Source organism: Liolophura sinensis, chromosome 8 (assembly GCF_032854445.1).
Source record: "Liolophura sinensis isolate JHLJ2023 chromosome 8, CUHK_Ljap_v2, whole genome shotgun sequence".
In the NCBI taxonomy this organism is placed as follows: Eukaryota; Metazoa; Mollusca; class Polyplacophora; order Chitonida; family Chitonidae; genus Liolophura; species Liolophura sinensis.
In genome coordinates this window covers 33,992,593-34,136,771 of record NC_088302.1, presented here as the reverse complement: position 1 = coordinate 34,136,771, position 144,179 = coordinate 33,992,593, and the positions used below count along the sequence as shown (strand labels likewise).

The following is a 144,179-nucleotide window of genomic DNA, read 5'->3' as shown; positions in this document are numbered from 1 at the left end:
AGAAGACTGTTTTTTATTTTAGATATAAATATTAAAAGATGCAAAAGGGTTCACAACATTTACCTTAAACATGCTTCTTTCACATAACACAGTGTGCTATCAATGTTCACTTATGTCCTGTTGAAATATTGTACCATATAGCAGCCAAATATTTCCTTAAGGTTTTTTACCTTACAAGTGTGTTACGAACCCCGTCTTTTAATATTGTTTTATATGTTTGTTGTTTGTTCTTGACTCAGTGTCTGACCTATATGTTTCCCTCCGTGTACGTTATAGCCTGCACTGTAATTCAGTCGAGCGCTCTCGAGGCTTCGGTGTTCATGAGTTTAGTGTAATTAAATATGTTTACGATAAAAACAATGCACCATTTTCTTTACGTTAATTTTTAAATATGAGCGACGGAGTTGTGAAGCTTGCAGTCATTTACTCAAGCCCACTTGAGAGCAATCATATTTACTGACATCCACGGTGAAGAATTTTACCGGAATTGGGGATATCGACTTTCACGCCATTCAACATTAGTCAGTTGTCCTCCATTCTATGTTTATAGCACTTTGGAGCTTGTGTTTCGCCACTTGCTAATTTTTGAGACATTATTTTGGAGCTTGTATCGTTCATTGTCTCGTTTATCGTTCAATTCATCCCAGTTTACCCTGAAAGTGACTTTGTGTATATTTCCGAAGAGTGAAACATACATCCTCAACTCTGCATCACGTGCGCTAATGTCAGCCGTCCGCACTGAGAAGTTACACTTTCCCAGGCGGTTGGGGGAGAAACCATTGTCAGCGTGCCGTGCCCACCACAGCTCGTCACTTATCGGACTGCCATCCTTCGACTGGAGAATTCCTCTTAGGTGTGGATTCTGTATTGACGTAGATTGACTTGCCTGATTAAGCCGAAATATCCCATCCGGATATGGACGCTGTCATCTGTAGGGACCTATATATTTTTGTAATTATTTGTATTGTTTTGTATATTATAGTCAGTTGTATTATTTGTCTATTTTGTTAAAATATATGCATTGAACTTATTCAAGCGTCTTCGTGTTTATTTGTTTGATCTTGTGTATGGCATATCGCTGATCTGAGAGTTGAACAAGCCAGTTTTTTTCTCATCTTCACTCTCCGATAGTGGTACCCTTACAAGTGACAAAACCTGTTTACTATTTACCAACCATCATATCGCACAACTCAGCTCTTTTTGTTGCTATTGAGCAGCATGCCATGACAGTTGCCTACGCTGATTCCTGGATGTTCCCCTTTTATAATTGTCATTTATTTTGTCAGATGGTAACCATATTTCACTGACATGTTGCATTGTTTTCAACACCAACTATTTATTGTTACAACGTTTAGGCGCTTTCCTTATTGCGTCAATCAACCTTGTCACTTCCATAAAGTCACTCAAGTGATTTACAACATCTAGCTGATTTACCATTGAACAGACACACAATAAGAAAGGTTTCCACATTGCTTAACGACATTGACGTTACCACTTCTCCAGATTCTCAAGATAAATAGTAGACACAAGCATAAGACACCCTAATTAATCCACACCAGTTCAGCGGTGCGGTGTTTCTTTGTCGGTGAGACATTTCCTCTCCCAGTGAATGTCAAATCCCTTCCTCTGCTGATAGTTGCTGATCCATGCTGAAAGAACGAGAGGTTAACGTCGGATTTAAATGTCCGAGGGCAAAAGGCTTAACTCATGCCAGACACCTGCTCCATAATATAACATGGGAAAAGTTGTTCAAATCAATATTAGTGGTTAAGCTCTCGAGGTCAGACACTGTGTTCTTCCTAATTAGCTCAAACTTAAACCCTTTTAACAGTAGCAGTCTTTCAAAATCTTCTGTCAAACAATACAGCGGTCCTCCGAGGTCTAGTGGTTAGGGGGCTACCACAGCACAATGACCCAGGAGCCTCTCACCAATACGAGATATGTGAGTTGAACCCCAGCTCATGCTGGTTTCCTCTGCGGTCGTACGTGTGATGGTCTGACAACAACCTACAAATGGGTATCCCCGGGCTCTGCCCGGTTTTCTTCCAGCATAATGCTGACCACCGTCGCATAAGTGAAATAGTTTTGAGTACGGCACAAAACACTAATCATATAAATAAATAAATCAAATAAAAAATGGGAATATATTGCCTAATGTGTAAACCGTATTGCAAATTTCCTTTTTTGCACATTTGAAGTCATAAGTATTTTAAGCATGATATATAGATTTCATTATTTTTTAAATTGTTATTTAAGACTATAATCAAAAAAGTTTTCACTCACCGTATACAATGGTGGACAGATTTATCAGTGGAATAAACAGGAAACTAGCAGTATACAATCGATATTTGGGGGTTAAATGGTGATTTGACCCTCTTGTGACATATGTCGTATGGGTAGATTGCAAATGGTGTAAGCAAACTTCATGTAATGCCACACCAGAGATCATCATAACATTTATTCCAACGAGGACCGTTTATAAAATGGAAACAAATGGGATGTCTCAAAAATTCCCCCTCCGAGAATGGGATTGAACCTTTTGCAAGATGTCATATCCAGGGACACTCAGCTTAACGATATATCATAGGTGGTAGACACGGTAGAATGCCAACGCACAGCTTACTTAGGTTTATCAAGTTGTTGGCTCGTTACTAAAACTGCAAATGGAGACGAAAGCTAAAACGGATAACTGAATTACAATCCTTGGCCAGGCAGTTTCAACGATCGGATTTGTCCCTGGATTTTCAACGCCTTTCATGGACAAATCCATTTTAGGCGACTTATGGATACGTCACTGCGTGTACAATATTGCATAAAACTTTCAAGAGGTTTTTCGTCTCAGTGGTTTAAAAACTTACAGAAAACGAGCCAGAGATGGCAGAATTACCTGATTTGAATGTCACAATACTGATCCTAACAGACTTTCCATTATTATACCCACGCCATTTTAATAAGCCAGGTTATCCAACTGAATTCAGTGTTCACGTTGTCAGTTCAGAAACACCATTAATTATTTTATTTATTTTGTATTGGTTGCGTTTCAAGATACATCCAGTGTTGACGAACCCTGGGTGTGCATTATGAAAGCAAAATACATTTGTGGATTACAAGAAATCCTCTGTGCAGAATTAAGAGTGAGATTTCCAGAAAATTCAAGGAATGGCTGGAGAAATGGTAACTAAGAAAAGGTAGGCACCTACAAAAGAGCCCCATGCAGAGACGCAGCAGTCTATGTCAAAACGCCTCACAAAAGTCATGTTTTCCGAGAGGCACGTCCTGCACCGGGACCCACAAGTACAGACACATACTATTGGACAATCGTAATGTAATCACGCAGTTAGGTAAGAAATTGTGCTTTATCTTCAGATCTCTATTGTTGGAGATATACCGAAAGGCCCTTCATATGTGGTGTACATTCCTGACGCAAACCATATCTTGGTTTGAGTCATTTCGATAAATATTTCTTCCTAAAAACATTGTAAATTATTGTCGAAAGCTTCCCCAAAAATTTGCATCTCTACGAGCCTTTTACTTCCTCATTCATATCTCCCTTGACTGAACGATGGCCAAAATTGTTTTACCTTGGTCAAATTACTGGACGGAGGAGAATTTTGCGAATGACAGTCAAACGATATCACGAAGGTGACAGATGGCCATACTAACAAATAATTTCTCTTCAGAAGATAACGTATTACCATCTGGGATCGGTTCGACAATTCTTTCCATGTTGTTACAGATTGGCTATAAAAGACACAAAGAAAGGCGACGATCCTGGCAGGGGATGGGGCGCCCTGGAGAAGTTTTCTGGCGGCTCCACGGTCAAGCGGATAATACTAGTGTCAGTCATAATTTTACAGACCGTGTGCCTTAGAGTCATTAACCACGTTACGTTTCATTCAGTGGAAGCATACAGAGGCCCCGTCTTCAGACAGAAAGCAATAAGTCTATTTTTTTCAGAAGCTATTTATTTAGAAGAATAGCAAATGTGGCAGCTCTTTTTGCTCCAAAACAGCTGGTAGAAAATAGAACGCCTTGGGTTCGCTCTTAAACAAGGACTTTTGGTTCAGACGGTCATATGCTAGTCGGTTTCTGTTGATTAAAACGTAACACAAAAAGGTTGACCCATGAAACGTACAATATAACATAAAGTATGATACATAATAATATTGGGATAAACTAGCATAATAATTTAAAACATAGCATAAAATAATTTAAAAATAATTTAATAACTTTGGAAAAAAGTCTTTAAAGTAAGGCGCGTGAAGACAGGAATATATGATAACTGGCTCTGTTTTCTGAATCATGAAAGGATCTTGATGAGGTAGAGGACAGGGGGACCTTTACGATTGTGTTAGCCTATGTTTCAAGCATATATGCTCAGGGTTGACAGCACTCCTCTATGCTCTTCAATAAAACTAAGGCTACTGGCATAACGTCCATATATTTCACACCGAAACCTGCAAGGTGTTACTTCTCGATGCAGGCAACCAGACACTAAACCCATTCACCGTTACAGCACTAGCTCACATATTTATTAATCCCCGGCTCACACGAAGGAAACAGTCACGTGTTATAGACCATTTTATTGATACAGAGACAGACATTTCTTCCTGGATGTATTGAATGATTGGGAATTGACATACTTCGTACATTACCAATCTGTGTTCCTATCAGAAAAACAGAGAGATTGTTTCTCAACTGTGGCAATCATTTACATGATGAATGACATAGGCATAATGAATGCTAGGCATCTGCCTGAAAACTATAATCTGGGAACAACGGATTTTATGATATATAAAAGCCAAATATATAAAAAGAGGAGCCCATATCGTATCGTGTCCACACAGTCAGGAGGATAAATAGGGAATCTCTGTTCATCAAACACGTAAAACTGAGAAAATGAAAGCGGAAAGCAATCCAGATGGAAACCGTAGTCAACGTTGTATAAGATTTGCAGCATAGAGAGGAAATCTAGACCAACGACGACAGGGTGGTAGTTAACAAATAATCACACGTAACACATCTTCTGTACTAGATACTAGAGGTGCTGTACTAGAGGTGCTGACATGATTCATGGATGTAAAGCAGTTGCCAACATTTGTGAAGAAAAAGGAAGTCTAGGACTGACTGATCTTATATGTACACGTTTATCGTGAACAAACTAATGTAAGGATGTGTCATCGAGAAATATCAGAAATCAATATACAATCTAGCAATAGATCATTTTACAGAAATAAAATCAATTAAGGCAAATTTAATGTTTCCGCGCCTCAAACCAAAACCTGGACATGTTTTGTGGACTTTCATTTCAAATACAGATATTTAGTTATGAATCCTGTGAAAATATTGGACACACATTTAGGCCTAATCTTGTTCATTCAAATACTCTTCCAGCCTAAATGACTCTTTTATCGCAGAAGAATTAACTATTCTGATGTACTTGTCAGTTCAAATGGCTTTGTGAATGTAAGAACAGCCGCACATCTTCCAGCGTAAATAGAATACATTTCCGTGTGCAGTACCGCGTCAATTCAATAATTCGATATGCGTTTTACCCCATCAACATTTGGCAAACTATGCTTCGTATATCAATGGCCATATCAGCACATATTCACATCGGTGGCCAGCCATTACTTATTAAATTCATGTGGTTATCAACATCGCTAAAGGGTGTACCCTGGATATATCATATTTATGCCATATTCATAACATAATATTTCTTTGAAACGTCATCCCGCATGCATGATCACCCATCACATAGTGCGCCAACCGAGCTAATCTGACAAAGTTTGCAAGTTTTAAAGCATGTCTCCTACACGTATGTCAATCGACTGGAACTGTTTAACTTACAAGGTGAAAGCCTTTACATTATCCCATTTGTATACATGTATGATTTCGTTGTTTGTTGTCTAGTCTAGACGAAAATATGTCTCATATTAGAATAATTATCGTTAAATATTAAGAGGCCATATGATCTGTATTAGGAATATCCCCGTTAAATATTAAGTGAATCATGAATTCGTTAATATGTCAGACAGGGAAACATTCAGAGTACCTTCCTCAGAGCATTATCTGTGATCAAAACAATCCATGCGAACTTCGTGAATTAAATAGAAATAATCTGATCAGTGAAATAACAAGTAATTTGTATCAGAAAGCAAAGGATAACAGTAAAAAGGCAACTTCCAAACAGGAGGTACATGCACTATGTGAATTTAAGATATCTCAAAACTGGTTAACAATATTTGGTAAAAGAAATAAATACCTAAATGTAAAAGAAATGGTAATTTAGCTATGAGCCATGGTGGTCATAATAGCATCAACTAGCACCTGATCTACAACGTAGCTTTAAACAGAAGTGACAGCTTTATACTGTGTTTATATAAAATGATCCCTAGACTTAATCCAAGAGGTAAAAGGGCGAACTCCGGCCATGTATTGACTGCCAACTGTTTACATAATTAAATGATATTTAATAATCAGAGCCATTTCGGTATGTTTGCCTTAGAAAGTATTGCCTTGTGAACGAGGCCGTTCTGTGTAGTTTACCCGGGTTGGCGCGGCGTCGTTATTCCACGATCTGTGCACAGCGCAGCAAATGGCTACTGCCGACAACCGAAATAATATCCTGTTTCATTCCAGCTCCCTTGGCGGTATTACATAACGTGTGTGCGCTGTTATCATTATGTATTGATGTGCTGTATAAATAGATACCCCCTGTATCTGCATGGCACTGGTGAGCCGTTGAGGGTGATCAGTCAAATATGCCATCAATCATTACGCGAAACCTGATCCTTGAGCCTCTAGCCCGCAAATGTTCAACTTGACCCAAACACCAAAGTTCCCCCATCGTATGGTGGCGTGAAAAAAGCAGATTTATTTTAGTCAAAAATGTCACGAGATTTGAGTACGTACGGTTTGGTTAATTCAAAGCTTTGAAAGAGGGTAGCAACGAAAATGGAAGCCACAAGGCCCTTCATCACCGAAAATGTGATTGTCCCTAGCAGATTGTGCTGACCAGTTGATCTAGACTGCTTTATTGCCGGTGTTGGAATCTTTGCACTTTTATTCCTCTTTTACACCTAAATGTAAAAATAAATGAAATATGAGATCAGCGTATTAAAGACATCAATCAAATAAACAATTGGTTGTTCAACCTTCCCGTTTCTTCTAACATCAAAACTGACCCTATGACTGTTGTAGAGTATAAATTGGGGTAGTCACGTGATTGCATGAAATCAAAGGTACTTGTTTATACTTGTATATGACTCATGAAGATTATTTCCAAGGGTCGTACGTATCTCGTACGTACAAAAGCATGCACAATAACCACCTGCAACCAATGCGACCGCCTCGAGTTTGATTCCCATATCTTCAGATTCGTCAAGATTTGCTAACGCTACCCTCGGCTTATTGTACGATAAGCCCAAGGTTTACGAGATTAACCACTAATTTTCGCTCTCAAGTTGTCTTTACTAGTCGTAAGTGTAGGTGGCTGGACCTTTACAGACTTTGTCAGATATCTGTAAGGAGATACTTGAAAGAACCCAGAGAAAACCCTCTCCTTTCGTTAAGCCTTCAACAAATATAGCTGTTGACAGGGGTCTGTGGACGATTCCCCAAAGTGATCGATAAGTTCATATTTTATTTACCGTATTTTGATTCATTTGCCCTGTGGTAAATTCCGCAATTCCCACCCTTTGGCACACACCAGGCTCTGGTACAATCCTACTATATATTAGAAGTGGTATTTTCTAGATTCACGCTCTCTTACGGGTTGTCACGGTGCTAATATGCGACATATGTCCGGAAAGCCATATCCGAACTAGCGAGAGCTGGATTCGAGCCTGTGACCACAGTAGTCAAAAAATCGACCAGCTTTGTCCACACCAACCCTTTAGCTTAGATGCACTCAGCATTAAATGTCAACAAGAGCCTTGAAAAACGGATACGAGTGACAAATCGACTTTTGTATAATAAGTGGAACATTATATCCAGAAATAACACCAACGCCGGAGCTAATCATTAAAACTTTTTACAGCAAAGCAATGACTTCAGTTTGAGGTTTGGTGTTGATCAAGCCATACTTACCTCAGATGCATTGGCCAACATACTTCCCTCAGCGCCTGCGTCGCTTTACTAAAGCTAGTGTAAGATCGATAAGTGCAGGCGGTGTGAGGAGTGTGACTGGGCAAAAGGAAGAACAGTGGTAGGTTTGTTGTAAAAAGCTGTATGTATTTTGTTAATGTATATGAAGGGCAAAAAAGAACAAATTAAACCTGCAATTTATGATAAAGTTCTGTCTTTGCCTCAGGGTTTGAAAATCCTTTTCAGCATTTATCTGACTTTCAAAGACACCACGTGGCTCTGACAGGCTTTAACTCATCTAAGATAAATTGAAGCGGATATATTCCAGACAATAAGGTACAGCCACGGAAACGGATATATGCTTTATTAAGTCTACAGTATGACATGGCAGAGAATAACGAGATTTCTTGCTAACAATCCCAATATGTTATAAATACACAAGCATAGCAAAAGTAGTAAATTACAATCCTATGTTTTTGTCTATTTTTGATCACAAAGTTATTCATTCAGTTAATCAAAAAATTAACTGATAAAAGATCATGGACAAATGATAATATAATGATGAAGATATAGAAAAAGACTTTCAGCACAAAGAGTTAAACCAGAGAATCGGCGACAGTGTGACATTAATTGGGCATACTGTCACACCTAACCTGTGAAATACGGTCTCTTAATTTATCTCAGTCAGGGTTTTATTCTCACTGTTCATATGAGTAAGTACTAACAAATTAGTTCAATGCCATAAGCAGAATTAGTTTTAAAAATGCAGTGATGTTAATTCCAGTGTATTAGAATTAATTGTACTGCATAAGCAGGCGAACAACTAGGTCATAGAGGCATTGATAGTCCATTGAAATCTGATTTCTGTATGTACTTATGGAGAGCTGCTCTTCCAGTATAAAATAACTATAGTGAGCAATGTTCAACAATTGCTCTGAAACTACTTGAGCTTTCAGTGTTCCACATCTATACCCGATGCCTTGGTACTTGGCACAATTCAGGTCAGCCTATTTAGGGAATTTATTTTTATCTTCGCTTGGGAGTAGTCAAGGTTACCCTTATTTTACTTACTATGTCTAAGGAGGAAAACCAGGGAGGAATGATCACACCTAGCCACGTATGTGACAAACTCCTTTAATGAACCATCGGAATATAGTTCATGTAAACCCCCACAATCGCCAGGGAAGGAAACATGAATGTAAGCGGCATGGGATGCTCTTCACCGATCTACTACAAAATGTAGCCATGGGGTGTACCAGTTTCAAAATAACTTGAAAAGACTGGTACGAAAAGAGCTACATGTATTTAAAAATGTCTCATTATGTGCAATAAAGCAATACCGTTTGGAGGAACAAGTTTCATATGTCGTTAAGTCTGGTATGAATGAATGAATGATTATAGCTTAACATCATTTAGCTAATAAGGCAGCAAAATCGTCGCTAGACCATGTTTTAAAGCAGGAGACAGTAGAGTCTGGTACTAATCCATGACGAACAGCTTAGAGACGAGTAAGTGGTTCGGGTATACAGGCAGTCCGTCGTAATAAACCCTCATGGTAGGTAATGTGCCCAGACACCTATACTGATGCCTGTCTCGCTACTCCCGTGTTTACATGTATTATGCTTCAGGGATGTAACACGAGACAATGCGGCAGCCCACCAGTACAACATTCAATATGAGCCAAGCGTAATCTTGAAATCTTGTCTCCAAATGTTTTGGCACAGTGACGGGAAGGCACCATTTTAGGACAATTATACATTAACGGTTTCAAAAAGTTTCTTTTATGAACAACGGTGGAAAACTCTCCGGAAAGATCAAATTCAGTCTAGTGGGGTTGTTCCAATCAAAGAATAAAACACTTCCGTTTTGGGATAGAGAGAAAAACAATCAAGCTGTAATTGATAATTTGTCAGTGTGCAGTAAAAGGTATAGACGGCGATGTCCCCGGACAGAGCAAACATCCGCCCTCATTTCCTGATGGCTCCTATATACTTACCCCTTGGGAGTGCTGCATTCATCAGACGCTCAGCCCTTAATACGTGGTTTGTATCACCAAGCTGTCTGCCGCCACAGATCTATCACCTTCCTTCACCGCCGCATAAACAAGCCTAGCCATCTCCTGAGGCGAATAAATCTAAGAAGGTTTGATTCATTGAATGACTGACTGACTGATTAACAGTCCAGTTTAAGTATAAGTAGCATTGCACCTATCAAATCTTCACAGTGGTTACATAACGCCTGCTGACAATTCTGGGTTTTGTCAATCATAAATACGTCTGTTTTAGCGTGGCATCAATTTCCTGTCTTCAACTTCTACATTTGGATTGGTATTTGGTGCATGGGATATCAAATATATCTCTGAGATATCATGAAAAGGTAGTAATAATATCCATTTTATTTCACATATATTTATCTATTACAACACTGACTTGTCGAGAAGTGGGAGTGAAATGATTCACGTTTGGATTTGAATATTTGCAAGGTCCTTAATATATATCTATACAACCTTAGCTGTAGACGAATACTGGATATCACTGGAGAGTAATAGGTTGTATGAAAATGTCCTTTCAATAAAACGACTGTACAGCAGTGACCTAAAGCAGTGACGACAGTGTGGCAGTTGGCAAATGGTTACACGTATCACTAGTGAATACAGTAATTCTAAATCACTTGGGGTATCAAATATACCTCAACAGAATTTGGCATGTGCTGCTGTTTTAGAGTGGACTTACGGGCCCATTTCGTTCCGCAAATTCCAATGATGAATGAACCTATTGGATTATTTAATTCAATGATTGAACGTTGAGGCAGGTAAATATCAGAAATTGTATCAGAAAACAGACCTCAATGTTTGATGTAATTGAACTAGCCTGGGGGCGCTTAGTGTACGAGCCGAATCCTTTCAGGCTGAGAGATAGTAGACGAGTAGGTAAAGATTGGTCTCTTAGACCAAACTTTTTAAAAACATTAATCCGATAACAGATATGCAGGTGTTTTTTCAACACTGCACTGTTCCTTGTGGCGGTTTGGAGGTTAGGTTCGAATCCGATACTGACATTGACGACTTGGTGTCTGTCTTGGCTTGTATATCTGTCCAGACTATTGCCTGTAGCATTCCATTAGGTAAAATCTGGAGAAACCGAGGCGGATTTGCTCGGTGGAGACTTGACCACCGATCGGCGGCAGGCAACCATTTAAACGATTGTGTTAAGCCTCCTATTTTCTCTTGATATCGACCCCAGGTATTAATTAAATACCGCATTATCGGAAGCTGTTCCTTGCGGTCTTACGCACTATCTTCCACCAGCTACACCACTGCAACAAATTGGACAGTTTGAATCCAAAGATTAGTATGCTGTCTTCGGTGAACGATATTGCGTGAAAAACTTATGACAAGCGGTTTAAATTATATTTGGTCTTGGTTTAAAGAAAAATTGATCCCCTGAAGTAAATGGTTTGGTGGTGTGTTTGGTGGTTTATAGACTAAAACTGGCCTTAATTTCGGCAAAGTCTTAACCTCCGGCAACAGTAAAGGCATTAACGGACCATTTTAACCTCCGTGGTTGGTAAATAAACGTTGAATGATAGGCATAAAACGGGAAAAAGACGTCTATATATAGAAGAAAGGCGATACTTTAGACTCACCAATTCCGCGTAAAGCATGCTTAAACTGAACTGCAACTCGCCTTCAGGCGTATATCGGTGTACCCAAACTTTTGTCAACCCGAAGAACATAAAAACACAGATTGGGGTGATATACATCTTTTTGAAATAGAGACTAAGTGCCATATTTACACACAGACATGGTATATCGTATCTTATTTGCATAGCGAGAGGTCAGAGCATAATTATGTTCTGCTACACTTGATGATCATACACTAAATGATTTGGATTTTAGAATCACAGACTATTACAAAAATGAAAACCTCCATGTGGAGTAATTCAATTTCTCATGTCCAATACATGCTCAGTTGAGGATCTTTCCATGTTCATTGATCTTCTGCACTTCACTTTGGCAAGAAATCCAATCTTTGCCTGTTGCGTGGTAAATATCTAAATTGGAAGCATCATATGGTAGCTGACGTAGCAACAATTATATCTGTGAACATCCTGATTGGTTGTTTTTTCTTTGGGGGGAGTACAATAGAATACCAATAATAATAATAGCAGTTCTCTTTCCGGCAGTCAATTTTATTGACTCTTTCACTGAAGCAAAAGAGACCGGAGGTATGTGCCAATCTATTGTATCATGCCTTTTCGCAGAAATTGTCTTCAGGAAGTGATTGAAAAGAAACATTTAATATGCCCTGTAACCATAACAATTTATCTCCGCCCTTAAATATGGTGATCGATAAATGCGACATGAAATATTGAGTACGGTACGAGGAAATGAAACTACAAGTAGCAGGAAAATTAATATATAACGTAAATATGTCATAAAGCATTGTATGATTTTGTGTGTAAGAGGCATTCGACGGTGCTGGTCAATATTGTGTGAAAATAACAAAATTATAGGTTACCAGGCACATGCAAAGAAACACCCAGTCTTCTAAGTGATCGAGTGCTTGAAACGGCGGTGCACTAATATTGATTATTTAACGCATTTATTGATCGGTGTTTAACGGCGCTATATATTTCACCTATACAAATCCGGTCACTTTCATGACTAAAAGAAAACGGAGTGCTCGAAGCAAACCTCTTGCTTTTGGTTAGTAAATTACGGGCTTTTCCACACGTGACGCTCAGACTGACACCCGCCCACTGAGTACAATGTGTGTGCCATACAGCTGTATGTGATCCACTAAGCTCTTTACAGGACGCTTTCGACCTGCTATTGTCACTAAGACACCGACACCAGTGATCATAACGGTATTTCATAAACACTGAATCAACCCTTTGTGTGAGCGACGAATGCCAGTGAAAGTTCACTGGCCTTTGCAGCTCTGACGTGTTGATTAACAACTCCATTATGCTTTTTTTTTCAAATGCACTGAAAAATGTTTTTAAAAAGTTTGGTAGACTTCTGTCAGTCATTCTGCAGGTCAGTCTTATTTACATCATATGTCTTTTAAGATTCTTGTTTTGATAGTAATACACCAATGGGTCCTGCATATGGTGCATACACATCTCTCTGTGTTGCATTTGCTAGATCCTGTGTAAATTGCGATGATTTCAGTCTACCTCACAAGGTTTTGATTAAAACAATTAGTGTGTAAATGATACACCACTATATATTAAATACTCCACTATAGAGAGTAAAGCCAGACCAGCGGCAACAATGTAATAGCTGGGAAAAGTAAAAATCCGATCTCTTGTCAAATGCCTTTATTCTAAGTTACTTTTAAAGTTCTATGATGAGTATAAAAGTCTGGAGTTCGTTTTAAAAAGTTGTCGCACCACAAAACCAAGAGCATTTGTCATGGTGAGGGATCTCTGCAACATGGGTTGTCATGTAAGTTACGACGCAAATAACGACTGCTTCCTAAAACGGGACTCCAAAAAGCGTTCAAGACTTCTGACAATCTTTTTCACAGCCGTCAATTAATCTAATTTTACTTAACCTGGGGGCTAAGGGCAGCATTTGATGCTTTTTTGAACAGCTACAATTAGAGAATTATCTATATTTGTATTCGACCTGAAAAGTATTCCCCGACTAGTTTTCGTTTTGAATTCGATGTTATAAAATATTGTCTGTCTTAACTGCATCACTGAAAACTATTGAATGCTTCTCTCTTCATTTTACCAATTTCTTTGGGAATTTCCACCCAGAAACCATTATTTCATAAATCAGAATGTATTATAAATATTAGTGCATGTAAATACTGATGAAATTGTGAAATCCACAACAGAATGCTCTTATTTAAACAGTGTAATTATGCCGGTGCTAAAACATAGATGAATCACTGTGGGACTGACATGATACACAGTGTAATTATGCCTGTGCTAAAACATAGAAGTATCACTGTGAGACTGACGTCATACACTAGATGTTGATTAGGTTAATCTGTTATTGCTAACAGCCATCTTCAGCATTGATGGAAATGTGGACAAAAATATATGTAAATAGCTACATTAACATGCAACCGCTATCGCCAGCAATCCAAACGAAACAATTTATTTATTTGATTGGTGTTTTACGCCGTGCTAAAGAGTATTTCACTTATACTACGGCGGCCAGCATTATAGTGGGTGGAAACCGGACACAGCCCGGGGGAGACCCGCGACCATCTGCAGGTTGCTGGAAGACCACACGTACGACCGGAGAGGATGAAACAATTAAATACTATGCAAACACTTACGCTTCCTGTATCAGCATGTGGGAAGATTGCCTTGCTCGAAGTGAAGTTTGGTTTATCCATAGATTTGGCCTCATCAAAACGCTAACTGGATTATGCTGTGCCGCTCGGAAGAAGTCAATACCAAAGCCAGCTGACGGTGTGTGGTTTGTTTGATTTCGTTAACACACAGTCCCAGACAGGGATCAAATGAATCCCCGAAACCCAAGTTTGTGCCAGATAGCCGTGTTCAAATACATTAATATTTCAACATGTCTGAAGAAAACAAACACAAACATCAAGCGGTGTAAACAAAACCCGTCTTTGATCTATATCAAAGCGATGCCGCTGCCATAAAACGCTCCAGACATTGTATCCAAATGTTTGATACAAACACAGGCTTGTTCGGTTGAAGATGAGCAGAAGGTAGTTCTCGGCATTCATATCAGACTTTCGTTCCAACTCTTGTGATATTCGAAGTTAAACATAATGTAAACCTTGTTTGTTTGTTTGTTTGTTTACTCAGGTTTAACATCCGTCTGACGATTTATGCCATATTACAAGAACGTGTTGTAGGAAGTCAAGTACCTTAATTCACAATTGGGGCCTCCGTGGCTCAGTTGGTTAGCGTGCCAGCGCAGCATAATGATTTAGGAGCCTCTCACCATTGCGGTCCCTGTGAGTTCTAGTCCAGCTCATGCTTGCTTCTTCTCCGGCCGTATGTGAGAAGGTCTGTCAGCAACCTGCGGATGGTCGTGGATTTCCCCCGGGCTCCGTCCGTTTTCCGCTCACCATAATGCTGGCCGCCGTCGTATAAGTGAACTATTCTTGAGTACAACATAAACACCAATCAAATAAATAAATTAATTAATTAATTCACAATTATAAATAATCATCCGCATGCTGCTTGTGGACGTTCTCACGTACGACTGGAGAGGAAGCCAGCATGAGCTGCATTTGGACTCACGACGTCCACATTGGTGAGAGGCCCCATAGTCATTGTCCTGCGCTGTTGCGATAATTATCAAGCGGGATAAAGGACTTCTTTTGCGGTGTAACGGAGACAGTAATGTTTTACGCATTTCTCAGGTCACAATATACCTATGAATATGTAACGGTTGATGGAAGGGCGCCATTGAAGTGGAGAATGATTCTGGGAATGCAGTGCCACTTCTCTAGAGGTTTTGTAATGCGCAGTTTCCTTAAAGCCTTTTGTAATTTGACATTGGTACAGGTGTTCAGTTTTATCGATTTGTGTTCGTGTTTTGGTATACTAGTGTTCAGATATCGGTTTTAAAATAGATCCAATGAGATGAAGACTTTAACGTCTGGTCCCAGTTGTTCAAATGTGTATTAGCTAATACCGGTATCAAGTCGTATTATATATTTACTATTATAACAAAAACCCACCAACCAATATATTCGTACAGAGATCAAATGGAGCTACAGCAGATTTAGTTCATTTTTAGTGTATTGTTACACAGTTAATTTACGGCAAATACAAAACACTGGGCTTAAAGTTAAATCTGATCTTAGGTCTTGCGGCAGTTTTGAATGACTGAGCCCATTCCTCGATGAGAAACTGGTATTTTTGTTGTGGGTATATAACTCGTCATTGCTGTGAATTTGACTCTTGTTGATGAAGTCAGACCTGCATATTTCTTTTCTTGGTTCATAAATGATTTATGGAGCACACCCGGTGAAAGAAACTCAGTGGGCATACCCTATTAACCTATATACCATCATTAAGAATTCAGAGACACGTAAAATCAATTAGCATATGATAAGTATTAATAGCGTGGTGTTTGCAGCTTTGGCATTTAGCCGCTGTTGTAACAAAATGTGGATTGATGTTATCAGAAGTCCTTTACCTAGAAGTATGCAACTTCCCTCTAGCTAGTCTCTACGGAACATTACACATGTGACGTCATCTGTAGAAGCTCGGGCCACCTGGTGGAGAAATATACCAGCCTCTTGGGTAGAAATTGTGAACTGAATCATGGGAAATCTAATTGTAAACGACTGCCACACCTTGAAACCGAAAGTACGTTTTTAAAAACTACGACTTCGATAATAATGGTTAGCATGCAGTTATAAACCCACTGACTATTCTTATATTTCCAAGCAACTTAAAAACAATTACCATCACAGACATTGCTGTCCTTTCACATTTTTTTAAGTCTATTTAAAAACAACCCTGTTTGGATCCCACCATGTATCAGCTGTTTCTCACACGTTAGCTGCGCCTTAGGGTGAAAAAAAACACATGGCTGCGCACATACGTCACATAAAGCGTTAGAGGTGGAAGAAAAGTGTTAAGTGCCGCGGTGACTAGAAATTGCATATTTCTAAGTAATGGACTTCTGCTATATAAATAAGCAAATAATGTACGCGTTATTCTGCTGATAAAAGAAATAATTAAAGTAGATGCCGACAACAGTATAAAAGACTACAGCACTGACATAACAGAAAGTAAAACCAGAGTTGCGACGACAGTGTGACAGCTGGCAAATGGTCACACGTCACCAATAAAATACGACCTCTAGTCAAATTACTCTTCATGTGAATGCTTAAAAAAACAGCAAATTACACATACCTTAGCATGATGGTTTAAGCAGAATTAATGTTACTGGTCTAGAATTTCTCAAAACGCCGTATTGCAATCGCATTTAATTGACAAATAATATCAAAACAATGTAAAAGTACATTCCTCATACCACATTTACCTCTTTCATGGTCACTTTTGAACTCACTCAAAGTGGTAGAATTTCTTACGGAATCAGGTGGGCTGTTCTAGTCACGAATGGTAACTTGGAAAAGGTACTTCCTGTACGGTTCCGTGAGACACCTAAGAGAAATATGAAATACAAAGAAGGTGCGTATATCTCGGCATGTTAATTCCCAAGTACTTCAAAAGTCAACAGTAACGCACAAACAAAAATATGAACTGTATTGACCAGCAACAAGATGGTGTATGCTAGCTTGTATTTATACTTGTATTATTACATATTTTATTTGATTTTACGCCATACCGAAAAATACTTTCGTATTTACTAACGAATGAACAAACAAAGGCACAGCCCAGAGAAATAAAGTTACTCACTATTTGCTGATACCTAAAACACCGCTATGACTTGAAGCCGATTGAGGCAAAGGCAGCTGGAATTGGTTATTCTGCGGTGCATTTATTCCACAATGATAGACATTTCATAAGAAAGATTTATTTATTTATTTGTTTGATTGGTGTTTTACGCCGTACTCAAAGAATATTTCACTTATACGACGGCTGCCAGCATTATGGTGGGCGGAACCGGGCGAAGGCTGGAGGCAAAACACGACCATCAGCTGGTTCTTGACAGACCTTTCTGCTTACGTCCGGAGAGGAAGCCAGCATGAGCTGGACTTGAACTCAGAGCGACCACATTGGTGAGAGGTTCCTGGGTCATTACGCTGCGCTAGCGCGCTAACCAACTGAGCCACGGAAGCCCCCATAAGAAAGAACAAATGTCACCAGTCTTTAGTTTCAACGCATCTATAATAGGCCTAAGTTTTCTTTCAAGACGATTTGCTTTAGATGACAGTAGTTTCTCTTAATGGCATAGCCCAGTTACGTACAGATGCTTTCTTTTTGCTTATACATTTTTAAAACTGTTCTTTTTTTAAAAGCAGTTTCTTTTAACAATAGCTGTTCACTATCACCATCGCCTCAAACAATCAGATGACCCGCAGACAGTTATTGCTATCTTATTTTCTTGATGAAAATAACGTTTTCCAGAGCCTTGCCTTTTTTGTAACAGGAACACTTTCAGGCTGGTAACAAGTATGTACTTGATTGATGTCCCGAATAAATGTCCGGATGTTTAAAGAAATACAACGGAGGAATGTATCGGCAAAATGTTCCATTTGTGATAAAATCTCTTATTACATCAACAACATATCACTGCTTTATATTTTCTTCTGCTAAACATTGAAAGTAGTATTTTCTAATGATGTATTTTTTCCATAGCTGTAAAGTTGTGCGGTATAGACAATCGATGGTAAAGTGTTTTCATGACGTGCATCAGATCCAAAATTCACATCACTCATCTGGTCAACGGCGACGAATAGAAACCCATCAAGCACTGACTGTCAGAAAAAAGATTACGTGGTACAGATGGCGACACCACAAAACCGCTCACTATTTGTTTTGCCGATGTTACAAATTCAGCTATGATCCAGTGAAAATAGGACAGTCTCAGTTTAATACATTTTTGCAATGAAATTATGTGTTTTATTTTCATGAAAGCCCTGAATCTAAATACAACACAATCTGCCAAACGGTGTGAACTGGTTTGAGTTTGCATAGAAGACATGCTTAAAATAGAGTTGCTAATCATTTGGTTTTCAAGGTTTTTCAGCTACCAGAGCAGCATTATAAATTTGATAACACAAATTGTTTTTTAGACGTTAACGACTAGTGCGCGTGTAATACTATATATAAACTTTATCAATTATCTATGCTCCGAAACAGACATTCGTATACCAGCCGTCAACCAAAGCGGACGTTTTCAGGTCAATAATCGCAAGACCCGTTTACAAAATGACTTTGAACACAAACTACCAAAGTATATAAAGAACGAAAATATGATAATATGAAAATAATCATACAAAGAGATGGTCAACAGTTTCCACTGGTGATGGAAAGGCGCAAGGTATGGTCTAGACAAATGAGTGGAATCAGTATTAAAATCGTTCACCTTGGTATATATGTAGTTAGAAATAAGACACGATCATGAAGTATAGTGCCAGAGATTCTGGACGCTCTTTTCACATTTACTTATAAGAGAATTATAGCCCTTGTAAAACTTAAGAAAGTTAGTATAAAGGCGTTTGATGGAGTAACCTTGACCCACCAGTTTTTACAGTAATAACTTGTGGCGTTGATTGAAATCGTCACATAACACCAGGACCTAACAAATGCTACAAGACGAGATATGCATATGCTCTTTTTAACTAAAAGTTAAAAATCTCACAACGGTGGTACATATCATCTGTGCGCATAATAATGTTCTAAATGAGAATATGATCCAGGTTTGAATTTGTCTGAATGTAAATTTGTTGTTTACATCTAATCACAATAATGAAGTGCGATTATATTCAGAAATACATTTCAAATGTAAAGGACGTTGAAGACCAACTTCTCACATTTTTTTATCTCATGTGTGCGTCACTTTTTTCGACGTTTAAGTAGGACATAGGAGTTAACTTGATATCTCTGCATCAGGGTGCAGACACTCTAAGCCACCGTCCTCCGCAAATTGAAGATAAACATTAAACACTTTTAAATAAAGGGTATATATTACGTGCACCACAATAAACATGCACGCGCGTGTACAAATGAGTTAGTCTATATCGACGGTAAAGCGATGTACAAAGCGTGGCAAACTATACATGCGTCTTATTTAACATGGAAGCAGCATAATGGTGGTAATATATCAGAATAATTCTTTGATGACTGATCGTGCAGAAACTGAGCTGTTTAGCAAGCTAAAGACAGACTGAGAGTCACGAAAAGCTGTCATAACAGGATCAAAGCTTGCAGTATATCAAGTGATCTCAGTACATGACAAAAGACCTACCGAACAGTACAGAAAGCATGGCTGCTGAGCGAGCTATCTCAAATTTCTAAAACAGTCAAAAAAAATTTATGCATTACTGTTATTTTATTATGAAAGAAGAATGTGAAAAAAAAAGAGTTTTGCCAAATATAAACGTCTGTTTTTTCTTCTTTCTGGTACTTTTCCTATAATATTTCTCTTCATAGATAACTGTGTGTGTCCAGTATATTTTGTTTTGTCCTGGCTAATTGTGTGTTATGTTATGCCATAAACGGGAGTTGTACCACGCATTAAGCACATGTTTGCACCATGTAACAAGCTTGTGATGTAGCATGCACCAGACGTGTGTTGTAACGTGCACCGAGCGTGTGTTGTAACGTATTATAGGGTAGCGTATTTACTGAATTCTGCATGGCCTACTACAATCACCAGCAACTCAGTCATTGTCTGCATATTTAATCTTGTTCATTCTTGAGATCTTTACCGAAAGTCACGACCAATGGTGCATAATGTATGTTACCGCTCGGACATGACATCCGAATAATAAATATAGGTAGACCGTTTTTCGTTCTCGGCATGAACCAGTCCAATCTATCAAGATCGGATTCTTTTTGTCTCCTTGACTTGCGGTAGTCATTACAGATGTTGGATGGGTGGCTGACAAGACTAACCCTCGTCACCTTATGGTTCTTCTGTAATTGCAGGGTGGAGGGAAGGCGTTTTATGGACCACAAACGCGTGGCAGACCGGAGTGTTTTGATTCAGTGACGCCTATTTTACTGTCACGAGAGCAACTGGACGATGCTATGTATGTCATCATTGGCGCGAGGAAAACTAATCCATCAGTTGAACTGTTCTGAGACCATAAAAATTGGTGGCGTATTAAATAATCCATAGTCCCATATAAGATTTCCTCGACAGTGCAGCATGCAGATATACGCCCCTAACAGAACCCCACAGTGTGACATGCCCTGACTGAGCTCAATAGAGAGAACTAATCTGCTATTTTAGGTTTCGATTAGGTTTTAAGTATTTACTCTAAGACTCAATCACTGTCATTGTTACTCTCTAGCCGAATTGTCCTTTCTGTGAATACAAAGGACAAAATGCAAATGTAAATTACATTAGGTAGGTTACTCATCTGTAAACATCAAAAGGTCATCATCAAAAGTAGATTTAATGGGTATCACAATCCAAAAAAATAGGACTGATCTCACTGATTTTTTTCTTTTTTGATTTTGTTTGTTTGTTGTTGTTTTGTTTAGACGATCCATAAACATAAGCCACACTCTAGTAACGGTCCCCACGAGAGTGACGCGTTTAGAGAATAAGCGGGCAGTGGCTTTTGAGACGAAAATAGTGACAAAGCGAAGACAAATACACACATACGCCACAAATGTTATTTCACAAATCTGGCTGAAAGTTTTCTGGTGATGATAACGCTGGTGCATAAAAGTTAAAAATCAGTTATGGCTGAAATCTACGAATAAGTCAGTTTATTGCCAAAAAAAGTTCAAAAACAAAATCAGCCACACATTTTAAACATAGCTTCCCCTTTGTCAATATTTCAGCTATATCCTCATGATAATCATTAGGAAAGTATCTACTTGTATACTTGAACAACAGTACTTAATATATGAACTACATACATAACTGACGAGTATCTAACACAACATTCAGGAATGTTTAACTTACTTGACGCGCTCGTCAACAGACAAGCTCAATGAAATGCACGTAATATTACCTGAATAGCTCTGCATGCGCAGTCAACTACCTATTGCTATCAATTCTACGAGAACAGCCGATATGGCATTTCTAACAGATAAATCAACCACGGCATGTAATCTTCAGTCTACCACAGAATCACACGACGTCATAATTGTTCTAAGCGTTTTGCTCTTTACGTATTATTTCCAGTAATCACAATTTTATAAACAGTCTTTCCCTGTACACAGAAGACTAAAGACCTATTCACCGAGTTGCTCTCCGCTGGCTGCTCAATCCTACTCACCGAAATTTTATTTGTACCCATAAATGTATTTGTTCAAGGACGTTTAATGCACAGACCCCACAAAAGCCCAATCAATGGGGTAATTAATCATAGGTGACGCCGTATTGACAATACCTTCCAGATTGATACGCAAGAGCCATGATCTGCGTAACATCATAAGGGGGACAAGAGCTAAGTGCTTGTATTGAGGCGGTTAGATGAGCTCATCTAGTGCAGGATCTCTGTACGGTAAAAACAAAAAACAAAAAACATGAAGAGATCTCTGAAGATACAGAGTCTTCTCTGATATCTCTTCCAAAGGAAAAGGCACTTAATTGTATTGTTGGGTAATTTCTGAAATAATACAGGCATTATCGGGCAAATGAAGGTGAGGTGAGGTCATTGCGTTTTCTAGCTTATGTATGGTCCGAGTTTTAAACGAAAAGCCAGGTTTACTAAACACAAACATGTTCGGAGTTTAATTTAATGTTGTATGCATCACATTTGCCAGAAAGAAGTTGCAATGAATCTGGAATTAGGCCTGCCAGACATGTACGTCATTGTGAGTGCTTGATTTATTTACTGATGTATTTGATTGGTGTTTTACGCCGTACTCAAGAATATTTCACTTATACGATGGCTGCCAGGATTATGGTGGGAGGAAACCGAGTAAAGCCCGGGAGAAACCCACGGCAATCGGCTGGTTGCTGGGAGACCTTCCCACGTACTGCTTGTTTGGAAGAGGCAATTATACTTTTCTATATATCCACCCAGCTTCGGTGTCTTTTTAGCAGTTCACATGGTTATACACTGTTCGTCGGTTACAGGTTCATCGGTGGAATAAACTATTACGCGCTCTGAAACTGGTCTATCACCGAATCAGACAAACTTCTTTATGCCATACACAAGGCAGAGCTGGAATCCAATATCCGTCTTCAATGAACGGGTGATATCAGGCTACTAAGAATTCTTTAACTTGATCAAGCAATGGTAGGGAACAAGGGAGAACAAATTTTTAACTCGTCTTATACACGCCTTTGGAAGATACGATATGATCTGCTGATAAAGTACTGTGTGACCCATCTGCCATGAAGAATTCCCAGCTGTTCAATTCAAAAAAACGTATGTAACTGCTTATCAAACATCATGGTTCGGAATTGAAGCCTGTGTCAGGTATAAGTCAATATTGTAGATATATTAGATAGATTAAGAGATACATGAAACGTTTGGTTATTATTTCTTAATCTTGATCAATGACGGAAAATATGTTTAAAATAGAGGGTCTAGTAAAAGATATAAAATATGCCTCTAAAATGATTCTTTTTTCATTCTCCATAAAACCATAGACTTTGTTTTACAATACATTTTCACATGTCCTGTAACAGTAAAGCGCGTGAAAAAGCTAGCGTGTGTGTCATTTGGCAAGTGTTTTGCGGGAAATGCACATAAAATGACAGAAAATGTGTTTTTCGTGTTTCTTTTTGTGTTAATGCAGTGTGTACTGCACGACGTATCCGGGTTTGTTTCCATGCAACAGTCAGTCCCAAGGTAGAGACTGTTTGTTTATCCACACCATATATAATACATGTAGGTGAGACCAATCACTTATTAATCACTAATAAAAAAAAAAAAAAACTAAATCTTTCCGATACAGAAAACAACTTACCATAGAACGCTGTCATAATTAACTCGATGTTTATTTAACCCACGGTGGAGGAGCATGAATTTACTTTCAGACCTCTAAAATCTATCATCCACGAATTTGCATTAAACGTTACATTACACGATATCCTGCCTGTTGTAGCAAATCCACCTGGGAATGCCATAACATCCATCCAATTTGTCCTGTGTATGAAGAGAAACGGTAATTCTGTTCACGAAATAACAATGGCAGTGAATCAATGTTAAAGTAAATGAATAAAAGCTAGCAAAAACCTAAAGCAGCAAATTAGTTAACTCTGTTGGGCTCAGTCAGGACCACTGCATGCGCAGGTCACACTGCGGCCTGGGATTTCAAATCATTATTTCACATGTCTAAAGGCAGATCAGAACTTACCAGGGAATTGAGCGTTTGGACTAATGAATGGAGTATTTATTGGTTCCCTCCGCCAATCATCTCGCCAACATACATGACATCGCTCATTTGTTCTCGTGACAGTAGAAGTAGTGCTTGGCGTCACCGACTCATAACGCTCGATGTTTATGCTCGACAAAACGGCTTGCCTCCATCCTGCAATGATGGAACAACTATTACGTGACAAGGGTTGACCCATCCAACGTTATAATAGACTCCGTCAAGTTGAGAATGTATATGCCATACCTTGAGAGATTACACTCGTTCGCACTCGTTCGGCTAAGACAATCTACTCCATCGAGTATTCAAAATGATTAAACAGTATAGTTTGGGAAGATACATACATTGTACACTAGGTCTGTGTCTTTCGGCAAAGGACGAACAAAAAAAAAAAAATAACAAATAATACAAAGAAAAGCAAGGGCATGGCCATCTGTTTACCAGATTCTTTACCATTTATTATTCAATGTACCACATGGTTTCGTGACAATTGTGACTTGGTTATTCCTTCTGTTTTCAACATTTGTTACTTTCAGAACATCAAACAATGATAAATTATCAACACATCAGAGCAAGGCTCAACATGTTCTTTCATGACAAGAAACCATATTAGTCTGAGTTAAAAGAACATTTAACATGTTCAGTGCCATGTATGCTGACAAGATAGCATCTTTAACCTGAATCAGAAGAACACTTAACACGTATTATGCTGACAAGATAGCATCTTTAACCTGAGTCAGAAGAACACTTAACGTGTACCATGCTGACAAGACGGCATCTTGAACGTGAGTCAGAACACTTAACGTGTACCATGCTGACAAGATAGTGTATTTAACGTGAATCAGAAGAATACTATACACTACTGTAATATGACGTCACATTTAATCTGAATCGCAAGAAAACTTACCTTGTACGTACCCCATTGTTTTGTATTAGGAAACAAAAATATGTTAAAAAACGAAATGCCATACAAAATGCGTAAACATTTCCACTCGCAACATTATCTCGAAATATTGACGCGAAATTGAATCGCCATATCCCATACCCAAGACCAGAAAATACATTGAATAATTTATTATAAAGAATCTGGCGAAGACATAGTCATGCAACCGCTTTTCGTTGTAGATGTATAGTTCAAAATTACATTATGTATATATTAAATACTTGTCTAAAATCCAAGAAAATATGACTGATTGCTGAACAATTTTATATTTCATATATACAGAGCTTATTTTATACAAAGGTTATTGAAAGAATGGATCAGCCAGCAACCTCCATATCGTGCGTTTTTCACGAGGTCTGCCCGGTTTTTCAAGACAGAGCTGATTTAACAATAGATATCCTCTAAAGTGTTTCATATATCGGTTGCACAAATACTTATTTGGTGACTTGACTTTTTCAACTAGTTGATACTTGCGGTATGAGGCCGGCTTTATTATCGACAAATTATATTTTAGCATTGTACAAGGTTTGAACACTGATTTCACTCAGTGACCTAGAACTTACCTTGCGTCCTCACAACAACACAGGAACTGTTGACTGCTTCTCTTTGTAAGATTCCGTCCCATTTTCCCACTTTATATACTTTCTTATTTCTAGGGTAGTTTGTGTTAAACGTCGCTTTGGGAATTGGTCTTGCGATTTTTGACCCTGAACGTCCTTATTGTTTCGACGCATAGATTGAGAATATTCATATGACGCGGTCAGTTTCAAGGATAGTGGTTTTCAGCGAACTTCATGTAACACTACCTGAACCACCTTATGGGCGCTGGACACAGCTTATTAGCGTCCGCTACGAGAGCGGTAGATCCAGGGTCAATCCTGGGTCGAGTCACACCTAAGACCTTAAAAGAGGAAGTTGTAACTTCATCGCTTGCAACTGATTAACCCGTATCAGTATAACGGCTCGGGTGGAGCGTCTGGCTGGCGTTCGAGAGGTGGAAATCCGACCTTCAACAAGGAGGCACATCACATGCACACTAAGGATTCCTTCGTCGTCATCCGACTGAAAAGTTGTTAAGTACGACGTTAAACCCCAAGCACTCACTCACTCACTCACTCCCTCAAGGCTTATTTACATCAAGGTTCCATGAGAAGGGAATATAGATGTTCACTTTAGATACATTCAGTACATACACGCATGACACCAAAATTATTCTTTTCGCTCACACCAATGATTTCCATTGATTTCTATTATACAAACACCCTTTTCCTAAGCACGGGAGATTAGAGACTTTATAAGCGAGTTGCAGTCTTCTGGACGCTTATTCCTAACAGTAGGTTTATTGTTTGTATCCATTAATGTATTTGCCAAGGGACGTTTAATGCGCAAACCCCACAAAAGCTCAATCAATGGGGTAATTAATCATAGATGGCACTGTATTGACAATAGCTTAGAGATGGGAACCCCGGAGCCACGATCCCTAACATTATCCGGGTGGCAATAGTTGAGTGTTTGCATTGGGGCGGTTAGATAAGCACATCTAGTCCAGGATCTCTGCACGGTAAAAAACATGGAGAGATCTCTGAAGATACAGATCCTTGTCTGATATGTACACTATTGGGAGCAGGCATTTAATTGTATTGTTGGGTAATTTCTGTAATAATCCATGCATTACCGGGCCAGGTAGTTATCTCTATGATTCAGTAAACGATAGTCATGTTATTTACACGACCATCGGAATTTCAACAAATTTGCAGTATGACAACGTTTTACGAAAACCAACCATGGAAGATCATTGCTCCAAAAATACTCCGTCATCAAAATGAATATTTGCTTTGATGAGCATTCGCCGCTTTTCTTTTTTTTTTTTTTTCGCAGTTTTTAGGATTATACTTTATCATGAGGTATAGGATAATATAATATTTGATACACCTTCACAAACACTTTCCAGAGTATATATCTATATTCATCTTTCTAGATTATATGTTTTAGGTACATATATATTTGTGGTTGATTGGTTTTCGGCGTTTATCTGACGTTTATGTTTTTGCCGATTTTAAACACATCCGTCCGTCTGTTTGTATTTTATCTTTTCATCATGACATCGAAAACCTTTTAATGTTTTCTGGTTTTGAACATGCATGTTCTCGCCACGACATTTCTGAATTATTGCCGAATTGACAAAAACGCATAATAATTCATCATTTCATTCACTCTCATGATTTATACATGCCGCGGTCGTCGGTTAGATTCACATGTGGAGAAAACTCTGGGTATCTGACAAACTTCTTAATGTCATCGAACAACCGGGACCTCGATTAGAACTTCCAAATTTACTGGTCAGGGAATATTGTATATGGTACTAGTGTAGGGAAGGTTACAGGATATCGTCGCAAACGTGCGAAAAGACGGTAATTTCAGTTTAAATCGTTGAAATAACATTTCACTTGCCAGGTCCCGGGGTAAAAATGGATCTTCCGGTTAACTAAAGGAATTCTACTTTACGCTCAATGTACGGAATTTTCAAACAAAATTTTTACCAGCTTGTAAACTATATCGCGTTAATAAAAACCTCCGGCTATATACGATTACGCACTTGAAAGTTCATCTCGCCAAAAACGTGTAAAAAAACCGCTGCAATAAACTAACCCCCAAAATCGCCTAATTCAAAGGAGGCATTTACCTGACTTAAAAGCCAAACAAAATGGTCACAACTGAAATTTAGTTATAGCTGGATAATGTGATGGGGTGATCACAACCGATAGGTTCCTATCTACTGTATCGACTGTCTACATATACTTAAGCGGAAACTTCTTGCCAGTTGCTTTATGTCGCCACATTGGTTTGGTTTTATACATGTGTTCTAAACGCTAACCCTTGTCCAGGCTTTGATGTGATTTGCTGATCAGACACTATTTGATCCATCTGCCGTGATGATTACCCTGCAATATTATCTGTACAATTAAAACAAGCACTTAAAATATTGTCATTTATCACAACTTGTGCCTGTCAGATTTTGTCCAAAGGTGTGAAGTATGTGTCTATTCCTATAAACGAGGATCACGCAAGTGCTAATACACTGTGAGGCTGGAATATCCTGGCTAGTGTTTAGCGTAAACACTAATCATACTAACGCCAAAACAAAACAATGTACAAGTTGATAAAAAAAAACAATTAACTTATTTTCTGGTTTATTACATTCACTTAAAAAGTATCGTGCGTAATCAAAGCTTGCTTGCATCATCTATTGAATGGCAACAAACGTTTTTCGTTTTGATCCCCAAATACATTATTCTGTAACAGAGTGTGAATTAATTATTAACTATGTTGTTCCTGTAAACAGTTAGAATGCTCTTGTAAATGACCCGTATGAAAAGCATACATGCATTTAACATGCTCTGATCCCATGGTTTTGTGTTTGAAAACAAAATATCTGTTCAAAACACATGCAATAAAGATTATACAAAATCAGTTAACACTTCCAGATTTAGTCTCTCCACAAGATACCCATGCCACAGATTTTAAATACTGTTAGATATACTGAATAATATATGATTGATAGAGATTGGTAAATACATGATCGTGCACTTTCTTGTCTCTGTAGACCTTATTTTTCTTTTCCTTTCCAGACACTTTTGTCGAAAGGTCACAAGCACTAGTGCATAATGTATAATGGCGTTCAGTCATCGCCATGATGGCATGACATCCGAATAATAAATAGGGGTAGAGTATTTAGCCTTTGGCACGAGTATAATCTCCCAAGATCGGACCCTATATATTCACGTCTTGTGGCAGTCAATTAGGGTGTTGGATGGGTCACTTACAAGGTTAACCCTAGTCATCTTTTGGTTCTTCCGTAATTACAGGGTGCATGGAAGACATTTTATTGACCATAAACGTCTGGCAGACTAGAGCGTTATGATCCAGTGACGCCTAGCTCTAATTCTACCGTCACGAGAGAAATTGACCTGTGTTATGTATGTCATCATTGGCGGGAGGGAACCAATAGATATCCAATCCATTAGCCCAAAGGCTCAAGTTCTTGGCCAATTCTGACCTGCTTCGAAATCCTTGAAATAATGATTTTGAAGGCAATTTGAATTGGTTTTGTGGCCCCTCAAATAATTCATGGCATCTGCAAGGCCGCGGGCCAGTGTGTTGCATGCACACACGTCGCCCTGATTTAGCCCCACAGAACTCACCAATCTTCTGATTTAGATTTTTTGCTTATACCATTGTGTTATGGGGCCCGTGAGGTGCTAATAGTGTAGTATTTACATGAACAGTTAGTATAAAACCCTACCGAGGTAAACACACAAATCGACGAAATCCCTCGGATATATGAAATCACTTGCAAGAAATCAATTACTACACTCTAGCTGTTGCTGTGATTTTACTCGGTACTTGTATTGAATATCTACTATAACGCTGGGTCAGTACCGTTTTCGTCCTTAGCAGCCAAGTCTTCTGTGCACAAACCAGGGTCAAAATGTATCCATATTATGAGGTTCTCAAGAGGAGGTGTAACATTATGCAGGATACTCCTCTGTTGATATCAAAGTCACCATCAAAAGTACATCTAATGGGCTTCTATCCTTCCACAAATAGAACTGATATAACTGTTTTTCTTGACTCACCTCTCAAAACATTTCACCGGTGTTTTTGTTTCAATCCATAAACATCAGGGATTGAATAACGTCATATGTTAACAAGTAGTTTCATTTATATTTCATTCATGATGTTCCTGTCAAGAAAAAAGTTAAGTAAAAACACAAAGCAAATTTTTTGTTGTGGATTTTATGCATTGTTTCAGGCATAATATAGCGGAAATCAAATGCTGGGCTTCACGTGTTACAGGAGGATTTGACCTTGTCACTGCCACATGGGAGAAGGCAAGGTTAAATGGAAGGAGCCATTTGATGATTCAAAAGGCAAATGAGACTTCTTGGTTGCCGCTACAAAGGTCAATCGTCTCTGATGCAGTTTTTGGTCTGACTCCGCTTAAAATTCTGATGCAAAAGTCCTCTTCGACATAAAACCTTGCCATAACAGCGTAATCGAATCTGAGATTTGATGAGCTTTGGCAATACGATTTACAAAGTTTGGAAGAAGACAAACGGGCATCTGCAGTGCCTGTTTAAACAAAGCCCTTAGTTGTCTCAGTCCACGTCACAATCGGAACCATTACTTATTTTGCATCACTCGCTTCTATACATAAGAACATGCGTCATGATGATAAAAGTGCTATAGGAAAAAAAACATTAAAATGTAGTATACATAAGATAAATTACCATTAAACATTGCCCAAGAAAACAGTTTTTTTTTTTGGTACTATTTTTTCAACAGATCAAAATGGTTTTAAAACATAAGATCCTAAGGTGATCGGTACTGACTCAGAAGATGTCAGTGGGGTCACATCTATGATTTTTGCTTGAAACAGTTTGTTTCAAGGTACATTCTGCGAATGCTTTCTTACAGATAGCTATGTGTCTGAAGCGGCATAAACCTAATGTTGCGTGACTGGTCCAAATATGGTCAGAAAATGCCACCGGAAAATCAAATGTAATTTACTAGGTTGAAAAAAGAAAAGTCAAACTAATTTTGTGGGCGATGTTTGGTGGTCTTTCATATGATATATACTTTAAGTTAATGTTTTCTTTGCCTTTAACATTTATGCTGCATGTACGGGAAACAATGGAAAACGTATGGAAAGCAAAGGAAAACGTATGCAAATGCCGTGTGTGATGTCATATATATATATATATATATATATATATATATATATATATATATATATATATATATATATATATATATATATATATATTTATATATATATATATATATATATATGACATCACATTGAAGGTTACTCCACATATAGCGTTTACTGAATCTGGTTAGTGCGACATAAAAGGTGTGACAAACGACAAATCAAGAAAATACATGTATGAATAATTGTAACATTATACGCATGCTTTGCATCAGTAAGGCTATACTTCGTAAGAATGGTTTAGTTTATTTCATTTATTTGTGGGAATGGGGCTTAACGGCGTACCAGTGAACATTTCTCTTCTACAGTACTAATTTGGTTACTATGTGAATTAAGCTGTTCACAGCCCACAGAAAGGCATAAAAAACCATCGGCCGACATGAAATACAAAAAACCACCACCCATCCCCTGCTACTGAAAATCCCCTCTAATCGCCAGGTACCGGAAAACATGTCTGTCAAGTCCTAACCGACCCATTTCCAGCTTGATTCGATCGCTCACATCTTATTGGCTCTTTATTGGCTCAGCGGCAGTAAGATTGAAACTTTCGGCAAATAAACGAGCGCTAAATTTCAATTAGAGAATGCCGCTATTTAGCTTATTTTTATCTAAAATCTATGAATGTAACATTTACAGGTATTGTTTATAGTGTTGAACAATTAATTATCCACAGATTTCTTTCACAGGTCGTTGAAAGAATAATTATGTCTGATAAAAAGAAAGTGATTCTTTATTTGTACGTGATATATCGATTAGACATTAAATTAGGTAGGCCAGGTGCATGCGGTTCATTCATATCTACACGGTTATATTACTTCCTGTTGAGTGCAGGGGAACTTATTTTCCTGCTGCTTTGTGTCGCCATGCCGGTTTGGTACTATCCTGTGTTCAATACAGAATATTGCTATGATTGTGCAGGATACGATGGGATGATAGAGATCATCTGATAATATAAGTACTGTGTGATTCATTTCCTGTGAAGACCTTCCCGCAATTGTAGCTGATGGAAATAAAACATAAACGCTCAAAGCAGTGCAATTCATCCTAACTGCTACACATTGGAGTTTATCAGATCTGTCAGTGATGTGTTCATGGACTGGAACCCATGAGTGTGTCATGTACATGCCAGTGCTCAGTATGCTGAGCCCTAGAGCTAGCTAATTTAATACAAACGTGTTGATGCGACGTAACTTAGGTAGCGGGGGATAAAATGCCATTAACTTATTAGATAATTCATTACAGACAACTTAAGCGTATCTGTCGTTAACAAAGCTAGTGAATGCATCAATGGTTTTCATGTCATGCGAGGGTAATGCACATTACTGATACAAAAGCATTCTGATTTTATATTTTTATACATTATTAATTATTCTGGAAAGGGCAGTCATTAAGGAAAAAACATAACGTTGTTCATTTTACCGACCGTTATCTACACGTAAGTGTATTTATTTATTTATATGGGTTCCAATACCAGTCGAACTTGCTTGTTGATTCACGCCAGCTGTATAAAGTAAAAGCCAATGCCTTGGATCTGTGAACCATAGTTAAATACAACTTAGCCAAAACTGCCCAACACAGAAGAGGTCTTTGCATACACAGTGGTCCAAATTAACATCACGACATAATTTAACCCGTGTTTAATAGAGAAGGACAAACTTACATTAAGGCCACTGAAATGTATTATAATATTAAAACGTTACATTAGACAATATCTTGTCTGTTGTAATATGTCCACGTCATAAGACGTGTCCATTCTGACTCTTATGTGCACAGAAAGGTTAATGTTGCTAAATAAATCACAGGGCCACCGATTCAGTATAACAGTAAATATTTAAAACCTACATATGCCGCTGTATAGGCATATGTATCACTGTGGGGCTTAGTCCAGGTCGCTGTATCGGCATATGTAGCACTGTGGGGCTTAATCTCAGACGACATATCGGCATATGTGACACCGCGGGGCTTAATTGGGGTCGGTGTATTGACATATGAAGCACTGTGGGGCTTTATCTGAAACGCTGTAGCAGCATATGTAACACTGTGGGGCTTAATCCAGGCCGCTGTATCGGCATATAACACACTGCTCAGTAACAGCGACTGTACCAGCGTGATGCTGTATCCATGAACCTCTGTGAGGCCAAGAATTTTAATTGAAAAGACACAAAACTGATCTAAATTGCCTTAAAATCATTATTTTACAGGTCTTAGAGCAGGCCAGAAAAATTGCACTAACAGATGGGGTATCTCTTGGTTCCCTCCCGCAAATGGTGACATACATAACATCGGCCAATTGCTCTCGTGACAGTAGAATTAGAACTTGGCGTCACTGAATCATAACGCCCTCCTCTGCCAGACGTTTATGGTCGATGAAACGTCTTCCCTGCACCCTGTAATTACGGGAGAACCATAAGGTGACAAAGGTTAACCTTGTGAGTGACCCATCCAACACAGGCCCTAATTGAGCAACGTGTTATATGTCAATACAGTGGCCTTGATTGAGCAGTGTGTTATATGCTGATACAGTGGCCCAAATTGAGCAACATGTTATATGCCGATACAGTGGCAAAAATTGAGCAGTGTGTTATATGCCGATACAGTGGCCCAAATTGAGCAGTGTGTTATATGCCGATACACAGGCCCTGATTGACCATCCAACACCATCATAGGCTGCTACAAGTCAAGAAGATACAAGACCAAATCTGGTTAGATTCCATTGGTTCATACCGAGAGTGAAAATAATCTAACTATATTTATTATTCGGATGCCATGTCCTCATTGTGAAGATCGGACGGAATCATACATTATGTACCAGTGTTTGGGACCTTTGGCAAAGACCTCAAGGAAACAAAAAAGCGAGTGCCGTTTGATCTCCTGAAAGACACTTATTATTTATATGCTTTTCCATCATTTGACACCGGAATAAACAATGCTTACGCAAGCTTTGATTACAGACAATACTGTATAGCTGACTGTAATAAACCATTGAACAAATTGGTTGTCTTTTTATTATTTGCAGTTTTTTTAGATTATGTTCATGGGTGGACAAAACGATGACGTACTTGTAAATGTCGTTAAGTAGCTCCTATCTCTTACGCTCGATGCTGCCGTCAAAAAACCGAGCATCCGTTTTTACTGGTCACTGTATATAGTGTATGGTGGAGATGTAGGTGGAGATATAGGGTGGGGTTGCACACATACGCTAAAACAGGATTTTAGTATAATTTCAAATTTAAATCGCGCTACCATGCATGCATTGCATTTGTCGGGTAAAATCATATCATCCAATCAAATGAAGGTTTTACTGTTTCCTATTGTCGGAGATTTATATATATATATAAATATTTATATTTAATATAAAATAAAATATATATTATATTTATATGGGTTCCATATATTTTCTCTTAAGATCGTTGTCGAAAGCCATTTACACTGGTGTGGTTCACGCATTAAACGCCTCTGGGCAAATATATTAATGGGAACAAACATAATTCCGACTGTTCGGCATTAGGACTGCGACTCGGTAAATATATTACCGAGTAATATATTAATACTGTTATATTAATTCTGTGTGCACATAGCTGACTGGTCCTACGGTAGTAAGGCCTAATCAGTGATGAAATAATAAGGGCGAACGAAAAGCTTAGAACAATTATGCTGTCATTTGGTTATGGTGGAAAAGAACACTGAGTTAATATGTCAATTTATCAATTATATGCTGACGTTAATTATCTATCGTCGCCATCATGTGGCTGTGATTTTTTCAAAGTAACATTAAGCTATAATCCTTCACTCTAATTATTTATCTAAACTGTTAACTTTCCATATAACCAATATATCATGTATATACTTGTATACAAATAAATAATATTTTATACCAGAGCGTTTTTAAACCTGATCTTTCCCCCAATGACAAACAATTGCCACATTCTTAGATTTGAGCAAATCTGTACACATCTTTTCAAACTATACAGCTACATATTGCTCCATCTTCCTAACGCCATGTCACAATGTATTTAATGCACTAATTCCTATTTTGCCATTTTGTTCCCTGTTTTGTCTTCTTATTGTTTTGTTCTACCACCTTGTATTTTACGCCGTACTCAAGAATGTTTCACGTATACGACAGCTGCCAGCATAATGGTGTGAGGAAACTGGGAGGAGCCAGAGGGAAGGAAACCCACGAATACCGGCAGGTTGCTGGAAGATCTAATTAGGCAGTTACATAAATAAAGTGATTATTCATTTCAGTGACCAGTTGTGTTATAACACCGATACGTTAAACAATAAATGATAAAGAATCTGCTAAATACATGGCTAGGAAGTGGCATTTATTTGTATTTCTTGTTTCTCTTACAATTGCCTGTTCTTTGGGTCTTTGCTGAAAGTCACAAACACTAGTGCCCACAATAAATACAGGTATGTTATTTTTCGCCCTCCATATGAACCAATGCAATCTCTCTAGACCGAACTCTTTGATCTACTTGACAGTTATAGGGTTCTGGGTGGATGACGTGCAAGGTTAAAACCCTGTCACCTTATGGTTCTCCTGTAATTGCAGGGTGCGGGGAAGACGTTTTATCGACCATACACATCTGGCAGACGGCAGCGTTTTGATTTAGTGACGCCAAGCTCTAATTCTACTGTCACGAGAGCAATTGACCTGTGTTATGTATGTCATCATTGGCGGGCGGGAACCAATAGATATCCGCTCCATTAGTCCAAACGCCCAATTCCTTGGCAATTTCTGGCCTGCTTTGGGGCTGTAAAATAATGATTTCAAAGCACTCTGAATCGGTTTTGTGGCTTGTTAATTAATTCATGGCCTGACGCCGTGCAGCGGCACTGATTGAGTGGTGTGTTATATGCCGATACAGTGGCCTGGATCGAGCAGTGTGTTATATGCCAGATTACTTATTTAATTGGTGTTTTAGGCCGTACTCAAGAATATTTCACTTACGCCACGGCGATCAGCATTGTAGAGGGAGGAAATCGGGCAGAGCCCGGGTGAAACCCACGACCATGCGCAGTTTGCTGTCGGGCCTTCTCAGGTACGGCTGGAGAAAAAGCCAGTATGAGCCGGACTTGAACTCATGGTTGAGTAGTGTGTTACATGCCGATACAGTGGCCCGGATTACGCCCCATAGTGTGACATATACCGATACAGCTGCCCTGATTGTACTACACATTGTTTCTTTTAGTAGTCTGCCCCTTGGTTTTAATTATTTACTCTTACAATGAATCAGTGTCTTCGTAATTCTTCAGCAGCATTTCGTACTCTGTGCATACAAAGGACAAAATTGGTGTATGCTTTTGGGGTTCCCATATGAATTTGTCACAGCTCTAAGGATATTGTCTAATGTAACGTTTAATGCGTGCTCATGGATGATAACATTTCAGTGGACTAAACGTAAATTCGTGCTCCTCTGACGCTTGTTTGAATATACGTCATGATGGTAATTAAGACCCATATGTATGTATGTAAATTTGTCTCTTATTATGGTTCACAAGTCAATTCGATTAACCTAATACGTCTGGCATTCATCCCAAGCAGTCTCGACTAGCATTAGAACCAAAGAATATATTACAATTACTTATAGTTAACGGTACGGTAAAAATATTGCCAACAGTTTTTTGTCTTTTGTTTCTTGATTGACTTGCCTTTTCCAGAATAATTAATAATGCGACTGGCATTTAAAAAACAGCATAATGTATTAGTTATGTGCATTTCCCTCACGTGACATGAAAACCAATGATGCATACTCTAGATTTGTTACGCTATATACGTAAATCTGTAATAAATAATTAAATATAAGTTAACTGCATTTTATCCGCTACCGTGCGCATTACGGAGGCTACGAGGATCAATATGCGTTGTGTTGATCTAGCCACATACAGATCTGTGCAGCTGCTCAGTCTATTGAGCATCTACATGTACCCCTCAGACCCACTGGCTTCAGTCCATATACACACCATGGACACTCCCACGATGAAAAGGCAATGATGAATTTGCAATGCTTTAAGCGTTTATGTTTTTTCCTACACCTAATACTGCAGGAAAATCTTCACGGAAGATGAATCACATACATGTAGTATGAAAATGTTATTAATTTATTGATTGGTGTTTTACGCCGTACTCAAGAATATTTCACTTATATGACGGCGGCCAGCATTATGGTGGGAGGAAACCGGGCAGAGCCAGGCGGAAACCTACGACCATCCGCAGGTTGCCGAAAGACCTTCCCATGTACGGCATGAGCTGGACTTGAAACTCACAGCGACAGCATTGATGAGAGGCTCCTGGGTCATTGCGCTGCGCTAGCGAGCTAACCGACTGAGCCACCTCCCCCCCCCCCCCATTATGACAATGACTACCATCATATCATATCCTGCAGATATCATAACAATAGCGTGTTAATTGGCAGGATAAAACCAAACATGGCGACATGTAACAGGAAAAGAGATTTCCTCTTAGCTTTACAGAAATAAGAGTGAGTGAGTGAGTGAGTGAGTGCGTGGGGTTTAACGCCGTACTTAGCAGCCATATGACGACGAAGGAATCCTTTGAGTGTATGTAATGTGCCTCGGTGTTGCAGGACGATTTTCTCCGATATTTATCTAGTGGTGCTTCACTGAGACGGCTTACCGACGGCACGTAATCGGCCCCGCCCGAGACATTATACGTAGAAGGGTCAACCAGTCGTTGTACTATCCCCGCATCCTGAACGCCAAGCGAGGAAGTCACACTTCCTCTTTTAAGGTCTTAGGGTGTGACCCAGGTTTGATCTGCCGCTCCCGACGCGGACGCTCTCCCAACTGTACAATCGGGCCGGTCAGAAATAAGAGAGTCGTGCAGATGTGAATGCAAGCCGTAAACCTAGCAAAACTGCACCAATATAAGCCGGAGAACTGGAAATACAGAATGAACTTGGTCAGGTACTTAATTCAAAATTGCGCATCAAACAAAATCATGCACTTTGATGGGTATTTTGCTCTCAGTTTGTTTTCAGATTAATAGCAGCCGATTATAGTAACATGGTGTCATAAAACTTGAAAAAAATTGCAAGGAAATGTTTACGAAAATTATTTTTATTTAAATCTCTATCATTGAATCATATCATTTACGAATCTTCTTCACTGAATCATATCAGCTTGGGCACATTTCGCCTCGCCGATTTCTCTGATAATACCTGGGCTAAGTACAGAAGTTACACAACAGTAGAACTAAATGCTTGCTCCCTATGGCGTACATATCAGACAAGCCTCTGTACCTTTTGAGATCTCTCCATGTTTTTACCGTTCACAGATCCTGCACTAGATGTGCTCATTTAACCACCGCCCAAACCACTACTCAACTCTCGTCACCTGGATAATGTTACATTGAGAGTGAGTGAGTGAGTGAGTGAGTGAGTGAGTGAGGGAGGGAGGGAGGGAGGGAGGGAGGGAGGGAGGGAGGGGAGGGAGTGAGTGAGTGAGTGAGTGAGTGCTTGGGTTTAACGTTGTGCTAAACAATTTTTCAGTCATATGACGACGAATGAAACCTATTGTCAATAAAGCACCACCTATGATAAATTTCACCTGGATTTGGGCATCCGTTTTTACTGGTCAGTGTCATAGCACATGCTGGAGATGTGGAGGAGATATAGGTGGGGTCGCACACATACGCTAAAACAGGATTTTAGTATGATTTCAAATTTAAATCGCGCTACCATGCATGCATTGCATTTGTCGGGTAAAATCATATCATCCAATCAAATGAAGCCTTTACTCTTTCCTATTATCAGAGACCTCTCATATTAAGAATGGTTATACACATTGTTTATCAATCTGAGAACTGCAGATCAATAGAAAATACCCGTATAAACCATCACACACTTAAAATTCCTTGTCACTAAACAACGAAACATCATAAACCAAACGATACTTCGACCTGACTGGAAGTAAAGCAAAGCGTTCAGAAATCGGAAATTTTGTTACAAACGTTGACCACATGATAGACGCTGTACCATAATGTACTCAAATCTATACGACAAGCTTACTTCTTCGATGCGAAACAGAAAATTCTCCCCTGTTATGTGTCATCTTGTGGTCCCGGTTTCATCTTTGACTTCAAAACGCTATCCCCTTGCCCAGCATGTGATGTTATCCACTGATTACTCGCTTTGTGCCTATTTGCCGTGAAGGCTTTCTTCCAATGTTAGCTTCACAATAAAACATAGAAACACTCAAAATAATGTTATCCCTAACAACTGTTGACGACACGGCAGGTTTTATCAAACAATGGGTTGTTGTCGACGGCTGTGGATAAGGACTGAAGCCCGTGAGTGGGTTAATGTAAGTGCTGATGTGCTCAGAAGCTGGATTGTTCGTGTAATTAGTGTTTGACACAAAGCAGAAATTTAATAGACAAATCACCTTGTGGTGTATTACAAATAGCCTCTAGTGTAAACAAAGCTTGCAAAAAGCATTGTTTATTTTGATGTCAAAGGCTGGAAATGCACATAAATATTAGAAAGTGTCCTTCAGTAAACAAAACAATCGTTCTTGAGCAGAACACCAGTCACGGAGTTGTACCAACAAACAACTGTTCACTTTATTGACCATTTGTGTCATGGACCAAATGGAAAAGAATCTTCTAGGTACATGGCCAGGCACTCGATTTTCTTTATATTCCTTTTTTCTCTTAAGATCTTTATCGAAAGTCATTAACACTGGTGCCTAAAGTGATGTTATTCGCTGATAAAGCCTGGCTAAGCACAGAAATTACCCAACAGTACAATTAAATGCCTTTTCCCACTGGGGCACATATTAGGCAAGGCTCTGTATCTTCAGAAATCTCTCCATTTTTTTTACCGTGGAGAGATCTCGAACTAGATGTAGTCATGTAACCGCCCGATTACAAACACTCAACTCTTGTCACCCGAACAATGTTAAAGAGATCATGGCTCTTGGGTACCAATCTGAAAGCCATTGTCAATAAAGCGCCATCTATGATTAATTACTCCTATGGTTTAGCTTGTGTGTGGTTCACGTATTAAACGCCTCTGGGAAAATATATTAATGGGAACAAACATAATTCCGACTGTTCGGCATTAGCACTGCGACTCGGTAAAATGTCTCTAGTTATATTAATTCTGTGTGCACAGAAATGACTGGTCTTACATTAATAAGGCCTTATCAATGATGAAATAATTAGTGCGAACGAAAAGCTTCGAACAATTATTACGTCATTTGCTTATGGTGGAAAAGTGCACTAAGTTAACATGTCAATTTATCAATTATATGCTGACGCTAATTATCTAATTACCATCATGTGGCTGTGATTTTTTCAAAGTAACGTTAAGCTATAATCCTTCACTCTAATTATTTATCTAAAATGTTAACTTTCCATATAACCAATATATTATGTATATACTTTTATACAAATAAATAATATTTTGTACAAGAGCGTTTTTAAACCTGATCTTTCTCCAATGACAAACAATTGCCACATTCTTAGATTTGGGCAACTCTGTACACATCTTTTCAAACTATACAGCTGCATATTGCTCCATCTTATTAACGCCATGTCACAACACATTTAATTCACTAATTCTTATTTTGCCTTTTATTATTTTGTACTACTACTTTGTATATTCTCGTTTTCGTTTTCCATATGGATAGTCTAATTCTTGAAAACGAATGTTGACAAAAGCGTTACAAATGCGTCTGAGATACCAAAGAAATGCATAGATCGGTTAATTTAATTTTTTGATTGCTGTTTTACGCCGTACTCCAGAATATTTCACTTATACGACAGCCGCCAGCATTATGGTGGGAGGAAACTGGGAAGAGCCAGAGGGAAACCCACGAATATAGGCAGGTTCCTGGCAGACCTAATTAGGCAGCTACATAAAGAAGAGTTACATGTTCATTTCAGTGACCAGTTGTGTTATAACACCGATAAATTAAACAATAAATGATAAAGAATCTGCTAAACACATGGCCAGGCACTGGCATTTATTTGTATTTCTTGTTTTTCTTGCAATTGTCTGTTCTTTGGGTCTTTGCTGAAAGTCACAAACACTAGTGCCCGATGTATGTTAACATTTGGCCTTCGCAATCCCAATAATAAATACAGGTATATTATTTTTCGCCCTCCATATGAACCAATGCAATCTCTCATCATTGAGGTGGATGACTTACAAGGTTGAACCTTGTCACCTTATGGTTCTCCCGTAATTGCAGGGTGCGGGGAAGACGTTTCATCGACCATACACATCTGGCAGAAGGGAGCGCCATCGCTGTGACTGCAATATGCACATAAACAACAGAAAATGTCCTTAAATAGAGCTAAAATTCTACAAGGTCGAGTCTCTAATCTGGCAATTATATTAACAAACAATTGTTCATTTTACTGACCATTAGTGTTATAAGATCGTGGGATGCATGAAATAATACATGCTAAAACGTTGCTAAATAGATATCCAGGCACTGACTTTTCTTAGAACACTTCGGTGGCCGAATGGTTAAAGCGTTGGCCTCGAAGTCGGGAGATCTGAGATCCCGATAACAAATGTTTCTTGTGGCAAGGATACAGTATGGGTTGGCTTGGCTCAGTATAATGTAAATAATGTAGATAGCATGTAGATTATTTTTCGCTCTCGGCACGAACCAGTGTAATCTCTGAAGAGGGTACCGGTGTTGGATGGCCACAAGGGTAACCCTTGCCACCTAATAGTTGTTCCGTAATTGTAGGGTGGAAGGTAAACGTTTCGTCAACCATACACATCTGGAAAACGGAAGAGTTATGATTCATTGACACCAAGCCCTAATTCTACTGTCACGAGAGTAATTGAGCGATGTTATGCATGTCATCATTGGCGGGGTGTGGGGGATAAGGTGAACCAGCAGACACCCCTTCCATTAGTTCAAACACCCAATTCCCTGGTAATTTCTGGCCTGGATTTGGAAGCAATTAGGATCAGTTTTGTAGCTTGTTGATTAATTCATAGCCTCACGGAGGTTCACAGCCGATACAGTGACCCTGATTGAGCAACGTGTTATATGTCGATACAGTGGTCCAAACTGAGCAGTGTGATATTTGCCGATACAGTGGCCCTGATTGAGCAACGTGTTATATGTCGATACAATGGCCAAAATTGAGCGGTATGTTATATGCTGATACAGCGGCCCAAACTGAGCAGTGAGTTATATGTGGATACAGAGGCCCAGATTGAGGAACGTGTTACATGCCGATACGGTGGCCCTGATTGAACAGTGCGTTACATCCAGTCACAGCGGGGCTGATTGAGCAGTCTGTTATTTGCCGATACAGTGGCCTGTATTGTGCAGTGTGTTATTTGCTGATACAGCGGCCCAGATTAAGCCCATAAGCGTGACAAATGCCTATACAATGACCCTTCTTGAGTTCCACATACAGCGTTTCTTCTCCTTCGTTATTTCTTTAGCAGCATTACCCTTTCTGTGCATACAAAGGACAAAATTGATGCATGTTATTGCCCGATGGATTTGCTACAACTGAGAGGATGCGTGCTCATGGGTGATACATTTTAGTGGACTAAAAGTACATTCGTCCTCCTCTAACACAATTAGGTTAAATATACCTCGTGATGTTAATTAGAGCCTGTATGTATGTGAAGTTCTCTTCTATGTTGGATGGGTGTAGATAAATTTGTTCTTTATTATACCTTGCAAGTCAGTTGCTTTCACTTAATACATCTGGTATGGATCAACAAGCAGTCTCAACTGGCACTGGAACCAGTCAATAAATAACTACACTTAGTTAATGGTCAATAAAATGACCAACAGTTTGTTGTTTAATGATTGACTGCCCTTTTCAGAATAATTAATAATGCGACTTGACTGCAAAAACAGCCTATTTTGCATGAGTTATCCACATTTCCCTCATCTGAGATGAAAACCAATGATGCGTACACTGGCATTGTTAACGCGAGATACGCTTAAGCTGTCTGTAATAAAACATTAAATAAGTTTATTGCATTTTATCCGCTACTGAGTATCTAAATTAGGTTGCATCAAGATGCTTTGTGTCAAGACAGCTAGCTACAGGGTAGTGCCACAGCCCTCAGTGTATCGGGCATTTACATGCATACGTGCTTCACACACCCAAGGGCTTTAGTCCATAAACACATCATGTGTAAACATCAGCCCATTTCAGTAAAACAGCGTCATAAAACTTTGAAGGAAAATTCAAATGAAATTATGGCAATTGATGAAGTTTATTTTTCACCTAAACCTCTGTCACTTTGTCAGCAAACTTTATGACCTCAAACTGCCTTGATTTGCCTGATAATGTCTGGATTGGGCACATAAATTACCTAATAATACAATTAAATGCCTTACGCTTTGGCGCAGAAAGAAAACAAAGCGCTGTATCTTTAGAGATCTTTCCATGTTCTTTTGCCGTGCAGAGATCTTCCACTGGATGTGCTCACCTAACCGCCCCAATACACACACTCAACTCTTGTCACCTGGATAATGTTACAGAGATCATGGCTCCTGCGTACCAGTCTGGAAGCCATTGTCAATACAGCTCCATCTATGATTAAGTACCCCATTGATTGCGCTTTTGTGTGGTCCAAGCATTAAACGCCCCTGGGTACATGCATATATGGGTACAAAAAAATTCCGACAGGAATGAGCGTCCAGAAGACTGCTGCTCAGCTAAACAGTCTTTAGTTCCCTGTGCACAGGAAAAGACAGTTTGTACAATTAATAGTAATCAATAAGCAAAATAAATAGTGTTGGCGAAAACCTTACAATTATGGCGTCATTTGATTATGGTGGAAAAGTATATTGAGTTAACATGTCAATTTAACAATTATATGCAGACGCTAAACAAGTATGTTCTTTTCTACAGATAATAATTTTTCATTCATGATCGTTTTTAAATCTGATCTTTCCTCGATGACAAACAACTGCCACAATCTTTCACATGTATCCCTATAGCTGTTCGACATCTTTGGAAACTATACATCTACATATTGCTCTAGCAATGTCACCAGATGCTTAAGTCTCTGTTCTCTATTCGTTGTTGTGTTTCTTATTTTGTCTTTTTCATCCTTTTGTTTCTGCGTTTTTAAGTTTTTTTCATTTTCCGTTTCGAACGCCAATTTTGTGAAAACGAATGGTGACGAAAGCGTTACAAATGTGTTTGACATCACAAATAACTGCTTGGATGTGTTAATGTGGCACACATTTGCTCGTTGTTTGCAAATATGAATTAACCTATTCAGGTACGCTTTTCACTAAATTTTTTTATACTCAATGAAACGCAAGAATTAGAAATAAGAATCTTGAGTCAATAAAAACTGGTATCTGTCAATACACGTTAGCTTGCATGTCGAGGTTATGTTCTGTGTGAGACTTAGGTTATGAAAGCTCCTACCAACTGTGTGCTTGCAAGCTTTGTAAACACGGCACATGTAAACAAATAATTTCAAAATTTTTTTGCTGTCGTTACACGCTTTGAGAGAGTCTTCAGATAAAATGTTACGACGCTTATCCACTTAGCGTAATAGGTTCTCTTTTCCTGACGAAGCCAATCCAGTCTGTAAATACGAACAAAAGGAGAACCAGTTGGTCTTGCAATTAAGAACGGGTGGATATTCCCCTCATCTTGGACTCCAGCAATGGACGGACATTGCTTTGTACATACAGTCCGTGCTTCGCAAAGTCTGTTTTATTTATAATAGTTACCACGATGTGATGAGGCGATCGATACGTCAGCGAACAATTAACGGTCCTTCAAGAGCGCCGTTATAGTTCTATACGCTGCAGGGTCGGCTAAAGAGACGGCGACGTTCCAAGTATGACCACACCCTCCAGTGTTTAGTCAGTGCGTAGCTAAGATGAAGGGATCGAGAAATAGTGAATCCATGCGGTGTTGATGGGTCTGTGGGAGGTGGAAATGGTTTGTACAGCTGAATACAACTTTTCATTTCCTTCCTGTAAGATATCCTTGATCAATAGGTGCAGAGGTGTGCACATGGCCAAACAAGGTGCAGAAGTGTGCACATGGCCAAACAAGGTGCATATTTCTCATTCCACGCATGAAATATTAATTCTGTAGCGATCATAGTGTTTTATTGTTTAAGAGATTACGTCTTGATGCAGCCCTACTTACTTAGGTCGTCCATTGACTTGCTTATCGCAAACAAGAGGTTCTCACTACCCTTCTATATCCCCAATTTGGTACATGTACCTGATCCAGGAGGAAGCATATAATGGAACCGACATTCATTTGGATCTGTCTCAATGATTTTCGCACCACAGTTTGATGAACAAGACTTCATGTGAAAAACCATATGATCCATATGAAAAACCAACCTTAAAAACTTGAAAAACCACAAATTAGGTATTTGATTTTCACTCGACATCCAAGCCGGGAACCGAACACGGCTGGCATGGTTCTTTGTTTGGTTCCACTAGTGTTTATGTTGCATCTCAACGAACCAAATCAGGTGTCTTGGAAGAACTAACCTTTTTTACACGTCGGACGAGAAAGTAAAGCAGAACGTGTGCATGTACAACGTTGTCTTGCACGTATACACAACTCTTTCCTCGTTTACCACAATTCTTGAGCCTACATGTTCAAACATGTGTACGGCGTAAATACCAATCAAATAAATCAATAAATATGGACAAACTGACTTGTTCATATTCAAAATAAAACGGCCAACCAGCATTATGCGACTGGTACGCAAGGAACTTGTTTAAATGAAACCAGGCTCAAAGGATAAGTTCTTGACGTCCACTGACGTAAAATGCATGAGAGAGAAAACACCAGTCATCTACACTGAACTCATGCAACTAGAATCCGACACCCTTGAAGACCACCAAAGATATTTAAACGGTTACATGATGACAATTTGCCAACCGTCACACTGTCGTGGCCGATCTGGTTTAACTCGCTGCATGCAACAATCTGTAATATTCAAAGATATTTCGTCATTACATTGCGGTGATTATGAAATGGCTGTTACGATTTACGCATACATATCACAAAGCCTTGTTGTAGCGCATCGCGTATATATATATAAACTATAGGTGGAGTGCATTACGCCAACCTCATGTACATGTACTTGTATGTTTACGGCCCGGTCTAGAATACAGCACCTGGATCTCCACTTTGTCGTTCTTCAATCTATCTATACTGGATAACACGCATCTAGACAATGGCACAAGAGAAACATGGGGAATAAATGACCATTCAATCCATCACTCCACTTTGAACCGGTCAATATGAAATTCAGCTGCAACTTCTGTGCTGTATAAACAGGTGTAAGTATTCGACATGGCTACAATAATTTAACTGGCCAAGGCTGTCAACATCTTAAGGCCATAGTAAACAAGCCAAGTACTTCTAAAGGCAGATTTTCTGAGGGGGAAGGGGATCTGGAACGTCAACCAACCAACCAACCACTGACCATTTCAATAAACCACTAGATGCCTTAACCATTAATTCCATTATAAAAACGTATCAACTTTGGAGTGAAAACGTATCATCTGAAAGCAATAAGCAACAATGTAGATGTAAAATTGCCAGCCACAATACTGTCAAAAGAGCAAACTGTAAACAATTAAAAGCTGAATGCAAATGTTTTTCGTGGCCGAGGGTGTTAGCACGCCAGCGCTGCGCAATGACTCAGGAGCCTCTCACCAATGCGGTAGGCCTGCATGTGAGTTCAAGTCGAGCTCATGCTGGTTTCCTCTCCGCCCGTACGTGGGTAGGTCCGCATGCAACCTGCGGATGGTCGTGGGCTTCCCCCGGGCTCAGTCCGGTTTCCTCCCATCACAGTGCTGGTCGCCGTCGTATGTGAAATATTCCTGAGTACGGCATAAAACACAAATCAAATATATAAATAAATAAAACACAGGGACGTCCGTGCAATTCCACGACAAGCAACAGCAGAATTACCGTACGATAAAAGGGAGATAACTTTTGCAGTACAAATTGCGCCCACAATTCATATAGAATATTTAGCATAGGCCAGTGCCTGGTGTTATCCCCCCTGGATCAAGCCCAGGGGCCCTCTGTACAGACCCAATTTCAACTTCATTTTTGTATGAAGATTTTGAATTTGAAATGTGATATGACCTCTTATTTTTTAACCGCAGATGTCAGAATTTTGCCAGATTGTACGTTAAATCAGTAACAAAAACTGAGAGTTAAATATCTGACTAAATTATTGATACAATATATTTATTTAAAAATTTCACACAAATAAAATGTATTTTTCATGAAAATCTTTGTAAATCTTCATTAAGATCCTAAATTACGTTATTACATGAATAACTGTCATTTTTGGCAGTAATATATGACCCAAGGGGGAACTCCATCCATTGAGAAATTATAATATATTCGTAAAAATACAAAGTCATAAATGAAAATACTCTCACATACTTATTCCATTCACTTCATGCATAAAATCATGAATGTCCTTATAATATCACATAAAGTACATCAGGTACATATACATGAAATATATAAATATTACTTTATCAATCAACGTAATTTTTTAAATATTTATATCATAAATTCATAAATTATTATGCAAAGCCTTTATCATTATTGAGCCAGTCTGTTAACTGGAATCATAAGTTTTAAAAACTATATTATAGACATAATATTTAAGATTCCTCCAGTCCAAATCAATGCATATTTTGTCTTATTCTACAGAGCAGAATAAGACAAAGGGTGAAATATGTGAAAAAATAAGCAATTCAAATGCCTGGTTTATTTTAAAAAATCTAAGATACATGTACTTTATGAAAGGCATGTCTTGGATATGTGAATTGTTCCATCCTTAGATCACTGCCCATCGAATCATATGCTCACAAAATATTCTGCATTACTTCTATGACAGAATAACTGAAAGTCTGATTTCTATATGTATCTATGTAATTATTTTGCAGTATATTTACCCCTTGCCTATGAACAGTCAGGCTATACCAATAATGAAAAAAAAACAAAAAAAAAACAAAGAAAAAGAATGAGAACTAAAGTTCAAATACAATCAATCATCTACCATAAAAATAATTCAATGTATATTCATTAACACACACAGAAACAACGCTAACATGTACATACATTTACTACCATATATATGCCTTGCATCTACTCTTGCTTACTCCCCTTGAGGAACTCTCTAATGTGTTTGTTGACTACATCTGGTTGGTCCACCTGAACCCAATGGCTGGCATTTTCCACATGTTCCACTGTTAAGTTGGACACATATTTCTTGGGTACATGAGCCAACTGAGGGTCCAGGGCCACATCTTTGTCCCCCCAGATTACCAAGGTGGGTGTCTCTATCAGGCAGTAGGGGAGGGGATCCCTTGAGTCCCATAAGGCAGCACGATAATAGTTGATGGGACCATAAAACCCTCCTAATAAAATACAGAGGAGAAAACATACATCAGTAGTCGATGGGACCATAAAACCCTCCCAATAAAATACAGACGACAAAACATACATCAGTAGTTAATGGGACCATAAAACCCTCCTAATGAAATACAGAGGAGAAAACATACACCAATAGTTGATCTGTCCATAAAACCCTTCTAATAAAATACAGACGACAAAACATATATGTATGTATGTATGTATGTATATATGTATGTATGCTTGGGGTCATACTTAACAATCATGCTGTTAAGACACCAGACATGACGTCTCACTCAGTCACATTATACTGACACCTGGCCAACCACCCTCACAGACATGAGGTGTGCAGCTCAGTATGAGGTATAGATGAGGTGTATACACCACTCTTTTATCTATTGCCGCTTCACTGAGACGACTTACCGAAGGCAAGTAAGCCACACCGCCCAAGCCATTATACTGATACAGGTCAACCAGTAGTTGCACCATCCCCTTCATGCTAATCGCCAAGTGAGGAAGCTACAACTTCCTCTTTTAAAGTCTCAGGTATGACTTGACCCGGGATTGACCCTGGATCTACCGCTCCCCAAGCGCATACTACCAACTGTGCTACTGGGGCCAGTGGTACACCTCGGAGGTACCTCAAGTATACCTCTAGTATACCTTGTAAGGGCAGTTATGTTGCTTTGATCTAACCTCTCATTGTTGAGCGCCAAGAGAGGAAGCAGTAAGTACCATTTTTGAAGTCTTTGGTATGACCCGAAACAAGATCCCTGGGTCTCCCGGCTTCAAGAGAAAATATGCATGTTACATGTACATGTGTAACACACACACCAACTGTGACTTCTTCTTTACATCTACTGTTTCACTTCTCATATTCCTTACTTCTAAAACCAGATTAACCCATTCCATACAGAATTTAAACACACAGAACCACCAACATTCTCACTGTTCAAGGAAAAAACACTCAAATAGACTATCAGCAAATCTCAAAAAAAGAAAAGATATTTAGTCTTCACAAACACATTTGTGTTCTACATATTTACCTTGTGAATTTCACTCTGATTATTGGAGGCATTTCTCAAGTTCATGTGGGATCATACATACATGTATTTGTCTTGTATCATAGAAAAACAGCACATCTACTGATCCAAATTCTCAGCTCTACTCTAGAAAACGCAGAAAATCTTCAAATGCATACTGATGGTATATATCACACACATATAAATATAAATACACAAATTCCCAACATTAGCACACACTAGTAAGGACAGTGAAATGAAAGGCAAGTTCTTTTTGACAATCACATCACACCTTATAAAACAGACAGTACAGGACTAGGACTCTCACCTTTCCCAGAGAACGCATACTTGTACGCCTCTACATCTTCAGGTGACACTTTCCCATTACAAATTCCCATTTTCTTCCCGTTAAAGCACTCCTCAAGCATTTTGTAATCATTTATCCAGCCTGATATTTCAGGGATGAAGGGGATTTGGAAGAAACTGATGTACCTGTGGACAAAACAAGCGAATTATGAACATAACTCACTGCATAATGAACACTACATAAGCACAGATGTACTCATGAAGTGAATGTGTTCAAAACAGCTTTTCTACACAACATGAACATGAACAAATTTTTCAAAAAGAAAAACCTCTTCAACCACTAAACCACTTTTGTTTGTGTCATTAAAGGTGCAAGCTTCATAAAACTATACAAATTATTTTTTTACACCCAGTACTTCTCTCAGAATGTTCCAATACATTGGTTGCAGAGGCAACTGAAAAAGGATGAAGATGAAGGGTGCATGTATCACCACTTTGCCATACATTATGTTGAGGGGCTTCTGTGGCCGAGCGGGATTAGCTCGCCAGTGCGGCACAATGACCCAGGACCCTCTCACTAATGCGGTGACCGTGAGTTCAAGACCAGCTCATGCTGGCTTCCTTTCTTCCCACAATAATGCTGGCCGCAGTTGTATAAGTGTAACATTGTTGAGTGTAAAACACCAATCAAATAAATAAATAAACATACTACGTTGAAGACTTACCAGGACATTTTAAACTGCTTCCAGCTTGTCCTGATAAACTCTTCGAACATCCCAGGATGGGGCCCATTCAGCACGATGAGTCTGTCGACCAAATGTGGGTATTTCATGGCAAACATCCAGACTATAGCCCCACCCCAGTCATGGCCCACCAACACGCATTTGTCATAGCCTGGAGGGATAAAAACAGATGCTATAACCTAGACCCATGTCTTACGTGTGAGAACCATGCTGCCAAAACAAAACACCCATCATGATGTCAAAAATATAGAGATTGTCATGTCTTATTCATTACATGATTGGTGTTTAATGCCATACTCAACAACTTTTCATTCACATGGCTGTGGTTAGGTTTATTGGCGGACGAGTGCGCAGTGTACATCAACCACACCCACCAGTTGTATGACAAACGTCTCGACTTACAACCACAACCGAAGCAGCAAAAGCTGGATTCAAACATCTGACCTCACTGGTCAAGAGTCAAATGGTCAAGATCCAATGAGGCCCCTATTTTGGAACGGTCACCCAAGATGTCATATTTATTCATTTACTTCTCAAATAATATTTCAATTATACAGTACTGTAATTCTTCAACCTTTCCGCATGTTTGCAAGGTGTTTATTCAAGTATATTATGAAGATACCATTCTGTGTTCAGTGAAAAAATTATTCATTTTTTAACCAAAAAGTGTAATTTTGTCTCCAAAATCAAATTAAAAATGTGCATAAACTGCACTGAAACTTGCTCTTTCATATGCAAAAACGTTGAAGAATTAGGGTAACAGCTGAAACAGACAGTTATTTCAGTCATACTTCAATCAGGCTACAGATTGAAATATACATGAGAAAGTTCATGCGTTCATAGTGTCATACTATAAATCATACACGTATGACAGCAGAAATTGTGTGTTTTTTCTGACCACAATGTACAGATAAATGAATATACAGCCAGAATGTGTTGCTGCTTGCCTCCAGTATATCTTAATGGGAAATCAACCACAGTAACCTAATACATGCATTATCATACACACCAAGAGCAGGGATAAGCTGTTTCAGGTCTTTAATCAATTTGCGCACTGAGTAATTCATCATGCCATCAGGTGCTTCTGACTCGTTGTAACCACGCTGATCCACGGCAACAACCCTGAGGAATTCAGACATGCAGCACGTATGTAAACAGAGAAAACTTAAACATTATATCAGAATGCTACAGTAATTAAATTTCAGACAAAGAAAAATGAAGTAAATCCAAGAGACAAGAATCAATTACCATTCTATTAAACTGACATTTTTTTTTCCTTTTTGGTATGACCAAATCAAGTACATGACTTAAGTAGGACAAAGGCCTGTTTGCCCAGTGTGCCCAGCCATGCCCTAAGGCAGAATTTCATAAAATAAATTACAATGTTTACTTTTACAGTAGACAACATGTCATCACGAATTTGATTGAGATTCAACACATACAATATACTCAAGAAGTTTTCATTTATATGATAAAGCCAGTAAGGTTTACAGTTGGAACAAAACAGAGTGTATCCATGCAGAGTAAACTCCTGCTTTTCACCAGGTACCTGACCAGCCTCCAGATCTAAAAGAGGAAGCCGATGCTGCAAGAGCTGGGTTTGAACATGAAACATTGGCTGCAGGTTAGCCAGAAATATGAAAAAAGGCTGTCCAAACATCCCTTTTTAGGGACATTTTATTATAGCAGGGTGTCCGGATTTCATTTTCTCAGACATATCCCATGTTAAAAGTGCTGAAAACATGGTGTTCAAATAGCACCAGTTTTCTATTTCATGCGTCCAATCGGACGGGGGTGCAGGTAGCTGGTTAACCCCATGAACATGGGTGAAGCACCTGACAGTCACTGATGTTAATGCTGTAACCATCCCTGCAAGGTTGGCCACCATTGTTTATAATTATCACATTGTTTGCACCAATTATCACATTGTTTGCACCAGTCTGTATAGCACTGTGTACAAAACCATTTACCTGTAATCAGAAGAAAACTCCCTGATCTGGTGTCTCCAGGAATACCAAAACTCAGGAAAGCCATGAACGAACAGCATCAATGGTTTATCCTCTGGACCACTGACTACATAATGCAGCTTGACATCCTGAAGAATTCATAATACTTAAAGACTTATACACCACAAGATTTATAGCACATGTAAGTATATGTACACTGATAATCCATGCAGTGTACATTTAGTTGATTGGTGTTTAACGCTGAATTAGAAAATATTTCACTTATACAGCTAGTCATTAAGATGAGTGTTGTGCCCCAGCAGTAATAGGCTACTGGATATAAAATATGGCTTCATACACTCAGCAGAAAGTATAAACTAAGTGGTTAATGTTGCTTAAATGTACATTATATAGGTATTTCCTTCATATCTCAGTCCTCTATATTAGTTCATCTAGTTGAAAGTTGATGCTATATTTTTTTATATCTGAGAGGTGCATCAAATAGGAAATGTCAGAATCAAAACTAGGTAAGGAAGGAAGACATTTATCTTGCCAAAATTGAATAACCCCATGAACATAACATCTGCTTCTTTAGTCAAATTAAAAAACAGGGTCAATTGTTCAAACTTTTTGACATTTACAGAAATGACAGAAATTAATTGTTGAAATTATAGGCCTACATGCACCTCGCAGTTCAAATTCCTACCGATGATGATCAGGAGAACTGTAAGTGTTATACATTAAAATGAAACAAAGCTAAAATATGAAATAAGGTTCATCATATAGACAACTGAAAACTATGCATAAAAAAACCTTAATTTATTTTTTTTCACATTTTTTTCAGAGTGTTGAAAGCCATTTAAATATTTGAATACAATGGTGGATTTTATGAACCATATTGGCAGTATCTTGGAACTCCTGATGTTCACCAGAAGGAAGGAAGTTTTGGGAATATCATTTCAGTAATCTTTTTCTCATGAGTTAAAATGGTTATTCCAACATTCAGTGTCATGATTAGAGTTGAAAAAACTTCCTGTGATGTCAGAGTTCTCAAACTCTGATAGTATGGTCCGTAAAGCCCACCCTAGAATACAGCTTTAACTCTTTTCACAAAAATGTAAAAAAAAAAAAACACATGAAAGTATATTTATGCATAGTTTTAAGTGGTCTATTTATAGTGATGCCTACTTAGATATTTAAAGGTTTTTTCCTTTTAACAATTGAGGAAGTTCAAACTATAGATTATAAGTCAAATTCTTCACATTTCTATTTGGGTTTCATCAAATCTAGCCTAATATAAGTGATACCACTCAGTTTGCACTTGGGTTGGGGGTATAATACGTAAATCTATGTAGGCCAATATACCCAGCCGGTTACAAAAAGGCACTCTTAACACCTCCATGGCCTATCTTATGCTGACCGCAAAAAGATGTTACCTGGGGATTTAATTGAAGCTGTACTTAACTTTGCATTATCAATTTCTTATTGTGGTTCTAGGTCTTCTCTTGTCACTGATACAATCTCGACAGCACCTCACCTCTAGGTATATAATTTGTGGTTCCCCTAGACTCGGGTCTTCCAAACATGATGGTCGCTTGTCCCGTTTTTTGACCTGCAGAACTCCGCCTTTCGATTTGACCACAGCGATTAGCATACGCACAGCAGAAATTGCAGCGAACACCGATCCCATCAAAATTGAGATGGCGATCTGAAGATAAGCCACTAGGATGCAACCAGCGACATGTCAACTAATTATAAGTTGTCCCAGTCTCAAAAATGTTTGAATCGTGAAATGAAGCTTCCCCTGTCAGTTCTCCATCCTCGGCGTAAAGCTAGCTATCTTGAACAACGACCTGTCTCACTAGCGCCCACCAACGCTATCGACCACTAAGCGCGCCTCTACATAGACATACTAGAAAATAGCTCTCAACATAGAAACGAACGCGGACCTACCATACCCCCACCCAAACCCCTACACTCTCCAAGTTGATATTAAGAAATGAACGCCTATCTTAACCCAGTGTTCAATTTCTTTTCATCTGGCATTTTCTTACGATGATTTACATTATACGCATTCATGGAAGCGGGCCGTGGCCTAATGGTTAGCGTTTGCCTTTTAATCTTAACTGACGTGAGGGTTAAAACCCAGCTTTGGACAGGAAATTTCTAATAGTTTAACCTTAATATGTCGAAACATCCTGCCAGAGTTAGTCATACACCTTACTGATAAGCTTTAAGATAAATACTTTGTAGTTCTAAAATTGTTCTTCTCGGCGAACGATTTCTACCAAACCGTTTATACGACACATAAATGAAATATCATAAAGGAAGAAAGGACCCCTTGCAACTAGGTAGGAAATTTCCCCACTTCGGTGCATCGGTGAGGTGTAATATTTTTCATGCAGAAACACAAGTGAAACTTACTTGAAGATCAAGTACAATTATTGAAGAACATGCGTGTAAAAAATTGGAGTGATGCGATTTATACTTTTTGTTTTAACGAAAAGTAAAAGTAGGATCAAAATCAGATTTGGCTGTTTTAAGGCGTCTTCCTGAGGGAATTCCATTCATAATAAAAATATGATTATGTGAACCAAAATCATTTCCACATATTTGTTGTCTTGTTAGGGAGTAGTGAATTATAATGAAGTATCGCGTTGGTTCACGCAATCATAATTTTATAAACAGAAAAAATAGAAATAATCTGGAAGTTTAGGGGAATTCTTCATTCGTTATAATGTTTCACAGTTTTTAAAGCATTGTCCGCAATGGTCCAGTGGAAACATGCTTACCCTGAAACCGTTGTCTCGAATAGGATAACAAGTTCGATTGTGATGATTGCATACTTTTTTTTTTTTAGTGCAGCATATCCTACAATTACATTGTTTATCAGTTTAGCTTCGTAATAAATGTATGTTAAAGATGCTGTGATATATGCACGGTATAATTCGTAAGACAAAACTTGTTTCAAATACCAGAATTGGACTAAAAGGGCGTGCTGTAGGCCGATGGTCGATTGCCAGTATAGTTGCAAGGGGTCATTTTTGTGTAAGAGTATACAAAAGTATAGAGTTTGGAATGTATACATGTCTATGATGTATTTACGGTTTTACTGCTCAGACCTTACCAATGGTTTTATGTATTCTTAATTTATTTTTATATATATTTTTTTATTTCTTTACTTGCTGGTATGCTGGTAGACCTTCCCGCGTTCGGCTGGAGAGGAAGCAAGTGTGAACTAGACTTGTATTCACAATGATCGCTTGGTGAGAGAGGTCCTGCGTCATTGCGCTGCTCTGCCACGCTAACCACCTCAGCCTCCAACGACTTTACTCTAATAATGCCTAATAAATTGTATGACGTACTGAATGGGTCTTTTTATTTCACAAATAACAAAATACTTTCATATAAACCTCTGAATGATCATTTATAGGTTAAATTTAAATGTATGTCAGGCGTTAATCCTAGTTCGTTTCTATTTCAAGTTCAAGTTTGGACTATGACTGTAAGAGAGAGGTCGCTAGGATTTGTGGTTCCTGATGTAATTGGTCGCTGTTTTAAACTGCTATCTTCGGAGCAGAATTTTACTGTCGCCAAGTTAGAGAAGTGTTGCAGATACATGTAGTCTATGCCTATTATAACACTGAATGGGGCGACGCAGTGGTGCATCTGTGGTCTAGATGTTTGCTATGAAACTGAAATATATTCCAGTGCCACAGAATAATCTGTATATTATCATGTTGCTTCACTATTATTCAGCGAAATGTCTTTTAGAGGCATCGAAATGGTGCCCAGCGCGGCTGACAAGACAAGGCCAATAAGCCTATAACCTACAGATGGTGAGTCTAGCTATAGTTGTCTAATTTTAGCTTACTTTCGGCTTGAAGACGCTGTACTAGAGATTTGTGGTAAGAAATCGATCAGTACAAGACCATTCAATGTTTGGCTGTCAATTTAGAATAGCCCAGGTAATAATCTTTCACAAAATATCAGCCTCGATCGTCTGTGCTGGTGCAATAATTGCCATTCAAAATAGAACTCGTAAAAATTATAAATGTAATGTGGCAAGAAATCGATCAGTACAAGACCATTCAATGTTTGGCTGTCAATTTAGAATAGCCCAGGTAATAATCTTTCACAAAATATCAGCCTCGATCGTCTGTGCTGGTGCAATAATTGCCATTCAAAATAGAACTCGTAAAAATTATAAATGTAATGTGGCAAGAAATCGATCAGTACAAGACCATTCAATGTTTGGCTGTCAATTTAGAATAGCCCAGGTAATAATCTTTCACAAAATATCAGCCTCGATCGTCTGTGCTGGTGCAATAATTGCCATTCAAAATAGAACTCGTAAAAATTATAAATGTAATGTGGCAAGAAATCGATCAGTTCAAGACCATTCAATGTTTGGCTATCATTTTAGAATAGCCCAGGTAATAATCTTTCACAAAATATCAGCCTCGATCGTCTGTGCTGGTGCAATAATTGCCATTCAAAATAGAACTCGTAAAAATTATAAATGTAATGTGGCAAGAAATCGATCAGTTCAAGACCATTCAATGTTTGGCTATCATTTTAGAATAGCCCAGGTAATAATCTTTCACAAAATTTCAGCCCCGATCGTCTGTACTCGTGCTATAATTACCATTCAAAATAAAACTGCATTTGAGTTATTACTGGGAAATAAAATATATATTTGATTTTGATTATTGAATATGGCCTAGGCCTATTTGTCAAAAAATCTAGGCCTACGGATTTTTACCCGACACCATCCGTATTTCATACCCAGCGCAACAATTAAACCATCATGCAAAATAGCCCCCATAAATCGGAGAACATACAGTATATTTCGAGAACATACACTAACCCGTCTAAACATATCTTGTAGACAGTGACATGGTCAAGAGCACGAATAACTTTTATCAAACTGGACAAGAAACATGCATATAATTTTGGCCATCTAGGACGCCCGATCAGCACATTGTGGGGAATTTCTGACAGTTAAAGTTTCAAATAAATTATTCAAAGTTTATTGTTTATGTCCGTTACATATCTTTAGCCATTCAGTGGTATAAACTACGATATTTTGGGGAAAAAACACAGACATGGTACCCTAGACACAGGAGGATTTGCTGTACATGTTGATTTTTACATGTATTTGAGGATTGACTGTAACTTGTTCACTTCAATGGGGTATAGACAAAACAAACTGCTCTACAAGCTGTATGAATCCGTGAGTGTTCTTATGCAAAACGGATGGCGATCATCCGAAACAAATCAGGACAAAAATGACGAAACAAGAGCTCTTTGTGTCATTCCGTCAACATTGTCTTTCTTGCATGACGTCGTATGTCTGCCAGACTCAACGCCACTTTTTGTATATGTTCGTGAATACATGTATGTTCAGTTCAGAAACCACTGAAATCTACATGTATTTAGGCCTAACAGTCACGGTGAAGCCATGTACCAAGTTTCAAGTCAGTATCATAAACTGATATAATAAAAGTGCTTATAGGGTACCATAATTTGCAGATACATGTCTGCTCTTTTATTTTTTCCGTGTTACTTTTCTTGAGTGCCATCAGCTTCAAAAGAACAAAGAAAGTCAACAAGTACGATAAACGAAGAAGATGTTGCACAAAGATCTTGCAATAATACAAACACCTTATCTTCACCAATTTAAAGATAACCAAATAAAAGAAGTAAGGAAAAGACGTGTATTTTCGGACCTTTTCGTTCATCTTGGACAAAATTATAAGTCCGCTTTTGTTCACTTTTGGATCATAACAGTTTTCCGAACTTTGTTTAGACGTGTTAATTGGGGTGAATTGAAACACAACACGAGACTTCAGCATAATAAGTTACAGATCAGGTTCGAGTTTTGGGCTGTTTCGTCCATATTTGATAAAATTACTTCCTCTTGTCTACTTTTGGATCGTGAAAGTTTATGGTTTTTATTTTCAAGCGGTTTATTTCATCGTGTGGAATTGAAACTTGGCACATGGCTTCACCATGACAAGTTACAGACCAAGTTTTTGGTCGTTTTGTCTATGAAAATTTGGACATAAGTCTGGCCTTTTTTCATCTTTTTGTTCTAACAGTTTTTTTCAGTTTTCAGGTTCATCGTATATACTGAATCGAAACTTAGAATATATATGTCGTTTCACAATGACATGTTACAAAATCATGTGCGAGTTGAAGGCTGTTTTCCATCCATTTTCGACAAAATTATGGCTGTTTTTCTTCGTGTCTGGAAATTATCTTTTGAGAAAAAAAACCCCTCCAGAATGCTTGTTTTAACTACCATCCCATGTTAAAGGTAAAGGCAACATCACCTCAAGTCATCTTCGTAGAGACATATAAATGTTAAATGCGAGTGAGTGAGTGAGCGCTTGGGGTTTAATGTCGTAGTAACCAATTTTTCAGTCATGTGACGACGAAGGAATTCTTAATGTGCCTCCTTGTTGCAGGACGGATTTCCACCGTTCTTTCATCTAGTGCTGCTTCATTGAAACGCCTTACCGAATGCAAGTAATCCGCCCCACCCGAGCCATTATACTGATACATGTCAACAAGTCATTGCACTTAATGCTGATCGCCAAGTGAGGAAGCTACAACTTCCTCTATTAAAGCTTTAGGTGTCTTAGGATTGACCCTGGATCTACCGCTCCCGAAGCGGACGCTCTACCAACGGTGCTGTCGGGGCCCGTCTTGTTAACTGGGAAAATAAAAACAAACTTTTCTTGTACAGATTTTAATGCATAGAAATATTGGAATCTATAAAGTGAAATATTTGAATCTATAAAGTGAATAATAATCTCATGGATCATGACGGCACATGTACGCGTAGTATTTTTGCCGAAGATGATTTTCGTTTTCAATTATTTGTTCTTTTAGCTCTTTTAGCCACTTTCCTAATAGCCCTTTATGTGTATTGTATATACTATTGTATATTACAGAAATATGTGCGCTTTACGAAACTTTGTTTTACGCTAAACGTAAAGCTAGGAACGTTCTCGTTACGTCCATTACTGTTCGTCCTGCTTGTAATTCAAGTGTATGATAGCATATAATTTCATTCAAGGCAATTTAAAAATCCAAAATTATTTTTTTTAAAACCAGTCTCCACTGGTGTGTATGGTGATGACCATTGCTCGTTCTTCTCCTTTATCTATTTTTTGACTGAGATTTAAGGCTATACTCTAGAGGAAACCGTACTGCCTGGAGTAAACCACCGACCTTTGGCAAATTACTGACAAACTCTCCCACATGTGACGTACAGATATGCACAAGATATTCATGGACGACAAGAGCTCTTCAACGAACACTAGGTTGTGGAATCGTCCGTTGACTGCGTATTGTCACCAAAAACCTGAAACAGCGAGAGCAGGTGAATACACAAATTCCCTGCCCAAATCCGGATTGAAACCGTATCTAGTGTGCCTTGTCGATTGACAGACAAACGTTTTAACCATTAGTCCACAATCCGCTCCCCGTCTTTTTGAAAGCTATAACGAAGGATAAAATGGACCTATACCATACATGCAGCATTGAGATGATTTTATACCTGTCTCTGTTGTCGGGGCTGGGGAATTTTTTTATGATAAAAAATGTTACCTGTTCTTGAGTACCTCATTTTCCTGTAGAAACACCTAAGCAAGTCGAGGAAATATACGTTCTGACCACTGTAGTCGGGTTATGTGGAGCATGCTCAGCGAAGTAAAAGACCGCTTCGATGGCCTAGTGGTTAAAGCGTCAGCCTCGAAGTCGGGAGACCTAGGATAAGACCTGGATTGGGTCATACCAAAAGACTTTGAAAATGGTACTTGTTGCTGCCTTGTTAGAACAAGGGGACAGGATTTGTTGGCCAGGCGTCATTATAATGTGACTTGTTGCACTGGATGGCTGGTGTCTTCGGCATGATACTTCAGTGGCGAGAACATTTTGGTGGCTTGGACTCTACCACAAATACACAGTATACATTCACACATGTTTGAGTTAGAGTGCTGGATTAAACCCAGTTCTTCGGCTTTTGTGAATGATATATACTTAACTGTGATCCAGCAACCGATGCAAAACGACTTACCCCACTGTGTCATCAGGTATTGACAGTAAGGTCTAATAAATGACCACTGACGTCAATGCCATTTAAGTACCGGTGCCTAGTTCTGCTTCAACCATGGTACTGTAGAGGTATAAAAATTGACAAGAGGCTGTATTTCACACGTAAACCAGTTGTCAGTTAATGATCACAGTCATCGTTGCTCCGATTTTACTCTCCATGCTATAGTCTTATATATTGCACGTGTACTTTGATGGGTAGTACCCTTAGTTCATTTCTGTGGTGGTGGAGGACAGAACGTTGACGAAAGAAGTCGCATGTTCGAATCCAGCTCGCGACCGCGCGACATCGTCTTTACGTCCTAAGGTTCGACAGTTACCCGTGGATGGACGGTTTGCAGTTTCTGCAGGGCTACCAGTTTTCTCCTCCAATATAAGCGAAACACCCCTAAGTCACACAGGACCTCAAACAAATATATTAAATTTTCGTTATCTTAAATTCCTAGACATGACAATTTAATTGTAGTTATTTGTAAGTTGGTCATATAAAGTTGAAGGCTGTCACCCGTGATCTAAACAATGTGTTTAGTTTCCAGATAGCTGGAGTACTGCCTTAGCATTTCACCCCACTCCACAGCCATCGTGTGTCAACGCCAAATGTCAACACCAATCTACAGTTTCATTAATAGCCGTCTTGTTACATAAGAAACACCCGTTTGAAACCATGTGTTTCTCTTAGTAGACTGTCGTTTATCAACCCGGACAACCGCTGTGCGTGAACCTCTGACATACAAAACTAGCTGTAAGATATTCTGAGAATGAGAAGTGAACTGTGTTGAGGAATCAGCAACGTTGTAGATCAGCCTCACGCGCCAAGTTGTTCAAAAGTGTATTTTAGCAGTTCGACCCAGTTTTAAATTATAAACGTGAACTTGCGTCACATTGATTTTTGCAAGACTGGGATTAAGATTAAGACTGACTTAACTTTTAATACACTGTATCAAAATTAAACTTCTACAATGTACACATAAATAAATTTTGATAACGTTAAATGCAGCTTTTTGGCAATGGAGGCGGAGGGAAAAAATTAATTTTAGGTTATCACGCACTAAAGTTACAAAATGATTAGGTAGTGTTGTAATCTAATCCTATTTTATGTCAAATTAAAATATCACAGGTGTTGTTGTTTTGGACGTTTAAAAAATTACAAATCCAACATTATGTTGCAAACATAACATTGAACAACATGCAACACGTGGTATCATTTTAAATTTTAGAAGATCTTTTAACTTAGCAACTTAAAATGGCGTTTTAACAGCAGTTTTAAAAACCGACCACTGACAGCAATTATAGATTAGTAAATAGCCATAGCCACCGTGCCGTACTATAGAGCCCACGAGAATGTGAACGAAATGTGAAGAAAATAGCGTAAATGCATAAATACTAACAGCTTTTCAGTAAATACTAATCTGCAACTGAATGGTATATAAAATATACCGTTCTAAACAATGACTAACTGTTATATGTGCCTCTTGCACATATATGAGTATTTTTTTTCTACAAATTTTGCTCAAACAACATAAAGACGTGGAATTTCTATCTGATGAAAAGATTAATAAAAATATCCATGGAATATTTAAAATCTTTTCATTTTTAACATTGAGTTTTGAGATCTAATCTGTATGGGGCAGTATAAATCAGTCGAAAATCCTGCAGGCTTTGATGATACTCACGCAGAAAATCAAAAAAAAAAACAAAAAAAAAAACACGATTAACGGATTTTAGCGATATGTGGATAGACAGATAATGTACATTTACGCTATCCTTCACTGTCATTTAGCAGGTTGTAAGTGTTTCAAAATGAACTTTTAATGTTCATTTAAGTAACCAAATTGACAAGTTCCGCTATTAACGAAACAAAAATCCAGCTCAACTTAAGGTTATCTGTACCCTGGTGAAAGCTTCCGCCGTAAAGGACATGTATACTGGGTGTTGCCACACATATACTATGTCATACTGTGACCTTTGGTACGTGTGGTGTTTTTATTCCCGAATACCATGTCACGTTTTCAGTCCAGAACAAACACTGTTTTGCGCAGTATCAAATAAGATGATAGGCGCAATAGTTATATATTGCCTGACTGTTCAACTTCAGAACTGAAGCCCAAATGGTAGGTTAGTCCATTTGTCTTTGTTTTTATATTCTTAAACAATAATACACGTCATCAACATGGGGGTGGGCGAACTCCGTGCCCTAATGGTTAGCTTGCTAGCGCGTTACAGTGACACAGTGGCCTTTCACCAATGCGATCGCTGTGAGCTGAATGCTGGCTTCCTCTCCGATCGTACGTGGGAAGGTCCTCTGGTAACTTATGGATGGTTGTGGGTTTCCCCTGGTCGCTGCTCGGTTTCCGCCCCCTATACTGCTGGCCGCCGTCGTTTATATAAGTGAAATATTCTTGATTACGGCGTAAACTCAAATAAACATATATAACAAATGTCAATGCACTTCGGCTTCTAATATGAGTTCTCGGTGCTATATAACTAAACTCGCAATGTTTACATCTGAGCGTCACACATCCACATGGGCAAGACATACATGTACTGAAACAGAACATACATATTTTTGAATGCAGACAGATGTGTATTTAGCAGTTGTTTATTTGTCATGCATTTTCATTGTATACAGGTGTATATCTTTTTTTTTTCACATGTGTGACTACGGTTTACTGAGATGATTTATATGAATATGACGTTGATTTAAATATGGCTTTCTTTTCTTATGAATGCAAACTGAGGTGTTTTGTATTTAACCCTGTGACCTCTTTGATTATATATGTTAATACAATATTAAAGATACTTATCAACTTGGACTGAACTCCAACTGGAAATAACCTGATAGGGAAGGCATAGCTAATACTTCTACAAACATATACGATTAAAACGATATATGTAAAGCAAAACTACATTTCTTTAGGAAACATCCTGGGCCGATTTCATGAAGCATACTTAGTGCTAAGTAGCCCTTAGCTAAGTGCACTTTATATCTCTACAACATACGTCGTCATGGTAGGTAAGGGCAAACTTAGCTAAGTTTCATGAAACCGGCGGTTTTAAACTGTGCACACTTAAATGAAGAGGTGATCATGAACACTGGCGATAATAGACTGTATTGAAATGATGATATAAAAATGAACAATAGTACCGAACACAACATTCTGGCCAGTAACAGGAACTTTGAGGTATTGGCTGTATTGAGATGTTGTACGCTCCTGTCATCCATCAACCCGGTTTACATGACATCACATAATAAACAGCTAAAGTTGGAGAACGGTAATCCTAAGATCATATTATCGTACTCCAAATATTGGCTATATTGTCTTGAAGTATAATAATGCCCGACATCTGAAAATATAATGTCAGTGATATATTGTTGATTCCAAAACCTTTCAAGATTCTTCTTCGAAGATAATACGGCTAAGCAGAAAGATTTTTCAAATCCTTTGTGCTAAACTAAATCCATAAGTTTATCTGTTCGTTCCCATAGAGATACAATCGATTGTGCATGTAATTCTTCGGTTGCTACCCAGTAACAGTTTGTGATTGGACATCCTGAATACGTGGACCACATGACCAGTTAAGATTATCAGACAATGGGTCACACAGGTCACAGTCTTCACGACTGCTCCCTTTTGGCGCGCATGATTGGTCATAATACTCAGAGAGTGTGAACAAGATGGCCGCTAAAGGATGACCATTGATGAACAAAGCGTCCACGGTTTCTGAACACGCGCACCCACACCAGATCCGAGACTTCCAAGCTCAACACGGCAGTGTTAGAGGATGACCCGTGTTTGTTGCCACCGGAGTACAGCTGCACTTGAGATTTTGTGTTCTTAACCAGTTCCGTCTCGATCCGGTCATTCCAAGCGCTTATAACAGTCACGTGGAAGACGTATAACCCTTTTACTGGGCACCGGAACTGTCCCGAAGAAGCGCTGTAGCCTCCGCCAATCAGAGTGATGATTTCCTTGAAGACAATGACTTGCAGAGGACGCAGGTTTTGCTGATGGTTTCCCACGCGGGCGGAAAAGGCTATAATATGATCTGTCAAGAACGCCCAAAAAAAAAAAAAGGAGTAAAACCACAGGTTAAAACGACCTAGAGATGGAAACAAACATGGGTAAAATACTGAATGACGCATCTTGGCGTTGCCTGGGAAAGTAGATACAGATTTTTTGTGCCAGTTAGTAAGGCAATACATCCGTTTACCATCATTCACCAGTTAAACTGTGTGTACATGTACTTACACAGTATTGCAATGACAACCGAAAGAATGACTATCCGAGCGTGTTTAATTATATCAGTTAAATGTTAAATTCTCACCATAAATTGATTGACTTTACCGATTTTATTTCCACTTTATACTCTGCATGATATATAATGTACAATCAAAGTTTAAAACCTGACAAAAACAACTTCTGGAATCAGATTTACCGCCAACACTTTCCGGATCATTCTAGTGAAAAGTACATTTGCGTGTTAAAATGGAGTTATTTTACACATTTCTAATTTCAATAACTTCGCAGTTAAAGTTACATTTTGCCGCCAGTTTGCGAATAGTATAAGAGCAATATTAGAGCACAATGTAAAAACATACAATAACATCAATGTAAAATTGCAATCTTGTCTATATAGCACGAGGATATAAACTCTTGCATACCTGGGGGCGGAGGCTCAGCATTAATGGAGGCCAATTTAGTGCTCATCTTCCTTAGCCTGGCTTGTAGTCGTAGGGCCAGTTTAGACCTTTCCTCAGCTTCTTTCAAGATGAGACGAACGATGACATGTGTGACATCACAGGCGCTGGACATCTGGGAGACCAGAGAACTGGTGATTTCCTTCATACCTTCCTCTTTGTACAAATCGTGTACATCTTCGGCGTCGTCGAGCAGGGTACGTCGTGGCGATTTTCCGACGCTGCCGCCATGGACAGGAAGACGGAGTGTAAGGACAGCGAGAGTGATCAACCAAACCACCATTGCTTCAAGGCTTTCCTTGGAGAACTACAGAACCCCATAAAAACAACACTCCTGTTCGTTTTTCTTTCCTGAGAGGCCTTTATGGTTGAGATAAAGACGGGTAGACGACACCGCATTCATTCTGCTTGTTAAACTAGCTGTTTATATATGCCATAGCCCAAACATTTCAATGTCTTAGTAAATCTCTCCTGGGAGTTTAAGTATCTTTGGCCGACGTTTGTGTCTTTACCCTCCACCTCTCCAAATTGTTGGGGGCATCCAGGGTGCTGGAATAATGATACGTTGACCTTTAGAAAGCTATCTCAATTCCTGACCTTTTAGGATCTCGCGTTATCTATACGTTACTTCTATAACTCCCAACTACAGGGGCAAACTTTCAACTACTTCACCAGGGACCATTTGAGGAGTCCTTTAAAACACTTAAGATTCTTAGCGTTTAAGACCATTAATCAACAAGTTCCAAAAATAAAAAGAGCTACCCAATTTAGGCATTAAACGAAACAAGATGCCTTCAAAAGTACCCCTCCTTCCCAAATGCAACTGGATATTTCCTTTTAGTTAACGCAGGCGCCTGTTTGTAGGTCGTATTTCGAGTTTAAAGAGAACATTTAAAGCCTTGACGAATGTGAAGTGGTAACGTAACACCATCCATTCCGCGTTCGCCTCGCATCCTACGTTAGGCGTTACCCTTTTCAACCCGAGTTGTACCAAAACGACTTCACAAGTTCACGACTGTACTCATGCATACAACTTGAAGTACTACAGAGAAGACTGCAGTACACGGCACAAGAATAACAATAATCACTGTGGCACCAATTTGCCGGTTATGCATTCGCTTATTTCACGTGCAATTCATTTGTGACATCACGGAATGCTATCTTTGTATGACAAATACAACCAAAATAAAAGAATGTTATGTGGCTAAAAAAACTTCCTCCAAGTGTGTTAATCATGATGTTAATTTCTCTTGCTATGTTTTCTTTTCATAATGCACGTACACACCACAATCGAAGTCACGGAAACAAGGAGCTCCAATGCATGTACGTCTCGTACATATAGTTTAGTTCACTTTTGAAAAACGTTTTAATTTATTGTTTAAAAAAAGTAACGCAAGACGAAATATCGATATACCTCAAATCAATATGCACAAAGGCACATACTAACTATAACCTTAAACCATATGATTAAAGTGAAAAAATTCATCGGAAATTTGAATTTTTAATGAGTGTGCTTGTTATTCATCTACAGCTCTTCGCCATGTGGGTGTTCTCCCCAGTTATGTTGACAGCACTACGCTAAATTAGTGTTGAACTGGGTCAGCTGTGTTTAGAAAGTGCGCTTTGCGGAGTCAAATTTAAACGATCTAACATGCTCTCAGTAAAACATACCGCAATGCCTTACGTCACATTGTACACGAAGGATCCAGGAATTATCTTTTAATGAGACCGCCGTGCAAAACAGTCTCCACCAACATCATCTCGAGAGATTGTCCTTGGTTACTTTTCTTTTTTACAATTAACATTTTTCTCTATTACTAACGTTATACACTGAAAATGTTACATGCCAGTTGCACACGGTTGTACGCTGCACGGTGACCAGGAGCTTCTTACTATTGCGGTCACCGTGAGTTGAAGTCCAGCTCATGCTGGCGTCCTCTACGTTACTCCTCTTACCCATTTCTACTTAAGCTATGAGGATATGTACGTTGCTTCATTTTAAGCACATACATGAGCAGTTAGAATAAAAATCTGAGGAAAATACCCGTGACCATTGGTCAACTATGACATTGTCGTCACTGCTCTGGTTTGTATCTGTATGCTAGAGTCTTTTATATTTTGTATACCTGTACAAACCTGGCTTTAGCCTGAAACACGTAATTCATTGTCTTAATTCACAGGGGGGTTAGCACGCCAGCCCCTCGCAATGACCCAGGCGCCTGTCAACAATGCGGTCGTAGTGAGTTCAAGTCCATGCTGGCCGCCGTGGCATAAGTGAAATATTCTTGAGTACGGCGTAATACACCAATCAAATAAATAAATAAATAATTGTTTTACCCAATTATGTGTGTGCGCGGGTGGTAGCCGAGCTGGTAATGCTTGACTTACCAGCTGATGTGTTCTTTTTTTTTTTTTTTTTTTTTTTTTTGTTTTGCTGACCCACTTCTCAGAAGTTCAGGGTTTGATCTCAGCCTGACCCTCGCTCGGCCTGCCAAGATGACCTGACCCAAGGCAAATGACCTCATGTCCAGGATTCGTGGTATTCACTCCGCTATGTACAAATTAATAAGTATTGTATTTATATTATAAGTAATCTTCAAAGTTTAGTATAATTCATGTTTGCAGGCTGCATTTATATATTCCTTTGGCGACAGAAAGTGACTTAAAAACTTGTCTCTAAATCTGGCTTCCCTCTGTATCAGATAGTCCGTTGATAAAAAATACCGGAAGTAGGTATTTTTATAAGCTGGCCCAGTCACATGTCGTCGCTCTTAGTAGCCAATGATATTGCGTGTTTGAACCTTCTTGTTACGCTTTGCGTCATGAGGTTTTTCAGAAAACCGACTCAGTAAGATGATAACGTGTGTGTGTTTGTGTGTGTGTGTGTGTGTGTGTGTGTATTGGGGAAGGGGAAGGGGGGCGGGGTTCTCTTTGGTTTGCTTCAATCTTGAATAAAGTCAATTGTTCTAGGAGGGCTCGGCGTGAAGTTCCAATCAAATAACGATCAACCTGAAACTATACAACCACCACCCCCTAAAAAAGGAAGCGTCTATATATATATATATATATATATATATATATATATACAATTCTCAAATACAGAGTGCAACACAATGTTGAAAGGAAAACAGGTACAACTTGTATAGAAAGAGCACAGTGACAAATTGACAACTTTATTTAAATGTGAGCATTAAGTGAGCGGGCGAACAAAAAAATACGTTTAAATGTTTTCTTAGCAGCCAGAAATACTGTCAGAACTTGGTAAAAATGCCCCAGTTAAAGAGGTAACGGTCAGATTCCACGAGGAAATCTTACCTGAACACTTGTGGAAGACATTAACGGGCGTAGACATTGAGGGCTGCAGAAAAATGAGGGCTGCAGACAAATCAGGGATGTAGATATTGAGGGCCGCAGACAAATAAGGGCCGCAGACAATGAAGGCTTCGGACATTAAGGGCTGCAGACAATTAGGGCTGTGGTCAAATGAGGGAGCTGACATTGATGTCTGCATACAAATGAGGGCTTCAAACATAGAGCGCCACAGACGAATTAGAGCAGCAGACAATTATGACTGCAGACATTGAGGAGTGCAGACAATCACGAGCGAACAGGGATAGAAAAGCACCAGTAAATTTGCATAGCAAACCTATGGAACACCCATTTATCGCAAATAAATCCTGTATGATAAGCATTCAATATTGCAGTAAAGTTTATATGGTTGTACAAAATATAGACGCATATATAAAACGTTACAAACAAGTACAGTCGAGATATACATGTACACAAGCCTAAAAGACATCCTGATGCCTACAAAATAGACACATTTAAAAGAGTTCGAAAATATCGGACAATCGTTCAAGAAGAAGTCATTTGTCTTCGATCTTTTCTTCTCTTTTTGTCCCCATAATGCGCGGTGGGTTATATTAAGTTGGCATATCCCGTATACGCAAGTCGAAGAAGGGAGCTAGGTAACTTGTACAACCTTTAAGCGAGAGTAAGCTGGAGCTTTGAAGGACAATATAATGGGCTGACAACATCGATATTTTAAATGCTCGCAAATTAACTCTACTATCGCGGAAGAAAAAAAGCCAGTTTTACACTCATCACCTAACTGAACACACACATATTGCCACACGCACGTTATAGAATTGGTCTCCAAGTTTCCGTTGAAGTCATTAACGTGACTTGCGATATAAACATCACAACGAATATTCCGTTTTGTAAATACGCCTATATCATATTGGTCTCCACAAAATGTGTTGTAAACTGGCACTGGAAGAGATTGGATTTTTCCGGTTGAAAGTAGACATACATACCACCTCTGAGATAAAGAGCTTGACTGCATGATCTATGATTTTAGTGACTGTAGGTTTTGGTGGGGTTTTACTTTCTGTTTTAGTTTGGAAGCTCAGTGAATATTTAATGGAAGGACAAAAATATGGTGACAATTGGGAAGAGTATCACAGGGACCCCTGACAAGATGGTTACGGCGCCTGATTTCGGAGTTGTCTCCGGTTCGGGCTCTGGGGAGGATTTCTCCACTTCTTTGTCATCTGAAAAAAAAAAAATAGGAGAATAGAATTTGTATACATTTTGGGTTGAAAATTATTACTTTTCCCATACATATCGCTGCTTACATTTCCTTTAAAACATTCCATATTAACCATTCTTTGGCAACAGTATACAGAAGGGACCTACAAGTGATGTTCATGGTGCACATGTACACAATTTACGGATTGCAGCATGTGTTACAAAGAGTGAATTACTAGCGTAGGTTTGTCACAGTTGACTTCCACAAAGTGTTGATAACTGAACTTTACTCACTTTTCTTACGTTGTCCACCCGGACTGTCCGCTTTCCTCCCATCATAATGCTGACCGCCGTCGCATAAATGAAATATTCTTGAGTACGGTGTAAAACACCAATTAAATAAATAAATAAATTTATGTTGGTAACATACTACCCAAACAAGGGAGATAACAACATCTTATGGAAACTCGATGTCGACAAACTGGTTATCTCCCCTGATTTCTCTCCTTTGCAGGAATTTAGTTTTTCTATTCTAACTCTTATCTAATCCAGATTTCACCAAAATGTTATTACTTTGATGCACTTTAACTTACTTCCTTTCCCAAACAACCAAGCTATCACCCTACACGCATATAAGCATATCGCAATCAGTCCCCGAGTACCCCGAGTGTGTAAGCGGTTTATACTATCGTTAAGAAAGCATTCGATCGTGGCAAGCTTCCCACTCATTAAAATGCGTTTTTTTTAATATCTGAACTTCTTAATATACTTCTTCTTAAATGTGCCTTCTTGTGCAATTATTATGGCGTAAGTTTTGACAACTGCGTTTTAGTTGCTAGAATTTGTCTGTTAACGTGAAATTCTTTGGGTTTTCGACATTGCCTTTGCCAGAATTATCAAATATTTCTTCCCTAATATACTTGATTATACCCAGCAAAACGTGGCCTGTCCACTATTCGGTTTACAAGTCTGAGGTCACAAACTGTCAGTCACAAACAATGACGCCACACACACCTGATTCTGGGGATATATCTGGTGATTTCTCGGACTCTGGAGTTGGTTGCTTGTCATCTTGTGCCGTTACCATGGCGACGGTGGCGAGGAATGCAAGTAGTAAAATGACCCAGAACCTCATGGTGAAGATGGCGGTGACTTTTTATCACAATGTGGCTGTTAGAACCTTAGTGGCAGTGAGCCTGTAATAAAAATAACACAAAAGGTTTGATAACTCACGTATAGTATTACCGTACACTTTAAATAGCTGTTACATGTGCGTGTGTACTGCGCCACCCATAAAAGTGGCCGACATCGAACGAATGAAATATTTTTCAGTACGGCGTTAAACACCAAGGGAATAAATAAAACATAAAGTTATGTTATTCATTCAAACTGGTTGGGTACAAAGAGTTTTGAAAACAATACCCATTGGGATTATAGTTTTGCAATATGTTCTGTATCCCAGATCTGTATGGCTTGGGGGTCATATATGAGAACAGTGAACACCGCATGATGAGTTATGTGACCACAGACGATGGAACTCCTAGACAGAGTCTATAAGAAAAGGCATGGATACATTACGAATGGGGTTTACAACAAAATACATGGGGAGTAGGTACATATACGCAAACAGTATGGATACAACAAAATGCATCGAGAGGAGGTACATGAATGGATACAACAGGGATGGGGTCTACAACAAAATGCATCGAGAGGAGGTACATGAATGGATACAACAGGGATGGGGTCCACAACAAATGAATGCAGAGGAGGTACATCTATGGATACAACAGGGATGGGGTCTACAACAAAATGCATGGAGATGAGGTACATTTATGAATACAACAGGGATGGGGTCTACAACAAAATGCATCGAGAGGAGGTACATGAATGGATACAACAGGGATGGGGTGTGCAACAAAATGCATCCAGAGGAGGTACATGTATGGATACAACAGGGATGGGGTGTGCAACAAAATGCCTCCAGAGGAGGTACATGTATGGATACAACATGGAGGGTTCAACAGGGTGGGGTCTACAACAAAATGCAAGGAGAGGAGGTACATGTATGGATACAACAGGGTCTACAACAAAATGCAAGGTACATATATGGATACAACAGAGATGAATCTCCAACAAAATGTATGGGTAATGTGGAGAAGAGGTTCATCTATGGATACAACAGGGATGGGGCCTACAACAAAATGCAAGGACAGAAGGTACATGTATGGATACAGCAGGGATGGGGGTCTACAACAAAATGTATGGCTAATATGGAGAAGAGGTACATCTATGGACACAACAGGGATGGGGCCTACAACAAAATGCACTGAGAGCAGGTACATGTATGGATAAAACAGGGATGTAGTCTACAGCAAAATGCATGTCGAGTAGCTACATGTATGGATACAATAGGGATGGGGTCTACAACAAAATGTATGGAGATGAGGTACATGTATGGATACAACAGGGATGGGGCCTACAACAAAATGCATCGAGAGGCGGTACATGTATGTATACAACAGGGATGGGGTCTACAACAAAAGGCATGGAGATGAGGTACAAGTATGGATACAACAGGGATGGGGTCTACAGTAAAATGCATGAGGAGGTACATGTATGGATACAGCAGGGTTGGGGGTCTACAACAATATGCATGTAGAAGAGGTACACGTATGCATACAACACGGATGGGTCTACAGCAAAATGCATCGAGAGGAGGTGCATGTGTGGATAAAACAGGAATGAGGTCTGCAACAAAATGCACGCTGTGGAGGTACATGTACGGATACAACAGGGATGGGGCCTGCACCAAAATGCACGGAGAGGAGGTACAGGTATGGCTACAACATGGATGGGGTCTACAACAAAATGCATTGAGAGGAGGTACATGTATGGATACAAGAGGGATACATACAGCATGGTTGCGGTCTAAAGCAAAATACATGGAGATGAGTTACATGTTTGGATAAAACAGCGATGTGGTCTACAGCAAAATGCATGTCGAGGAGGTACATATATGGATACAGCAGGGATGGGGTCTACAACAAAATGTATGGAGAGGAGGTACATGCAGGGATAGAACAGGAATGGGGTCTACAACAAACTTATAATACAACATAATACATAATACAAGGCCGGATTGAAATGGGGACTTTCTCTACCATGCACAGAGCAACAAAAAAGGGCATGGATATTATGGGGATGTTGTCCACAATACAAAGCAGGCAAAAGTGGGGATGGTGTCTCCAATGCAAAGTAAGTATGATGTCGGAAGCACAATACAAAGCATTGATTTATAATACAAAGGTGATTTTACAACATAAGACATGGATACAGCTTCACTGTACAAAGAATTTATACCACGGGGATGCCAGCAACAATATAAGGTATATCAGCATCATAGGCCGGGGTAGGAGGATGGAGTCTACAATACAAGGCATATACCATGGGATTTGTGTCAACAATATAAGGTCAGCAAAAGTGGGGAGGTCTACAATGCATGGCATGGATACAGTAGTGATGAATGTATAAACCTTTCCCGAGGGCATGCATTATAATATAATTTACAGAGATAGTGGTCATGGTATCAACCGTACCGTGAAAGGTTAGATAATAATGCGGGTGCAGTGTACAGTAAAAGCATGGGATACGCATGGGATATGCATGGGCTTACAGTACGAAGTAGAAATACAGTGGAAATGGGCGTGCCAGTATATCATAGGGGCAAAGCAGGGGCTAAGTTCTAAAACAAAAGCCATGGCTTGAAACACCCAGCAGAGGTATTCACTGCGTGCAGTGTGTGCCGAGGGCCTGTTGTCAATGTCTCCCAGTTCGGTTATTTGCCTAACATTATCTTACAAGCGAGGTTCTGCTCGGGGCACGGGCTGACTGTTCGGAGAACATCTCAACAAAGACGGTATGTTTGGATAAGATTTGGATTTCCTGTCGCAACACAGTATCAGTTTGGAGCTTGCGCGCAAATCGGGGTAATCTCGAGCCAGCCCGTTGGCCTGTCTGCGCAAACGTCTCAGTCGGCTCACACCAAATATCTCCGAGCAAAATCGAGCAGAAGAAACTGGCTGTCGGAAGTCGATTTGCTCAATATGCTTGATTAGTCCAGTTCTCTTTTCGACCAGTGATATGGGGATATGGGCTTGATCATCGGAACAAAAGTAAAGCATGTAGATTCTCGCATCGATTTATGATGCATCTAAGCGCAATACAGACGCGGAAACACGCGTATTCATTTTTTATTGCTTCTACGATGGCGTAATTATTGTCATCTGACTTTTTTCTTTTCACTGCTGTTTAACGCAATCGTCAATATATTTTCACTTATACGATAATGCAATAATGCGGTTTTATGAGTACACAAATCCGGAGTGCCCGAGGTAAACCACCGGCCTGTGGAACATTATGTATGAATTTTCCAACGTGTGACACAGCAATTTGTACACCATGTTGGTGGAAGACAACTATCCATCTACACACGCCGTCCACCGCTTATTGCTTGTCAAAAAGGTCCCAACAACAGTCATGTCGGGCGAATCGGTTCTAAATTAGTTTAGCATTTTCTCATGTTGCCATCCCATAATACATGCAAAACTTCTTATACACTTTCAGTTCCACACTTGATAGCAGTATAACCGTTTTTTCCACAGATCTGTTTCACATAATACATTTCTATATGAACCGATAGCTTAATTGCGGCTTCATATATATTTCTCCGTACATTTACATCCCACCATCGTCATTCATGGTTGTGAGTTCAAGTCCAGCTCATGCTGGCCTCCTCTCCGGCCGTAAGTGGGAAGGTCTGCCAGCAACCTGCGCATGGTCGTCGGTTTCCCCCGGGCTCTGCCAGGTTTCCTCCCACCATAATGGTGGCCAACGTCGTATAACTGAAATATTCTTGAGTACGGCGTAAAACACCAATCAAATAAATAAATAAATCATTCCTGGTGATAAATCTTGACAATTAAATAATGGATCACAGTGAAGGTATATTTGTTTTCAGTATAACACTTTACTTGTGTATTAAAGCTGTATAAAGTATAACCAAACTGCTTCTGGAACGAATAGGCCAGTGTAACGCCATTGCCTCTGTAGCCGGATGGGTGATACGATAAGGGGGTCAAATTCTGACCGTTATCGGCATAAGGTTCTTGTCAGAATTCGTGGAAGTAGCGGTTATAACAAAGGGTTCTACTGTCCGTGAAGTGATCTGTGCTAAAATCTTGTCGCCCCGTCCCCACATATAGATACTGACACCACGCACACACTCTGATATCCGTGTTGTTCCCGCATCAGCAGCGTGCCATTGCAGTATAATATAGGCTACCAATCTGTGAGGAGGTACAGGTCTACCAATATACAGCATACGTAAAATAGCGATGTCTTGTCGAGCATTCTATCGAAATTTCTATAAAATGTCCACAGTCAGGTTCTCATAGAGACGGCAGTTCACCACTGGCGGTCGCCGTCGACTGTATGAGAACACTGACCGCGCCATCGTATAAGTGCTGATGCATCCCCGGCGGCCCACCGCTGGTCGACACCAGTAAAGTTGAAACGTATTTAACATTCCTGGTGAGCGACAATGAATCATCGTAGTGAGAACACTCGGTCCCACCGCACTCAACCGCCACCAACCGGTGGTCATTTGCCAGGTGTATGAGAATTAAGTTTAATGAACGAGAGGAAGCCATTTATTATGATATATAACATATAACATATATGTGGACCTTTGTGTCTGGAATTAAAAATTATTATTATATTATTTCCAGAGGCCCAAATTGAACTACTTTTTTTTGAGTTTTGATTTGTTCATTTATTCCATTGGTGTTTAACGCCGTGCTCAAAAATATTTCATTTATACGACGTGAGCCAGAATTATGGTGGAAGGAAATCGGACAGATTTCTGGCAGACTACCTCACGATATTTATGATATAAGCATATATCAAAATTCACCTAAATCTTCACGTAAATGGAAGTAAGCGATTTAGAATCTGATATATAGGTACAAAGAGATAATGTGTTGTGGCCCAGCTGAATTTAACGCAGTTTTATTCTATTTTATGACGGCTAAATAACATTGTTAGAGACACGGTTTTATATCTGACGCCAGCGTGGCGTCACATTATTGTGTTGACGAGAGTTCGGTCAAACAGAATGGCTTTTTTTTCACTCAGATTCAAATAATAATTGTTGTTGTTCATCCACGATCGTGCTTTCTGGTTTGCGCTCAGCCTTGAGCGTACTGACAAACATGCAGCATGTGCCATCTGTTTATGCTGAAACAGAAAATCGTCTTCACACATCACCATGTGACAATTTTGTTTTGCGAGTTGGCCGCCTCACTTCTGTGGCTTATAATGTTTCAACTGTCAAACGCAGACTCTGTTATGTCGGAGAAGGGCAAAATGTCATTGTGAACCAATTGCCACAAAATGATTTTCTCACCCACGTCCCATTTAACGGCAGACAGACAGAACACTGCGCAGTTGCGATACATCATGTTCAAAATCGGACAAAAACAAGCGTCAGAGTTTTGCCCTATATATACAGTAAAACAATATTCCTATAGTTTCACCTGCTGAGTCAAGCCTAGATTTACACAACATACGTATAAAGTTAGAAACGCATTTGCACATGTAACATCATGAAAATGGCCTATAATAATAAGTATGGATGTAAAATGACAGTGTACAAAATTGAGATCATGGTTTTACATATACGTGAGCAATTTGCGATGACGATCGTCCAAAAGGTCAACCACACACAAATACCTTCAGCTCGTACATGTGCACAGCCGTAGATATGTAAGCAAATTTCCACATCAATCTTTCTAGACAATGCGCGGACAATGCACTGCCTTCGTATTCGACGTAAACATTCCCGTGTCAGCAGGTGCATCAGGAACACCAGGTGCACGACCACGTGCAATTTAAGTGCCACATTCTAATATCTGTCAAAATTGCGTCTAGGATACAGACATAGCTTTGTCGAATTACCACCCTTGCCATGGAAATACGACAAGGGCTTTTGTCAGTGAAATGCGTACGTCGAATGAGGTTTGGCATTCCGTGACTTACTTCTATCCGCAAATTATTGGGAATGTAGTTTGGCGGCGTGAGCGAGGTCTACATGACAGACCCGCTGTCAGCGTGCCAAGACGTTATTGCCCCGACATAAAAATTGCCAACCGTCAGCAGCATCCATATACCTTTGACACTGATAGGTATCCTTTTACTACCCATGCCCTTTTATACCATGCTATAGTGTACATTCCCATTGTCTGCGACATATGTCAAAATCCCTGATACATACAATGAGAGCGGCCTCGAAAACCACATACCCATACATGTTCCATTCTTTTTATTCACATGTACCTGCCACAATCTATAGAAACAATAGGGTTGTTGTAAACGTTTAGAAAACAATAACGTCGAAAAAATATTTAAAATGCTATTTTCATTGTAGCGATCACCACAAAACCATGTTCTTAATTATTTGTCTTTTTGAACGAACATAATTACTTCAGATAGGCTACATGTACAAATGACATCGTCACATGAACAGCAAGATGTAGCCCTTTCGTCTTATAGACTTTTTGGAAAAAGGCAAACATACAGTTGTAGCTACATATTGTTTGCATTTACTACAATATGCAAGGAGATAAATGGCATCGTGATGAAATAAGGCTTAGTCCAGCATTCCTGTAGACAGTTTGCAAAAAGACCAAAGGCTTCCAAGACTTCCACGAGGTCTATCAAAATTCAAGCCATGATGTTGGTTTCCGAGAACGCACTGCCAGCCATAAAGTCGATGGCACGGGTATGCTCGAAACTAATGAAATTATAAGGGTAAAACGAAAAAAACTTCAATCTTTGCTGTCATAGGAATCAATCGCATTCTTCAATAATGTCCATGACGCAGATTTTGAAACTCTCACGAAGTTTAACTAAAGCTGATTCGATTTCTGAAAAAGCATTGTTTGCATTTTCTGTCATAAAAATTCAATCAGACCCAGACAAGACAACTAGGCCATGGAACGAAAGAAAATATCTTAATATACAAACGAATATAGCTGATGCCCTTCTGATGGCAAGATTCTGCGAATTCAGTCCGGCTAATGAAGCCACAGAGCGTTTCAGTTTCATCTCATGTTTTTCATTTCTTTATCATTACAGAAACATAGACTTACAGTATTCCATATGCAAGTTATTGTCTGTTATTATTTTGAAACACCAATATGTCAAATCTGATAAATAACAGCCAAACCTTTGTGGGACTTAACGTCGAGTATAACAAAGCTGTCCAGAAGAAGTCAAAACATCGGTATTAAGAAGAAGTATCGATTCTTCTTTGACTATTCAGTTTGTGATGTAAAGTACATATTCTGTAAATATCTAATACCAGCCATCACCTATACAGACGTGTATACTCACCAGCCTGTAGCCTAGAAATCGTCTGTCACCGAAAAAAACGTAAACTTTTTTCCCGCTTATCTGTATGAAAGCCACGTGCAGCAAGTTGAGGTTGCGCGCCATGTGCCTCTGAACATAGACCTTTTTTGTCTGTATTCTGAGCTGTTTGGAACCATTGGGTAACGGAATGTTGAGATAGCTGGAAGGCTCCGGGTATTTTGTGTATAACTTTATAGCATAGCGTTTGTCGTGCTCTGGAGACGTATCATCAAGTGTAAACGGATACTGTATCATTACATACGCTGCTCTCCGGATTCCCAGCTGTTGATAATGCATTCGCTGATGTCTTATCCGAGCATCCTTCAGCCCCACAAGCTATAAGGATGGGCAGTTAAGATGACTCAGCTTTTTTGAGACCAGACATCAATCCTCGAAACGTCACCATAATTTGCACCATCTGCTTGAGATCCGAAATTGCAAGGCGGACGAAAAAAAAAACAAGTTTAAAAAGCTTCAGATTTGCGTGTGCCTGGTTGAACGTGGACAGATTAGAGTATACACACTGATGGACGGACTGCATAGTTTAGTCTTTTTTTTTTAAATGTGCATTAAAATTGTTTGCAAAATTCCCTAGCATACTGTTACTTAAGCTTTCAAGAAGCTATACTCACCAGTTATAAAGTATATTCTCTACTATCACAGAAATTCAGGCTTCTTGCTTCGAATTTGAAGTACACTTGTCTTCATGGCTGCATATCTAGCTTTCAGTAAAAAATTCTAGTCAACCTAATGCCATTGTACAGTACAATGTCTTTGTATGCTTAATGATTTTGGATTGTTCCTTCAATCAGCACTAATTAAGTTACACCCAGGGAAAATATATCGATACTCGCACATCTTCGAAATTAACTAAGAATAACAATTCTTTACAGCTTGAATACTATACTACTAAGTACTATCCATGCAAATGTACATGTATTTCTGAACTAAGATGTAACATAAGCAATGTTGGCCTATGGGGCTATGTTCGCGTAGAAACACACACCCATATAGAGCTAATGAGAATTAACGTTATGAAATACTAACGTACGAATACACATTATATATATATATATATATATATATATATAGCACAACTTCAGCATTCAGACAAAGAAATGTGTTGTCAGATAGGATAGATATTTTTTCATTTACCGTATATCAACAAAATCTCACCATTATACTAATTAACTAGCTTATATTAATTATACTAGCTAATTAGGAACAACAATACATAAATTGCATGTGAAAATGGATAAACGAGTGAACTGGTTACCGGTAACTTGCAACATCGCTTGCAACATCTCTTAGAACGTGATTTTATCATAGAAAATTGGAAATGCCTACAATATCTATGATCATCAGGAGAGATGTCCAACAGTAAGGTTGTCAAATATTCATGTTGACAACTCAGTTAATGTGCGCTTTTGTGGGATCGATGCATTTAACACAAAGGAACATATGTAGCACAGTATTTCCTCTCTTGTATATCTGCTGTTGTCCTGCACTTTGGAACGGAAACAAATCCCGTTATCCCCATGTCCAAATAAGTAGTATTTACCCAAGTAGATTTGTACTCATTTCCAAATGTTACATATACTACTGGCATTGTCTAGAATCAAATATAGCGCCGATGTTTTATGTATACATATTGACGCTTCGCCAGTCGACGGTGTATAATGTAGTCTGATGAAAGGTTTGTCGGTATCAAGTGCAAATCTTCGGTGTTTTCAGATCAGTCAGATACGAAGCATACAGCCTCATTAGTTACTTCCAAAAAGTCATCACATTTTATTTAATCCTAACAGTATTTTTCTCCCATGTATATATGCCTATACTCTGGAAACTGCGACAGTGGCACACGAGCGCTTTGCATACTTTTGAAGTCCACAGTCACAAGACTTATTCTGGAAGGGAACAGACAGGAAAAATTCTCCTCCACCCCTTTCAAACATCCATAAGATATAATAAGATACAATAAACATGTCTCATTAGAGCGATAGCCACACCCTCATTATGTTCGAACGTTCGGAAGCATACATGGCTTATAAATGCAGAGAACGCATTGCCAGAAGCTTGTAATCCGTTCCTTGCGTTCAGTTAAGTTACACAAAGCAGATACCTTCTTCCTTCTTTTAATATTTCATTCTATATCGTCTACATGTCACAATCACCCATTTTATTTCCCTTCACATATGAGATAGCGAACAAAGAATGAAAACCCAGTTATGTTTTAAAACGAGCTAAACATCACAAATTTTGTAGAAGGCAAGATTTTATCATCGTACAAGACAGCCATATGCTAGGCGCATTACATGCTTATATATATATATATATATATATATATATATATATATATATATATATATATATATATATATATAGGCCCTATCCAGGATTAAGACAGACGGACTATCTTAGTCTCATGACGAATCGATGACTCATATATATATATATATATATATATATATATATATATATATATATATATATATATAGGCCCTATCCGGGATTAAGATAGACGGACTACCTTAGTCTCATGACGAATCGATGACTCATACACCATATATAACCATACAAATACATACTCATCGAATTAAGCTTTTTAAAAATTTATATGACCTTAGTTTCAAATAAACATTATAAGGATATGTGTCGCTAACCGTTATTTATGAGATAAACGTTGATAAAAGTTATCACCATAATTCTACATGGTCGGTGACTTGCCTGTAGAAATATGACATGTGCTCAATCATGTTGGGTTAAACTCACGCCAGCGTGGTTAAATCCAACGATAACGTCACAGTTCGATTAGTTAAACCATGAAAAATTTTGGCAAGAGCTGATCTGATAAGAAAGCTTGATTTGGTGGAAACATGATGTATAGGGGAAAAAACAACAGCTCTGGTTAACGTGATCTTACGTGTTGACACAATTCTGGTCTCAGTTTGCGTTACCATATTTGGCCATTCAATATCTCCATATATAATTGCTAACAAGCAATCTTGGGAGCCCGGCTTGCACTATACCGTTGCATTTCTGCCACATACACATTGCTGCAGATTTAACAGTCCAACGTCAAGCGAATTAAACAATCGGTGTAGCTCTTTTGACTCCAGATTTGGCAGTTGTTTGTTTCTGGCGCCATGTAAATTTACTTTCTAAAGAACTGCACTTGATCTTTATTCTGCTCCCTTTCCAACAAAGGATCATGCTTTTTACTGGAGACTCGAGTTAGTAAGCATCATTTAAGCTAGACGCATTAGACGTTGAACGTTAATACGTAAAAAGGAATTGATCTCGTCTTACACAGGCTGAGTGGAAGCACGCATATAATAGCTGAGGTATGTGACTCCTATAAACGAACTCCTATGATATGGTTTGAGCGAATATCATAATTCCGCAGAGGGATGCGCGGTATGAGCAGGACCAGTTATAGACAGTTCCAGAGTCTAGCTTTCTGACAAGGCCGTTAAGTTGATCCTGGTTATAGCGGGTGGGGTGGCGGGTAGGGGGTAGTCGGGGGAGCGGTATTTCGATCCATCCATGAGTCAGCACTCTAATCAAACATCCCGCTCTCGGGGTAGCCTTCCACGCCAAATTGACAAAGAGATTTGTACCCTGGCAATTGATGAAACAAACTAAAGCTTTCCTTTTTTGTGTCAGGGATGTTTACCACCGGGAATTTAAGAAACAAGAGACACATGGCAAAAACCAAGATGGCGCCGTGCTCCTTTTCATCCATTCCGTTTTTCAAGAATGACACGTTAACAATTTCTAACTTTAAGATGTTGGATATTCCCCCCCGCTTTCCTTTCCTCAATTTTTCTCACAACTGATCATTCGTCAAAAACATTTTCTTCATGGGAAAAAATATGTCAGTGATGCATTTATGTAAGTATAACATACATTTAAAAAGACCGCCTTCAAAATGACGTCATGGTGCATTATGCCTCTAGAGATAATAAAATGGCAAGGTTTGTCTGTCTGTCGTTTGCCTCTATCAGGTTTTTACGACAAAACCATTCATACATTTCAGGCATACACCATCTCCATCCGGATTATATTTGGTCAAGAGATTGACACAATGGTTCCAGTCTAACCGCGTTTATTCCGTCAAATGTTGGACCACCATTAAGCTTCATATGGCGCCTGCAGACAAACCATGTAGCGTCACAGAGCAAGCAAGACATTCTCTTAGACCAAGATCCTTCGACAGTCCCAGCACCGGCCTAGCCAGATGTCAATGGACTGGCAGGTATTGCACGTTTAGCTCCCCCAAAAGACGATCACATCGTCTTTGTCAGCACTATTGCTGATGACACATACATGTTTGAATCTCGCTTAAGAGATGTTGAAATTGAATGGTTAATTATAATTTACCGTTACTTACGTGGTGTGCCGATGTGTGTGACTTGAGAGATGATGGATTCCGTTAAATGAGGTACCGGCAGCCAGAGTAAAGGCTAGCGTTAACACTGCAGCCAGCTGGCCTTGCCGAGCGAAGAAATTCCGACAGTCACGTGACACTAGCATCGGGAGCAGTATCGGGCTGAGAGGGGTCGGGTGCAAGAGGTAAATTAGCATGTTGCAAAATTCTCGCCATGCAGTAAGAGAAAATAACCGATCAAAATTACAAATAAATAATTCCATATATGTATATATGCACATATATATACCGATACATTCATATTTTTCTCACGTAATGATATAAAAGTATATATACTTGTACAAATAAATACTGAGGATTCAAATATCAATTTAAACACGTTTTCAAGAGAGACTGTTAATGGTGTATGCGTGGTGTTCTTAAAGTTGTATATTTATATCCCGTAACTAAAAAAAAAATCAATTAAAGCACATTAAGGTTGTGAAATCTAAGTTATGGGCTCAGCAATGTCTTTAATTAAGCATATATACGCTGTCGTTTTATCTAGTCGTGCTGATTTTGCGTAATGAGAGAAAACCACTGCTACGTTATAAAGCACAAAATCGTCTGTTTATACCTGAATTAACTTCCCACCACCAGGGTTGATTCAGTCACGTTACAGTGATGAAGCGTGACGTTACTCCGTCCACCCGTGAGTGCAATCCACATGACCCCGTAGCAGGTGCTCGCCAGCATGCCTTCATGGTCTGCCTGAACACCGCGTGTCTCTACATGCAGTAACCTGAAGATACCATGTACACCGTTACATATTTACATATCTATGCATGTGGATCTTTTGAATGCAGAGATATCACACAATTAACTCAAAGCCCAAGCATCACGTACTGTGGCTCTCTTAGACTTACAGGTAAGTCACACTTCATACTCTTAACATCTAAAAAGTTTACTGCGCTAAAATTATGACTTACTTTAAGGGGTTTTATTTTAACACTAAGAGTTGTATTAGGCAATCATGACAAGAATGAAAATTAGTATTGAACTTCAATTTTGAGTTCAGGAATCATACCCCAAGATAAGACTCTTTGACTTAAAGACAGCTTCATGATTCTGGGGTAGACTTTATATTTATTTATATTAATCATTTAATTCGACTGGTTATTTTTCATAAGTATTATATACTTTAAATGGTTAAAGATAAAAGCCGGATAAGGTCATCAGTTGTACTATCGTATCATCGTTCGGCGATGGCATCGCTTTGTGTCGTTGTGTCATCGAGTCGTGCCATCGTGCCATAGGCCTTATGACAAGTGATGTTTTGTATTGTGGAACATACAGTTTATTACTATAGTCTGTTCATTTCAGTTAGAAAGAGGTTAGAATACTTTTTTTTCTAATTCATATGGTTGTGGGTTTCCCCTGGGCTCTGCCTCCCACCATAATGCCGGCCGCCGTTGTATACGTGAAATCGTCGTACGGCGTAAAACGCCAATCAAATAAATAAAAAAATAAACCTAACTCATTATGTTAAACTCCATAAGCCTCTTTTCAACGCCGAGAACTCATTACCTCGGGTGACGTTATAATTATTCAAGAATAAGTTGCATGCTAAACAGTGAAGACGAGTTTGTTTTACAATAGGTGCACCAACATCTCTTAGAACAAATCTCCGCGCAGTAACACAGTCTACACTACTGTCTCAGCGAATAGACTACAATGTTTTTTATACCCAGTTCTAAAACCATACTGCCGTGAGACCTGCGAACAATGTCTAATATGGAAGAGTTGGAAAAACAGGGTTTAGATTTAAGTTGATAGAAGTTTAGGTAACAGATGTCACACTCCGTCAAAACATCCTGAACTCCACCCAATATCCAGCATGCCACTGTTTTTTTTTTATACTACGTCACCCGAGATAATGTTCTTGTTGTCGAAACCGAGCTTGTGCAGATTAACTGTGTGTAAACGCTGAAAGGTAAACACCCGACAAACCCATATGGGTGCATGTGTAATATGAGTAATTTTGCACAAGTATCAGTTGCGGAAAATTAAAACACAAAGACCACAGTGCTCTGTTCACGTGATTATTCTTTGGGTGGCTGTGGCACAATGGCAGGAAGAGATGACACGATGGCACGAAGCGATAGTACGATGCTAGCATCGTGTCACCGCTTCGTGCCATCGTGCCATTGCTACCCATCATCGTGCCATCGGCGGACGATGGAAAGATGGTACAATGACGGCCTTATCCAGCTTCCATGGTTTAAAGTGCATGAAGTCATAACAATATGCTGTAAACCATATAATGGAGTATAATGTTTGTATCAGCTGCATACATATCTTTATTTATTTGCATATTTATTTGAGTTTTCATTGTTTAACGCCATATTCAACACTATTTCACTTATACAATGGTGGTCAGATTTATTGGTTTAGGAATCTTTTGTGGCCGGGATGAATCACCGACCTTGGGCAAGTTACATGTATATACGGTGATGAAGATTTTGTCCGTATTTGACTTACACATATGTACAACATACTGGTGGAAGAAATGTGGTCATCAACGACCATTAGGCTTAGAAAACGGATATTAGGCTTAGATAAATGTTACATTGATCAAATACATAGATGGATGAGCATTCAAAATATAGCTATCTTATATTCTGAAAAGGTATTTACACATATATATCCTGGTTGCACATGATTTGTTTGATTAAATTAATATTTGGATTGATGGGGGGGGGGGTGCAATTTTTTACAGATAATTTAGATGGACTATTAAATGACACACTTGCGCGGTTAGCTTAATTGGAAACCAATATATAGTACAGATCAACATATGAAAAAACGTTACAGAACCATGCGAAGTTTGCATGGTCACTTTCACAAACGGAATTTGGGGACACATGTATGTTGTGGTGAAAATGCCAGACAAGGTATCATGAAATGTCTCCAAGGATGCAATGCTTTTCAGTCTTTCAGTTTTATTGCTGTTTAGATACTATTTTCATCTATGGGGCAGAAATTTCCATGATAATGCCATTAAATATTATATGTGCTTATAGTTAAAGTTACTGTTTTTCTGGCCAAAACGAGAAGATGCACAAAAATATACTGTATATACTAATGTTACAGTTCTGAAATACAGTATAGCACCGAATTACGTATTATCAGTTTAGCTAGGATTATTCACTAGAACTTCACAGAATGTCTCTGTATATTTGATTTATTTTCATATGCATCTACCATTCTTTAGCTCCGAAAAAACATGAGACTATCTTGATTTACATTATTATCTATACGCAAGTATAGCTGCAGTTGGCTGTGTACAGTCAGAAGAGAGGTGCCTATTTACAAGAAAATGAACTGTAGAATCTACTGCCAGCAAATTTCACTATAAAAATACATACGTTGTTCGTTATTACAGTGTGCAGCTCAAGGTGAAAACCACGGGACTTTGGCAAGTAACTATCGACCTTCTCCACATGACGCATAAATTTTCACCCGCACAGCGAGTTGAATATACTTATATAGGGCCTATGTCCAATTAGTAGTATCTTCAACGAGCTTCATGACCATCTATAAGACCCTTAAGATCATCTCGAAGAAACAGCACAGATACTGAGTCTTGTAAAATCGTGATCACATCTGGGTCTGGGTTATTACAAGTATATATTGGATTGATGTTTAATGTAGTACCCAAGAATATTTTACTTATATGACGGCAGGTTTATGAGTGGTTGAAACTGCAGTGCCCGGCACAAGCTGTGCATTGGCCTTTATAGTGAGAATCTGAGAAAACTGAGAATATATCTGAGAATATTTCTTACCTAGCTATTAACATTCATTCCACAAATATTTGCTGTAGCTTATATATTTCAATTTCGTACCAATTTACTAAATAGTATATAGGCCTATTTAGACATGTTCTGTTATGTGAACCACTCCATATTCTTCCCGGTGGAAGACGGCGTGTTTTTTTACAGAAGTACCTCTCTTGAATCGTACCGCGCAGGCAGCAGTAGCCATTTCCGTCCGGTGGACAAGACAGATGACGCAGTTTTATTTGTACTGTTTGTAACTCTGGAACCCATGACAATAAAAACTATGTATTCAGGGACAGCCTGTTTTCAACCCCACATAAGCTGAACTTGAGTTGTTTTTTGTTGTTTTTGTTTTTTTAATGTGAAAATGAATGTGTACACATTGTCCAAATCTGCATTCGAAACACTTCGAAATCACTCAGATTCTCTCTCCTGCGATCTAATGTCCCGGAGCTTCCGGGGCCTAGGGGGCCTTTGGACCCTCGCCTAATAGACTGTGATAGTCGTTCCGCTCTTGTCAAAGATTCTACCTCCACGATCAACCTACTTCTGATATGAAGCGGCATCAACAGTCTTAATCGGCTAGGTGTTTGTAGGTTCGTTTCCATAGGCCAGTGTGGATTAGTGGTCTCCAGATCCCCGCACAGGGATTTGCAGGGTGTTTCAACAGAGACTGTAAGGCCTATACTGTGTTTTCTTGTGGCAGGGCGAATTCATGACGCCAAAGTGGTGCCGAAGACATCTGACATTATACCCTACCCAGTCACAGGATACTAACACACGGCTAACCATTTACCCTTCGTAGCTTGCTTTAGAATGCTCACCGAGCTCTTGGCGAGGTAGCAGTAAGTACTATTTTTAAGGCTGGACTTAACTGGGTTTGATCTCTTGTCTCCCGACTTTGAATCGGACGCTCTAACCATTAACGAGACAGTCCGTACAAGCAGTGACGGGCCTGAATTAACCAACACTTTTTAATCGAATTATGTGTCCATACCATTTAAAAAGCATCACATATATCTATACAAAACATGCGTATATACTCAAACTGTTGAGGCCTCCGTTGCTAAGGTTATCCTGCCAGCGCAGCGAAATGCCTCAGAAGCCTCTCACTAAAGTGATCAAGCTGGCGTCTCTCTGGTCTTACGTTGGAAGGTCTGCCAGCAACGCGCGGATGGTCCCTCTGTCGTGGTCTGTCTCAACAGACCACGATAGAATCCTATGTTTAAATGCATTTTTAACTGGTTAGAAAAATTCTGAGAACGTAAAATGTAAATCAAACTATTTTCCTAGACAGTGTTTAATGGTTTTTCATCTGGTTAATACCGGTACTTTATTCTAGTGTTTTCTTTGCCTTTAGCAAGTCTTTAAAAAGTCTTATACTTGCAGGACTTACAGTTATCTCACGAAGTATAAATTGCATATAAGCTTGGAATTCCTAAGCTTCGAAGCGTCAGATTGTTACCTAGACGTAGTGTTTCTGTTTTTTCATTCTTGAAACGTAGGCCTACATCGCTTTCAATTTTATTCAAGTCATATCATATATTCGTGCTGCTTCCCTGGAACGCTGCGTTGAAGATATTAGATACGTATGACTCGATCCCTTGTGAGTTAAAGTATCCTACCATCACCAATGCCAAGACTGACAATTTTCGAAGGCCTAAGACACGATTCGACTTGGGATTGAACCTCTGCACCCAGCTTAAATCGCATATAGGCTTTACCAAGTGACTTCTTATAAATCCTTTACAGAATGAGATCGTTCAAATAATTTACTAACCCAAACAATCATGACTAATAGGCCTAGAAGTGGTTAGTTATAAATCACCTCACATGGTACTACTCTTTTGCTAAGACTGGGCCTAAGAGAGAAAATGAGAGGATTCACCGCACGGGAGCTTGCTCGTGATCTGAAAGTCTAACGCAAAGTAGGCCTACATGTAGCCTACATGTACTCTGGCGTTAAACAATTACAGAGGTTTATAAGTAAATGTGAACCTTCATAAACACTGGATTTTCCTTCTTTATGCACAGAGACAAAATGAAAGTATTGAATTTGATTTTCCAAGAGTTAAGTGAAGTCATCATTTTTACACTACCCTGGAATACTTATGAATATTCATGACAAAGTCACACGCGACCCTCTACTGGTTAGCTTTTTGTGTCTACAGCCTAGGCGTTATCTGACGGAATGTTTGTGAGAGTTACTTCCCCTTAACAGAGATGCACCCCGGAAGTGGCGCTACCGCGATTAGAACGTCAAGTGTTGACATGGGGCTGGAAGGTGGCTCAAAAAGAGGCAAAAACAGCAGATTGTAACAGAAAAACTCGCCAAGATCTTCATCCCCTCCCAGTGGAGTCTTCAGATATCCCACCGCCGTTGTAAGTATGCAGAAACTTGAAGCTGGAGGTGATTTTCGGTGGTTCTTGGATGAGATGTGATGGCTGGAGCCATGGGCTGAGATGTGATGGTTTGTGTACACACACACTCAGTGTATTAGATGTAATGTTGTGTCATTTAATCAATGTATGTGTACCAGCGAGATATTATCTCATTTTCAGCGTTGTCTGACACCTTGGCGTAGCTGTTTGATCTCATGATTTACGGCCGCCAGAAGATTCCGCAGACTTGATAATCTGATGAAAATTCACACGTTATAGACTGTTTATTACATTTAGTGCAATTTACATTTGTAGAGCTACATGTACATATGGATTTCTATAAATTCTAGTAAACTCGAACATAGACGTTGATTTTGTTATGTCCTTTTTTCTGAAAGTCTGAAAAAATTATTGTGTGAAAATAAATGAAAAAGTGACACAAGAATAGTGAGGGAAAATACATTCATGATAATTATCTAAAAATTCTAAGAAAAAGGTGATTTTGTTCAACCATTACTGTTAATTAGATGTGTCTTGTAGTGTTATTTATCTCTTTTATGACTGTTTAATGAATAAGGACATTTCCATGTTCATTTCCTGAAATGTAAACGATACGAAAGATCAGTGGTACCACCTATATCCTGTTGTTTCCTGAGAAACTTGAATTTGATATCTGACTAGGAGGTTACAGGACTAGGTCTCAAGGAGACAATACATATATGCTAAACAATCTATAATTTTGCCCATGGCGAAGTTGCACTTTTTACTTGAGTATGAGAGTTCTATTGATGATAGAAGGATTTTTTTAGATTTATCTGGGAGATATGGGTAGGATGATATGCCTCTGTGAAAGTATAACTAGCAACACATCAAATTTTATGACATTTATTTGCCTCTATCCAACTTTGGGGGGGTCAAACTTTGTCTTTATCGTATGTCCTGTAACTGCTGTAATCTATCACTACAAATCCTCCCAATTTAATTGACTTCAGTAACATAAAAGAGGAGTGAAGGCAGTAATGTTACATGTACGAATATAATGCTTTTAAGTGTAAAGTGTTAATGAATTCAAATACATATGCCAAGGTGAAAGTTAACCCTTACCACTTTACCTCATTACCATGTATTTAAAAATGAATTCTACACTTTGCTTAAATACATGTTTAGTACATAAAATTCTTTTCCCTTTGACTATAAATATGAATAATTATAAATTATGTAATGTATACGTTTCACATTGGTACACACATATAGTGATTTCATCAAGTTATATCCAGTAAAAATGGCATTCTGCTCCCTGTCTGCTTTAGGGGCTAGCTTATAGACCAGAATGATAGACCAGACTTGTATAAAAGACCTGATTTCATACATGACCGCATTTACATAGAAATTACTGCCTATGTAGGTAATCCACTAAAAATGGCTTCCCAGACCAGCAGTGACGGTTGCATTTTTCTTTTGTTTGGTCCGAGAAATGGGTTCAGAATTATTGTATATTTTTGTATAACTTGAAACGTTTTCTTTTTGAGTCTGTAGCCTTGATAGATGTCCAGGCAGTAGTTTCTGTGTTACAGTCACTTATGTGTAGCTGACCTCTCTCAGATCTTCCATAAAGTAGTGATCTTTTTCATGCAACAATTAATGGAACACATGCCCAAGAGTTATCTCATAGCATTTAGCAGGATTGTTCCAGTTGCTGTCATTGAAATGGAGGATCGAGTCAAGAGAAGTGTATTCAAAATAAAGGGGAAAGTGGAAAGTAATAAAAACTGAAATTTAGAACAGGTGATGTGTTAGAATGGAAAGAATGGTTTCATTCCGGCTGCTTAACATGGTGTGATAACTGCAGTAATGAAAAAAGTATCAGTTGTTTTGGAATGAGGTTGCAGGCAGAGTCCAAAAAAGATGGACACGTCCGTTTCACCTGCAGTTGTCATACTGTACACACAAATGAATGAAGCCATTATTTATTAAGTAACATGCCGTAGATGAATCTGGCAGTTTTAATTATTTTGTTTTTTTCTCATCAGCAGTGACCTTCTTAGAGAGACACCTGTAACATTGTATATATATATATATATATATATATATATATATATATGATATATTTTTATTACGTAGTATTTTGATATGTATGTACAATATAGAACATATAAAAATGAATAATAAATAATCAAGTCTTAAATTGAATGCTAAAATGAATAATAGGTCTTAGACCTGTGCACTCAAGAATAATTGATGCCCTAAACATCTGGGTCTGAGAACTACTGTGTTAGTTATATAACTTGTATCTGCTCTGTCTGGATTGGGGGTGGGGAGAGGTGTTTGTTTTGTGTGAGCCTTGGACCACTCTATTGAACCATGAATGGTTTTATATTGCCAAAATGAAGGTGATTTGAAGAGCTCTAAACTGCTTCTTAGTTTCTGAATAAATAAAAGTTTTCACATTCTCAATAAAGCTGAAATGAAAAATTAATGTTCTGTCACTTGAAACACCTAGCAAATTAGTTGCACATGCGTTTGGTGAATAAGTTTTGTTCGTCAAGAAGATGTGTGTTTGTGTGTGCTTGTAGGTTTGGAATATTTAGCCTGTTTATCTGTATGGTTTCTAATATCCTGCTGTGTAACACGTACACCAGTCCTACATTGTGCCGGTCTTCTGTGGCATCTGTCGTATCTGTATGGGGTAGGGAAATCTGAACACACCCGCTATTTACAGCAATACAGCATGCTCTAATTCTCATGGCTACTCTAGGTTGAAAGTGCAACAAATGTGCTGTATGACTGTTCCAGTTTCTTGAAAAGCACAACTATTTTTAACCCTACTCTGCCATTTCTCTGCCATATTCAGCACATTTCTCTGCCCCTTGTCCATAGCTTGGTCATTATGTAAACATTTTAACAGCCTAGAGGAGTAGATCAATTAATCCTTAATCTCTCCTGTGGGTATGTTGCTTCATGTTATCTGTCGTTACATTTTAACCTTTTTGTTTTGGGTTCACCGCATGATAGAATTGTGCACTGTAAGTGTTAATATCTATGAAAAGCTCTGATCATTTTTAGGGAGGGTTGAATTTGTTGTATTTTTGTCATAGCTCAACTGTTCATGTGCAATATCTAAACTGATTGTAAACAAATGAAAAGTTTGACTTGCCTTCGAACATTCTGCGGTGAAGTCTATAAAAAGTGTGCGGATACATGTTGCCTACATGTAGATTGATATATCTTTACAGTGCTGACAAATTTGAGAACTGCCGCTGGTGGCAAACATGTATTTCCACTTAAATATTGTACTATTAAAGATACAGTGCATGGTAGGCTATCTGCTGAAATGGGCACTGACTGTTCTGGGGCTATTTCTGTTCTATATGTTCTGGCCCTCAATAGTATTTTAACGCTGTACTATAGCCTAATGACAGTGGTTGAAATTTATGTGAGTGAATTAGAAACAGAAGGGTTTTCTACTACAGTAATACTTCTGTCTGTTATAATAATAATAAGAAGAAAGCTTTAGATTTGATATCTGTGTGCTATTTGAGTCCTTTGAGGGTGTATTTTTATGTGTTCGAGTTACATATGCTGTATAGACGCGAAAAATCTTTACCAAAATATTATTAGTATTTGAAAACAATAATCAGTGAGAATTGAATAAATCATTCTTACTCACCCATCAACTGTTAATAAAATTTAAACTTTAAAATAAGATCAAAAGCAAAAATTACTGGTCTAAGACTTATTTCCTCTTTTAGAGCTTATTTCTATGAATTTATTATTTTATTTCTGTCCCGGTGAGTACTGTTCAAAGTAATGATGAACCTAGTTTTTATGTCATTAGCATTTGTGAATAAGGACAAGAAATTCTGGATGTAACTCTTAGCATTTACATGTTCATGCACTTTACGTTTTGGGAACAGAAAGAAAAATACATAGTTTCCTCATGGTAGATATGTACATGTTTCATAAGGCTGGTTGACAGGGTTATCAGGTGAGCGCAGTTTTACATTAGTTACATACATAGGCTTCTCTTGTCTGTCATCTGTTGATTTAGGGAAATAGGAGACTTTAAAAAAAAAAATGCCATTGTGACACTTTGAAGGAAATAAGATTGTACTGATACATACATTGTTGAATGATTCTTCAACATTTTGTTTTTAATTTGGGGTAAATGGCCAAACATTGTCTACAGACAAGTCATCTCATCATCTCATTTTAATATTAATGTTTGAAAAAGAAAAAAAAAAAGGAATGCAAAGCTCATGATTTATTAGCTGTATATATTTTAGGGGGAATTTTATCAAAGTTTTCTTCAGTTAAAGGTAATGTTTTGATACATATGTGTATAAAGCAACCTATGCAAAATAAAGACATGCATGTATAAATAAATGTGGCCTGCAGTCTTCCATATGTTTTGATCATTACAGAGCAGTGTTTACATAAAACATATTTGTACCACAAAACACCTGGAGACAGAGCTCTTAATTTCCGGTTTATAATCGTAAATGTGAGATCACTCCTATAAAAAGGGGATGTATTTTCTTTTATTAATTATTTATGTAACAGTCAGTTGTAGAGAGAATGTATGCGTAATTAATATTGCACCAGTTTAAACGTATGTAAAGGGCACGTTAAAATCTCATGTTGTGCTGGCTGTTCCATCATTTGCACAACCTCCCTCAAAGGTATATTTAACATTTATCGAGAAATTTTGTGAACTTAATAAAAGTTAGTCACATGTCATGTATGTGGTCCTGTATGTACAGGTATCATTACAAGTAGGTGGAATTAAAACCCAACAATTTTTATATGTTACATACTTGGAAATCGAAATAATGTAATAAAGCGTTAGGTGAAATTAATTTTTCTTTCCATTCAGTGAATGGAGTGAAGGTGGTTCAGCTATCTGGCCTCAGGTACTGTGAATTCTTCAATAAGTCAAGGCAGCTGGGACTGTTAAAGGCATCGTTCTGTGTGATGCTGATGCTGATAGGATGTTTTATTGTCAACATTGGACAAAGTTCCAGTGAATTAAATTGACTCTCAATCAACATGAAGATTTACTGATGTTAACCTGTGATCAATATTCGTCCCATCTGTCACAGGTCGACTTGCTATATCATCTACATAGAGGTCTGTATAATGTACAAGTGACATAGACTTGTATGAAGCTCTTGAGTGGTACTACTGAGTACAAACTTAGCAGTAATTTACATGTCTCCCAGAAGCCTGTTGACTGATCATGCCTCTCCATCAGGTGAACATTCTCATATTTTGCACACATATAGGAACTACATGTACATAGTTCTTTATTTTTGACAGAATTTTAAACTAATAGTATTTGATCCTACAAGTACAGGTATACATCTGTTGTGGTTTGATTTGTAGCTGTCAAGTTTCTGCCCTGGATGACCTCTTTTGAACATTACCCCATCTTGTTTACTTGAACCTGTTGAAGCTCAGCCCCACATAAATCAGGTAAGGGCTATTTCTGTTTCCTACTATTTCAAAAGTACATGTACTCTCTGGTTCTGATTTTAGTTCAGGTAACGTATAAACACCAAATACACATTATGAACATTAAAAATTATGGGGTAATGTATGCTTATTGTTAGTAAAAAAAAAAAAGTGACCTTCAGTGCAATTATGCACATTTTTAATTTGATTTTGGGGTCTAAACTCCATTGTTTTGATTGGTCAATTTCTGGGCTTCACAAAAAGTAAATTTTGTTCATTCAACACAGAATAATGTCTTCAGAATATGCTTGAATAAACACCTTGCAACAATGTGAAAAGGTTGAGGAATTACAGTACATGTACAGCTAATCTATACTGTGTTGTTCTAAAGTCCTGAAATTCCACGTGTTTGAAAGTTTGTAAAAAGATGTTTTCAAATTGCATCAAAAAATTGTCTCAGTATTTTTCCAGTACCGAAGACATATCTTTTAATAAAAACAAATTCTCCTACAGCATCTGTCGTTGTCGTATGAGTGAAATATTCTTGAGTACAGCGTAAAACACCAATCAATCCTTCAGCATCTGATAATGATCATTGAAACATACTTTGTTAAACTGCACCTTCTCGCCTTTGTTTCTTTGTTTTCAGCCCTTATACACAGTTTTTGTACATGTTTTCTGACGGCCTTTCTTAAGAGGATTAAAAAAACATACAAAACCATCAAAGTGATCTTATTTTGAAAATTTCATGCTGTATTTCAGTGGTGTTTGTCCCCTTTGTTAATGACAGATATTTGCACATGGCTTGTGTGATCTGAACAGGTCATCTTCACATTTGCAGGATCAACACTACGCTGATGGGATTTCTAAACAAATCAGGGGCTGCTGTAAAGCTTTAGGACAATCAACAACATCCTGAGAAATTGTCAGAATCTGTGCAGAAATTCCGATCAGCTAAAACTAATTCACAACAGAAGAGGATTAAGCAATACCCATATATCATTTACATCGAATAGACTCTAATACGCCTTGTTTTTATTACTGCATCATTCAACCATGGAGAGTCTATACATAGTTGTGTTTTTATGGAGTTTGATGATGGTCCCTTCTATCAGGGGCCAGGTCAAAAACACTCATACACTGGATATCAAGATGCCAGGAGCTAGGCCAGCATATGTGAGTACATGTATATAATACCCCAATAGCAAGTTTCATAAACAGGGCACACAATATGATCAGTTAAATCACCAGCTTTGTCAGTTTATAAATTTAAATTTGTATGTATAGACATATATTTATGTGCACGTATAAAGGTTGGTGAGGGTGGTAGGGGGGGTGAGTGACTCGTGCCCAACGTCCCGATATTTAAATGATTAAGATGAACAGATATGGTTTTGATTTCAGTTTGATCATTATCTATTTTCACAGGATTTCTGTCTTGGTATAAAAACTGATAGATTAGCTCTTATGTTTATCAGTTCAATCAGTCATCAATACATTTACCTACATGTATATGTAGAGCAGTCCCAGCAAACAGACTCAGTGACATGTAGATTGATCTGACCTTTCTGTTGTAGTCTGATCATTACCTGTGTACTACAGTTCCAGTGAACAAAGGCTATGTAGGTAAGTTTGCTGTTGTTTTGTGCAATTTTGTACAGTGCAAGCATTTATTGGTGTTTGAAAATGATGGGGAGTACAATATAAGACAGTGTAGAACATGTTTTTATTATTTGTAAATTTCACACAACTGTATTGCGACTGCCTATGTAACTTAAAGTCAAAATAAGCACTTGGCACATGTATCTGATGCAAAACTTTGCTTCTTGATGTGAACTTTCTTTATAATGATATTGCCAACACGTGGACACTTGTCTCTCTCATAACCCGCAAATCTCACTTCAAGATGCTTGACCTTCAATGCAGACCTTTAAACGAAAAGTGCGCGATTGCTTCCTACAGGCTGCCCAAACATATCATCAGAGAGCGTCTCACAGCATACCTTGATTGGGTCATTTATTTTAAGTGACCTACTTCTCGCTTAGCATGTTAGGCCTGTTGTAACAGCATGGGTGTTTACATGTATTGCATGGCAGAAAACAGAATTTGCTAGCGCCCCCCTGAGATTAGGGGAGACAATGAGTGAGGTCCGGAAAATAATGCAGGATTAGGACCATGTAATAACACGTGTAGCTATTGCCTGCGAAATTCGGTGTATGTACAGATATTCTAGATGCAGTCTGTGTGGCTAAAGTTTACTGCAAAATTTGTTCTAAATACATAAATAAAATCATGTCACATTGGTGGGAAAGCCCTCGGCCAACTTGACACTTGTGTGATGTAATTGAAAAATTCAATAAATATGGCATTGAACAACAATGTCTTATCAGTGGCCTCACTCCATTAAGATGCATGTCTTTTCATTGGCCTTACTCTATTAAGATGCATGTCTTGGGTTTACTCCTCATTCCATTAAGATGCATGTCTTTGTATGGGTTTACTCCATTAAGATGAATGTCTTATCAGTGGCCTCACTCCATTAAGATGCATGTCTTTTCATTGGCCTTACTCTATTAAGATGCATGTCTTGCAATGGCCTCATTCCATTAAGATGCATGTCTTTGTATGGGTTTACTCCATTAAGATGAATGTCTTATCAGTGGCCTAACTCCATTAAGATGCATGTCTTTTCATTGGCCTTACTCCATTAAGATGCATGTCTTGCAATGGCCTCACTCCATTAAGATGCATGTCTTTTTATGGGTTTACTCCATTAAGATGAATGTCTTATCAGTGGCCTCACTCCATTAAGATGCATGTCTTTTCATTGGCCTTACTCCATTAAGATGCATGTCTTGCAATGGCCTCACTCCATTAAGATGCATGTCTTTTTATGGGTTTACTCCATTAAGATGCATTTCTTTCAGTGGCCTCACTCCTTTAACATGCATGTCTTTTCAGTGGCCTCACTCCATTAAGATGCATGTCTTGCAATGGCCTCACTCCATTAAGATGCATGTCTTTTTATGGGTTTACTCCATTAAGTCTCATTTCTTTCAGTGGCCTCACTCCTTTAACATGCATGTCTCTTCAATGACCTCACTCCATTTAAATAAAATGCATGTCTTTTCAGTGGCCTCACTCCATTAAGATGCATATCTTGAAATGGCCTCACCCCATTGAGATGAATGTCTCTTCAATGACCTCACTCCATTAAGATGCTTTTCTTTCAATGACCTCATTCCTTTAAGTTGCATCTCTTCAATGACCTCACTCCATTTAAATAAAATGTATGTCTTTTCATTGGCCTTACTACATTAAGATTTTAGCTTGGGACTGGGAATTTGTATGTGTCACTATTAGTGGTGCATTGGTGACAATATTAAAGCAGTCGATGACGCTTGTGTGGCCACTTGCACAGTCTTTCTCACATATAACATTGTTAAATATGATGTTTGATAAGTAAATTTATAAATGTAATCTCATTGCTGAGTTAGGGGTTTGTTGTGATCATCTGCTTATCTTTTACAGTTGGTTACAAGGCCTTGGCAGAAGCCTCAACAGCCCACCACATATTGCTGTACGCCTGCTCATTACCGTACAAATATAATGGAGTCTGGTGAGTCAGTGTGCAAAATAACTCAACAAAACGTAGATCATTGCCCTCTGAGGGAATTTGGTACCATATGTATGTTTGTACATGTTTATTATTTCAAGCTGCACTCTCTGCAAAACAGACCTTTCAAATCTATTGATTCCATACTCTGTCAAAAGACAATTTTTACTTTCATTCTTAAAATACTCTTTTATATTATCCTAACAAAAATTGAAAATTGGTGTTGAGTTTAATTCTAGGCTTGGAAATAATACTACATGTACAAGCTAAGATTAAGTCTTACTTAAGTTTAAGACAGCTTTGGGATGCTGAGGTGAAGTTTTCTAATACAATTGAAAATTGATGTAATTTGTGAATAGTTAATGAATGAGCAATGTCTTACCAAACGAGTAGGCTCAATTGGATTTGATTTGATTGGTGTTTTACGCCGTACTCAAGAATATTTCACGTATGGTGGGAGGAAACTGAGCAGAGCCCGGGGGAAACCCACGACCATCCGCAGGTTGCTGCATCCCTTCCCACTTACAGCTGGAGAGGAAGCCAGCCTGAGCTGGACTTGAACTCACAGCAACTGCATTGGTGAGAGACTCCTGGGTCATTACGCTGTGCTAGGGTGCTAACCAACTGAGCCACGGAGGCCCTGGTTGAATTCGAGGTGTGTCTTCAATAATGTTCACAAGAATACACAAACGCAGAGTCTCAGCTACCAACTGACTGAGTCGTGCATTTCCAACAAAATAGAAAACACTTTCGCAGTACCTGGCATCACAGATCGCCCATAAGTGGACTATCATTAGTCTCCATAGTTAAAACACGATCCAAGAATGAAATCAAATTTAGGAAAATTTGGCCCTTATGTAATGTCCAACTTCCTTCGGTCACAGTAACATGACAACAACATGTCACTGTTTATGATGGTACAGTTATTCTGGATGATGTTACATGTAATTAAACATCTGTATCAGACTTGTGAGCTCTTTCAGGAGAGACAAGAAGACAGACCTCTGCACAAGGAGAGCATGCAAGCTATTACATGTACATATCTCTTGGCTTTTTCTGTATACAAAATATTGACCTACATGTGTGTATATATATATATATATATATATATATATATATATATATATATATATATATATGTATATATTTATATATCAAGCATGGTATGATTTTAACAACATATATGTTGACTATTTTTGTTATTAGTTGCATCAGCTGTATTATAAAACAAAGGTGTACAAAAATAAAAAATATGTATTTAAACCTATATATATATATTTATATACACATACAACTACAACAAAGACAATTTATGTCTTTCAAAAAAGGAATTTGTTAAAATAATGTACATATATTTTGTAGAATGTTGACAGAGAAGGCCAGCTTCATTTAAAGCATGCTGTATGTAGGATTTACTTATTTATTTATTTTATTGGTGTTTTTACCTCATAACCAAGAATATTTCAATTATTTGACGGTGACCAGCATTGTGCTGGGAGGAAATTGGGCATAGCTTCCACGTCGCTGCATGTATGTGTATTTCCACAAAGTTTATGTGGTTATATTTACTGAATTTATATGTTTATATTCACTGAGTTCATATGTGTATATTTACTGAGTTTATATGTTTATATTTACGGAGTTTATATGTTTATATTCATTGAGTTTATATGGTTATATTTACTGAATTTATATGTTTATATTCACTGAGGTTATATGTCTGTCACTTCAGGGAATGCGGGTCCATCTGCAATGGAGAAAGAGGGATCATGTTTGCTTGGGCCAAGAATGCTCCTCCGCTTCATCTACCTGAAGGTAGGAATCTGTAAATCCTTTATTTGTTGCCATTGAAACTAGGGCCCGGTTGTTCAAAGTTTATTTATAGCTAATACCAGTACTCTGTCATACTATATGTGTATGATTTTAACAAAACCCAGCAACCAGTTCAGTTGTACAGACACCAAATGGAAAGACAACAGATTTTTTAGTTCATATTTTATGTAATCCAACACAATTATTTTGGGGTTTCCTCCCACCATAATGCTAGTCTTCATTGGAAAAGTGAAATACTCTTGATTACGAAGTAAAACACCAATCAAATAAATAAATAAATAAATAAATAAATTATTTTTAGACAGGGTATGAAACTGAAGACTTGGCTTAAAGTTAAATCTGGTATTAGTGAAAGACAGTTTTGAACAACCTGTCTTGAATTTCAAGCCGGATTTGTGGTATCTACAGTAGCCACCTCGCAATTACCATGTTACAGTTGTAACAGTTGTATTATAAAACAAAGGCGTAAAAAATTAAAAAATATGTATTTAAACCTTCATACATTTATATACACATACAACTACAACATACAACAAAGACAATTTATGTCTTGCAAAAAAAAAACATTGATTTGTTAAAGTAATGTACATATATTATGTAGAATGTTGACAGAGAAGGCCAGCTTCATTTAAAGCATGCTGTGTATAGGATTGATTTATTCATTTAATTAGTGTTTTACGACGTACTGAAGAATATTTCAGTTATACAGCGAAGACCAGTGTTTTGCTGTGAAAAATGCAGGGAAACATACGGCCATCTGCAGTTTGAAGGAACATGTACTATGATATCCTGCTAAAGTTTCGGCTGCAAAAGCAAAATTTAATAAAATATATTTGCGTCGGGTGAGTATTAGTGGAAAATACAGTTACAACTAAGCAAAGCAATCTTGAGTATTATATTGAAAGTATCGAGTATATTGGAAAATGTCAAGAAAGAAGTAAAATTTGTAGCTTTGGCAGATGTGGCTCAAGTTACTGTGATGAGGAATTTCCTATCATTCTTTGAATGCATTGAATTAAACTAGTTGATTTTGTTGTGTGTTGCAGATGTGGGTTATCAGCTTGGAGATGATGTGAATGTGAACTATGTTGTTATGCAGATTCACTATGCCCATGCTATTGCTGGTAAGCAAATTGAAATTGGTGAAGCTTTCAGTAAGAAAAGGAAGAATCAGATTTGATTACCCAAAACTATGTGATGTGTGTTTTGACATTACGCTTTAACTATTTAATTTTCCCTGGTTTTTTTTTTGGTTTTTTTCTGGTCACTGAACCACATAGGTGTTGATTTATAGTGTTTGTATGACTATAAGTTTACCAATTAAAGTGCACTAGTAAATTTAACATTGTAGAATTACTTTGGTTTCCCTGTATCTCTGATGATTCTTTCCCATTCACCTCCCGAAACTGTTTTGGTTGACTGTAATAATTTTGATTGTACATGTAGTATCTTGAGTATGAGATACAGTAAAGGTAATTAAAACATGTATTTTACAGCCATTTGTGGGAGAATAATACAGGTAACATTTGGTTATGTTTGTCTTTCAGCTGATGAACAGGCAGACTACTCAGGGATACAGCTGGAAATCTCACAACAGCGGTAAGCAGAGTTATGTCCCTTTCTAGTGTAATTTTTTTTTTGCTAGACTCGCCTTGTTTCATTGTGAAATTCTTTATCAAGTAAATACAGGCTAAGCTGTATGTAAAACAGTGCTAAATGATGATAATAAATATGATGACATTGTACCGGCTTATGTATTCCAGTGGTGTACTGCCAATAAACCTGATAAATGACCTAGACAACCTATTAAAAACACTACTCTTAGTTATGAGAATTACATTTTGTAAGTAACACATCATCCTGCCCTCAAAATCAACCTCAAAACATCTTACTCGGATTGAATAAATCCCAGTTCCTGATAAACTCGCGAGATGACCTCCGATGACCAGTGATTGAGTTTCAGGACTGCTAAGGAAAGTTTAAGACGTTTTAATTTCACCAGTGCTGACTGGTGGTGGACCGGCAGTCATGTTCTCTCACTGCCGTCACAAGCCGCCAGTTGGGGATCATAGGCTGTATGAGAGCTGAATGGGTAACTTTATTGTAAGAGTACACAGCAAATATCTGTCATTTCTGGTCTTTTTAAGCATGCGTAATATAACAGTAGCATAGTATGTTTTTATGAGCCATTAAATACAACAACAATGAGCAGCTGCAGGTGGAAACAGCCTTTAGGCTGCTGATGGCTACATATATGATTGTGAAAGGAACCAGATTATTCAGGGGCCAGTTGTTGAAAAGTATATTAAAGTTAAGCCAGACATAAATCCTAAATACTACATTTAGTCTCATCCTAATTAAAAACTAACAGCACTCTAGTCCAGGCTAAAGTTAATACAAGGGTGTTACACTTTTGAACATTATTGCGACCAGGGACGGCCACTAGGAAGATAAATGCTGTCCATGGAGAAAACAAGAAGCATATCAACCAGTTTTGGAGACTATTATCCAGGGTTAAATAACCAAACATTTTGAACCCTGTCATCGTTTGACCCAGTAGTATTCAGTCATATTTATGCGTCAGTGTTACAATTAAATATTTAAACTGCTGATGATCGTGGGTTTTCCCCAAGCCTCTGCCCCTTTTCCTCCCACCATAATGCTGGCCGCCATTGAATAAGTGAAATATTCTAGAGGACAGCGTAAAACACTAATCAGTGAACATAAATTAAATATTTAAAGGCAAGGTAGCCCCCTGATCAATGAGGTGACTTGCTCAAATCCAGCGTTGGGGGCCGCATTGGGGTATAACTCACATTATATTTTTTTCCGTACAATCGAATGTTTTTATTTTTCTTCAGACAAAAATATATAGCTGGGATATTTTTGATGATGTCAATGCGGTCCATCCCTCCCAATACCCCAGGTTAGTACTTGTGTATCAGTTTTTTAGTATGTATCCGTTTGAGAGCTGAATTGATACAGTCCACTGTTAAACCATGTAAATCACTTTTACCTGTATAAAGGCAACCTAATAAATACATTTAATAAGTTTCAAACAAAATCATTTCGTTTATGTAATATGAGTATGGCTTGATTTGATTCTGAATGTGTGAATGTATTACCACTGTACATTGTAGCTGAAATATTGATAGTTTTTTTGATCATAACTTATATCATATTTATTTTGTGGTTGCAGTGGTTCATTTGGATGTATCCTGTAAATTTGAAGGCCCATCTGCCATTTATCCATTTGGATACAGGACACATGCCCATGCTCTGAGTAAGTACATGTACATGTATAAAGTTAGTGTCATTAATGAGAGACATAATTTTCCAGCCTTTCACACAGACCCTAATTCTTCAAACTTTTCGCATATGAAAGAGCAACTTTCATTGAGATTTAGGCACCTCTTTGATTTGTTTTCAGAGACAAAACTACATTGGTTGGATTGTCCAATTGTTGGACTTTACAAAGACTATAATTTTAGCAGTCTACACAGATGTTCTAAGAGTATGCTTGAATAAACAAACACCTTGCAAACATGTGAGAAGGTTGAAGAGTTACAGTAATCCTTTAAAGGGATTTTACTCTGTACTTGCACTCATTTAAAATTCTTTTTTGAGCCCTTTTTCACTAAAATTTCGTAAGTTTGGGAAATACCTTAAATCAAGAGTCTTTTGCGAAAAAGATAAGTAAAAAAACTGGTTTGTTAAACACTACTTTTTTATTATACATGTAGTAAAGAGATTACCTGGCAAAAGCCATTTCTTACCTTACAGTTCGTTTTAAGGCCAGTTATGTGGTGTTTCCTGAATACATGTATTCATTATTTCATTGGCAGTTGTTTTCAGGGTATTCTTTTTTATGTACCTCGTCCTGTACATGCGTTTAATATGAAATGCACCCTTTGCAGGTCGAGTCATTACAGGATATCAGATCAATGACACCTGGCATGAAATAGGCAAGGGAAATCCACAGTGGCCTCAGGTAAGGTGTCAATCAGTACTGTCGTATATTTCAGGGTTTGCACGGGTCTTTGAAAACCTTGAAGGTACTTTAATTTTGTTTTGCTAATTCAAGGACTGGAAAACACTTTGATTTGACCATTTTTATGGTGATAAGAATCTGTGAATCAACTGGCAACAGGCATGCACTTAAAGCGGCCGCCAGTGGTATGTATGCGGTCATAGTTTTGCACCACTACAGACTTCCTTTCTCCGCCAGAGGGTGCTGATATCACCATTTTTGGGTTTGGCTGTAAAAGCTTACACTGTAGTCATTGAGAGTGATTTGGTATGTGAAAAAAAGCATTAGAGATGCCAAGCAACTGTTGTTTTAGCGATGAATGGCTGCAGTTCCCAGATATCAAGGACTGGCTTGTGCACGACGCCAGCAGTGTCAGTCGGGCATACTGCTGATTGTGCCTCCAAAGTATAGATGTCTCCACCCTGGACTACTCGTGACTGACAGTGACGCTGTTTACAAACACGTGCGTTGTGTGGAAATATTTTAAGCTACGCTTTTTATTCTGACGGACAGTGGAAAATTTATAAGAATCCATGATGGGTTGTCTGATTATCAGTGATGTCTGCACCGACTGAAGGTTATGGCACCAACACAAGGCTGTGTACTGGTCGAATGCCACGGAAAACTGTACCACCCATACGAAATCACCTTAAAAACTATTCAAGCTGCGCCTGTTGCCACAGTTTGTATGCGAAAGCAGAGATTGTGACTATCATTTGAGATACTTGAATTTGTATTTTAAGTATTTGAAACTACTTGAAAAGTCCATTGAAAAAAAGCCATTTATATATTCATACTTACTATTAACATTGTGTACAAATTTATTTGTTTATTTTTTTTCAGGCGTTTTACCCAACTAAGGACAAAATTGTGATAAAACCTGGAGATAAACTGGTAACACATCGTAACATTTTTATGTCAAATTGAACTCGCCCAGCCATATTTGTTGAGACAGGTTTACCTATGGACATTTTAATCTTTCACTGCATTAAATACTTCGTTTAATTGCTGCTTGCTGTATTTAAGAATTTATCAGTTTAATTAATATATGATGGCAGTAAGCTTTATTGGCTAATGAGCTGTAGTAACTAGGAGCCTCCAAGTCCATTGTATTCATCACTGTGAGTTCAAGTCCAGTTTAGGCTGGTTTCTTCTCCGTTTGTTTGTGGGAAGGTTTTGGCACCAACCTACAGATGGTAGAAGGTTTCCCTGGGGCCCTGCTCAGTTTCCTCACACCATAATGCTGGCCACCATTGTATAAGTGAAATATTCTTGAGTGCAGCAAAAAAAATCAATCAAAGACATGTAAGTCAATAAATAGAGTCCATAGCAAATTGCTGCACTTTGCCTTGTACACACCAAACCTCCACACATAAAATCCACTGCCAAACCAACAAGAGCCAGATTCAAATCTGCAGTTTTGGTAGTCAGGGGCTGATTGGATAATGTCTGACTAACTTTGCAGCTGAATTATTCAAAAATTAAATTTTGCCAAAATATAAAACATGTCAGTGAATACTGAATGTTATGTTGAGAACACCTTTCTTAGGGTTAAGATAAAAAAAATGTTGAATTTGTCAACCAAAATGTGGTAAATTTAAATGAAACTTTTGTTAGCTTTTGACTCATTATACTTTATTGGTTTGTAAATCAGTTGCGATCAATTTCAAACTGGCATTCAAATGAGTTGGTGTTATTGAAAAGAACATTTCAACCCATTGTAAATTTCAGGCGGCACGTTGCACTTATAATTCAACTGGAGTAGGGCATACAGTATACATGGGGTAAGAATTTTTGCTTTTAAAATACTCAGTAATGATTGCTGCAGTGTATGTTCACTAGTTACCATGGTTATTTACTGTATTTCAGCTGATGTTTTAAGGCCTGTGAAAATGGTATTTCAAAAGCATGCAGATAAAGGTCTTAAAGTGACACCTTTGATGCCAGTGTTTAAGTTTTCCTGATGAGAAATTAATCAAACTTCACAAAGCAGTCTTAAATGGTCCTATAAGATGCATATATCAGTCAGAATGTGTCTTTTCTGACGGTTGAAATACAGAGGATTTATATCACTATTATAAAACTGAGTTAGCCTTTCTACAGCAGCGTTCAGCAACAGCGAAGTCCAAGGCTGAAGGTTCTGGTGGGCTTGCCACTGGAAATACATGTAGCTCACCACTAGCACACAAATAGCTCACCATTAGCACACTAATAGCTCACCGTTAGCACACTGATAGCATCATACCAAATTTCATTTGCCTCTGTCCATCTCATGTACATTGTATCGTAGTTGTTGAGCCAACTTTCTACTGCCATTTGAAGACTTAACAAACAATTATCTCACCACCAGAACCAGGCACATCATTAGCTCAGAATTTGAACTTTGAAGTTTCCAGGACAAGACAGCACCCGTAAGGCAGCAATTTTGTGGAATATTTGCCATATCAACTTTTTCAAGTTCAAACTCATTAGTGAAAAAGGGAAAACCAGCTTGTGCAGTCTTGTGATGAACTGAAGTTATTGGTACACACATATATGAACATCTCGGCTAACTGTTTAAAGGAGTTAACCTTTGTTTTGATCTTTTTCTTTACTTTTATGTTTTCAGTTCGACAGCTAATGATGAAATGTGTAACTTTTACATCATGTACTACACGGATTCAACATCAGGGATGACCAGCGGGATGTGTTCGCGGAACAATCTGCCATCCCTGGTTAAGCAGATTCCTGCTGACTCTGACAAGTCTCTGCCCCCAAACCCTGTCATGGACGAGATAGCCAAGGGCCACCACCACCACCATGGGATGACTGGCGGGCACGACCATCCCTCAGGGGGGAGAGAGGGCGGCACCCAGTTGACACCTGGTCCCCCTGCGTCAGAGGATCTGACAGGTATGGATTATTACTCTGAGCCTTACGATGAAGATTACCCTTCATTTGATTACCCTCAGCACTACGAGCCCAGGTACATGGGCAAGTTTTACGACGATACGGAAACAGACCGAGGCCGCAACAGGAACCGCTACCCATACTTCCACCAGTCTGAGAAGGAAATCCTGGCCAATCAGTACGCAGGCCAAAACTCACCGGTCACGCGAAAGAAGACTACCTCACCCATCAGGAATTCAGTAGGAGGAATAGGGAATGGTTGGGGATCCATGAGCGCCAAAAAGGGGCCAGGTTTTAGACCCCGCTCCCGTACGACACCCAAACCTGTTAAGTCTGCACCTGTGGGGAAAGCACCACCCAGGAAACCACACACAGCCAGACCCTCCCTCCCAGTCACTCCTCGTCCCAGTGCTAAGCCTGTTAAGACTGAGAAGCTCAGCACTAAGTGGGCTCACGTCCCCAAAAGTAAGTGCCATGCTGGCCTGGCTTCAGTAAATGCTGTGCTGTGTGGTGTTGAAGACAAATGGATATGCTGTTGTGATCTACCATGTGCTGTGACTCTCCCTACCCTCCCCGTCTACATGTAAAATGTGTATATTTTAGAATTTTTTGATGTTACCTTCACAAAAGTGCTGATTATTGTCATGCATATTTGTGACCTCTGTGTTTTTGTAAGTTGTAATCTTTATAACAAACCTACATATGTCTTTTGATCTCCTGCTTTTTATTTTGTCACTGGTACAAGAGAATTATATTATGTGTGTGTTAATAAAAGCATTCCATATTTTTATTATGGAAATTGGAAAATGTAGATTCTAATCCCAACTTTAAAGGTGGCATTGTAACCTTTCAGAAAGGAAGTTTATTAAATGGGTATGAAAATGATGCTCTGTGAAAGCTTTTATGTCAGGGAATGAAAGAAATTTGCTGGAAGCACAAAGCAATCTTAGACAAAATTCAGTTGTTAATCTTGGTTTGTTGCTTTCCATTAGTTTAAATTAGCTGAAATTTGTTTCACAATAAGTTATTTAGAAATTACATTGTCAAACCATATTTTGACCTTGTTATATAAGAAATATCAATTTTAAAGCGATTTGAAATTTTGAATTCATTCTAAGATCACTTTGTGATTTTGGGGCCCGGAGCTTTACATTGCTTGATTATCCCAAAGATAGTCTGTTCAAAGTTAATCCCATATTGCATGTCTACCCTCAACACTCAGCCTTTGGGCATGTTACTCTTTACCCATGTTATCACCTGGGGCATGTATAATGCAGCAAGTTCATGTACAGAGCACATACAGGTACACTGTACATGTATATATATGTGTATGTGGATTGCTTGTTAATGCCTTAGTAAACAGTGCATTCTGATTTACTTTTATGTGAATTCAAATGTGTGTTCATTGTTTACATTTTTTTTCATATGTCACCTTTAGATTCACATTTTGTGTGCTTTTGAGCATTTCTGATGTCCTGTGACAATATTTGGCCACCTAACTGGTTTGAAGTTTTGTTTTGCTATGTGTGTTTTTGTCCCATCTTCAAACAGTCTACAAGTCCTGATAGCACAGTCCTGTGTCAATCTGTTTTGTTCTGCAGTTACAGTGCTGTTTGGTTCTGCAGTAACAGTGCTGTTTGGTTCTGCAGTTACAGTGCTGTTTGGTTCTACATTTACCAGGTTACAGTACTTTTCTACATGTACATGGCTGTGTAACTACAGTGTTGCATTCAGACGGCTGTTTGGATCTTAAGTTTTATGGGGTTTTTTTACTCAAAGAGACAAGCATGTTTATTGTCACAATGCATGTGCTTTTTGATTTTGACCACTTTTGTGAAGTCAAAGCGGCTTGTTCTAAAGGAGTTTATTTTCATGTTAGTTTTTAACTTATCAACATTATTGCACAGTCTGTGAGTTCTTTGTGACTTGATATTGTTTTACCAGTTTTCAGTTGGATGTAATTATTTCCTTGACCAGTTGGTTACACAGTGTACTGATGATGCTTGTGTTGTTAAACATTTGTTCATACAAACTTTAACTGTAAATCAAAAGTCTCTTTGTAGTTTCCATGTATATTTGCAGTTTCCACGTGTATTTGTAGTTTCCACGTATATTTGCAGTTTCCATGTGTATTTGTAGTTTCCATGTGTATTTGCAGTTTCAACATGTACATTTAAATTCTATTCTGTATTTATTATTAATTGACTCTTTATTATGTGGCTTTTCTATGACCCTTGTTTACAAAAATACCACCTATTATAATCCTTATATTTACACATCTGTGAAAAACAAAGTTCTGTACAGTGTAGGTGTATTTTGCCCTACTTTATATTGTCTTCCCAGTGCTGTTCATGTAATGTATGTACTTTTTTTGTATTTTGCACGCTTGATTGCAATGTGCCTTGGAATATTTACAAAAAGGTATGGTAGGCTGTAAAGTTAAGTACAACTGGCAAGGCAACACATGTTAAAGACACACTTTTATGTGTGCATGCACCAAGTAGTTGCCATGGTAAAGCAGTTGCTTTGGCAAAGCAGTTGCCATGGTAAAGCAGTTGCCTTGGCAAAGCAGTTGCCTTGGTAAAGCAGTTGCCTTGGCAAGTGGTCGCCGTCAGCCTACAACAACTTTGCATGATGAAGGATATGTCTATATCTTGATATATACCATATACTAGCACCCTGTGTACAATAACTTTACATTGTAATTTATCTACTACTCTACTATAATTCTTCAACCTTTGTGCATGTTTGCAAGGTGCTCATTCTGAAGGCCTTATTCTGTATTGATTGATAAAATTATACTTTTTGTGAAGCCCTGAAAATAGCCAATCCAGCCAATGCTGTTTTGTGTCTGAAAATCAAATTAAAAATGTGCATAAATTGCACTGAAAGTTGCTCTTTCATACGTGAAAAGGTTGAGGAATTGAATAGTCTACATTGTGGTTGAATGCTTCTTGTGACAACTTGCCTTAAACTATTTTTTTCATAAAGCCATTCTACTAGCAAGAGTATGACTTACATCAAGACTCTTGTTTCATGTGTTTTGCATATGTACATGTACTCTAAATTCACCATGTTCTCATGTGCATGTACATATGTACATGTACCCTAAATTCACCATGTTCTCATGTACTTGTACTCCAAATTCACCATGTTCTCATGTGCATGTACATATGTACATGTACTCTAAATTCACCATGTTCTCATGTGCATGTACATATTTGTAGTATACTGTGTCCCTGATGTCTTGTCCTCTGTCTGTCTCCTCCAGCCATGGTCCCTGCTCCAGACTGGCCAGAACATGACATTATCATTGGACAGGTCGGAGGCGTAGCCACGGACAAAGACGGAAATCTCTATGTCTTTCATCGCGGGAAGAGAATCTGGGCGGGAGGGTAAGTGTCAGCATGTATTGAACAAGATCCTAACAACTGACTCTACAGTCAACTGTAAAAATTGATTACCATAATTAAGGTACACAAACCTCTGCGTGGGGAGTGAAATCTCTCAGTTTGTAGTTACATATAATTTCAACCAGAAATTACTTTTCCCAGGTTATACATTTACATCAACATTATAATATATAATCATAATAACAATTTTTTATCTATATGTATGAACTCAAATTCATATTATTTCCGACAACTTTTCTGATATGTATAGCATGTTTTAAGGCTTAAGGCAGAAAGACTAAAGGTGGCCGAGGGGGTTAGCATGCCAGCCGGGCACAGTGAACCAGGAGCTTTCCACCAATGTGGTCGCTGTGAGTTTAAGTCCAGCTCATGCTGGTTACCTCTCCGGCCATTTTTGGGAAGATCTGCCAGCGTTTTCCTCCAACCATAATGCTGGCTGCCGTCATATAAGTGAAATATTCATGAGTACAGGGTAAAACAGGGTACCAATTAAATAAATATATAAATAGAAAGACTAAAGCATTGGGTGGTGGGCTCGCAACAAGTTGACTCATTAACATGTTAAACTTTAGAGAATGTTTAAAATATTGTTGCCTTCTGTATTTAACTCTTTGTGGCATATGTAATTGCCAGGTCAATGTTTGTATCACTGCCTATGTTTCAGTTCTTTCAACGTGGTCAATAGATTCTTGCATCAAAACGATCCGATCAAGGATAATACTTTGGTGAAGATGGACAGAGCTGGCCGAGTGCTGAGGCAATGGGGAGCTGGACAGTATGTGGATGAACAGCAATCTTAACACATGTAGATTTGAAATGAACAGTTCAAAGTATTATAAAACACCAGTTACGCTATTAAACATACACAGACCTAATTCTGGCTCTACAACCATTACCTCAAGACCAGGACACGTGTAATAGAACTATTCTACATATATATGACCATTTTACTTCAAGTGTTCTATTTATCTTAAAAAGATTTTTAATGCTTGTTTGGAAGGTAGGATGATATCCTGCAATGTATGTCAGTTTTCTTAAAAGTTTTCTAAAATTACCATATTTTTATACCTAAGTTTGGCCTGTAAAAATCCACTTTCAAAAGCACATAAAGGCCTTAAAATGATACTTAATATGCCAACAGCAAAGAATCTGGCAAAGCTAAACAGCACTTTGAATACTGTTGGATCAAATGACTACATGTGCTGTGTTTCACTTAATGTTTGGCATTTTTCCAGTGACACATTTTGCATGATTCTGATTGACTCGTCCAACTTAAGGAGCCACTTAAGAGTTTTAGTTTGATTAATCAAAGTAACTGACCTGTTGGCTTCAGACGTCCATTTTTACATACCGAACTTGAGATGAAATACAGTACTTGTCGTTGAAACGGAAACTAAATAGAGGTAAATGTGTTTATTTGCAGATTTTACATGCCCCACTTAAGAGTTTTAGTTTGATTAATCAAAGTAACTGACCTGTTGGCTTCAGACGTCCATTTTTACATACCGAACTTGAGATGAAATACAGTACTTGTCGTTGAAACGGAAACTAAATAGAGGTAAATGTGTTTATTTGCAGATTTTACATGCCCCATGGGATAACAGTGGACAGTTCTGGTAACATCTGGCTTACTGATGTCGCTCTCCATCAGGTATGGACATGGAACGCTTGAAATATGTGTCAGGCTTAAATATGGGGGCCTCTGTGGTTCTGTGGTTCAGTTGGTTAGCGCGCTGGCGCAGTGTAATGACTTAAGAGCCTCTCACCAATGCGGTCGCTGTGAGTTCAAGTCCAGCTCTCCGACCATAAGTGGGAAGCAACCTGCGGATGGTCATGGGCTTCCCCCGGGCTCTGCCTGTTTTTTTCCCACCATAATGCTGTCCGCCATTGTAGAATATAAGTAAAATATTCTTGAGTACGGCGTAAAGCACCAATCAAATAAATAAATAAATGCAACATTTGATCATGTTCCCAGAAAGCTGCCATGCCTTGAACTGTGATTTCATGTTCATACCTTTTTTTGTGTGTGCACACAGATATGTGAACCTTTTTTTAACAGGCATGATATAATTACTCGTAAATCATGATATACATATGATGTCTGTGGGTCCAGTGCATGGATGTGCTACTCTCACACTTAAATACATGGTGGAAGAATTGGAATTTTAGTTCATTGTACCAAAATAGTTCAGTGATTGCACAGTATTTTTAACAAGCAGAAAACTCAGTCCTCAAAAGCATGTTTAGAAAGTCTTATTTCCCGGGACATTTACAATGCTCTTGTTGCGATGCAGTCGGGTCAGCTTGATTTATACTTAGGCGAAAGGGTTTGTGTATTCATGTACAAATAATGTGAGCAATGTATCTCAAAAACTGATTGAGTACATCTGTTTTATATACCCAAGTGTTTCTCGATATTTCCTGTGTTGAAAAAAAACAGCAGTGAGGAGGGGGTCGTGTGGGTGGTTGGAGGTTTCATCAGTGTTTTGTAACAATATTTCACTTCAGTTACCAGGTATTTCGCTGTCCTCCTGGATAGCTGTGTGTGTCACAGTATCTGACTGTGTATTTCGCTGTCCTCTCGTATAGCCGTGTGTGTCACAATATCTGACTGTGTATTTATAGGTATTTTGCTGTGCTCTTGTATAGCCCTGTATGTCACAGTATCTGACTGTGTATTTCGCTGTCCTCTCGTATAGCCGTGTGTGTCACAATATCTGACTGTGTATTTATAGGTATTTGGCTGTTCTCTTGTATAGCCCTGTATGTCACAGTATCTGACTGTGTATTTTGCTGTCCTCTCGTATAGCCGTGTGTGTCACAGTATCTGACTGTGTATTTGCAGGTATTTCGTTATCCTCCTGTATAGCCCTGTAGGTCATAGAATCTGGCTGTGTATTTACAGGTATTTCACTGTCCTCCTGGATAGCCGTTTGTGTCACAGTATCGGACTGTGTATTTACAGGTATTTCGCTGTCCTCCTGGATAGCCGTTTGTGTCACAGTATCGGACTGTGTATTTACAGGTATTTCGCTGTCCTCCTGGATAGCCGTTTGTGTCACAGTATCGGACTGTGTATTTACAGGTATTTCACTGTCCTCCTGGATAGCAGTATGTGTCACAGTATCGAACTGTGTATTTACAGGTATTTTGCTGTCCTCCTGTATAGTATCTGACTGTGTATTCGCAGGTATTTCGTTATCCTCCTGGGAGTGACAAGCCTGACTTGGTGTTGGGAGAGAGGTTTGTTCCTGGTCACGATGACACACACTTCTGTAAGCCAGCAGATGTGGCTGTCCTGTCCACTGGAGAATTCTTCGTGGCTGATGGGTGAGAAAAAAGACTATTAGGAAATATGCTTAACCTATTATTAACTGTCCAAGCTTTGGGTATTGTGGCATGTAGTGTACATGTACGTGTACTAGTTTTATGGCCAACATCACTGGTGTCATTACCTTATTTCACCTAAAGTTTAGGATTTTTCAAGGGATAAATTTTGCTTGATTCCGCTTGATTCACTTTATTGTGCCACTGAAGATTTATTTGTGGAGTTTGATTAATTCCTAATCAGAAAAACTTAAGTGTTGCCATCGGAAGTGTCATTTTAATACCATTATTTGCTTCTGAAAGTGCATTTTTATGTATCAAACTTCTGGTGAAATATAGTAAAACTAGCATGTGTCTAGAGGTGCTTTGATGTACACCTTCAACCAGCCCAGAAGCCTATTGAACCTGGATCCTGCTGGCATGTCTTTAGGTTCCAAAACTTAAGGTTTTAGAATGGTTTTTCATTTAATTCGATACTTCGTGCTTGGCTTCACCAAGTTTTCCCTACTTAAAACTCTTGCAGAGTTAAAAAATGACAAATTTATGGTGCATTTTATCAGTGGAACAATAAAGATTTTCTTGATCTGTTACACAGCTACTGCAATGCGAGGATAATAAAGTATTCTAAAGATGGCCAATTCCTGAATTCCTGGGGCAGCACAAGCCTGGGGGAGCCAGCTCAAAGTGGGTAAAATTTTATTACTTTTCAGTTATGTTCTTCTTGTAAGGATTTTCAGAGGTGGTGAAGTAATTTGACAAGTTTTGCCATTTCTGAGATCAGTGTAAATCTGAGAATAAAAAATTTGTGGGGTAAAGAAAAGTTTGTGGGGGTAGGGGGTAAGGTTTCCTGATTATGAATGAAAAGTACTCTCATGTATATATATATTGTATATATAGCCAGGACCATGAGTCTATCATCATGTGGACAGAGGTCCGGTTTCTCAGTTTAACTTTCGCTTTATTGAGTGAAGGTGTGAGTGGTGCTAACTAATGTAATTGAAAGATCTCTGTTTAGAAGTGAATTTGTTCTGTGTTCCGATCAGGACGTAAGCGACATGTAGGCCTGTAGGTCTAGATATTGTCTTTAATATTTACAGAGCTGGTCGAATGTTAGCAGCCTACTGGCAGTGGATGTAAATTTAAAATTTAAAAGATGTGAACCTAAGTCTCAGAATAACCACAACTGTGGACTGGGAAAAATGTGATATGAATGTACTTTCAGTTGTATTTGCCAACAAAGATGGGTCATTGGTGAGATTACTGAAAATCTAGTTGTCTATCCCACTCATACCAAAAATAAAACTCAGAATTGAGATCATGTCGCATAAATGGTTTTAAAAGCATTATTTGAAAACTTAGATCAACATAAAAACAAGTGAACATACTTCTTCCTGTAAATCTTCAACCTTTTCAACCACTAAAACACTTTTTTTAGTGGAATTTATGCATAAAATGATTTTGAAAATGATGCTATTAAAACATGATTTGTTTGTGTCATTAAAGATGCAAGCTTCATAAAACTGTGCAGGTTATTTCTCTACACCCCATAGTTCTCTCAGACTATAGTTTCAAACTATCGGTTGCAGAGGCAGTTGAAAAAGTTACAGAATTTGGGTATATCTACATGTAGGTTACTCCCATGGTTAATTATCTTGTTAGTTTTGTCCAGTAGTGTTTGAATAACATTGACTGCGAATAGTTATTTGGAAGACGGGAAAAGGAACTCTGAAAAAGCTGGCTATTACTGTTAATCAGTTTACCTGACCGAGTTTAAATGCACTGAAATTTCTTTGCCACTTTTGCAACTGACAGAAGAAAAAGAAGTATAGGTAAATTGGTTTCGTCTGATGTATTTTGATTTGACTTCACTTTCTTTTAATGCGTTTTTGTTAATTTGAAAATTTGCATGTTTCATTGTCAGGGGGCCTTTAATTTCAGCTGAAAAGTAGTATTGTTGTGTTTTCCTCGGGTGATGGGGGATGGCCACTTCCCACTGAACCCCCCAGGGCGCTACCCTTGACCCATGGCTACATATACTTTCAGACTTGCTCACAAATCCTTGGTCTCATACCTGAAACTGCTAATGAGTTGCATCCTGTCTCCACCAAAGTGCAAACATCTGTGTTATTCAACAAGTGTGATAAAATGGCAAAAAAAAAAATGCCATTTTTAACTGCAAACATTTCTCTGATTGAAAACAGAGTTGATAGTACATGTAGTGGTATTCTCTTACAATCCAGTGAGCAGTTGATACATTTGTCAGCTTTTCATGCGTGCGTTAATTTTGTATAACAGGTGATGCTATTTGAGGGTTTTCTTTTGCGTAAGGAGGTGGGTCATGTAAAAATGCTTATTAAAATGCTTCTCTCTCAGTCACTGTTTGTCAGATTGTTTGATTCCAGCCTCAGGCAGTGAATCTTCACTGTTCCTGTGATCTTGGTGGTAGTAATTGACTGACCCAGATCTGTCTCAATCCCAGCTTGGACCTTTCAAAGAAAAGTCCCTCTAAACAGCTTTCTTAGATCAGTAGAGCACTGAGAATCAGGTATAACAAGTAACTTTATAGTCATTGACAAAATTTTATGTAAAATTTTAATACAGTGATTTTCACCTGATTTTTTTTTTTTTTTTTTCGAGAAAACAAATTTATTTGGTTTATTTTGTGAACTACGGCTGGAATGTTTCTGAAGTATCCCACGTCACCTGGCCTGTTTACATGTATGTTGAAGCAAGATTTACATGTATGTGTCGTGGATTTAACCTTCAGATGATGGCTATCCACCCACCAACACATTCAACATTGTACACAGTATCACAGTGGCAGAGGAGAAAAACCTGTTGTGTGCCAGTGACCGGGAAAATGGAAGAATACAGTGTTATGACCTGGAAGGAAACTTCCAGAAGCAAATCACCAGTCCTCGATTTGGAGGCCAAGTCTTTGGTGTGGCATACTGTCCGAAAGAAGGTAAAAACATGCTGAGTGAGATAATTTATGTGCTACTACATCTAAAATAATCTCCTTTGCACAGACGTGTGATGATTTCATTGGATCAAACCGCTGCTGAAAGTAGGTTACCAATTAAAATTTTGTCTCATGCATATCTGGTGCAATGTCCACCATTCTAAATATTATACATTGTATATTCCAATTACGTAAGCACTGCACTCAAGTGCCAAAAAAATTTGAGTAAATTGTTTCGCAATGAAGTAAAATTTGAAATGTCATAGGGGCGCATTTAAAACTTCTCCAACTCCAACTTGCTAGAAAAAAAAAACATTTAAAAAAAACAAGTCTTAAAGTGCTATTTCTGTCCCAAGAGAAACCCTGTGGAAATATTTAAATGATATGAAGGATACCCAACAGAGCAGGGCTAACACAGCAGTTCAAAAAGATTTATGATGAATAACACCATTATTCCTCTAATTTCAAGAGCAAATTCTTTGTCAGTTTCCATACAATTTTGCTGATGTGACGTGATAGTATTCCTTATATGACAATGAATCAGGTAGATACGACGTCAGATCAGGCAATTATGCTGGAGTGAGGTCGTGAGTATTTGAAAGTACATCATTTGTGGCTATACGTCAGCAGTGGGTGACACCAGTTGTTCTTGCATGACATCACGCCAGGCAAAATTGGAAATGACTTTGGTTTTTGTATTAACCTCCGAAACTAACAACGATGGTAAATTTTTGGTACAGTTTTAGAAAGCAGTTCTTAACGTCTCGACCCATGTTGTTTAACCCTGCTTTTGAGACTTTAGATCTCAACACTGGAGTTCCTCTGTAATTGACATTGTCTTAAAATGGTGTTAAAACCCAGCTGTTATCATTTGATGAATAGTGGCGTGATCATCTACTTCTCAATTCACAATGAAGGAAATCGTGTTAAATCTATTAAACTTTGCTCGGCAATTGCATGTAACTTTTGGTGGGGGGGGGGGGGAGGTCTGGTTATGGCTCGAAAACCTATGCAGTGTAGATGCATGTAGTTTGTGCTATCATACTACGCACATTTCACAACCCTGGCAAATTGGATGATTTAATGGACCACAAGAAACTCAAGTCTCATGTGTGAAAATAATTATTTGTTAATTCGTCCACCAGGGGGAATGCTGTTTGCAGTGAATGGACAGAGCCCATACCACAAACCATTAGCTAATGGAGAGAGAATCAAGTCTCAGGGCTTCAGTATTGACCTTAGTTCAGGGGAGATCACTGGTACTTGGCAACCCTCCAATGATAAGAAGGTATGTGTTGAATGACAACAGACAGTACATTCATACAGTGTACAGAGATGTTTACTTCTTAACAAGCAGACAGGATAGACACAGATAGAATGTTTATTCATGTACCCTAATTCCTCAATCTTTTCTCAGATGAAAGAGCGACTTTAAGGGCAGTTTTTTGCGTGTTTTTAGTTTGATTTTGGAGACCACAGTACATTTTTGGGATTGACCAATTTCAGGGCATCTCACAAACATAATTTTATCAGGGTACACGTAATGATGTCCTCAGAATTTGCTTCGATAAACACCTTTGCAAAAATGTCAGTAGGTTGAAGAATTACAGTACGTGGACACCTTTGTTATAGGTATTAACATATTAATGCACTGATATTTCATAATTTGGCTCGGATGGTGTAAGGGCAGGCTTACTGCAGCTAACTTGATGGGCCCTTGATGAAGTCGGTAATATGTTTATATCCAGCCCAACTGGAGGTTGGTCAATCATACCTAATAAAGGTCGAGGGATCCGGTTTCCTCTACCCAGTAATGTGAACACTTTTGTAAATGTAAAACTCATGACTACTTTGTTTATTATACTAATCCAATAAATAAAAGAAAACATTAATGTTTGTCACAATTAGAATGAATTCACCGGTGTTCACGAATGTTAGATTAGGCGACACCAAGTTTATTTTGTGTTTTACTGGGCAACCTGAAATCAAAAAATCCAAAAATGCTTTAAAATAAAATCTAAAATTTGTTTTGCAGATCTTAATGTTTTTTCAACACAATTATCCTCTTTTTTGAAGGCTTTTCCAATCACACAAACACATGTATGTGTTCAGCAATTTTTAACAATTTGGAACAATTGCTGGGACAACTCACATTTCCTTCTAATTGGATGATTTTTCATTTTTATATTTATTTTCATTTCTTCCTACGACATTGAAGCAAAATTCATTTTGTGTGTAAAACAAAACTGTTATTAGACATCGCTGAAGTCATTTTTTGTACATTTAGGTTATAAGAGACACTGATAGATATTTTTAAGATCTCTGTTTTCTCCTTCTCACAATACATGCGTATTTACAGGAGTTTTCCTTTCCCCACACTTTGGCCGTTTATGGAGAACAAGAAGAGGTATATGTGGGAGAGATAGGTCCAAATATTGTCTGGAAGTTCATCAAGGCCTCTACGCTACAAAATAAGCATGACAAAGGTCAGTGTCCTGATACCAGGTATACAATGACATTACCACTTTGATATTCTGAAAATTACTTGTATTTCATGAGTTGTTTCAAGTTGTTCAAGACCTTGACAGTTCCAGAAAAAGAGTTATTGGATAGTTTTTGAGTTTTTGAAAGAACTTGATATTCTTTTCCAGAACTTATATTATATTGTGCTATGTTTGAAATGCACGGTTAAATAAGCTGGTAAAATCTTACCTTAAACTTTGTATTTTAATGAGGAGGCGGCATATGTTTTAATATCAGGTTATGCTAGAGTGAAACAGGACCTTGAGCCATTGTTATGTCAGAAATGGATTGTAGCGCAACGTCTTTAATGTTACCATGTGTCAGTTTCTACTGTAACGTCGTACTGTGTTTAATGTGACATCCTCATGATAGGCTGGGAAAGGAACATTTGACATCAATAAAATGACATCAAGGCCCTGCTGCCTGGTGTGTGACAGGTCCTCATTGTCTTTGAAAGCCGTGGAAACATGGGATGTTACATGTTACATGTATGTCTGTGAGAATCTGAGAAACCTTTTATTCCACACATGAAAGCCTTGTCCCAGTTGATGTTTTGAATACTATTATTCTGCTATACAGCAGGTGGTAGTTGTAAAAGATTTAAAATTTTCATCTAGAAAAACAAGCTGTTGCTTCAGTTTCTTGGGCAGGACTTTTTTTAGATTCCTCATACCTCCACCATTCTTGGGTCCGTGAAACTCGCAAAATGGCAGTGGTTTCATCCAACCATGAAATCAACGAATGTGGTATGTGAATGAAATGTTTTAAAAATCAGTCAACAACTTGTGCTGATATTTTCCCACATGTGATGTACAGATCTCAACAGCCAGCTTCCTATGTGGTCGTACGTGAGAAAGTCTCTCAGCAACCTGCGGATGGTCATGGGTTTCCCCTTGGCTCTGCCCGATTTCCTCCCTCCATAATGCTGGCCGCCATTGTATAAGTGAAATATTCTTGAGTACGGCTTAAAACACCAATCAAATAAATAAATAAACAGATCTGAACACCATGTTGGTGGAGGGCAAATTGTCTTTAACAAATGTGAGACTGTACAATCGATGACATCATCATTGTCAACCACAAATTGTTATTACAGTGACCTTATGAACAATGATGTGAACAATTGATGGATTCCCTGCCACAGGCTGGGATTGAACCCACACATGAAAGAGTTAAGAGCTGAAATGAGTGGTTGTTTCTAGCAGGTTTAGGTGATCACGAGACAATGAAGAAGGGAGGTGTTCATGTGCATGAGAATGAAGGACACGAGGAGTCAACAGTGTCTGGTAAACCACAGCCAGATGAAGAAGAGGAGAACTCCAAGGCCTCCATCATCATCGGGGTACTCCTCATAGTGCCCATTGCCCTAATGATTGTCATCACAGTGCTCGCAAGGCTTCATTCCAAAGGTCAGTGCTTGTATGCCAGTGTTGCCTGCCTGAGATTGCAAAAGTGTACTGTTGTTATATTTCTGAAGTTTGCACAAAATATGTAAGTGTTATGTCTGCGAGGTTAGCAAAAACTCTGCCAGTTTTATGTCTCTGAGGTTTGCAAAAATTATGCCAATTTTTGTCTCTGAAATTGCAAAAGTATACTATTGTTTATATGTCTCTGATATTTGCAAAAATTATGCTAGTGTTATGTCGCTGAGATTGAAAAAAATACAGATAGGCTATTGTTATACAGTATCTCTGATATCTGCTACAAAAATGCTATTGTTATATTTGAGATTTGCAAAAAAATATTCTATTGGCATATCTCTGAGGTTTGCCAAATTATGCCATTGTTATGTCTCTGAGATTTGCTGAAAATATGCTATTGTTACATGTAAATCTATGAGATTTGCAAAGATATGTCTGTATTTTCTTTATTTGCCTTTAAGTGCCTTTTCTGTAGCTTTGGAAATGTCCTGCTACACAACATTACCTACATGTATGTGTACATGTACTTCTCATAAACATTTATGTACTTTACATACTTGTAAATGTCAACTCCAGTTTATTTTCATTGCCAGTATATGTTGCTCTGAAATATAAAAGTTTTGGTTGTTGTACTTTATGACTACATGTAGTCAGTGACTTCAAATCATATTTTGTAAAATAACGTGTCCCCATTTTGGTCCTCTGATGGTGGAATTGCTGGCACACTAGAACCACAAGACCCTTAAAAAAAAAGGACAAGAAAAAATATAACCAGTGTTATTTCAGAAGAGGGGTACACACAACTTATGGGGCACAGGCATTTTTTTGTTTCATGCTTGGCAACACTACAAATCACCTAATAATCTGGAATTCTTGAGAGGCCATGGGATACTCCTTTTTAGAGAGACCTGAAACACGATGTAGCGTCATCCATACCTTACGCTCTTTAGTATTAGATTGAGGCAAGACGCTCCCTTATCATGCAAAGTACTGTCCCCATTAGAGTTATACGCATTGTGACCTCCTGGTTGAGATCTTGGGAAATAACACAAGTCATATTCCACTATTACTTTCTCATTGAAAATTGCTTTAAAGTATGTCAGAATTGTCAATAATCAGCAGGAAAACAGCTGATTTAACACTAAATGGTCAACTATGAATGCGTTAAGTCACAGTGGAACAGATGCATTGCCTGGATTGGTAGAAATATCTATATGGCATCCCATTTGATTCTCCCTGCATTGGGGTTTTTGCTTACTCTGAACTGCGATATCTTGGTTATGCGGTACATCTTAAACATAAAAGGTGTCTTTTTTTTTTTTTTTTTCAGTCATATGAGCTGATACGTGTATACATAATTTGGGGTAGTGTTGTCTTTTCTTTTTAATTAATTAAATCCCTTGTCAACTCCAGCTCTTGGGGCTTCGGCTGTGGCTTTGAATCAGGAGGATTGTCAGGGATGTGGTGAAAGTCTGTGGTTTTCTCCACCCATAAACCTAACCATGACCATATAAGCGAAACATTCTTGAAGACAGAGCTTCTAAATAGAAACAATTAATGATTATTGATCAAGCATACATATATGTATAAATGTATCTGTTCCACGTTTTTGAGCCGAATTATATATCCACCTATTTTAAATATTTCAGGAAAGCTGAGGTGCTGTGCATTTGGAAAAGGCAAAAAGCCAGTTTTCAACTATTTTACATCACACAAAGGTTTTGACCCGCTGAGCACAGAAGACAGTGACCATGAAGTTGATCCCTTGAATGACTCAGATGGTGAAGATTATAGTACCACACCCAAGGCTTAGCCAATAGCTTATAGGAATCTTAAACAAATCTCAGTTTTTTTGTTTATTTTCTTCCTGAATGAGGCAAGCAAACAATTGGTACTGGAGGCAAAGCCTTCATGCAAGACTGTTATCAATATCTGAGAGACCATCTGTGAATTTGTTTACTTTCATACTGTGATACATGTATGGAGATATTCATGTCAGTCTTAAATGAAGGACAGCCACGAAATCCCACAGAGATGAAGTCATTTAATGATGATCATGACTGAAAGTTTATGTAACTTTTGTTTTAGATCTTAATTTTAGCTGGCTTTTGGGCAGGGAAGCATTTGTAACTTAGTAATCTCATATCATTCAGATACTTGTTTTTGGAATTACATGTTCATATACATGTATAAATAGTGTCGGGTTTTCATCTTTAGCCTCTGTTTAATAGCCATGCTTTGAAAATTGTTGCAGTGGAGTTTTTTTTGTATTGTGTCATATGGTTGTTTTTAGTTGTTATTGGTTTGTTACTTTGTATGTGTGTTTTTTTCATAATGGTTTGTACCATTCATTCCTGAACAGAGAAACATGCTCTTTCAGAAGAACTGTTACCTAAGTTTATCTTTTGGTATGGGCTATTTTTGTAATACATACAATTCACTTTTCAAGGATTTACCTCCCTTGACAATTGGTTATCAGTTCAATTATCAAGGCTGTTAGCATTTTGGAAGTACCACTGTGATTGAATTTAAGCAGCCACAGTGATTGTAACTAATTTACTAACTGTAACTAATTTTCCTGTAAAATTTCTTGTAAGTTTTGCAGTTCGCTTATTTGCATTTGGAAACTGACAAAGTAAACAGCAACATTTCATATATGCTTGCACACTGAATTAAGAGACAGCGACAGCCTTTAATTCCTTGAAAAGGTAGTCACCTATGTATTACTAAAATCAGAATGTAGCTTGAGGACATCAGGAAACAAAATGCAGTCCTTTACATATATATACAGCAGTCAATAATATACAGGTCTTGTTTTAATCCAAGCGCAATCCTGTTTAGAACGTAGTACATGTATATATAAGACTTGTTTTAATACATCTGTCATGTGGGCATCTCATGTCGTGTAAATACAATAGCGTCCGTATCATTACTTAGGAATTATTATAATTCACTGGTGAAATAAACTGATCAGTGTACATGTACAGACGAAGACCAAGAATATTTTGAAATCAAAGAATGTTTTGTGTGAAAGGAGGTCAAAATGTTGTGATAGCTTGTAAAATTACCTAGAATGACCTCTGTGTTTACGCATCCACCGGAAACGTAAGTGAACTTGAGCTCCGTAATAGTCTCTGGAATTCTTCAGTTCCAGATTTTACATTTTAACATATTATTAAAGTCTTATTAAGTCCTTTAAGTAGATGTCTGTAACTTTCAAGTTTAAATAGTAATAACAAATACTGACACAACTTTAAACTAGGGATTTTGCAGGAAGGCAAACAAAATAGCACTTTTTTTGAAGCATCAGGTAGTTGACTGTGATCATTTTTACAGATTTTCATCAAACACGGCAATTTCCCATCATACCTCAGTCATAATAGTGTACTGTCTGTGCTACAGCGAGTGCATCACATCCAGTCATTTAAGTTCTGTAAGCTTCTTGAGATTTGCAGATATCTACAACTTGGATTTTTGAGTGTTAGTACATATAATGCGTTGTACCTGATCTCTGTAGGCACATCTAGCCTGTAAAACTGCATGCATAGCAAATAGTCTTATCTGTTCTGAAAACAATAGAATATGTAAAGGTGTAAAAACAATTTTTTTTTAGATGCGAAGCATGTAATACTATGGTCTTTTCAGGTAATTATACTATTTTAATTGGTATTTGAGTTGTTATGTAGCATGTTGTTTAAGTGTCAAATGTTTAATTAAAACTGCTTGGGACATTTTGACTTGTCCCCTATAAGTGACAAGAGGGAAACCATTCCTTAACTTCCTGTGCTGCATATATTACATTGTTTTACAACTGTGTGAAAGCTAACTGTGGCCCTACAGAAGGATAACTGAGGCCCTACAGAAGGATAACTCTGGCCCTACAGACTAACTCTGGCCCTGCAGAAATCAATAAATGTGGCCCTACAGAAGACTAACTGTGGCCCTACAGAAGACTAACTCTGGCCCTCAGAAGGCTAACTTTGGCCCTACAGAAAACTAACTCTGGCCTTACAGAAGGATAACTGTGGCCCTACATAAGGCTAACTATGGCCCTACAGAAGGCTGTGGCCCTATAGAAATCTATTAAATGTGGCCTTACGGAAGGCTAACTGTGGCCCTACAGAAGACTAACTGTAGACCTACAGAAGGCTAACTGTGGCCCTACAGAAGGCTATTTTAAACTATGGCCCTACAGAAGGCTATTTTAAACTATGGCCCTACAGAAGGCTATTGTTCATTCCACAGAAGGCAATTTTAAACTGTGGCCTTACATAGAAGGCTACCCTACAGAAAGCAGTGGGTCTTAAAGAAAGTGCACAAAGCCTGCTTGTAAAGGGAGAGTAACATGCATTTCCTCAACATTCATTATCTGGTTGCTGTTCTGTTCTTTGTGTGTACATGTTTATATAAATGTTTAAAGCTCTCAAGCAGTAAATGTTTTACACTACTAATAAACTGGAGGTACATATACATGTGTTATACAGAGCTTCCTTCTCTCTGCCTCTCTCTCCATCAGCTGTTGTGTTCTTAAATGAAAAATACCTGTATTTTGTTCATCTCTCATCCTTATACTGAAAGAACTCAATGTTGACATATCTGATCTTTCCTGTTGTCTGATAATTTTTTTTTTATTATTTTCTCTTTTTTTAAGGAAACTTGCTCATTTCTACATCAAATTTCCTAACTTTGTATGCAAATTATACTATAGATTACTTGTTAGACATGTACATACATGTATATGGATATGAAAATGTATTTGAACAGAACATCTGAACAAAACAGAATTTTTTACACTTTTGTCTTTTTATATTTGATTATTAAAATTCAAGATATATTTAAAATGCTGACAAATCTAACTGGGCTGCTCCCTAACAAGTTACAAGTTTTAACATCAGAGTATCTTTTTTACAGCTATTGTTGGAAATCCAGAGCTGATCTCTGTGTGAAAGGGACCATGTTTTTACAAGAATCATTGTATAGAAAAAACTCTGATTATCAGTTTTACTGTAGATGTTACTGTCTTGTGGGCCCAGGTTATTCAAAAGTGTACTACTGCTTGAATAGTATGACTCTTATCTCCTTGGAGCAGGCCAGCTCTCAGGCCACACCAATTCATTAATTAAAGTTGTTTTTTTACGGGCAAAATAATTTTTTTTTAATGTCAGAGAATTGTATGAAACTTTGAAAAATCATCTTTTTTTAGACTATCCTAGCCATTTTTCCTGCTGAAAACACTTTTACATCATCAAAAACATTAAGCCTTCAAAACATTAAGATGTGACCAAAAAATGGTGGATTTTCGGCTTTCTTTTTATTTCATTTTTGGCTCGTAAATCTCAAAGTAAAATTGGTGTCGCCTAATGCGGACATTATTTGTGGTGCTGACTCACTTAAATATCGTGCTTAAGTCTCCGGACATGCCCATCTCTTATACAGGGGGCCAACTTTTAGATAGGTACCAAAACTGCCAAATTTGAACTTCTATGCCTGACCTGCATTGGGATTGACCTCATAGTCACCAACTCAAAACTCCTAATCTCCAGGTCATTCAGAAATTAATCGAATAATAAAAAGGTTAAACTTGCAAAGTTTTATGATGGAAGTTGTCGATTAAATGTTCCAAGGATTGATACATTTTTGAATAACCAACTATGCCCACTATGCTCATATTTTGCTGAGACCAATAACAATCTGCTTTTTAGCTTTTTATACAATGTATGTTAGGTGATATTACTGCACACAAATCTGACAGTAGGTATTTGGGTGATAGATCTGCATCATTTTGCCCCTGATACGGTTTTGGACTTCTATTGTTGGATTAAATAAGTCGTATATGTTTGATATTAAAAGCTTAAAATATGTTTTAGATTCAGAAATATTCTGCTTATAGCATGAGAATAACTAAATTCTTGATAGCTCAAAGGTAATTCAGTGAAATGGACGACATTCCAGGAAAACTGCTCACTACACAGAGACACATCATACAACATTGACATTGTATACTTTGGTATGTCACAGTGATTTTCTGCTTGTCATCCTTAGTATTCACAAGCACTTGAGTTTTTACTAGTTCTGTTAGTTGATTTTGTAACATTTCTGTGGCTTGAAAATTTGTCTCAAGAAATATTTGTTATTGATTTCCTTGCTAGAAAAATGTTTACACTATTCACTAAATGTACACATGTACCCAAGTAAATGTCAAGGGCAGAGTCTACAAAGCTGGTTTTGACTGAAGGTAAAAAGTAAAATCTGATTTTAACACTTATTTGTGGTTGTAATTGAGAAAACATTTGTCAAAGCAAATCTGTCAGTTTCAACCTTTTAGGGGTCTTTATACACTACGCAATATAATGCACTTTGTACAAATTATCGCTGTGTAGAATCAGCCCTGGATCTGTATCATATTGTTAAAAAAACTTTAATGGAAACAGTGTTTCTTAATTGTATGTTTTAGTGCAGAAACTACATCTTTATTCTGATGAAGTCTGTCTTTTTTTATCTTTTTAGAGATTATGGTGCATTCATTTTTGATCTGATGGTCTAGACATTATTGTGCACTGTCGCTCATCCCACCGTACATAAAACAGGACATAAAGCTTGTATACGTTTCTGATATAGGTACAAGTGTATATCGGGTGAGCATAAAAAATGGGCTGTATTTTGATGCCGCATTTCTCTATTATCCTTTGTTCAAACCGTTTCAAACTTTGAAATGGCATAATTTTGTTAATATACTGACCAATTTTCAAGGTCATAGCTTGAGTAGCCTGTACACAGAGTTAAAAAGAAAACATAGCCTCATAAACGCACGTTCCGGTGACCCACATTGCATCAGCTGTCAGGTGTCATGAGTAGAGCGCGCACTGCACCTGTGTGACTTACTTTTAAGGAGATTCGGAACTCAATCAGCTCATGGAAGAAACGTTTGCGCGCCGTCTGCCGAGAAGATAGAGGACCAGTTGATCACCTTTTCTAGTAAAAGAAGGTAGAACATCATTCTGAAATGTCCGGAACATGCGTTTTTAACTCAACTTTGATTTTGGTTTTGGTCCAATGAACAGAAATCTTAAAGGATGAAACTGAAATTTTTGTCTGTATACTTAGACGAATGGCATTTTGAATGTGTAAATTTTTAAAAGCTGACGTAAGAGGGTTTTGGAGATATTGAAAGTACGGCCCATTTTTTATGCCCATCTGATATATACTCTGTATTCAACTTTTGTGTTCAGATCATACATGGTTAACACTTTCACCGTTATATTGCGGATGTACTTAAACTGAATTTTACCTGAGATTTTACTGAGATTTTTCAGAGATTATTGAATCATTATGTATCAGTATACATGTAATATATTTGTTCTATTTTTAAAAATTTGTATAAAAAAAGGCCATTTTCATTGATATTGATTTCAACCAAAATTGTCACGATCTTACTGTTTTAACCATTAATTTATAATTTACTCCTGCTCGGACCTAATAATTAATTCGTCTCGGCAGGTAGCGAGTAAATCGCTAGTAACATATAAATGTTATGCACGCAGATTCAGACCGGTCTATCAGTGGTTGTATATTGTTAACACGTGTTGTATATTTGAGATCTATATGACTGAGATATTCTAATTTAAATTGTGATGTGTTTCTTATATAGAGTTAAAATGCAGTTTGGAACAATTGCTCTCCGATATCATATCTCCTATATATATTTTTGTGGCCCATATATTGCGTGTATATAGTCCTGAATCATGCAGAATGTAATAAAGTAATGGTAACAACAGAGAGAACTCGCTGTTCTGTTGTGTAATATTAAGGACTTTTTTCAGCTGTATAATGTTGGCTACTTTAGGGTCCTGGCTGGCTAAAGTGTTGAATTGATTCTCTCGTACAACAAATCGCCGTTTACCAAGGTAGCACGTTCTTTTCCATCCTCACCAATTCGTCCGCTTATCACAGAAATATAGTGACGTCATTCCTGAAACAACTTGATCTTCCAATGCAATGGATTGTTGAATCTAGATCAGACCGGTTCAGCTCTGCCTTAAAATCACGAAATGGTTTTTAAAGCGTTCGTGTCGCGTTAAACACCAATAAAATGCATCCTTTTTCAGCTTAGAAATTGAAAATAAAAGCTTTCTGCTCTCTGTAGTTGTAGAGAAATGGGTAGAATCTAGTTGTATGTGCAGAATCTGATTTCCAGGAACCTCGCTATGGAATACATGAATATATAAATTTGCTACCACTGCCAACATCTGTTTAATATTGGACACCGCTTCCGAGGCCTAATGATTAGGGCGTCTACCACGAAATCGAGAGACTTGGGGTCAAACCCAGGTCGAGTTATACCAAAGACTTTAAAAAATGGTACTTGCTGCTGCCTCACCTGGCGTTCAGGACTGAGAGGTTGGCTGGTTGGCCCATTGTCAGTATGATGTGATTGAGTGGGGTGTCATATCTGGTGTCTTCGGAATGATACTCCAGCGGTGGCGGCACTTTGGCGCCATATCTATTGACCCTTATTCGTCATGTGACTGATGTTTAATATTGACCTGGAGATGCTTATGACATTCTTGTACAGTCACAACTTCTGTGGCCGAACGTGTTTGAAAATTGAAATTGCATTTTGCTCATTTACAGCTCAGATTTGTTCAAGCTATCGACACTGGCTTTTAGAGCTGTGATCATATATGGCATCATGCTCACATGTTGGATAAGAGAATGGGACAAGCTTTTTTTTCATCGTTTTGGTGTCAGTATGTCTTTCATTTCATGACTACATTAATGCAAGGAAGAAACTAAACACGTCCTATAGACATCACGCTGTAGGCCTATCACAAATGTAAGTTGCATGGATGTTGTCCTGCAAGTTGCATGTATGCTGTCCTGCAAGTTGCATGGATGCTGTCATGCAAGCTACGCTATCTCTGACAGAAACGAGGTCGGGGTATTTCATAACTATATACCTCTAAACTGATAATGAGAAATATCTGCATGTCATCTTCAGTGCAATATTCAAATAAATTCACGCATCTGTCCGTTCTACAACAGATCTGTTTTTCATGCATGATTTAAGGTCATGACATTACGTGAATTTCCATTTATTCCTGAATGACCGTTCAATAATTAGATTTATTAATGAGGTAGACCTGTACTGTGTTAGTTGAAACAAAATTATACATTAAGACCCATACTAAGGGTTTATATATTATAAAATGTATTAATGTAAATGTATTAATTACTATACTAAAAATTATTATTATTATTATTATTATTATTATTTTAAATATATAGCCTAATATGTTACTCACATTGCACATGGGTGACTATTTGACGCTGTCCTGTGATAATGTAACATGATGTCACAGGGGCAGATCTTGATGGCGTGGTTAAGATGCTTGCTCATTAAATCGCCATAATACGAGGTGTTAATATCTCACTCCTTATTCTTCAGCCTCTGGAAGCATTTGTGGCATTTAAGCGTCATTAGTGTGGCCTTCCATTAAGTTCGATTGAGATCATTTGCATGACACCAATGTGTATAATGAATACACGGTGGGAATGCCCTGTGAGTGAAAACCTGTCCGTCATATATTTGGGGAAAGTTCGTCAGATAGGCCTACTTACATGCGCATCTACCAAAATGATCTGCTCAGTGTCATCCTCGTCCCCATCGTATACGTTTACGTATGTATGCGTACATCGCTCTGGAGTGCGTTTTTCAACCATAAACCGACAACGATAGGGGATGCCGGGGCTGGTTGTTACAATTTTTGAAAAATGTCACTTTATATTTATTTATTTATTTATTAACTCCCAACCACATATTGCAAGTCTTTGAGATATTTGAACGGTAATTATATGTGTATTAAAATTGCCTATTCTCCTTAATTAAGACAGAGTATAATGTCACAACATTAATGTACTCTGAACGTGAATTGACTTTTTTTTGTAATGTTAGCTTTTAGGTGCTTCAACAAAATGGCTTGTAACAAAGTACCCCGTGTATCAACTAGCCCCGGTCTCGTCTATTAACAGCAATATGTCAAGTGAATTATTAAAATGTGTGTTTGATAAATCTATGACTTTTAATGTCTTTGCAATTCAAATCATCTAGCCTGTGTATCGTACAGTTTTATATTATACATGACAACCTGCGCTTCGCGGCGGAGAGAGAACGAATATGGGGTCGTGTAGCACTTACATGTATATATATCGTGTGTGGAGGAAGTCTATCAGCATGTGTAATCCTTACAAGATTTAATATGGATGCGTTGGACACATAGTCTCTTACCTAATAAATAATTAAACAGACATTTGTCAGGAGTTTTCAGCACGAATGAACAAATTTAATATATGTTTGAGGTGCCCCATAACATAAAAACTATGAGTGAATTTCCGGTATATTCATGTCCCTTTATCTTAAAAATATGCAATAACAAAGCGAGGATATGTATACAATATACCTAAGATTCACTGTGATTCAAATAGCCTTGGGCACGTTCAGATCCCCAGCATTTGACCATTAAGGTCGGGTGTTCGAAACCAGCTCTCGCAGTTCGGCTGCAGTTGAGAGGTTTGTCAAGTAATGTGATGTCATTTTGTCGCTAGCTCCGTCCATGCAGTTTGTTACACCCACAAGCCCGACAACTATCATGATAATCCCAATATACCTGACTGCGGCGTTCAACATCCATAAAATCAGAGTATAAATCCAACGATCACTGTCACGTTGTAACATCTTGACATGCGCAGTGAGAATGTACATATATATCCTTCACAAAGATCTGAAAATTGTCCCCTTCTACCAAAAACTTTTGGCTGGACACTTTCGCTACGCATTTCTTTTTGGATGCACATCTTTGGCAACAGACTGTGTTTCTGAAAAGTGTAAACAAAGATACAGCTAACGAAGAGCGTAACTTACAAAGAATCAAACATGACCCTGACTGACTGTGTTGCGTAAAGGGCCAGTTTCCATGCAGACAATACACCCTTGGCCAACAGGGTCGCGTGTTCGATTCCAGCTTTTGCTGTTCTATCTGCATGCAATTGTAATTGAGAAGTTAATAGTGGCCTCACGTTTCAGCCGTTGTGCAAGAGCAACGTCCTTGAGTACGGCATAAATCCCCAATGACATACATAGCCCAACGACCCAGAAGGCTCTTACCTACCCGCTCGCTGTGAGATCAGCTCATGCTGGCTCACTCTCTGACCATATAGAGGAATCTCTGTCAGCAACCTGCAGATGGCAGTGGGTTTCCCACGGGCTATGCCCAGTCTCATCACACCATAACGTTGACGGCCTTCTTTTATTTTTCAAGTTTTAATTTTAAAAAAAAAAACAGTGCACCTGTGTGTTTAGTACAACTTTAGTACAACGACAAAAAACTAAAATGTCCCTATATACTAAACCGACCAGTATAGACCGGTGATAGTTAGATATGTAGTAAGATATGCATACACAGCTGTCAGCCGATGATGTCCTCAGTGACAGACCAGTATAGTCTAGTGATGGTAAGATATTTGGTGAGATATGAACGTAGAGCTGTAATCTGATGACTCCCTGCCTGCTTTGACCGACCAGTGAAGGCTGGTGGATACATAGACATGTGGTAAGCTGGGCACACAGAGCTGTAAGCTGATGACGTCCCCACCTGCAGTGATCGACCAGTATAGACTGGTGATAGATGTGTGGTGAGATAAACGCACAGAGCTGTAAGCTGTGCTGAGATATGCATGCAGAGCTGTAAGCTGATGGTTCACCACCTGCAGTGACCGACCAGTATAGGATGTTCAAAGTTTGATGTGTCGTGAGATAGGCACACAGAGCTGTAAGCTGATGAGGTTCCCACTTGCAGTGACGAATCAGTATAGGCTGGTAATAGTTATATGTATGGTGAGATATGCACGTAGAATTCTCAGCCTATGATGTCCTCACCTGCAGTGGGGCTGCTGATAGATAGATATGTGGTGAGATATACAGCCAGAGCTGTAAGCTGATGAGGTTCCCACCTGCAGTGACCGATCAGTATAGGCTGGTGATAGTTAGATATATGGTGAGACATATTTATTTATTTATTTATTTATTTATTTATTTATTTGATTGGTGTTTTACTCAAGAATGTTTCACTCATACGACGGCGGCCAGCATAAGGGTGGGTGAAAACCGGACAGAGCCCGGGGGAAACCCACGACCATCCGGAGGTTGCTGACAGACCTTCCCACGTACGACCGGACAGGAAGCCAGCATGAGCTGGACTTGAACTCACAGAGAGGTGAGATATATACACAGAGGTGTAAAGTGATGATGTCCTACCTGCAGTGACCGACCAGTATATGTTGTTTATAGTTAAATGTGTGGTGAGACACACACACACACACAAAGCTGTAAGCTGATGATGTCCCCACGTGCCGTGACGAGTCAGTATAGGCTGGTGATAGTTAGATGTACGGTGAGATATACACACAGAGCTGAGAGCTGATGATGCCCCCATCTGCAGTAACAGACCAGTATAGACTGGTGATAGATGTGTGGTGAGATATACATACAGAGCTGTAAACTGTGATGAAATGTGCATGGAAAGCTGTAAGCTGATGATGCCCCCACCTGCAGTGACCGACCAGTATAGACTGGTGATAGATGTGTGGTGAGATATACATACAGAGCTGTAAACTGTGATGAAATGTGCATGGAAAGCTGTAAGCTGATGGTCCCCCACCTGCAGTGAGCGACCAGTATAGGATGTTCTTAGTTAGATGTGTCGTCAGATATGCACACAGAGCTGAAAGCTGATGATGTGCACAGGGTGGTGATAGTTAAACATGTGGTGAGATATTCACACAAAGCCGTCAGCCGATGATGTCCCCCACCTGCAGTGACTGATCTGTATAGGCTGGTCATAGTTAGATGTGTGGTGAGACATATGCACAGAGCTGTAAATTGAAGATGTCCCCCACCTGCAGTGACCGACCAGTACAGGCTGGTGATAGTTAGATATGTGGTGAGATATACAGACAGAGCTGTAAACGTTCTACCTGCAGTGAGCGACCTGTATAGGTTGATGGTAGTCCACTCCGCATCTCGCTCTTAAATCCACAATCGTGTATACCTCTTTACTGATGACGTCTTGTATCATGACAATCTCGGAACCGTACAGGAGCTCCTGATAACTATAACACAACACAAGGCAGCGCATTATTATATCATAAGCCTTCACATGTGATGATGATTTACAAAATGGTAAGATACTGGTCGGCCCGGTGTCAGGATATTGCACCATGTGGTTTCATGCCCGTGGCCAATTTCGCAAAGCCATTTCTAACTTAAGTCAAAATTTCGCTTAGTTTTTGGTGCTTAAAGTTTAAATTTCGACGTTGAAGTTGTCTTTTTTTAATCAGCCGCTGGGCTCAGTTTTACAAAAACGTCGTACATGTGCGATAACCGAACATATTGGATAATGGTACGGTAATAGTCACGAACAAATATCGTACGACAAATGTACGATAAAAAATGTCGTACGCCCCTTTATGAAATTAGGTCCTGGTGTATTTATGTACGATATGCCAGTCAGGCAGCACTATAACCTTGTCAGCATTCAGACAAATCTGTTGAATGAAGACAAAGTCGTGATGTTATTCAAATAATACTGAAATTTATGTTAATTCCAGCCCCCAAAAATATGTAAACGTTGGTCATCTCTAACGGACGAAACCAAAGTTGGCTGAATTTATTCTCATCACTTTCGGTGCATCCATATCAGATAATTGACGGTCTTATATTCTGAAGTCTTCATTTGGGTATATTGTACCGCTACACATTCACGTAGTTATAGGTCTACATTTTTGCTGAATATTTTCACGAACTTCCTTTATGAAATAGGTATTTATAGAACCCGTACAAAGAATTGGAAACTATAATGCTGTCATGTATGCGTTGCAATATCAGTTTCCTGGAATGTTTATTGTATTAAACACTTATAATATCAAATCCCACACATAACATTAGCCAGACACATATTTTATATTATTACTGTAGCAAATGACTGCATGAATGCATTATTATGGCTTAACGCCACAAGGGCAATATTTCAGCCATATCGTGACAATATCACAAAGGAAAGAGGTTATATCAATGATTATGTAACATTGAAGTTAAAAATGAATAACTGTGTTAAGCTTAAGGCAATACTCAATATGACTGTTCCTCAGTAACTGTGCTTTCCTTTTTCTCTAATACTGAAAGATGAGCGAATCCTAAAACATATTACATGGAAATATTAAATCAAGTATAAAACGCATGTGCAGTCAGTTCCAATCCAAGCTCTCCAGTTTAGAATGGAGGGACCATATTGTCCATGAGGGGGCTTTAACCTCTTTCACGCATTACATCAGCTGCCGCTTTAAGTCCGGTGAAGGGGCCAACGCTGGTTCAGATAGTTAGTGTGATGGCTCGATGCGACTGTCACGCCTTTGACCAATGAGGTAGGTAGCGTGCTCAAATCCGAGTCGGGGAAGTTTGGGTTACTGTCAGCACGCCGGTTTTCTCAACCCATAAACATGACCGCCCTCTTTTAAGTGAGTTCTTAAGTACGGTACGGCGTTAAATACCAGTCAAATAAAGTTAAGTAGCCGAAGGATCGAGGCTTTTCAAAACCAGGCAAAATAAAGCCTTTTCCCGTTCTACATCCATTTACCTAACCACATTGAAATATAGCTCATTTGATACGGTATAAACCTCAATAAAATAAATATACTAACGACGAGTAGCCAAGCCGGTAGTAAACTGTTAAACCAAAGCTTACCTGTCACACCCTTCAGTGATGTTGCTTTCCGGTTGCCCTTTCTGAGCAGCGGACAAGAAGTAGCCATTGGGTAATTTTCTCACTGGTATCCCGAGAGTTCTACCTTTCTCCCATATTTCGGATTCGTTAAGGAAATATGACCAATCGGAGCAGGGCAGTGACGGACATCGCTTCCTGAGCTGGCCGCTGGTCAGTAGAATCCAGATCGTGCGACTGTTCACCCTGGTGTAGTCGCAATACAAGGGTTTGGTGAGGGTACCAAGTGGTTCCAGGGAGATGGGTGGCCAAAGGTGGTCAGGGAATGAGAAAGGACGTTGGTCAACTATTACTTCATGACGAGCCGCCAAGATGCCATGAGCCAGAAAGAACATGACCAAAATTAACTCCATTACTCCACACAGTCTGAAATGGCAGAAATTAGACGCTTACGAAGTGACGGATTTATACTGGAGATCCATGACAACAATTAGAGGTGAAAACTTAACAACAACTGTTTTGTTCTGTATATCTGGAAATATATGGTCAATGAACTGAGACTACATGCTCATTTCGCAGTTCAGCTGTCTAATTAAGTCACAAATTGAGGTGCGACCAACACCTAATTAAGTTGTCCTCCAGCCTTCATTAAGATCTCTCATCTCATTCCAGGCACGTGTGCAACATTTCATGTAAGTTCGTATGCACCGTGTGAAAGACGAATATCTAATCAACTTTAATATTTATTTATTTATTCATATATTTATGACTGATATCAGTATGGGAGATTTTGGCCGTAATAAATCAAGTATCAGGCTTATTGCTATACAGTTAGGCTTGACTACCTCTTAAAGTCAGGTATACCACTTACTTGCCGAAGGCCGATGGTTTACTCTGGGCACTCCACCCATAAATCTAACAGCCGTCAGTGAAAATACTCTTGTAAAGGTAAATCATCACAAATCTATCAAATAAATAACTGATCAAACAGGCCAGAAGATGAACTTTATATTCTCTTATAAAATCTCAGAGATCTATTATGATATAGACAGAATGAACATGCGCATGCGCACTATTAATTCTATTCCCAGAGTTATACTGTTCTACAAAACCGACATACACAATCATACCACCAATGCAGACCACAACAGCATTTGGACTTATTTATTTGTTTCATTCTGGTTTTGTACCATATTCAAGAAACTTGCGAACCCTGTCAATACATATGGATGGGGAAAACCAGATGGCACGAGTGAAGCCGCCGAACATTATCGAGTTATTGGCGAACTTCACCACTCGTACCTCACACATCATATACTGATGGAAAGCAACAAGTTACTGACGGACAGCGCAACACTGATCGACGACAAGTGATCTTGAACTAGGGTTATACTACCAATAGCTCAAGTCTCCACGGACAGTGAGAGCGGGAGAAGGTACAGCCTGTATTGGTTTATTTATTGATTTGTTTATTGATTTATTTATTTGGTGTTTGACGACATACTCAAGAATAAATCTACTGTCCAATGAAGGGATGTTCTTATCCATTTGGCCAAGGCCGGCTCCCCGTCATTTTAATAGTTAATTTGCGAAATAACTGACTTCAGACAGTACCCCAGTTCAGTGACAAAGTAGTGCTACTGTGAATTCCACCACACATGTCTATTTCTATAACCTCAGTTTGGAGAGGTTTCAAGGTTTATGTATACATTTATATGCTACAGCTTTCTGAAAAAAGTGACAATGCTATTTGAATACAAATACAAAGATGAGAGATGATCCTTCGTGAATTTCTTTCCTTGCATGTAAGTCTGCACGAGATTGTCATGTTACCAGTAAATTAAATGGTAATAGACCATGGTTTTCAAGACGATTGCACCGATACATGCCACGTGTTGGGACTCTGGTAGGCTTGTGTACATCTTGTAGCACACATGTTTGAAAAAATGATAGGATTGTTCTCTATGCGAAGTTTATTACACAAAGTCAGATATATGATATTTGGTATGGGAAACCTATAGGACCCTACGATGTTGAGCCAGCATTACCATCTAATAGTTCTATTCTATAATGATGTATCACTTATTATGACGTCACCATTAAACGCGTTCAACGCGTATATTGTTTATGACGTCATAAACAATATCGGTAGAGTATGACAGCACTGTGAGGAGAATTGTTGTGTAGATATTACAGCAAGTTAGCTGAAGGTATGTGTTTGTGGATAAAAGTGTGGCTATAGTATAAGATGAAAAGCCATGGTTAGCACAAGTTTGAAGTGGTGAATGTATGTTGGGACATGTATGTTTAACATAGTGGTTACAGAACTGTAGCGCTATAGGCCAACACTTTAAAAGCATGGTCTATCTTTCCCTTCCAGATAAGTGCACAGAAAATGGATATTACGTATCTAAATGATGACGATTGGGGGAGGGATATAGGTATGTATAAACCTATGCAAATTACATACTTAATACTAAATATATCAATGTATTTATAACAACGACACAATTGCAGGATTCATAATCTAGGCTCAATATTTAGGCCTAAATGTTTCCAAAATTAAGTTGTTAGAATCGGCACCAAAACTAAGACGACCGAGTTGGATAGCACGCCAGCGCGGCTCAATGACCCAGGAGCCTCTCACCACTGCGGTCGCTGTGACATAATAAAGTCCCAGTCAAGCTGGCTTCCTCTCCGGCCTTACGTGGGAAGGTCTGTGAGCAACCTGCGGAAGGCTGTGGGCTTCCCCCGGACCCCGTTTTCCTCCCATCATAATGCTGGCCGCCGTTGTATAAATGAAATATTCTTGAGTATGGCGTTAAACACCAATCAAATGAATAAATAGACCAAGACGTGTTCATGAAATCATATGACAAGCTTTTAAGGGCAGGCCTATACGTATTCCTTTCTGTAGTTTTGTTTGTCATATTTGGTATTAAGACATCCGTACAGTGTAAACGCTGGACACCAAATGAGAAACTATGTATCGTGGGATTACATCTGTAATAGTGCATTTCTTACATGGGATTTTATTTTCAATAATGGCGACGAAAGGTTATAAAAGGCTGATTCGTGTTGGTCAGTACATGGCACCATGCCAGAAAGAATAACATTTCTATATATTTACGATATAAGTAATCAGAATGTTGTCTCCTTTTTATTTCCTGAATCTCTGCATGTCTTAATTTCCATAACAGTGTGAAAGAAATATATAGCAAAATGGCAAATTTCTTTATATGACCGGGGTTCAGAGTCAGTATTAAGTAGGGATGGATGTATTTACGCCTGTCATAATACTGAAAAACTGTCTCCTGAAATGGGCTGTTTTATCTCCAACTCGCTTCTTGGTGCCCGCATTTAACATGATTAAATTTTAACATTTAGTCTCGCTCGACCTAAATTCATTCGTCGTCCTCTAGGTTTCGCCTGTGATGCCATCCTCAACTCAACTGAGGAATGGCCAGCAAACGAATCTTTAGTTCAAAAGTTTCCGAAACCAGCTGCATTACGCCCTCAGACTCCCCGAGAAAAATCAGTGTCCCGATACCTGGCCATGAGCTTAGGGAAGACAGGGGACACCCACACCCCCAAGAAAGCCTGTACTTCTCACAGGACAATCCGCGTGGAAGCAACCCTGGCGGCGACCCAAACCACAGCCTACCAAAACACTGTGTCCAGGGAGACTAAACCAAAGTCGGCAAGAACCCGAGTATCCTCAGCCAACTCCAAACCTTACACTCCAGGTAAGGGCATCTTTGTACAACAATAGTAGCACATTTGTTATGTATAGCAGGACTTATTTATTTGCAGAAGATTACTTGTAATTGCTTGAAACATTTTTCGGGTGCCTATAAATAAATTTATATGTAGTCTGTTCAGATCTAATATTTTGATTTTATATAAAATTTATTGTCAACTTGTATCAGTAAAAGCATTAAGAAAAACTTGTCTTTGAAGCATTTACACACAAGGCTAATATGCATGTAATTACGTAACTATGATAATTGTTCTCTTTTTTGCAGGTAACAAAGGCTCAGTTAACAAACCAAAGTTCTTTCACCTTGGAGACTACTCGGGCACTAGACCATACAGCGTCGCCTCCAGTTACCAGAACCGCCAGAAATCGCCGAAAATGCCGTACTTCCCTGAGATAGTGATTAAAATGCAATCGACAGGAACTGTCAATAGTAAAGTAGAATCCGTGCAGGTCTATCAACGAACACGTGTGCAGGAGATTGAAAATATCACAACATCCGAGAAGAACTGTCGGCAAGAGTTAATGCCGTATGTTTTCGGGAAAGACCTTTGGCAGAAGCCTGTGGCGATTGCTGAGCAGGCCAAAACGGAGGACTTTGGGCAAAATCCTGTACAGGACAACAACGTGCCTGCATTCGGGAAAGTGAATGTTGATGGCAGCGAAGCACGAAAAGGTATCAAGAATGTTGAAGCAGCACGAAAGTCAAAGGGGACAAGTCCACAACATGTAACAATCGTCAAGATGAAAACTATTTTGGACCAGAGAGAAAGCTCAAATAGTACCCAGAGAGAGGAATGTCTTCAGAATGTGGTCAGTATTGGAAACACAAAGAAGAAACTCAAAGGATTCCGCCGCCTTAGAGCGGCTCTCCGAGGACTGGGACAACGCTTGCACTCCGTGTTTACAGCATGTTCCTCCGTCTCCCGGGACGGAAAGAATCTGGAATATTAAAGAGTGTGGTTTCTGGGGATACAGAGGTTAATTAGCAAGAGACGATAGTGAGGAGAGTTGTATTTATCTCGGTTTCTTGACCATGAACGGTGTTTTTACCAGACAAAACCCGTGCATATCTTTCTTACATAGGCTACATATATATATATATACATGTACACGCTGCTGATCTATTTTTCTGTCCAACTTTTTTGTTTTTCTTTCTTTTGTTAAAATAAAGAGCGTATCAATGTATATCATGCTTATTATTTCAGTTTCCACGTAGGAATGCACGAAATTATGTCAAAGCTCTTTTTAACGGACCAACTTATAGCTCGATCTCTTTGTGTGTCGTTGGTGCTGCAGTCGTTGCCACATTCTCACTATACGTAGTTTTCCCTAATCAGTCAGCTGCTCTTTAGCACATACGTTTCTTTACATGGCAGCTAATTTGTATTTTTCGCCATGCTGGAAATCATTTCATTTGCCTGATTGCCAAAATGCAAGGGAGGTCAGATCGTTCGTCTCTCAAGCCAGATGGCCCTGGTACAATCCAAAGTGAAACAATACCTAAAAGCTGGACATTTAAGATTTATTTGTGTATTCTTGCACCGAAACCACACAAAGGCGGTAACTGACTTACACAATGGTTTCAATGACTGGCAACAGTCGCTTCATGAAATCCCCGTTTTTAGCGATTAAAGCTGGTAGACGTTTTCTAAATACCAAAAAAACACCTTAATTAATGCATATGTGAAACTTTCTGCATATGTACAATTTTGTTAAACCATATTTCACTAATTTTAAGAATGAATATGTGAAGTTCTTAATCTGTTCTCCATTACGCTTGTGCCGTGACAAATCACTTATGTTTACAACATATAGTTACGTTTACTTCCTATTATCGTTTATTGGCTTCAACCAAATTATTAAGTTGTTCCAGGAAAGCCTGATGAAACACAAGAAGTTTGCTTAGCCTGATCTCATGACGTAACCAAAGAATCCTGATAGTTTCTGTATTTGAATAGCCTCAGGTCAGCATAAAAACAGACGTCGTCCGACCGTATAGCGATTACATTGAAAACAACAGGTGGGAAATAGAATCATTACTGGACCTGGTGCACGCTACACCTGTGGCCCGCTGACAAACCGGTGAATACGTAAGATGAATGATCTTTTTATTTATTCATTGGTTTTATACGCCGTCCTCAAGAATATTTCACTTATGCGACGGAGGCCAGCATTATATAGTGCGAATAAAGCGAACGGAGCCCAGGGAAAATCTACAATCATACGCAAATTGCAAAGGGACCTTCCCTCCTAAGACAGGAGAGAAAGCCGGCATGAGTTGGACTTGAACTCACAGCGACCGCATTGGTGAGAGGCTCCTGGGTTAGTGACTCGCGGCAAATAATAAATCAAGTGTGTACATATACGTGTCTATATTCGTACCTGGCTCCCGCTGTTTCGGCTGTTGTTTTAACGCAGGCAATTTATCAGGAACCTGGTGAAGTGCGGTGCATGGATATCTCCATTCATAATTCTGACAAGTGTCACATAAATGTATATTCTTTACTGCATGTGGAGTAAAACAAAGAGATAAATTATCATGCAAAACAATCCTCATGAGACCAAAGTTTGAAAAAATCATACTTTATATCACTAAACAGGTAATGAAATTAAAGTGTTCAATGATTACTTTGACACTGTTATTGAAAGTTTTAAAAAACACGACAAGGGTGCCCCAGAGGGATATACAAAGCTTGTTTTCTGCATTATGTAGTAGAACATGACATTGTCTTACAAGATAATGTCCCATAATTAGAAAGGATTTCATCAGTGCATTGTCGTAATATGATTTATATATGCTATGCATTCTGAGGATTATTTTGATGGGTTGACTGCTGTGCTGTGTGGAATAGGGACAAAGATAGAGTCAAATGCAATAGGACTTAAGATCAGAATCGTTGCCCAGCTTTGTGACTTTAGAGTAGAATACCCCTGGGGTCTCCTGCGCAAAGCGATCGTAGCTTAAGTTGACTGTAACTATACCGTTTCACAATATGCTTTTAATATGTGCTGCCATGGTAGTTATAATTACCTTAGCGCACGATCGCTTTGTGCAACACGCCCTTCGTTGAAAAATTAATCTAAAAACCTCTGCATACTGAAATCGACTGTAATTTCACTGTCCAGTGAAGGCATGCGCCTAAGCATTTGGCCAAGCCCGGCTCCACATCATTTTAATAGTTAATTTGCGAAACAACTGACATCAGACGGTACCCCAGTTTAGGGACAGACTAGTGCTACTGCCGGGAGACTACCAGCCTAAGGCCATAAGCCATAAGCCTATACATGTATATTTCTATAGCCTCAGTTTGGAGAGGTTTCAAGATTAATGTATACATTTATAGGCTACAGCTTTCTGAACCAAAAAGTGGTAAGGCTGTTAGAATACAAATAGACAGATGAGAATGAGATGATCCTTCGTAAACTTCCTTTTTGGCACATATGTTTACACGAGATTATCATGTTACCGGTAAATTAAATGGTAATAACCCATTTTTTTTTTCAAGACGACTGCACCGATACATGTATATTTTTGTCTAGCTGGTTATTACATTGACAAAGTCACAATCTCCAATACTCACTTTTGTCAAAGACAGATATATGATATTTGATATGGTAAACCTATAGGACCCTACGATGTTTAGCCAGCATTACCATCTAATAGTTCTATTCTATAATGACGTATCACTTATTATGACGTCACAATTAGACGCGTTCAACGCGTATGTCGTTTATGACGTCATAAACAATATCGGTAGAGTATCACAGCATTGTGAGGACAAGAGTTGTGTAGATATTACAGCAAGTTAGCTGAAGGTATGTGTTTGTGGATAAAAGTGTGGCTATAGTATAAGATGCAAAGCCATGGTTAGCACAAGTTTGAAGTGGTAAATGTATGTTGGGACATGTATGTTTAACATAGTGGTTACAGAACTGTAGCGCTATAGGCCAACACTTTAAAAGCATGGTCTATCTTTCCCTTCCAGATAAGTGCACAGAAAATGGATATTAAGTATCCAAATGATGACGATTGGGGGAGGGATATAGGTATGTATAAACCTATGCAGTTTATATACTTAATACTGAATATCCCCATGTATTTACAATAACGATAAAATTGCAGGATTCATAATCTGGACTCAATATTTAGGCCTAAATGTTTCCAAAATTAAGTTGTTAGAATCGACACCTAAAATAAGTAATCAGAACGTTGTCGCCTTTTTATTTCCTGAATCTCTGCATGTCTTAATTTCCGTAACAGTTTGAAAGAAATATATAGCAAAATGGCAGATTTCTTTATATGACCGGGGTTCAGAGTCAGTATTAAGTAGGGATGCATGTATTTACGCCTGTCATTATACTGAAAGGCTGTCTCCTGAAATGGGCTGTTTTATCTCCGACTCGCTTCTTGGTGCCCGCATTTAACATGATTAAATTTTAACATTTAGTCTCGCTCGACCTAAATTCATTCGTCGTCCTCTAGGTTTCACCTGTGATGCCATCCTCAACTCTGAATGTAGCCTGGCCGGAGGGTTCTTTCACGTGGCCAGCGGATCCAGGAACCTCTGGGACGACATAGATCACCACTTATGGCCTGAAGAATGGCCAGCAAACGAATCTTTAGTTCAAAAGTTTCCGAAACCAACTGCATTACGCCCTCAGACTCCCCGAGAAAAATCAGTGTCCCGATACCTGACCATGAGTTTAGGGAAGACAGGGGACACCCACACCCCCAAGAAAGCCTGTACTTCTCACAGGACAATCCGCGTGGAAGCAACCCTGGCGGCGACCCAAACCACAGCCTACCAAAACACTTTGTCCAGGGAGACTAAACCAAAGTCGGCAAGAACCCAAGTATCCTCAACCAACTCCAAACCTTACACTCCAGGTAAGGGCATCTTTGTACAACAATAGTAGCACATTTGTCATGCATAGCGGGACTTATTTATTTGCAAAAGATTACTTGTAATTGCTTGAAACATTTTTCGGGTGCCTATAAATAAATTTATATGTAGTCTGTTCAGATTTAATATTTTGATTTTATAAAAAATTTATTGTCAACTTGTATCAATAAAAGCATTTAGAAAAACTTGTCTTTGAAGCATTTACACACAAGGCTAATATGCATGTAATTACGTAACTATGATAATTGTTCTCTTTATTGCAGGTAACAAAGGCTCAGTTAACAAACCAAAGTTCTTTCACCTTGGAGACTACTCGGGCACTAGACCATACAGCGTCGCCTCCAGTTACCAGAACCGCCAGAAATCGCCGAAAATGCCGTACTTCCCTGAGATAGTGATTAAAATGCAATCGACAGGAACTGTCAATAGTAAAGTAGAATCCGTGCAGGTCTATCAACGAACACGTGTGCAGGAGATTGAAAATATCACAACATCCGAGAAGAATTGTCGGCAAGAGTTAATGCCGCATGTTTTCGGGAAAGACCTTTGGCACAAGCCCATGGCGATTGCTGAGCAGGCCAAAACGGAGGACTTTGGGCAAAATCCTGTACAGGACAACAACGTGCCTGCATTCGGGAAAGTGAATGTTGATGGCAGCGAAGCACGAAAAGGTATCAAGAATGTTGAAGCAGCACGAAAG

The 144,179-nt window shown here is 38.5% G+C and overlaps 3 protein-coding genes and 1 long non-coding RNA gene across 6 annotated transcripts; 1 reads left to right on the top strand and 3 right to left on the bottom strand.

Moving 5' to 3' along the window:
• Window positions 1-46,545: 46,545 nt before the first annotated feature.
• LOC135472980 (epoxide hydrolase 1-like) lies at window positions 46,546-54,008 on the bottom strand. The gene is made up of 6 exons (XM_064752734.1): window positions 53,702-54,008; window positions 52,189-52,313; window positions 51,228-51,340; window positions 50,201-50,369; window positions 49,498-49,661; window positions 46,546-48,152 (listed from the first exon to the last, which is right to left on the bottom strand). Exons 1-6 carry the CDS (start codon window positions 53,852-53,854, stop codon window positions 47,881-47,883), a joined length of 996 nt encoding a protein of 331 aa, XP_064608804.1. The 5' UTR covers window positions 53,855-54,008; the 3' UTR covers window positions 46,546-47,880.
• A 9,938-nt stretch (window positions 54,009-63,946) lies between these two features.
• On the bottom strand, window positions 63,947-65,270 carry LOC135473446 (complement C1q-like protein 4). The gene is made up of 2 exons (XM_064753297.1): window positions 64,952-65,270; window positions 63,947-64,335 (listed from the first exon to the last, which is right to left on the bottom strand). Exons 1-2 carry the CDS (start codon window positions 65,268-65,270, stop codon window positions 63,947-63,949), a joined length of 708 nt encoding a protein of 235 aa, XP_064609367.1.
• Window positions 65,271-68,131: 2,861 nt separating this feature from the next.
• LOC135473098 (uncharacterized) lies at window positions 68,132-82,501 on the bottom strand. 2 transcript variants are annotated; one of them, XR_010444585.1, is made up of 3 exons: window positions 82,380-82,501; window positions 70,532-70,713; window positions 68,132-69,540 (listed from the first exon to the last, which is right to left on the bottom strand). It is a non-coding gene; the product is annotated as an uncharacterized LOC135473098 (long non-coding RNA). The 2 variants fall into 2 exon arrangements; XR_010444586.1 differs by lacking the exon at window positions 82,380-82,501 and adding an exon at window positions 77,969-78,086.
• Window positions 82,502-88,455: 5,954 nt separating this feature from the next.
• Window positions 88,456-125,957, top strand: LOC135474068 (peptidylglycine alpha-amidating monooxygenase-like). 2 transcript variants are annotated; one of them, XM_064754067.1, is made up of 24 exons: window positions 88,456-88,579; window positions 93,962-94,051; window positions 94,872-95,206; window positions 95,608-95,656; window positions 97,562-97,649; window positions 99,379-99,461; window positions 100,526-100,603; window positions 101,027-101,078; window positions 102,341-102,405; window positions 102,679-102,762; window positions 103,397-103,470; window positions 104,353-104,403; window positions 105,241-105,293; window positions 106,118-106,401; window positions 109,670-109,793; window positions 110,476-110,586; window positions 111,390-111,462; window positions 113,002-113,141; window positions 113,734-113,822; window positions 115,906-116,103; window positions 117,246-117,388; window positions 118,460-118,586; window positions 119,829-120,032; window positions 121,694-125,957. In XM_064754067.1, exons 3-24 carry the CDS (start codon window positions 95,087-95,089, stop codon window positions 121,855-121,857), a joined length of 2,454 nt encoding a protein of 817 aa, XP_064610137.1. In that variant the 5' UTR covers window positions 88,456-88,579; window positions 93,962-94,051; window positions 94,872-95,086; the 3' UTR covers window positions 121,858-125,957. The 2 variants fall into 2 exon arrangements, with proteins under 2 accessions (XP_064610137.1, XP_064610136.1); XM_064754066.1 differs by having other exon boundaries at window positions 119,826-120,032.
• Window positions 125,958-144,179: the final 18,222 nt, after the last annotated feature.

Excerpts from the sequence above, each read along its gene's own strand:
- LOC135473446 (XM_064753297.1), bottom strand. The coding sequence starts at position 65,270 with ATGGTGGTTTGGTTGATCACTCTCGCTGTCCTTACACTCCGTCTTCCT. Across the intron at positions 64,336-64,951 it reads TGCTGAGCCTCCGCCCCCAG|ATCATATTATAGCCTTTTCC; the intron begins GTATGCAAGAGT and ends CGTTCTTGACAG.
- LOC135474068 (XM_064754066.1), top strand. The coding sequence starts at position 95,087 with ATGGAGAGTCTATACATAGTTGTGTTTTTATGGAGTTTGATGATGGTC. Across the intron at positions 97,650-99,378 it reads TACAAATATAATGGAGTCTG|GGAATGCGGGTCCATCTGCA; the intron begins GTGAGTCAGTGT and ends CTGTCACTTCAG. Across the intron at positions 103,471-104,352 it reads GAAATCCACAGTGGCCTCAG|GCGTTTTACCCAACTAAGGA; the intron begins GTAAGGTGTCAA and ends ATTTTTTTTCAG.
- LOC135472980 (XM_064752734.1), bottom strand. The coding sequence starts at position 53,854 with ATGGGATCGGTGTTCGCTGCAATTTCTGCTGTGCGTATGCTAATCGCT. Across the intron at positions 52,314-53,701 it reads CACAAATTATATACCTAGAG|GATGTCAAGCTGCATTATGT; the intron begins GTGAGGTGCTGT and ends TGAATTCTTCAG. Across the intron at positions 49,662-50,200 it reads AAGCAGTTTAAAATGTCCTG|GTACATCAGTTTCTTCCAAA; the intron begins GTAAGTCTTCAA and ends TTTTGTCCACAG.